This window comes from Lipophrys pholis, assembly GCF_963383615.2.
Source record: "Lipophrys pholis genome assembly, chromosome: 14".
In the NCBI taxonomy this organism is placed as follows: Eukaryota; Metazoa; Chordata; class Actinopteri; order Blenniiformes; family Blenniidae; genus Lipophrys; species Lipophrys pholis.
This window is the reverse complement of record NC_137633.1, coordinates 8,605,328-8,741,719: the sequence shown is the minus strand read 5'-3', so window position 1 is coordinate 8,741,719 and position 136,392 is coordinate 8,605,328. Positions and strand designations below refer to the sequence as shown.

General features: G+C 42.4%; 2 protein-coding genes across 2 annotated transcripts; both read right to left on the bottom strand.

The window, feature by feature from the left end:
* Nucleotides 1-15,392: 15,392 nt before the first annotated feature.
* On the bottom strand, nt 15,393-110,637 carry kiaa1109 (KIAA1109). Its single transcript, XM_080480345.1, has 90 exons — nt 110,486-110,637; nt 104,697-104,832; nt 102,959-103,075; nt 101,808-101,886; nt 101,648-101,712; nt 100,784-100,958; nt 100,208-100,289; nt 99,865-100,058; nt 97,318-97,397; nt 96,715-96,865; nt 95,950-96,106; nt 95,460-95,538; nt 93,932-94,023; nt 93,681-93,798; nt 93,390-93,545; nt 91,498-91,595; nt 91,172-91,356; nt 89,722-89,828; nt 89,398-89,630; nt 89,050-89,268; nt 88,238-88,375; nt 87,486-87,662; nt 86,619-86,747; nt 85,971-86,090; nt 83,326-83,657; nt 81,446-81,696; nt 80,845-81,085; nt 79,312-79,803; nt 77,936-78,209; nt 77,355-77,492; nt 77,156-77,226; nt 75,628-75,801; nt 74,360-74,480; nt 74,054-74,203; nt 73,456-73,583; nt 72,543-72,745; nt 72,206-72,406; nt 71,889-72,100; nt 69,958-70,109; nt 69,639-69,789; nt 69,321-69,473; nt 68,837-69,077; nt 68,468-68,616; nt 67,060-67,291; nt 65,971-66,120; nt 61,645-61,829; nt 61,270-61,445; nt 60,255-60,849; nt 59,316-59,514; nt 57,510-57,773; nt 55,640-55,733; nt 52,377-52,583; nt 51,238-51,473; nt 49,089-49,333; nt 48,885-48,990; nt 48,480-48,577; nt 48,125-48,313; nt 47,817-47,985; nt 47,199-47,410; nt 45,997-46,080; nt 44,992-45,190; nt 44,083-44,146; nt 43,650-43,872; nt 41,691-41,867; nt 41,159-41,289; nt 40,947-41,070; nt 40,707-40,819; nt 39,124-39,214; nt 38,502-38,561; nt 36,116-36,378; nt 35,699-35,914; nt 35,298-35,478; nt 34,102-34,291; nt 33,648-33,809; nt 33,391-33,530; nt 32,096-32,291; nt 31,175-31,375; nt 30,833-31,009; nt 29,869-30,006; nt 29,172-29,414; nt 28,935-29,088; nt 25,697-25,854; nt 24,241-24,430; nt 23,507-23,724; nt 22,857-23,108; nt 22,323-22,526; nt 20,970-21,164; nt 18,535-18,669; nt 17,847-18,036; nt 15,393-16,405 (listed from the first exon to the last, which is right to left on the bottom strand). The coding sequence occupies exons 2-90, from the start codon at nt 104,800-104,802 to the stop codon at nt 16,189-16,191; spliced, it is 15,534 nt and encodes a 5,177-aa protein (XP_080336471.1). The 5' UTR covers nt 104,803-104,832; nt 110,486-110,637; the 3' UTR covers nt 15,393-16,188.
* A 2,589-nt stretch (nt 110,638-113,226) lies between these two features.
* c9orf72 (C9orf72-SMCR8 complex subunit) lies at nt 113,227-129,713 on the bottom strand. The gene is made up of 10 exons (XM_080479304.1): nt 129,540-129,713; nt 127,776-128,245; nt 125,937-126,032; nt 125,282-125,346; nt 123,723-123,795; nt 122,940-123,056; nt 119,525-119,760; nt 119,346-119,403; nt 117,368-117,477; nt 113,227-114,336 (listed from the first exon to the last, which is right to left on the bottom strand). The coding sequence occupies exons 2-10, from the start codon at nt 128,220-128,222 to the stop codon at nt 114,150-114,152; spliced, it is 1,389 nt and encodes a 462-aa protein (XP_080335430.1). The 5' UTR covers nt 128,223-128,245; nt 129,540-129,713; the 3' UTR covers nt 113,227-114,149.
* Nucleotides 129,714-136,392: the final 6,679 nt, after the last annotated feature.

Below are 136,392 nucleotides of genomic sequence, written 5' to 3'. Positions count from 1 at the left end.
TGTCGCAAGCTGAGGGATCGTGACGGAATCCTCTGCCGTGGTGCAAAAATGGTGATTTTTGACAGTGAGGGGGGTTTTTTCAAGGATAGCCATGGTGTTTGTGTCCAAAAACTGCCAGAGTTAGAAACTGCAAACGAGCTGCCGCAAGCACATCCCGCGTACGTCATCGACACTCAGCGACTTTCAGGAAGTGACTCACCAGCGCCGAGAAGCAAGTCCTTCTAATTACAACACATATTTTACCTCAGTGAGAATCTAATTTCTTCTTTTCTACCTGATTTGACTTTTAGTACAATATTTAGACTTCGGTGTCGTTGGCCGAACACCTGCCAAAGATCAATCTTGCAGTATAAATATTGAACTCCCGGGCTACTCAGCTGGAACTAATGAACCTTTTTGGATGAGAGGTGAAACTTTAAAAAAAACAAAAAAAAAAACGTCAAGTAAGTCTAGTTACCTTTAAGGGAATAATTGGATAATAAAGCTTGTAAGGTTGCTAAAAGTGGGAAAGTCTAGAGAGGCTTTTAATCGCTCCGTCTGCGTGATCAGTGTTCAGATAGAATCATTTTGTACTTGATTCTCGGTTTCCGACCTCCCGTTCTCAGTAACGTGGTCGTTACTTTGATTCCTGTGGACCGCGCTTTAGCTTTTCCACTTTTGGGACTTTTCGTTTTCAGTAGTCGTCACCTATTAATGATTGATTTTGTTTGTCACCCCCGGGGTCTGTGTGACAAACGCGGAGAATTTGGTGGGGTGTACGAGTTGTTAGGAAAACAAAAATGAATCATAAGAGATGCAAAGTAAACAACATAAAACATTAAAAAAAAAAAGAAGGTAATAAGACACAAGACAACCCGAGTGTGCCGCAAATCAATAATGTGACACCGACTGGCTACAGAGTGACTAAAATGATTCATAGGCACCGCCGAAAAAGACAACATGACCCACATGAGGCATAAAGCGGAATATATAATAAATAATCGGGAAAGAAAGAAAGAGACCAATAGATACCCAAAATGTGAAATAAGTTACAGTGTACAGGACGCATCAGTTTAACAAAAAGACCGGTAAAGCTACCAAATAGACTAAAACAAAAAGTAAAAGTACAATTAAAGTAAATGTCCAAATGGGAAAAAGCCACAAAGGGACAACAAATGGCTACTGAGAGCAAAATGTTCAAGATAAGAACTAGAATACAAAAGGCATGTCAAGAAAATAGTAATAAATTTATATGGAAAGGAAAGTATTCATGAAGAAAGGCAAAAAATAACAACAATGAAAACAAAATACGAGGCTTGGTAGACAAGATAAAAAAACAACAACTAAAATCCCACCAAAAAAGAAGCCCAGATAAAACGAGAAACTGCAAAGAATGAGGCAGACAGCGACACAAACTGATAACAAACTGAATCTTCAGGGTTTGTGTCTCTTTCACAACAAAGAAAAACGGCTGGGACAGAGCGTGGTCCATTTACATGTCAGTGCCGGAGGGGGGGGGGGTCAGCTGCTTCCATCATGCGAGGTGGCGGCGGTGGCAGGCCTGGCTTGTTTTCCCGGAGCGAGAGGGGAGGAGGGGTCAGCGATGTCCCGATGGCCCCGGGGGAGCCAGCGCTGACCCCCCCTGCAGCCTCCCGCTGCAGCTCTGCACATTTCAGTGGTTTTAACAGGTCTCGACACAACATGTGACACCCTCCTCCGATAACCGGCACACTGTCGGGAGCAGCAGGGAATACAAATCCGGCGTTTCAAGCAGCCGAGCGGCGCGCGGTCCCCGAGAGCTGGGTTTTTTTTTTTTGTTTCATTTTGCACGTTTACCGGCCTCCAATCAGAGGGACACTTTCACTCCATGTTGGGGATCAGAGCTTTGTGTGACTCTGGGAAGGGAACAATGATGGCGGAGCGCGGCATTACAGCCGCCGCTGTCACCGTGGAGTATGAAAAGGTGTCATCAGGGGATTGGAGGAGAAGCTAAATCAGCTTTCACACCGCAGCAGCAGCCATCCCACTCTGAAAATCTGATGGGGTGATGTATTAGGCCTGTTACACATTTCAGGGAAAAATGAGAGAGGAAAAAAAAAAAATCAAAACAAAACAAGCTTGCAGCTTTAATACTTTAAAACTGCACACACGCACACACACACACGCACACACACACACACACACGAAGGCCGTGAAGTTTAATGCGCAGCCTTGACTTTTAGTTAAACATTGCTTGAGGTCCAGAGTTGGTACAAAGTTTAAAAATAAAAAAAAAAACAGAAAAGAATATGCAACATAAATGTTTCAAAGAAACATCAAGACGCGTCAAATCTCATGCATATATCATGCATCCATCCAGCCTCACTTCTATACCTGATTTATCCAGCTCAGGGTCGATCGCCTGGAGCCAATCTCAGCGGACAATGTGTTCAAGCTCGGGTTATTAAAGTGTGGATAGGAAGAGCCCGCCCACGCAGAGCTCCAACCACGTTGTGTTCCCGCAACTTCACGTTTTATACACCCAGGAGGTGCATAAAGGGTTTTATTAAGGTCTGTTCACAGCCATCCATTTTCTCCCACTTATCCCTTTCCGGGTCGCAGGGGTGGCAGCCTGAGCACCGTCACCCTGCTCACACCGCACCGATTAAGAACCTTTCCTGCAGGTGGTGAGCCCACGAGAAGGGGGCACCCGGCATGGGACATGAACCCTCTACCCTGAGTTTGCGAGTATCATGCTCTACCAGCTGAGCTAACCGGGTGCTCTGTTCACAATATAGATAATATTACTATTTCCAACGACTGTTGACAATATTCGGGTATAAAAAGCACAACTCTTCCAGTAAAACACACAAACGCCACAATGCATATTATGGTTTGAAACACATTTCCATATTATGCACAGTGCAATGGCAAACAAAACAAATGTATATCTTCCAGGCAAAGCTCCATCAGAGGCAAACGAGAACAGACAGAAGAGGCAGAGAATGAGAGACAGACAATAGTCGAAAGCATGTGAAGTCTGTTCTCTGACTCCCCCACCCCTCCCCCCCACCCCCAAACCCCCCCCCCCCCCCCCCCCAGCCACCCCCCCCCCCCCCCCGTGGCCGCGGTCACGCAGGGAAAGATAACAGGTGTAAATGATGGTACAAACAATTCCATTTATCTGGGAGAGTTTCAGGGCCCGACACTGTGAAGCCCACGTCGGGGCACTTTGAGAGGACAGAGCAATTGTTAAAGTCAATAAAAACCTGTTTTTTTTTTCCCCCCACGATGACGAGTCAGAACATCGGCGGTGGAAAAACTGTGGGACAATCAGAAAACAGTCAGCCATCATGTGAATGCAGTCAGCCCGTTCTGTTTCTTGATGCTGGTCATTTGGCTGCTGCTATTCAGGACCTCCACGCTGGAAACTCGCAGCTTTATTCAGAAAGCATGGCGAGAGAGAGAGAGAGAGAGAGAGAGAGAGAGAGAGAGAGAGAGAGAGAGAGAGAGAGAGAGAGAGAGAGAGAGAGAGAGAGAGAGAGAGAGAGATTAGAAAAAAAAAAAACTGACACAGATGAACCCTCAAAATACTTTATTAACAATTTAGACAATCCATTCATTGAACTTTTCCCTGAGAAAACAAACAAACTAAGAATATTAGTTTTCTCTTGCAGTCAGAAAATGTGGCGCTGCAGCCAGCGTCTATTCAGCCAAGGTTCTTTCAAAAACTGGGCTTGCGTGGCTGAAATGACGATCATTTAAACAGTAGGAGTGACGTCAGCGCAGGTCGAACGTCAAGGACTCAGTGAAAATGTTCGTATTTCACCACGGCGACGGTAGTTGTCACAACTTTGAGAGTGTTACCCAGAAGGCGTCCAGTAGAGACCGCAGCGTTTTACAACAGGAAATATGAATGAAGTGAGAAGAGGGAGTCAGAATTGTGTTTAGTCACTTATCAATTGTAAGTATTTTCTTACAGTCACTGGGTTTTCTTTTATTTAAAGAAAAAAAAAAAAAGTAGAGTCGCTCGTTACTGCAAACAAGATGCAACGACAGCAGGAACTCGGTAGAGCGCAGACCTGAGCAGGGGGGCGTCTCCGTGGCAACCAACGCTGAACTCCTTTGATTTCTTCCATGGGTTTTCTGGGATTCATTCAGAAACGTCCCAAAATCTAATCGATTGGTCCTCGGATGAAGACAAATCACCCCTGAAGATTTCATGGAATTTGGGTTAATGGTTTTTGTGAAAGGTTGGTCAATTATATACATACAAACCAATAATAAAATAAATAAAATAAATAAAATAAATAAAATAAATAAAATAAATAAAATAAATAAAATAAATAAAATAAATAAAATAAATAAAATAAAATTAAATTAAATTAAATTATATTATATTATATTATATTATATTAAATTAAATTAATACAAATTAAATTAAATTTAATTTAATTTAATTTAATTAATACACACAAACAAAAACATAACCTTCTCAACCAAACTTTCATTGGCCAAGGTGAATATTTACCTGTAAAAGTAATTCTTGCATTACTTTTGTCGGTTTCAATAAGTATATAATATAAGGTGTGATGTAAAAACCCTGTGTGTAACAGTTGCAGGGTAACAATTTCTTTCAGTGCTTCAAACAAGCAAACATGAGAAGGTCTGGGCCTCGATCAAAGATTACTACTTGAGGTGAAATGAGGCATGTGCAGCATGATAACTTGACTTGAGATTTAACTGCTGTTAATGTGAAGTATAAAGCTCTGATCTGGATGTTGGCGTTCATAAACTGATTCGTGAACGTCTTACGAAACGAAGAAGACTCAACCTCGTGTCAGGTGGTCCCGACTTCAATACTAGTATTAGTGTGATACACAGAGGCAATACGTTTATTACTTTATAGGTAACAAATGCAGATGAATACCTAAGAGGATCCAACAATGTAAAGTTTTATCGGGAGCTATTTCTATTCATCAAAATGAAGCTATTCATGCATTTTCAAGACTTCTCGACTTCAATCTTTCATTATGCACCTCTCTGGTACATTTATTATTTCAGCTCACAGAGTGAAAGATTACCATGAGCCTTGATGTCTTCAATATGTATAATTCACAGTGGAATATTTTAGCTGCTTACCCTCACTGATTAGATCTTTTCTGCAGAGTAGAGGTATTGTTTGTGTATCGGCGAATGGTTTTACCTGGGTGTCATCTCAGGAAGGAGATCAGTGATGTCGGAGTTCCTCTGGCAGGTCCCCAGAACGCCATTAAACCCTTAAATTCACACACGTATTTAAATTCACCCTTTTCTTCTATATCAACATATTTCTCTGACCCTGACTTCTTGTTGTTTTTTTTTTTTCCTGACGCCTTCTCCTCTTAAATCGCAGGTTGCGAATGTGGTTTTGAGCTCCTCCTTTGATTGTAAGTCTGCCCCCGAAGCATCTTATATCTGTTTGTCTTAGCAGCCGTTTCCCTCAGCGAGCACCTGCTGCTTTCTCTATCGGGTTTCTGCTGTTGAGTTGCTTCTCTGGGGCTTTCAGTTTCTCTGAGAATTCCGTTGATTGCACTTTACAAAAGATCATCTCGTGTGTGTGTGTGTGTGTGCGTGTGTGTGTGCGTGTGTGTGTGTGTGCAGCTCCAGTTCAAGTGCGCGTCTACTGCGAGCTCCTCAACTTTTCTATGGTCAATATTGATTGAAAGTTCCCAAACTCCCAGACTAACCTAGACATCCCGGCTCAGTTATGAGAAGTGTGAATTTTTTATAAAGCCTTCTCTGGCTGGATTATGACTTTCGAGGACTGCTATCGCTGTTACCTCACATCTGCTCCCACATCCGAGTTCAGTCTCGTTAAATCTGTACCTCAAACTTTTATAATGTCGTGTGTGTGTGTGTGTGTGTGTGTGTGTGTGTGTGTGTGTGTGTGTGTGTGTGTGTGTGTGTGTGTGTGTCTTCTACATTTCAGAGGCCGAAGCTTTCAGAGGTCTCCCCATCATGAAGGGGAAAATGATGGAGCTTCAGCATCTGGTCTCGGCTGGTGGGGGGAGGGCAGATTTCCGTATGTCCGACCATCAATCAGTTATTTTTAAAGCTTGGTCGGCCGCGCTTTCAGCTGTGAGCGCACTGCGCTGAATCTCTCTCTTGCATCTTTAACTTCTGGGAGCCTTTGAAAACCTTGTGTCAAAGCTTCAAAGTGACTTTCAGTGATATTTCAAAAAAAAAAAAAAGCCGAGCTTTCGAAGGTTGTGTTTTACATTGCAAAAACAGCTTTTAAGGCTCATTTTTTTTTGATGGGTTCAAAAAAATAGATATCAAAACCCACCCAAAAATGGTGCAAACCAGTTCACTTCAGATCGGTGCTGGGGGTCCACTTTCGCCCATTCATGTCTTTTCATGTGCTCGTGAGGGTGAACTGGAAGAATCCCGCTTTCTATAGAGTTGAAGTTTTCCTCAAACTACGAAGTAGTTGAGGCGAACCTTTGCTATTCTGACAAGCAAGGTCTTTCTGAGGCTTTCTGAACAATGCACAGACTTGGGGAGCTGCCCCCATGAAGGAATCCAGTGTTAAAACCTAAGTGAATTTGGATGAATGTCCTGTTTTAATCCCTTCATATCTCAGCCCAGCTTTTGTGCGACGGAGTTCTTCACTCGGGGCATTAAGGAGTCCGCTTTAAATTAGTTCAGCGTCTATCTGCCTTGGACTGTCCAACCTTCTCTGTTCAAATTGGAAACTCATCAGACGGTAATCCTCCTCTGACAATAACAGGGGCAGGGTTCCTCAAAGGTTCAGCCTGAATGTCCTTTACATTTTCTGAACAGGGAGTCTCTCCTGACGACCGCGTTGGACTATTCAGATCTCTTCTCCACTCAGTTTTGCTTCAGACAGCAAGATTTTGGTTAAAATGGACGTCATAGGCATGCATGTTTATTTTTCTGGGTTGCAAAAAAAACCAAAACAACAGAATTTGTAAAATATATTAATATTGTCAGGATATGATGCATCTAGTTTAATATTTAGGGGGAAAAAAGAGCATTTTTCAGTTCATGGCATTTAAAGGAGTCTCCTCAGCAAGTTATTGAAAATTGACCCAATCAGGATTCAAATCCACGACCAAAGCTTAACCAGATGAACCAATAAAGACACATTATACGTTTCGAACTCAAACATAGTAATCTTTTTTTTTTAACCAATCTGCAACAAAGACATTTCATTCGTAACTCCAAAATGTGAGTGGACATGAAATCCATACATGCAGTGTGGGATAAATTTCCCTCTGAGCGGGAGAACGTGGGCGAAACCTCTGAAAATAGAATTATTGCAGGTAAACAACAGTAACTCCGCAATCCTGCTCAAGCCACACGTCTCTCAAACATCTGGCAGCTGACGGAGGCACTCAGCCCGCCCGGCCCCCATTAGTTTCATTATTGATAGGCGTTTGTCAGCACAGATGGGTTAAGTGGCATCCCGCCGAGTCTGTCGGTGGAAAAAGATCCCTCAACTCATGTTGCTCTAAAGTCTAACCCTCCCCCCCCGGGATCTACGTCATGTGTCATCTTCTCTCCTTCTGTCCGGCCTTTTACGCACAATGCAATTACGAGAAAATAAGCTATAAAAGCATGATGTAGTGGATCTGCAAGCAGGAGTTTCTGAACCGTGACTGTTATCACATCTACCGCAGTGGTACGATTTCATTTAGCAGATGTTTAAATCCACCGCGGCGTTTAGTGGAGAATAGTGGAGCATTGGTTAATAAAACAACCAAAGCTCTCTTGACCTTAACGTGGTCTGGAACCTGGAACCTCCATCCGTCGACACGGTGTCTGTCTTCTTTAGACAACCGTCACTCAGAGCTGGAGCTGATCCCAGCTGACTGGATTCTGGACAGACAGTCCATCACAGGGCAAACGCAGAGACACACACACGCACGCACGCACGCACGCACGCACGCACGCACGCACGCACGCACGCACGCACGCACGCACGCACGCACGCACGCACGCACGCACGCACACACACGGGCAATTTCCAGTCACTAAATCAACTCAAATGTTTAGAGGAAACTGGAGTCTGAGGAGGCTTTCACAGGGGGGCTCCAAGCCGGGGAAACTGTCACTCGGGGGGATAATCACAGTCCCGGAAGCATCATCAGTGAGTTTGCTTTTGTTTCTTCAAATCACACAGACACACTCACAATCTATCCAGAGGTGTCTTCCATGACACTTCAGGTCACCCTACCTCAAATCAATAAAATATGACATGTTTTAATATTTCACTTGATTCAGCAAAGGCAGACTCCTTGGAATCAAAGTCTGTTAAAAAAAAAAAAAAAGAAAAGACAAAAAGAAAAACATAATGTAGGTCATCTGTCAGAGGAGTTTAAATGAAACCGTGAGTATTTGGAAAAGAAAGAGACGAATGAGACCTGTTTCAAAGAAAGATGAAAGAGACGGCAACAATCGAGAAAGAAAAAAAAGAAGAGGATGTCCCTTAAAATTGATAGGAAAAGTAAATATCTAACAAAAAGTGTGAAAAGTCCAAAGAAATATCTCCGTATTCAAGAGATGAAAAAGAAAAATACCAACGGGAGTCGGTTTATTAGTAAACACTTCTGAAAACCTTTGTCCTTGAACATCGCTGGAAATTAACGTCTGTGGAGACGATCTCATATCATTTTGTCTGAACTCTTTGAGCTCTCATGAAAGAGAGCTCAAAAAAAAATGTATTGTTAATGACGCATCTGAGAACTTTGCTTCTGAGCTCGTCGTCTCTGATCACACGAGGTAAAAAAAAACCAACTTGAAACTTGAAAACAAAAAATGATCCAAACAAGACGAAGACAAGCTGCTGTGGTTTTCTTTGCAGGACTCGTTTTAGATGGAATAAATCAAAGAGTGAGATTCTGTTTGTACGTTGTGGACATCAGTCCTTCTGGCCTCAGGAGGAGAGAAAGCACACGGGTTTCTAAGTACATCGTTCAGGAGCCGGCGTGAGTGACTGACGTGTGTGCAGGCTCGGTTGATACTGAGCGGGATTAAAAAGTTCATTTGAACATTTTTGCTTCCTTCATTTCACGTGTCTACTTCCAGAAATGAAGCTTCAGCAGCAAGAGGAAGAAACTAAACATTTCCCAACTTTATTATTATTTTTTTTAAAACCAGCCAACAGAACCGCCGCCCCCCCCCCAATATTTGTCATTTGACAAATGTCAGCAAACATCTCCTCCACCAATCTTTGAGCCAAGGTCTGATGAAGCGGGATGGATGAGTGGATTTGATCAAACATGGTTAATGTCAAGCACATTTTAGTTCAGGGGCCACACGCAGCTCGATTTCACCTCGAGTGAGTTGGACCGGTAAAATAGTTCCATAATAACCTTTAGATTTAAAGTTTTTCTTTGTTGTGGCGCAGAGTATTACAATTACAGAAAATTACTTCAAACTCAAAAGGCAATTTTAATTACCGCAATATAAGCCGCAACTTTTTCCAACAAGCTTCATGCCAAGCGATGCGTTCAGGTGCATCATGTAACTCCGACCTTCCTTTTTCCCTTTCATTTTGGTGGGTGTGGCTTATATTCAGGCGCATTCAATCGTCGCGGAAATTACACCTTCTGGTGCAAAATACAGTGAAATATAAAAAATTTAAAATAAAAAGTTCTCCTATAGCTGTTGCATTATGGGTGTTTTTACAAACTCACCCTGTGTTATTCAGCAACTGACCTTAAAATCCGAAAACACTATAATGAGGTAAAGATCAAAAGTAAAGGTCAAGAATGTATATTTTTAGCAAGAGTTCGTGCGATAAGATTGTGTTTTGGTAGAAATGGTTTTGGACCAATAGTTTGGACATGACGGTGTACTTTTTGCGCTACTTTTCATTCCTCATAGAGAGACCAGACGTCGGACGGAGACGTCGACCCCGGAGCCGAGCTCTGTGGGACATTTCAGGAGTCAAGAGATGAAGTTGGTCTCGGACAAATGTCTCTCTAAAGCAGGGATCGGAGGCTGCCCTGCATAGAGCCAGCTACCCACCTTAGCGGTTAAGTAAGGCCATTAAAATTTCATGATCAAATGTTCAATGCTGCGATACGTCTAAGAGAATTAAGACCGAGCAATCTCCCAACTGTGAGCTCCGGGAACTTGCTCCAAAGGGATTCTCAGTCAAGGTCCTGTCCTGTGTGTGCTTATTACCATTTCCAGAAGACACACTGTGTTCCTCCAATCCCACAATGACTCCCGGAGGCGGCAGACGGAGCTGCTCATCTGAAAAGACACAACCAAAGGTGCCAACGCCGCTGAAAGGTGAAACCTGAGCTTCCCCGGCCTGAATCATCGGTGTTTATTGGACGCTCATCTCCGTTCCAGGAGGAAGCCGTCACCCCGGAGGGGTTTCCAATGCAAATGTTTCTCCCAGGATGAAATATTTTCTCGTCCTTGTTTACATAAATCTGAATGCGGTGGGTCACTGAACAAGCTGACATATAGCGCGTATATCTGAAGGTCACGTAGCGCCCTGAGACACGTCGGAGCGCGGAGGAGTCGAAGGAAAAGGAAAAAGCAAAAGAGGCAGCAGGAGGTTCAAACCACAGACGACGGCCTACGAAGCTGCTTTGGTTGAATTAAAAAAAAATAAAAATAAATTTCCACGTTGAGGAGCAGAACCAAGTCGCACACGTGACGATCGTCAGCGAGGAGTTATGCGAGGGTCGCTGACGTCATTGACGACCGAGCCAACCACAGTGCGTCTGTGTGTGTGTTTCTGCAGGGCTGAAGTCGATGCTGGCCGAGACTCGTTTGGCTGAATCCGCAGACTTTATCTCTCGCTGCCAGAGATGAGTCTGACAAGTGCCACAGGAGAGACTGGTTCAGCGGCGCTGACATGCCGGCCGGTTCTTCAAGGTGGCCGGTTTGATCGGAGAATCCGCCGTCTTCAAATCAGTTTCTGAACTACGCTCACCGCGTTTCGGTCCGACGGGGACAGGAAAACGTCTACGACGCCTTTAAAATGTCATTAAATGTGATCTGATCTGCATGAGTTACAAATATAGACACAGATCATTAATACTTTATGGATTTATCGAACACAAACATTAAACAACACACTGGATGAGCCCATAAAATTGATGTCTTGAAACAACTTGTATAAACGTATATTTAGTATATATGAAGGGTTAAAGCAATACAAATCACATGGGAAAAGCTTCTAGAGTATTGCTCTTAGTCTTTAAAATCCGGCAAAGACCAACGGAAGACAGACTGAAAGAGACACCAAGGATGCTCGGAAGAAAGCACGGTGGAGGTACCATCATGCTGTAGGGCTTCCCCAGTCAACCAACCTTTATTTATAGAACACCTGAAACACGGTTTGAGGCGAAGGACAACAAGTCGACGCTCACATTCCGCAGCAACGAAAGGGAGATATGGACGGTTTTAAAGTGACACTCTGTGAGTCTCGACCTGATTTTAACTGCAGATCATTGGAGGGAGCTGAACTCTGCCGCCGCAGGACGAATTCCTGTACAGCTGAAGCAGATCGACGTCGAAGGCAACAACATCCAGGCACTTCCTCCACCTCCAGTGGCGGGGAGGTTCAGTCGGCCTGGCCAAAGACTCGTCTGTTCTGAGCTCCTGTTTCTCAACCCTCGCGGGCCACACGGTTACAGTGAATTATTAAATCGAAGCAAAGCCGATGAAGTGGAACACGCAATTAGAAACCCAATCAAAAAAGCAGCTCGAATCTCAATCTGCTCATTTGTATTAAGAGAGTTTAGTTGCCGTACATCATAACGGCGCTCCGAGGCATTCGATTTAATGCACTTCAGTCTTTATTGGTGAAGACGGGCATATCGGTTCTGAAGGGCAGGTTTAGAAGAGGTTTCGGAGCATCCCTCCAGCTACCGGGTCTTACCCGTCGTATCCGTCATTAGGCTGATGAGCGCTCCCATCACGGGGTGATGATGTGGGGGGGTGGGGGGTAGAAGAAGTGAAAACTATTCCTCCTCTGAAAAGAAATTCTCTGGATTTGCAGTAAAAACGGGGAACCGGCAGGCAAACAGGTGAGCAAGAAGAGCAAGAAATCAAATGGAAATATAATTAGAGCACAATTCTATTCCTGATTTCTATTCCTCTAAACATGTAATACAGATAAGAGATGGTTTATAGGCACTGATTGCAACTCGTGTCCTTTCTCTGGTGACATTTTTACCTTTTTTTTTTTTTTTTTAAATAAATAAAAAGCATGTGAAGCATGAGAGTTTAAATGTGACGCCTCTACTTTGCTTTAAAATGCATTTATTAGATGTGTTTTGGAAAATTAGAGATGGAGGGTATGTCTTTTTATATAATATATATATGCATTATATTACAAGTCTTTATATCACAAACAGCATTTTTTGAAGAAACTCGTGTTTTTTTTCATCATCAGACCGACTTGAGGCGTTACGATCATCATTTTACCAGGCTTGAGATCAAACAATCTCTTTTACAGGCGAGGCCTCCCAAAATGGCAGCATAAAAAAAAAAAAAAAAAGAAGAAGAATGATGGCCATAGACTCAAAGAGAGAAACTCCCAGAGTCCAGTGACGGTACAGCAGGACGAACATGAAACGTTAGAACAAGAATAGATTCAGTTGAGAGTTTCAGAAGTGCGAAAATGAGCAAATGTGAGGATTTGAGTGAGTTTGATGAGGTTGATCCAAGCAAAAAAACAAACAAAAACAAAACAAGTTAGGAACCAGCAATATTCAGCAGGAAGTGGTACCGTAACCAGGCAGTAGCAGCGTCGCGAGCATGAAGTACAGTTTGTAATCACCTTCTGCTGTGAAGCCAACGCGCCACGCTGGTTTCGGCTTATTGGTTTTTGTTCCGTCTTCTCGGACGGTGAGTCCGGCGCTCGGAGGAGGCGGAGCGCGGTTTGATCCGGCGAGGCCAAAGCAGGACACGGGCCAGCCGCTTTAAGCTGCTCGACATCTCAGACCACTGCATGACTTTTTAATACCTCCTATTCTGTCTCCCTTCCATAATTCAGCAGCACGGCGCGGCGCTCTGTGGAAGGTGGTGTGTCATTGAGGAGGAGCTCATCCGGAAGGACCACTGGCTTTTGACTCCATCTACTGGTCACACACACACACACACACACACACACACACACACACACACACACACACACACACACACACACACACACACACACACACACACACACACACACACACACACACACACACACACACACACACACACACACACACACACACACACACACACACACACACACACACACACACACACACACTAGCTCCAGGAAGTGAAGAGAAATAAAAGAAATACACTGGAGCGATATGCAAATGAGGAAATCACTTCAAAGGGCAACGTGTGCGGCGGGCAGAATGAAAATCAAAAATAATGTCCGGCGAGCGGGAAGCAGAGACTTGAGTGTGCGTTCACGCTGAGCCGTCTGGGTTTCCTCAGGTGACTCTGCTGTAATCTCCCAGCAAACATCACAGAGGAAAAGCCAGCAGCTCCTCTTCCTCTCTGCTGTGCCACTGTACCCTGCTTCCCCCGCCAACGCGCCATCAAAAATGCAAAAACCATGGCACGGAATCAAAAGTGGATCATGGTGGTGGTGGTGGTGGTGGGGGTCGTACAGTCGGGGGTGCTGTATTAACAAAGCCCCGCAGTGAGCAAAGGAGGGAGGATTTCTGACAAACATCAGCAGGGACTAGCAGGAGATGTTATGAATTACTGAGCAAATCTTGTGAACCTACGTTTGTACTCACGGCTTGACCTAAAAAAAAAAAAAAAAAAAAAAAAAAAAAAAAAAAAGACACGTAGCTCCTGCTGTGAGAAATGAAATCTACAGTTGCAGATACAACTGCAGGGTTCAGTCAAATAATTAAGGACAAACCCACCCCCCCAAAAAAACCTGAAGATGCTCCTTGCAGAGGGGAGATGTTTAGGATTGAAGATTAATGTTGGAGTGTAATAGAGGAATAATTCATCTGGGCCAAACTGGGTTTAATCAAGTTTTTCTATTTGATTCTATTCTCCAAAGTATTTTTTGTGTTGTTGGTAATTATATTGCATTAAATGTAACTGGTAGCAGTGATATATAAATATATATATATATATACACATATATATATATATACACTGTATATTAGAGCAGTTTCCTGTAACCCCCCTCCCAAAAAAAAGTTTGGACAATGTCTGAAAAGTAAACAAAAAAGAAAAAACAACAGGTTGCAATAATAATAACAGCCGCTAAAAAAAGTAAAAAAACTAGTTGATTAAAGTTTTCAGCATTTTATGTAACATTTGAATGACTTTTGCAGAAGCTTGTCCGTGCTGGTTATTAACAAATTAGTGGTGTTCTTTATGCAAGCTAATGAAATAACCGAGTTTAAAGGGGTCATATTATGTAAAATTCACTTTCTAATGGTGTTCCAACTGTTATAATCGTCCCGATACCTGGACTGACGCCCAAGAAGTGAAGAAAATCTGTCCTCTCTCTCCCTGGCTTGTTTCAGTTTTTAAAAAGTGCGTTGCTCCAACCAGCCAATCAGAAATCAAACCCTACATAGTGTCATCCGGCCAATCCCAATCAAGGTAGGCCCTCCCTTTGACTCCTCCCACAATTAGGCAGCTCTGCTCTGGCACATGGCACCACGAGAGGAAGCACTTCCTCCTCAAGACGGACATGTGTGGGCGGAGCCAGTCCAGCTCACACAGACACAGCAGATTGTGAATGTCGCTCCTATGATTCAATATTCCAATGGATGAAAATCAAAGAAAAGCTGGATTGGGGGCAATAAACTTTGAATACAAAGGATTTGGACTTCACTGTAGAAGAGTCCAAGATGCTGAACTGGCCAACCTACACTTAATCTGCCGAATTCAGAATTAGACGGCACGTTTCAGTAAACGATCAACTTTGCTCACATTTTCCAATCGATTGGGGTTTCAGTTTGTGTTTCTGCCGCTCAGTTGCTCTAAAATCCTTCAGATCTTTTCTTTCTCCATTTCCCAAACACGGTCTCATTGTCGGATGATGTTCGGTCGGCGCTGGAAATGTAACCCAGTCGTTTTCATGGAGCCGCATTCGCGCTAATCTCAGGGGATTTCTGCTCCCACTGCTGGGTTATTCTAATGTCAGTGATTATGTAACTTTCTGGAAAAAAACAAAGATTTTTTTTTTTGGGTTTGAAAACCCTAAATAACCCACATTCATCACCGGAGCACAATCACTGAATGATCTCTCTGCCTGCACTGCAGTAACGGCGTTTCATATGCCGCTGATGACTTCACCAGTTGGAGAGTTGTTCGGGGACAATAGAAGATTTTTTTTTTTTTCCATCAGTCAAGCAAATCCACGATTCAGTCACACACCACATGGACAAAAAAAACAAAAAAAACATACCTACACGTCTCGATTTAAAACTGAATGGCAATAGTTTTTATTAAGTTAAGAAATCAACACATTTAAGAAATTTACCTATATACACTGGTTCTACCGTGGATTAAAAAAGACAAAAAGAAGCTTGACACACCAAGCTAGTACATTTTATAGACTTTGCATTTCACATAATCATAAATAACGATGTTGATCAAATTCTAATCGCGAGTTTAGGACATCCTGGTGACTGAGTGGATAATGTGCCGTAACCTCCCAGTGTCCATTTGTTCACGTCCCCCCAAAAAAATTAAATAAAAATCAAGAACACCGTCACTGAACTGTTCTTAAACATTGTAAAGCTACAGCTATAAATGACATAAAGCATACCTACCATGTGTTCCATGGGAAACAAAGAAAAGGCAATGGTTTAAGAAATCATTTCTCCTGATTAAGCCATAAAATCACTTTCAAGCGGTTTCAGTAAGGTCATTTACAACAGGTAAAAGAGGCAGGTTTTTCTTTTTTTTTCCTTCTTTTTTTTTTTTTTTCAACCTTAAAAGCAGTCAAACAATACTAGCATGTGCTACTTTTGTTCAAAATATACAGAAAAGAAATAAAACAAAAAAACCAAAAAGACAAAATTGGTGCAAAACGCTTTAACCACAAGCTGCTCGTGGCGAGCAGCAACAGTAAACGACTGATGCCGAGCTTCACAGGGTCGAGCAGGTAGAATGTTTGACAATCGCACGCCAGTGCTTCTCGTGTTTTTTTTTGTTTTGTTTTGTTCAGTGTGTGTGACCTCCAGTGCTACGAGAGCGTGGGCTTTTCCCTCAGTGCTCCTCCTTGTCCCGGCCCTTCTTCTCCTTCTCGTCCTGCAGCGCCGTGCCCAGCTTCTTGATGAGCACCGACAGCACCTTGTCCAGGGGGTCCATCACGCCGCGCTGCAGCCACTTGGGGATGGTGGTCCTGGCGTGGTGGAAGCCCAGCTTCTGCAGGATGTAGTCCACGCCCACGGGGTCGATCTTCCGCCCCGTCCAGGAGATGAGCCTGGAGGTTGGGTGAAAAGTTCAGGGTGTGTTTTTTTTTTTTATGAAGGGATGGAGGCAGTTTAACACCTTCATCTCGTGTTATCTTCACTGGCTGCAGCGTAAAAAGGGTTTATTTACAATGTGAGGCTCCGAAAATAACCAGTTTTTTTTTTTAATAAAAAGAGTCACTCTTTGAAAACAACATCTGATCTGTTGACTTTCATGATTTATAAGGTAAAATGATACGGAACGACAAATAAAATGCTTGAAATATTACAGTTTGTTTGTAATAAATATAACGTTCAGACAGATATTTCACAGTTTGAATTCAATTAGTTGAACTTTTCCATTACATTCCTGTTTTAAAGACTTTAGGACCCCGAGTCACATGCAGAGACGGAGGTTGTCACGCAGATTCCTGGTAGTTTATGATCTGCGTTACGAGGCTCGATGAATAATGTGGTTTTTCTTCTCTGTGTGGTAATAAACACCCTCTTCTTTCTTTCATTTGTTTGCGATGACAACAGAATACATCAGTGGCCTTGATTGTTTCCATTTTCTTGTTCAGCCATATTTCTTGATTTTTGCATTTTATAAGCAACCGCCGAGGTCCCAGCACACAATTATACCCCGATTACAGCCGACTGTTTCACATCTTGTAGTTGTGGGGAAAAGCTGATGAAACTTTTCAATCACGGCTGTTTGTGGAAAGTAACTCAGTTACTCGGTGCGTTATGCGTCTTCCGATCCCTACTCTCCTTTGGCACCATCTCACAAAAGCCGCTCTCCTTTTTCCTCCATTGTAAAGACCACACGTACAAACCCATTGCTGTAGGGTAATCTTATGCATGAGTCCACTAACAGCTGCTGTATTATAAAACGATAATGCTAATAACCAAGTCATCAAACGTGAAAAATAATGAGCCATGCCTGCATATCATACTGAGCTCCACTTGCGTTCATTCATGAGCAGTTAGTACTCTCTTCGTGTGTGGCTCGGTGGTTGTCGTCTCTGCACATGGACGATGTGAGGATCAGTGCAAACCAATAGAAACCCCCCCCCCCCCCCCCCCCCCACTTAACTCAACAATGCGCGGCGGGTTTTAGAAAACGTGCACGTTTCACTGTTGTCTGGGCTGGAAATGTGAGGGCTGGTCTCATCGGCAGGTGCTACGGCGCCAGGAAATGTGAAAATACAGGACGGCAACTGACGTCCTCGGCGTGGAAAAGTCTAAATTTATCTGGAGTGCAGCCGCAAATAACAACGTGGGACAGTTTTGTATATGTGGATGTGCCGTTTTTCTATTTTTCCCGTTTCATCCTTTGTCTGAAATGTGCATTATGCATGAACACGACTCAGTGTGAGTCCTTCCTGTTTGCTGCTCGCAAACAACAACAACATTTCAGGAAAAAAAGAACGCGTAAAAGATAAGTGCGTGGCGCCGTGGGGCAGCGCTGACCTGAGGGTGGGCTCCAGGTGCCAGGTGTTGCACATGAACTCTCTCCAGTCCACCGTGGTGTAGTTGACGCCGTCGTCCTTGTCCTTGTCGCCGTTGCTGTTGCCGTTGCCGTTGCCGTTTCCGTCGTCGTGCAGAGCCGTGGGGCTTTTCTGGCCCGGCCGCGCCGCGAACATCCGCGGGGCGAAGAGGGCTGAAGACAAGGGGGAATGAGTGGGTGGGTGGAAAGAGAGGCAATCAGGTCGTGGCTTGTCTTTTCTTTATCAAATGGCCAGAAGCCGAGCACAGAACAGAACAGAACCATAAACCCCCCCGAGATCGCCGTCCACATAGCTTTGTGCGGTACATCCATTCAAATTCAAATACCCATCTGCCCCGCTTCAATTAAACAGGATTAATCAAACGCCGCTGAAAACGTCCGCGCCTCAGCTGCTCCAACCAGCAGAACAGAGTCATGGCGCCGTTTTATTGGTATTGCAGGATGCGAGGCTGGCGGCATAAAGAGTGCTAATTTGTTCCTTTGTGAGAGCTGTTTAAAACGCTGCGTGCGCCGGGCTCCGACCTCGCGCTCCCCGTGAAACGCGTTTGGCGGCTCACCGACAAGCTTCCAGGTACAGACGCACTCATGTGCTCCGTCGTGTCAGTCCGGTATGGAAACCGAAGGCGAGAAAACAGAGGAGCGGGCCCTCACCTTTCTCCTTCTCCTTCAGGTACGCCGAGACCATGTCGTGCAGGAACATGATGAGCTCGGCGTCCATGGTAACGCAGATGTGGTCGGTGAACTCCGTCACCACGCTGCACTCGACCTTCGGTTTGCTGTTGGCGTCTGGAACAAATGAAAAAGGGATGAATTAAACATGTGAGGCGGACAACGGCCCGGGGGCCGCTTCAGACGCCGTGACGTTAGGAGTGACTCGGTCTACGAATTACCGCCACGGTCACATGGACACCCAGGGAGAAACAAGAGTGCGTGACTTCAGTGATCGAGATGAACGAATGATGGGCTGAACGGGTGCAGGAATAAATAGATGCATGGAGATGGATGGATAACTGAGGGAGAATGCGGGAGAGTACAGATGGATGAATGAATGGAGGGACGCATGAATAAATGAAACGTTGGCCTGACACTAGAATAGGTGGCTCTATTGATGAACGCAAGAAATGAATAAAAGATTGGATGGAGGACTTCAGGGATGGGTGAGTTGGGGGTTTGATGAGGAATGGTTGGATGCAAGAATGCACACAGTGTTTGCATGTTCTACCCCCCTGTGTGTGTGTGTGTGTGTGTGTGTGTGTGTGTGTGTGTGTGTGTGTGTGTGTGTGTGTGTGTGCGCGCGCACAGGTTTCCTCACGCAGGCCAAAATCAGACACGTGAGGTAAATCGAAGTCTGTAAACTGCCCGTGGGTGAGAATCTCTGTGTTTGTCCTCTGATCTGTCCAAGGTGCACATCTGCTCCAACTATGGGCGACCCTGAACAGGATGAATTATCAGAGAAGATGGATGGATGACTGGATAGATAGGGGAATGGATATATCGATCAGTGCTAGAATGAATGAATGAATAGACGGATGAATGATTGATAGATGCAGTATAATGACATGGAAGGACAGACTGCAAGTTTTTCTTTGAGTTTCTAAAGCCAACACTATTTCAGTGAAGACATCGCTTCAGTTAATTTTTTTAGATTTCACATCTCTACACTGCCGGTCACAAAGGGACTTGTGACGCATTTTTTTTTTCTTTTTTACATCACATTAGTGCAGGTCAGGATTCTTCTGGACTGTGAGTCCACTTATCTGTTTAAAATAAAATCCATGAAGACTTGTTGAGACGAGGGCAAACTTCTCGTGAATGAGAGCTGGGGAAGCACAGAACTAACTGTTAATCGGACACACAGACACGCGCACACACGTTGCCTCGGGTGTTTGACCGTTAATTCCTTCCCCCGTCGCTCCGCAGCCTGTTGATTAGGTTGCTGTCTGATGTCCTTTGTTTGTTATTCTCTGTCCTATACTTTCTTCTCTGACTTTCCCCTGACCAGGTAGACAGCCGCCGCCTCGTGTGGGATTCTTTTGTTTTATGTATTTTTATTTTAAAAGGTCCCATATTATGTAGTTTTTCAACAATTTTATAGAGTTGTCAGAGGTCAAACCAAAATCCAGCCTTGCTCCTGTCTAAGGCTACGTTCACACCGCAGGTCTTGATGATCATAATTTTTTTGCTGCGATCGTTTCAAACGCAACTTGCCGTGTGAACGTGATCGGACTGGATGTTTTCGGGCCCGAGTGCAGAAGACGACGTGAAGTCCCGCCGGAGCACGCTATTTACGCATGGCACGACGGTTAGCACCAAGGTTGCCAGATGTGACTCAGTGTTTTCAAGCCCAAACAACGTAAAACCCACACACCTCAATAGAAAACAGCCCAAATCTCAGCCTGCGTCGGAATCATTTCATGTGTAACAATGAACTCGCCATAAACACACAAATGCACAAAATAAACTAAGTTAAAAGGTAAGATAATTTGGCTCCCCAATTGGGGGATACCGCCATATCTGGCAACGCTGGTCAGCGTGTAGATTCATTTTCAAGTGGTTGTTTAATACAAGCCGAGAAAATCTAGACAACATGACGAGGGAAAGAGGAAGGAGAATGAGGTAAAAAGAGAGCACTGCTTTTAACTTTTTGGCGGAGCCGCTCATCTGTGACGTCAGTCACATGTAGAAAAATATCCGAATTGGCACCACATATGAGAACAAGGCCTGGGTCTGGTGTGAAAAATAATTATAATCGGAATTAGTGCTTTCACACGGCCACAAAACAGCTTGGATATGGGTCACTTGTGAGCAAAAAAATCTGAATTGGGACGCTTTTCCCTGCAGTGTGAACGAGGCCTAAAAGTCCCTCTAGTGAACAGGCTGTTTCTGTGCCTGTACCTTTAAATGCTAATGAGCTGTGGAGCACACAAGCGAGGCAGATTACAGACTTTCTTCACTTCTGAGGCCTCAATGCTGACACATATTACCATTAGAAAACCATTCTCATGTGAACTCTGCATAATATGGGACCTTTAATGTGCTGTGAGATGACTATTGATGCTACACAAACACAGAGCGCAATCGCCCACCTGTCAGCGAAGGCTCATCTGGATCTTGTACGTGAATGGACTTGAAGTCCAGCTGCATTCTGGGAAGAGCGAAGATGGTCTCCGTTTCGTGGTTGTAGCTGGAGGAGCTTCGGAAGCTGCTCAGCAGACTGGAGCTTTTGGCAGCGACTCCGCTCTCCTGGTTGTTGGCTTCCACGTTCCTGAGCAGGTTGAGCTCTGAAACAAGAGATTAGAAACATGTGGAGACTGTCTGGAGTTTGAGGTCACGCTCTCACTTTCCCACTCGCTGGCTCTGTTAAATGCTATCTGCGCCTACTTTACATTTCAGATAAGAGGCAGCGGGTGCACGGAGAGAGAAAAGACGATCTTCAGGGGGGAAAGAAAGCCGTCTGTCTGAGCTGTCTCGATTCAAGAAAAGTTTTTATTTTTTTCGTCTTCACTTTAACTGTGACTTTTTTTCGATTTACTGAGAGTCAGTGAAGAGAATCATTAAAGTGATCGATTTGAATTCACAATGTTTTTCATGTATGTATTGTTTGCAAATTTCATTCCCATCATTTGTTGTTAATGTTGAATCAATCCATTACAAATTATCAGCAGCAGTACGCGACAGATTACCACAAGTTACTGTGCGCACGCTTTGACCTCACACCTCCCGACTGCTATTTGTTAAAATCATAACATTGTTTAATCACTTTCACCGACTCACTGTCAGATAACCCACAGAGAAGTCTCAGGAGTTCACATACTTAAAAGTTTTCAATATTTATATGAGTGACAAACACATTTATGAGCAGACAGTGCAAGAATCAAACATGCAGGTGTTATTCGCCACTGTCTCTGTGAGTGAAGATATGATGGAAGTGCGAGGGACAGGACCGAGACTGCAAGATGTCTTCGAATTCGCTGGTTTAAAAAGTACTACTGACATTCATCTATATCATTTACACGTCAAAGAGTGTCACGACTGATCGGTGATGGAAAAGTCTGAGCCAGGTTGAAAGAGGGAGTCTACTGGAGGACGACACCGACTCGTACAGCGCTCACACATGAATGCAGCCCCTTCATGCCACTTGAGTACATTTCACATTAAAATTTAATACATTGTTAATTTATCATGGTTCACTTTTCTATTGCTCAATATTCCATTATTTAATGAGTCATGCTATTCAACCTAATCCCAACTAAATTGTATTGGCTATTCAGAAGCTGAAAAGGCTGTGTTTATGGTTAATTAATGAATAGTACCAGGCTTATGAGGCATCTGCTGTCCCTCGGGTCCCTATATAGTGTTTTGAGGGTTAATTTGACCCTATAAAAACAGCTAATAGAAGGAGTAAAAGACCTATACGGATACATGAAGGCAATGGTTACCTTCATTCCTCATGGCAGTGACGTAATTGAACCACTCTTTGACCGTGGCTACTCCGTGTGGAGGGTTTTCGTGCCGCCGCCGCGTGATTTTGGTTATGGTGGCCATGGGGCTTTCGAGGGCGCCACACGGTTTGGTCACCATTGTGTTGTGACCGAGGTGGAAATCCAGAGTCTGCACGATGTACGTGGAGTCATCTTTGGAGCCTGAATGCCACGGGAACAAATGGGCAGAATTAACAGCGTGTGAATGCATCCATTTTTTTTTCCAACTTGATCCAGATTTGAAGAAGTTCAGAAAGCCTGCATCACACGATGTCCCCCCAACAAGAACATACAAATCAAAAACATGACGACCAATCATGGCTGGAAAAGTTAAAATACTTAACTTTTTACGTTTTTAAATCACATTTCATACATTTCAGAAGTCCCGCCCTACCAAAACTATTTTATTAGATATAAACACAAAGTTTTTGTAAAAATCCCAGTGTGTGTATCATGCATTCTACAGTGGAAGAAATGAACATCCCGTCTCACCGTCCTCCAGTATCTTTTGTGCCTCCGTCCAGAAAGCGATGTTGGGCTCTTCCAGGTGGAACAGAGCCCACGACTTGGAGCGGAAGTTGGGCCCGTGGAAGCAGGCCAGAGTCATGTGGTTGCCGTGGAGGCTCATAGAGCCGCCCAGCTGCACCGCGTCCTCGGGCAGAGGCATCTGGAAGAGGGAGATGTGGCAGCCGGCGATTACCTTCAGCACTCCGGGCCAGTGGCGGTGATGGGCCGCGTCCATGTCTGTGTGACAAAGATGGTTAGCAGACATGGGATGAGAAGCGACGTGGACGCAGCGAGATAAATGAACTCTCTCTGGTACATGAGGCATGCTGCCGGCGTTAACACGATCCCATTTTGGGCATCACGTTGTGCTGATCCTTTTAATGCAGCGTTCCATCTTTGAAATTTATGCGGCTTGTGCTTTTTGTTTCTCGTGAGCATGTCTGATTACGTTCGGCTGCTGAACAACCTTGTCAACAGTTTGAAAAACTGCTCGACAAATTAAGCTCATTAGAATTACAAATCATTTCGTTTCCTATAAGCAGCCCCACTGCCTCAATCTCATGCTGTGCATGCCTTATTATGCCAGAGTGTGTGTTAAATATTTCGCCCAGCAGTATGGAACGAGGCCTGCTTACAAAGCTCTGCTGCTCCTTTCTCCATGTTGATGACGGGGGTTTTGGGGGGCATGTAGGGGCCGGGCCCCCAGGTGGAGAGAGCCCGCTTGCTGGTGTCGAACTGCTGAGTGAAAAACTCCTGTAGCTTCATGCCGATCTTGATGAGGTCTGGCGTGGTGGAGCGTGAAATGATCACCTGGAAAATGTCCCACTGCAGGTCTCCGTGGACAAAGATCTCACTGGAAAAGGGAATGTCGGGGGGTAAGGGGGGGGGGGGTTCAGGAGAAACATGATTGAAAAAGGTAGCTGCGGGAAACGAGTTCAGCTTGAAATGTCCTGGAGATGAACGAAAAGTGCATATACACTCAACCTAATGGGCTCTAATTCCACTATTGTGCTGTTCTGCGCGGAAATAAACACACTTTTTGTTAAGCCTGCTCGCCCAGCATGCCGAAATGGCTGCAATAAATGTCAACACTGTTTTTCCTCATAAGCCCCGACGCCTTGAAATGGTTTTTAATGGGTAGTATGCTTTGTGTTTCCACACTTTAAGTAATTGAATACAGTACAGGCCTCTAGCAAAGAAACTGCACCTGCATATTAAAGTGTTTTCCATGCAGACGTTTGAAGCCATCTGGTTTTTGATGGCAGCCGCTCTAATGAGCAAATAGACCCAGACTAAACACGAAAAAAAACACAAGTGAATGCAATCTGAATGCCACTTGTGTGAAGAGCCGCCTCTGTGCAGACATCACCTTTTCTCCGATAGGCTGGTGTCCACGGTGCACAGGTTGACCTTCCACTCATCCTGCAGCTGCAGGTCAGCGTTACTGAACACGCCCATCAGGATGCTGGAGCCCATGTAGTCCACCCGGGCCTCTGTGGAGCCCATGGTGATCTGGATCTTGTGGCTGGGCTGCTTGTTCGGGTGCTCAGAAATGTGGGCTACGACAAAACGAAAGGAAAGTGGTTTAAAAAAATCGCATTTTCATCCAATGAGACAATTTGGGAAAGTCATGTTAAAATGAAGTCACAGGATTGCATACAGAACATTTTGTAACTTTTTCATTTTTCACGAGTTTGGGCATCATGTAAACTGTGTAAACAGCAATTTATGATAAAGTAACAGGAAGGAGTTCTGAAATAAATATCTAAGTTAGTATTATTACACTTCTGGTTTCCTGATATTGATGTTTGTGATTAACTGGCTGAATCTAAAAAACATCATGCAAAGACTGTCCCATGTATTTTTGGAAACTTTGTGTTTTAAACCTCACATTGCTATCCTGGTGCAGCTAAAAGGATTTGACATATGTACTACTCCCAGAGTGCAAACAACACTGTTTCTATTCCTCATGACAGCGGCACCATGACCACTGAATCTTTAACAAGTTTCACAATGTGTCACATATTTCAGCTCGTCAGAAACAGAAATATTAACCACTCCTCAGATACTTTCTAAGAAAGTTGAAGCCATCTTAAAAACAATATAGAGAAAAAGTCACTCATGGCACATTTTATTTTCATAATCAGTCATTATCTAATTTTATGGACTCAAACTACTATCGTAACAGGATTAAAAAACTTAATCGCTAACAAGAGACTCGAAAAGACTGCAGAAGTTATTAGGAGCATTACATCAACACACTGAACATGAAAGTGTTTGTATATTATTAAGCTTTAATATTCTGATAGAGGGCAGACCTTTATATATGTAAAAGCTGGAAACCTTTTGCTTCTTCAAATTCGGGTGATCATAATCAGACTTTCAAAGTCTAAAAAGGGCATAACAAACTGTATCTTATTTTCTGCAGTTAATCCACAAGTCAGCGGGAGAATCCAACAGGCTGTTTCTCAATGAAACAGGGTAATGTTGAATTCCAGATCGGTCAAGTTAAAGTATGTCACTCCTGCTGCTGTTTACAAGCAGAACCATCACTGAATCAACTTATCACCATCCACTTGTCCCAAAGAGAAGATGTACTTTCAGTTCTTTACGTGCCGAAAAACCAAAACATAATTTAGAGAGTAAGTAGTGAGAGTGGAGCGTAAAGGGGTCTCTGTGTTGGTTTTTTGAGTTTCAGTGATGTGCTGAGGCACTTTGGCACACTGGCTCTACTTTCAAACCTTTGCACTCTGCCAGAACAAGAGCCACTAACGAAAAGAGAAGAAAAACAAAAAAAAGAAAAGAAAACATCTTTGTTTACTCACAGACCCACTCCAGGGTGTTCACGTCTATGTTGCCACCCACCACCCCGCCCTTGGAGTCCAGCTTGGAGCGGCCGAGGCCGACGGACATGCTGATCTCGCGGTCCCGGTTGCTGCCGACAGACAGGCGGCCCTGACTCTTCAGCCCGCTGGTTGTCCAGCTGCAGGGGGAAAAAAACAAAAAAACAAAACAATCACGATGGTGAGCGCTCCTTGAAAATGTTGCTGCATAATGCATGAGGATGCACTAAATGACTCATGGCAGAGAAAGCTGGCCAGAGAGAAACACAGGTAACAGAAAGGGAAAAAGCTCAGAAATAACCCAGCAGGTATGTCATTAGCACAGAGTTTTTTTTAGTTCGTTTCCTTAAAAAGTACAATTTGCCTATGACAACCGCGAGGTCACATCTGTCCTCCACCGCCCTCTTAATGGAAACAACCTCACTACAATGTGATCAGTGTATGACTTTAAAAATGTGAGTATACTCTGATTCGTCGTGTCCAGGCTTGAAGGATAATGACTCCTTCAGTCAAGTTTTCATCCACAGCACAGAGGCAGCTTGTGTTGAAGTCTGACACTGGGAGAGTCTCACTTCTGGTTTAGCTCAATCTCAGTGCTTCATCAGACACTTATCTATGATGATACTCTGCTACATAGATTGGACCATTGGGTGGGCATCTCTGACAGAGCACTAAACCGGTTTAAAACCTATCGAAAGGAGAAGAATTTCTATGTGGTAACAGGTAAGTTCAAGTCAGAGTTTAATGAAATTCCATTTGTAGTCCCACAAGGCTCCATCCTGGGTCCACTTCTGTTTAACATCCACATGCTCCCACTGGCTCAGATGTTAGACAACAACAAAATGTGCCATCATATCTATGCAGATAACACACAGATTTACATTGCTCTCGCACCTGGAGACTACTTCAGTGTGTGTGTTGAGCAGGTCAATGTGCCAAAATGTTCTCTGGCTTAACAAAGATAAAACTGAAGTAGTGGTTTTTGGCGCTATTAAGGAGAAATTAAAAGTTAATGCTCTGTTTCAGTTTCTGATGTTAAAGAGTCACATTAAAACAAATACAAAGACAACTCAGAATACATCTCAGAACCGTTGTGTTGCAAGTCATCCAGATCTCTCAGGATTAATCCTGCTTTCTATTCCTAGAGTCAGAACCGAACTTGCAAAACCTCCTTTTTGTTTTTATGCACCAAATATTTGTAACAAACCAGAAAACTGCAGGATGGCTTCAACTCTGAGTTCATTTAAACCAAAATGTAGCATTTTCTGTTTGCTGCTGCATTTCAGCAAAGACAGGATTCATTTATATCTCCAACTGTTTTCCTTTTATTTGCGTTGCAATATTTCATTGTTTGTTTTTTTTTCATCTTGTTTTTAATCCAACTTTCTGATTGACAACTGTCCATGTTTGGAACGTAAAGCAACTTTGAATATCATTGTTGCCTTGCCTCGACCTTCCTTATCTGATTTGATTGCAGCTTGTGAAGTCTGCTGCTGCTGCACTCGGACCTGCTGAGGAAGGAGCAGCCGACGTGAGTGTTGTTTAGGGAAGCCACACATTTCCAGGGAGAAGGCCGTTCTCAAACTTTTTGATGATACAGAGCTCATAAACAGCCCTGTGCGCCGCGTTTATCTCCGACTCAGCAGGATCTGAAGCTGCGACTGCACAGATGAGCAGTTGAAGTGACTGTGCGCTGGTGGTGACTGGTGAAATATAACCCAGCACCTGAGATGAACTACAGTCTGTGTCGGTGGGGGACGAGGCACCATTAGGGCCGCAATATCACTTCCTCCAGTTAAAGTGAGGTGTAGCAGGAGAGAAGTATCTACTGACGGCGAGAAAGAGAAACTTGACAGTGTGCAGTGGAAAAGCTGTCTGTGCACTCTTCCTTCAGTAATTTTCTTTTTCTTCCACTGTTGAGAAGTCATACCTGGATTACCTTTTTACAAATTCAAATGGTAGAAAACGGCAAAGAGAGCCGGCACACTGGGAAACTACTAAATGGCCATCACCCATCTCTGGCTGGCTAAAGTTAAAGTTGCCATGGCAACGATTGGCTCAGTGTACCAATTGAACACCTGCTACTTTGGTTCAAATTTTAATTTGAAACTGGTGAAGCACGTGGACACACAACCAAGTCACGTGAAAGGATCTCATTTTGTATTAGTGAGAAACATCACTAAAGACTCTGAGCCCCATTATTCCCAAAATATTAGTCTCATGACTCAGAGGCTAATGTGAACGAGGGAGAGAGAGCGAGCGAGCGAGAGAAAGAAAAAGAGAGAGACTTTTTATCCATATTCTGGAGAAGAAATTATTCCCACAGAAAATGTTCAGTCTCCACTCTGTTCTGGATCACCTCTCTAATTCTGAATATTTGTTTCTTAGTGTCTCTTTATTGTTGCATTTCTGCATCTCTGGACTTATTCTGAGCCTTCCCATCATTGTATTTGCAGATCTGCTGGAGAACACCTTAATTAATTCAGATTTACACAAATCACCTCCATCTCACCTGTTATTGGCAGTTTCTGCTCACTCAGAGACGACACAGTTCGTAAGTGAGCCATCAATAAGATCAAAGTCGTGCAACCCCAAAAAATCTAGTCTGAAACCGATGTGATCCTCTTTCATCATTTCATTAGAGTTCTTCGCGAGTCAATAATGCTAAATGCCCACTGCACATTCATTCTTAATGATAGTTTGTTTGCCTAAACTTGTTTACATCGACTTTTTGTTTGACTGCCTTTTTTTCTGTTTCTACTTGATTTGTAAACTGGGACTTTTAGCAGCTGTCAGGTTTCATTTCTGTTTGTCTTAGTTTGACAAAGGCTCCCCAGTGTCTGTGTTACAGTCGTGATCCCTGTGTTCTCACCTTTTAGCTGAATCTTCTCGTATCATTTCAGTGTGTGCCATGGTTCTATAACTTCATTTTGAATATATTTTCAAGTTTAGTTTCGTGTCAATGAAATTCATGCAACCAGGAGGAAAGAAACTGACTACTTTTACCAAAGTAATAATAGAATTTACAAACGTGCTATCAACCGCATATGCCAGAACATGAATAAAACATACTTCTCGGGTCAATATTATCATTGCTCTTTTAAAAATGCTGCTATATTAAAGTCACAGGCTCTGCATAATGTTGCTGCACTGCTGATGTGATCGTGAGTATTTGAGTTACAATAAGTAGTCAGAGTAAATTAGTAGTGTGACTTCTTACGTGTTGTTTCCCATGACGTTGCTCATGTTCATTTGGACGGTGAGCTGCTTCAAGTTTATGGCGAATACCACAAGCGTCTCCCACGGCGCCCCCTGCTGACCGGCTGCTTTTCCGTTTTTACCGAAGGACGGGGTGGATGTTTTTGTCACAGAATCTACAAAAACAGTTTTAAAGAAATTAGGGGGGGGATAATGTTTTCCTGACACTGTATGAATGCTGAACATTGTGTGCAGTTACCTCTTCTCGGGGCGGAGGAATCTGACACGCTCCTGGTGCGACCTGGTGCGGGGGATTTAAGGTGGCCCACGCTGCTCGGGGACATGTTGCTCCCCGTGGAGTGCTCCGAGAAGACATTGGGCGACTGAGGCATGTGCGTCCCGGTGCTGCCGTCCCAGGTCCTCCAGTAGGCTTTGCGGCTGGACTCGGGGGAGAGATGCTGGGTGATGTTCTCGGCCGAGTCGGGGGTGGCTGGGCCAGAGGCTGGAGGGAGTCCAAGGTTTGGAGATTAAAGCAAAGGGCATATTTAGAAATGTCAGAGTGAAAGCAGCAAGCAATGGGAGGGCATATTGACTGAATGAGTGCTGGGATCTCAAAAATGAACACTGCTTCAGATCAAAGGAGATGGCTTACAAGTTTGAATATTTCTGTGAATTACTTGTTTATTTCTGTATAAAATGAAAGACTTGCTGCGGGATATTTATGCTGAAGTTGGACCAAACAGCAGAAGCCCAGAGATCATCACTTCTTATTGTGTTAGGTATCACACAAAAGCTGAATATTTACCACAAATGTAAAGTGAGGGCCCCAATCAATACATTAAAATAGCTGTGTATAGAGACTCAGAGTATGTGGATGTGAAAACCTGTCCGGTAAAATGCTATTATTTTGACAATGGCTGTTTCTTTATCACGGACTACAGCCACTGAGACGTCACCTGGGAGGTTGATGGTCTGGTCTCCCAGGAAGAGACGTCTGGCGATGCTTCGGCGGTACCAGGCCCTCGGGAAGGCGAGGATCTCGCTCAGTCGCCTCATGTCGTACTTGAAAGAAGCCGAGCCAATGTCGCACACCGCTGAGGAGAGGAAATCACATCGGTTCAAGTATGAGACACTTCTTTTAAGGTTTTCATAGCGTATACATACACACACACACGCTCTTGACGAATTCATGTGCTCATCCGCTCATTATCGGCTGCATTTCCAATGCTGCTGTGGTTTTTGTGTGCAGGTTTCCACGTTGGTTAAATTCCAAGCGCAGTACTGACTTTTACATCCCCCAAAGGTTCAGCTTTGAATGCTTAAGCAATCCTGGTGAAAAACTACCCTGGCTATGAATTAAATCACAATAACAAAAATAAAAAAGTTCTGCTTTACTCCCAGAATGTAAGACATTTAACCCAAAATGGTAGTTTCAAACTTTAAGAAGGGAAAAAAACTGACGAGAAGAAAGCACCCGCTCTCCGGGAAACACAGAAAAACACAGCGAAAAATAAATGTCTGGACTTTTAACTCCGTAAAGAAGCACCAGCAGCTTCCTTAAGCTGCATCTCAAGTTGTTTACTAAATGTCAGCACCAAAGAGCATCGTTGATGCTCTACCCTATGAGCACTTAAAGTATCACCAGCTGAGCTGATGCAACTGAGCAATCAGCTGGAACACTTCTGTACACTTTATTAGCTTTAGACCTCTCACTGTTGTTAATGATGGCTTTTAAGAGAAACCTGATGGCACAAACGTTCAACTATCTCAGGCAAACCTGAATAAAGAAAAGATATTTGAGTCACCTCATTTTCTGAAACACTCATTTGTTGCTTAATACTTTCGAACATCCCAGAATCTTAATTTCCTGAATACTTCTGTGTAATAGAGATAAGTCTTTCTTTGCGGATGACGTTGTACCTGAGATGTTGATGAGTGTGGTGTCCATTTTTCCACCTTTGGCAGGAATGAAGCTTTCGATGAAGGTTGGGCCTCCGCTGCGCCTCATCCTGGATAAGCTGACCTTCACAAACTCCAGGTTGATACTCAGAGAATCTTTTCTTCCCGTCACCGAGGACGGTTCCTCATCTACCGTACCTGCAGGATCAAGTGCGGCAATCAAATAAGATGAATGTGGAGAAAAATCCTAGAGAGCGAAAGAAGGATCTACCTCTTCTGTAGTGCCACTCGACACATTTATAAGTCAAAACCTCCAGTCCCGCATAATTAAAACTCCAGACTATTACAGGAAACGTTGCATACCTAATGGCCCCGGGCCTGGAGGCAGGCCTGTGACTGCTGATTTCTGCTTCCCGGCGCCGTAGGGGTGGAAGACGTAGAGAGAGAAGTCAGACATGCAGGCGGTGAAGCTGAGGCCTGAGGAGTTACTGGGGGGGCCGCTGAGGTCGGACTGGCTGCTGCTGTGGCGGGTCCTGCCGAGGGGGCTCCCCAGCAATGGAGACGCTGGAAGGGGGCACGGCGAAGCGCAAAAAACATGGAGGAGAACCCATTCGTTAATTAACATATTTATTAAATCATGCAATGAAATTCTGACTCCTATTGTAAATTGGGGATTTTAAATCATAAAATAACAGGACCTAAAGACCGAATGAAATTAATAATAGGTTTTCAGGCTGTTACTCTTTTTTTTTTTTGAGCTGCAAAAACAACAACAAAAATGATCAAAGAATTATTACTGAAGTATTTCCTACAATAATTTCTGACGACACATCCTAGCTAATCATCCAGCATAAAATTTTTATATTTGTGCTGATTTCTTTGCTCTCTGACCAGCATTGTGATGCAAAATGCTTAAATATTTATTCATGACGTATGTATCTACTTCTGTCTTTAGTCACAAAAGTATTTCAATGAGGGCCCTATAACGGCTTCATAACCATTTCTTTCTAATGTGATAGACCATAGTAAAAAATACACACATTATTAGATAAAAAAAAATAAGTGTGGCACAACTTGCATCATCTGGCATGAAGAGACTGAAGAGCAAAATCATAAACAGGCCACAAGGTGACAACCTGTGCAGCACATTAGATCAGACAGAGCCAAGATACACCCTGTAGTGTCGGATAATACTGCCCGTCTGCTCACGCTGTGTCACAGACTGTGGATAAAACTGTTTTCATCATCGGGCCAAAACAAAACTCCCGGTGGTGATCTCCTCACCTTTGCTAGGTGGAGGTTTGGGGATGTGCTGGCCGGGTGGAGTGGAGGACGGCGGGTGTGATCCGTCGGCTGGATGGGTGCCAGTCGGAGTCTCTAGTTCCCCTCGATTCGAGGAGAAGACCAAGTCTAAAGAGGGCAACTTCAGCATGCACTCTACTCTGGACATGGGCAGGCAGCTGAAGCGGATCTGAGAAGGCTGCAAACACAAGTGACTCTGGTGTAAACTTACTGATACACAGATAGATAAAAAAAAAAAAAATTGCAACAAAGCCAATACAACACAATATAGTAATCAAGGAGACGACTCACCGGTAATTTTGACGGTTCATAACTTAATACCATGTTTATACAAAGAATTAAATCAAAAAGGCAGCGTGTGAAAATATTTTGTCAAAATAGGTTTGTGTTAAAACTTTTTAGTACTAAAAGACCATTTTAAAATTTTTGACCATTACACAGACGTTCCTTGGACTGACTACAGAAAGTGTACACCTTAAAAAAACGAGATAGTATTGATGACAAGCGCTAATTCAGAACAGACTGTTGGTATGTAATCCATCACTCTCAATACACATGAAAATGGTCACATATCAATAAACCTGTGAGAGAGAGCAGCACAACATTCTATAAAACCACAATGAGGAGGTGTGTATTTTTATTATTTTTTTTGTCGTCTCTCGTCTCAAAAGACTGAATTAAATTTTTGGTCCATCTGTTATAATAGAAAGGTGAATTTGCTCATCAAAGATTAATTAAAATTAAAATGTAATACACCATTTAAACACAAAAAGAAAGTTCAATAAATGAATGGTTAAAACAAATGTCATGACATCAGCTTAAAGAAAGATATGATATGAACAAGCTACCTAACACTGTCCAGTCAAGAAGTGAGCCTGTTGAGCCTTGTAATACCAGTTCAATCCACAAGATGGTGGAGTGAGTCACCAGCACCTTTCTGTCATTAATCCGACAACAGAACGACAGGCAGTACTTGGTACGATGAATGGTGACAGGTGAAGCTTATAACAACTATTAAAAATGCTCTGTCGAACCTCTAAGAACCCGAGTGAAGGCAAGCGAGATGCTTTAGTGACTCACGACCACCTCCAATGCAGAGAAAAGGCATTAATCAACACTTACATAATGTGGAAATGGAAATGTGAGTAATAACTAATGACATAAGTCTTAAAGAAGACCGGATTCAGGACATTCTGAATGATAGAAGACAATATAACACATTGATCCAGAAATCTACACACAGTGAGCTTTAGGAACCAGAGTGACATCATCAGTACCTGGACTCTGACGTAAACAACCACGTCCACGGGGAAAGAGGAGTAGGCCGACGTGGAAGAGGAAACCAGGGAAGTCGTGGATTCCTCCAGTGGTTCAACCGCATCGAACTGACCCATGTCCTCTTCCTGCGACGCCACAGCTGATATCAAAAATATGAGATCAAAACGTTTTTCACCAGGTACTCAGCTGGGTGTTGTTACACGAGTCAAAGAATCAAGTCTGGGTCCAATTCTCAAACGCTGCACACAAAACAGACCTGCGTAGTTCCTGTCCACAGGAGTGATGGGAATGGTCTCCAGTGCTTTTTCCAGAAAGTCCAGCAGACAGGGACTGATGACCATCTCCTCTGGAAGGGTTTGCAGGGCCACCCAGGCATACAGCTTGGCAGTTTTTACTCCTCCACTGCTCTTACCTTTGGCTGCAAAGACACAAATCAAAGTCATGTCATGGCTGGACGCTACAACTACAGAACCGTAAAACTTTAAATCTACTGCAACTGTATTGACAAATGTCTTTGGTGTGATTCTCTCTGTCAATATGAATGAGCCCTCAAGATCCATGCCTTAAAATAAGGGATGAAATCACATGCATTTTAATTCAGTGGGCCCACGTGTGGACGTAAAACATCAGCTCGGAGAGGCGTGGTGCTCTAGTGTCTGATTAGAGATGGTGCTCGGGCATGCAATTAAAAATGAGGGAATGCTCAGTACCTGATGGAATAGGTGGGGGCGGGGGAGGTAGGAGCGAGTTAGTCTTGCTTTGGACAGCATTGGGAGGGTTGGGAGGGCCGTTATCTTTCATACCATACAGCTTCGACTCTTTGGAGAGAGTGCGGGGGAGGGAGGATCCGCGGGAGGCGTTGGGCGACTCCGTCTTCAGGGTCTTGGAATTGTAGTGCAACTGTAAAGAAAGGATGTGGAAATTAAGTAGTCACTCAAAGTAAAGTTGGAAACCCACCCTGTGCGTGTTTGGTGCTGAAAATCCATTGATTTGCAATAAAATTTATATTTTATCACTCCCCCCTGGGCTCAGGGGGAAGTGAAGACTTTTTTTAGTTGACTTTTTAAAGTGTATGTCCAAAAATTATGCAAACATAAGGTAGGACTAATCCTATTAGAACATTATTGAGTGAGCGTGAACATTTAAAAAAAAAAAAAAAAAAAAAGAGATTGAAAGCAGGAAATCTTCCAGATGTTCTCCACATCTTGAGCCAAGAAGAGTAAATTGGGTCACAGTGACCTTAACTCGCGAGTTCATCAAATATTTGAGACAAATACCAACTGCTCAGAAGACACATATGAAATGATTTGACCAAACATGTGAAGATGATGCCCAGATTATCTTGTCCAAATGTTTACTTAGTTTTAACACCAGAGTGTAATTTGCTGGAAGTGATGAGGAGGATAAACCCCCATCTGGTCATCATAACAGCCCTTCTGCTGATTTTGGTTTGTAAAGATAGTCACTCCCCCAAAAGTGCCCAAGTCACACAAAAACACAACAAATATATTTATTCTTTAATCCAAGTAAATCAGGATGATATTAAATTTAAAATAACATAAATGTTGATAAAGGATTTCCTTTGAGTGCTGTTGGGGTATCTTCTTCCGTGTATCATTGCGCACAGTTTTAATGAAATTGCCATCAATTTTTAACTCAATTTATTCCATTTAATTCAGATTTTTTGTAATTCGATAAACTGGAAACAATATTTTCTTTGCGATAAGAATCATAAAACCACACCATTTTAGGAAAATACATGCTCAAAACCTACTGAGAAACACAAAAATAATTTTACTGAAAAATGCCATAGTTAAACTTAGGAAAGGTAATAGTGTCACACGGATGTCACCAGTGTCTAGGCAATAACAGTGGGAATGTGTTTTTATGATGTATGCAGGCCAACCTTCACGTCCACTCCTGGAATGTAGAAGACTGTGGTCTCCATGTCATTGGATTTGGTCTGCAAAGAGGAGGGGCATTTCTTGCCAGCGAGGAGATGAGTGGTGGAGGTGTACGTGGGCTGCAGCTTCTTCTTTTTGGGAGGAGACTCCTGGTCCAGGCTCTTCAGGCTGTGGTCACAGCTTCTAGAGAAAACAGCAGGGACGGACGTCAGATCAAATGAAGGAGGGACTTATTTTCTTTATTTCGCAAAAAACAAACTGTTCAGTTTAAGAATTTTTCACTGGAGTCTTTACTGGATGGTATTTAAAATGTGACTGCCGGTGAAGAAGAGCGGGGAATGCGAGCCAGACTGGAAGTAAAAATCTGGAGCTTTCCGTGGGAGTAGTGAGACTTTCAGCGCACCTCCTGAAGGAAATGTCCTCGTGCTCGGGCTGCTGAGTGGTTGGGTGAAGGACGCACTTCCCGCTGTCGATTTCCACGCGGACGTCCAGCTCAAAGTCGATGTTTCTTTCGGTGGCTGGGCCGCCGAAGCTGCGGTTGGCGGGTGTGCTGGGCCAGCGCTCGCTAAACAGCTGACTCACTGCAGAAAAGCCTGAGGGCTTCCTGTGAGATGCTTGTCTGAAAAGCACAAAACAAAGGGAGGTTTCAGTGAATAAGGAAAACTGTCTTGGCTTTATTAATTAAAGTAACAACCCAAAAAAAAACATAAAAGGGATCCTTTCACACATTTACACAGGAGATAAACGGTGCCTGCTTTGATGTAACATTCATCACAAGAACGCCTGAGCAAACAAAAACACAAACAAGGAGCCGACTCACAAAGGCCTGCGATAGCTCGGCGGTTTCTCTCGCTCGAACTCGTCCTCCTTCTCGGAGTCTTCGGAGGAGGAGGAGGACAGGTCGTCACGCCTCATGTCGTCGTGCTGGAAGGGAATGGTGGGTGAGAAGACAGCAGGGGTGCAGGGAGCACTGAACACTGAGTGCGGGCCATCGCATGGAGAATGAAGATGAAGGTGATGATGAAGATGGGATGGCTCATCAATGGTGACTGACAACAGGTCCACCTCTGACTCCTCGGGAAACTTCAGAGAAGGACAGAGAGTCAAACTCAAACAGGTGACAGGTGGTACGTCTCTTCCTACTTAGAGACATCAAACTAGCATTCTGGGGAATGCAGAATGATGCCTAAAGTGGAAGTTTAGAAAAGAAATCATACAACTGGAGGAAATGGTGTTCTGTGGATTGGAACAGGTTGGTGACTGGGGATTTCATTCACTACTCGCTTGCCAGTATTGATTGTAGTCATAGCTTCTTCTTCACTTTGAGGTTGTAAAATCTGACTCGACTGTAGAGTGACTCAGCACACCATCTTGTGGTACAAAGTGGTAAAACAAGACTGGGTTTTTTGGGTTAAGAAGTCCTTTTTAGATCTTTCGAACCGAATAAGTACATGCCTTAGATGACTACAGTCCGCAACATTTTAGGTTATTTATCTGAACACAAAAATTATTACACGAGTTTGATGAAATTTTGCGACTCTGTCCAATCACAAAACACCAATGCCTGTGATTATCCACTGAGGAGCTGGGAGGTCATGTGCTTTCTGTGAGGAGAGAGGACGACATGACAGCCCTACAGGAAGAAAAGGCGAAACACAGTAGAAAAATTCCCCAGAAAGTGGACCCGTCGGAGTTTGTGAATGGCAGCTGGAAAAGAAGGCCGACTGTCAGGCGTAGCGGCAGATCAGCGAGGCAGTGACAGAGGCTGCTGAACATCAGTTGAAGTGTTCACACTGGGAGTCAGCATCCGCGACTAACACAGGTTCAAGACTGCTCTGATGGTCAGACCGACAATATGTGCTGTCCTTGCAGAGTGGCATGCCATCAATCTATTCAGCCAGGCTTGGTTTGATATTAAACAGTGATGAATAGAGCCACTGGAGAGTGAAGAAAACATTTATTCATTTACACCAAAGGTAGATGGAAAACGATCACTGAAAATAGATTTAAGACAAATTCAGCTGGCAAAACCTCGGCAGATTAAGTACGAATAAGTTCTAAGTCTTTTTTAAAGTGGTCAGCAGGTTTCCATCAAAGCATTTCGGAGGAATTTAAGTTTCCACTGGTTGCCTGGCAACCACAGTATGACAAAATTACTGTTCACTACCGGGGAACATTGGATAACCTAAAACTAACACTGCTTTTGTACAAATTCAAACGATGGTGGTGGTGGTGGGGGTAGGGGTGGTGGGTAGGTGGGTGGGGGTGGGTAGGTGGGTGGTACTGCCAGCTGAATTTGTTCAGGAGAGCTAGCCAGGTGTGAGGGCCTCGGCATTATTTAGCACACATAAGGAATAAATGAATATCCTCACTTAACTAATAAAACCAAAAACTAGCTTGCACAACATCGTATAATAGTTGATCGTCTCATCATCAGTTCGTCCCCAAAGTGTGCAGACGAGGCTTAAGGGAATACTCAACAACATTCTTCACTATCTTTAGACAAACGCTGTTAGGATTTGGTGTGAACGTAACCAGCCGAAGCTAAATTATAAATTTGATAACACAAAGCATAAAAGTTTTGCAAAGTTAGAGAAAAAGAGCTTACGCTGTGACAAACACAAGCTTACCCACTGCGGTACAGAGGCTACCCATGCCAAGCTGTTAGAAATCAGTCACTCCATGAAGATCAAAGAAAAGCTGATCGATTTTTCTCCCCCCCCCATACAGCTTCAAAACAGGATGAGTGGGTAATACCTACATTTTGATTTCGCAACATCCCAACGCCACAATAATCTCATTCTTTGATAGAACTTTCTTAAAATGTGCTTGCTTTGATTTTATCTGAATGGAAAACAGGGACAACATGTCCTGTATTGTAGATGGAACATTATTTGTATGGCATTATTTAACATGTGTAAATATTTAAATCAAATTGTATCAATACAGGAGAAAGAAATTACAATGTAATCACCGACTCACAGAGCCGGATCTCGGGAAACTTATTATGCAAATGTTCAATAATGCCGCTGTGTGCCTGTACATTACGTGCTGTGTAGTTGCGGGTTCATCCTGTTTTGAGTTTGCATTTTCAAAGTCCTTTCAGTGCCGCCAAGGCAATCACAGAGGAAAAGAGCACACGGAGGTACTTGGTTGGAGTTGGTTAGCCATTCTATTAGTAAGATGTGGTCTTTTGAAGCGTATACCTTGAATACATCTCCTGGACTGACAGGCGCATGTGCAGAGTCCAACGCTTGAGCATTTATCTTCAATTAAACAAATACGTGGTTAAAATTAAATCTGTAAATCCCCCCCAGAAAAGACTCCCCCTCCTCCCGTAGGCACTACAACATGAACATCAACACAATTCTTCCGGCAGAATGCAGCAACTACTGTGTTTTTATGGACTAAGTAAAAATTGCTTTGCATTAAAAACATTACATTTATTTCAAAGGTATAAATAATGACTTAATGACATGAGAGAAGCTGCCCCTGAAAGTTTCAACAGACAGAATTCTCCTTCAGTGACTAAAAATGGAGCTCAGAGAAGCAGACAAGACAGATTGTGCAAGGACAAAACATCTGTATCTGTTTTCTTTCTTAACAATACGGTGGCTGTTATCTGCCTTTGTAGGGTAGACTGACATTTAAAAACCGTACACGGTGATGGATAATGAGATGACAATGATCAAACTGCAGACATAAAACAACACAGGAACAACATCGTTGCGTTGCCAGTGCAATCACATCAGCTTGTGGAACCTATAATACACGCGCTGATGTGTCATAGCTACGCTTCATAAGTGAATGTGCTTGAATTAAGTTTACCGTGTCCTGAATGTTGAAAGTGACTCGAGGTCCAGGAGATGATGCATCCACACGGACATCCGGCAAGTCATCCATATCTCCAATTCGGGAGCTGAGGACACAGTAAAGTGATGAGATGCACAGATGTTTTAAAGCACTGGTTGTATAACACTGCGTTTTCCCAAAAAGTATGTGTTTTGTCGTTATATCCTCTTTTCTTGTGTTCATGTTTTTGCAATTTATTGTTATAAGCATATTTTGTCCAAAACAAATAATTTACAGAAAACTTATCCAACTATGATTAAAGTAATATTTCAAGCTACAGAAAGTAATTCTGATTGATGCAGCTTTGCTTTGTTCCTGGACATTACACACGTCTTTAGACATTAATTGTGTTTTTCTATTGCGATCCGGGCTGTTAAGCTATGCTCCTTGAACATCTTTGTAGGGACACAAAAACTAATGGTGCAAAAACATTTGGTAACAGTGTGGTGACGAAAGTCCACTTCATTGTGCTTGACACAGGACTCAGAACAGGTGACAACGAGCCGCGCTTGTCTGCTGTTATGGGACTCCATTGGACCTGAGCTTACAGTCTCCGCTTGCTATGTGGCTGTGAAAATTAGATTTACACATGTCAAAGAAAACCACAAGACGTAGCCCAGAGCAACCATGGGCCACATTAAGACCCCAAGACCCCATTCTTACTCTTTGAATCCTGCGAGCCAATTTTCAGAAATAAAAACATTATTGGCTCTTATTTTAAAGAACACATTTAAATTTCATTTAACTATTAAACTCTGTAATTACAGTATTAAATATGGAATTATCTTTAAATTTTCATGAAATGAGTCACCATAATTTTGTGGTTTAGAACCGTTCGGTCACAAGCTGCCCCTCTGTTAGTGGGGATCATATTTCTGTATATACAAACCAGAATTGTTCTGTTAACACGAAACGTCACAGACATGTGAAAACATTCAGAAATTCAGCATTTTGCACAAGTCAAATTCTGGAAAAAAAAAAAAAAAACTTGATGTGATCTGTGTCAGATATCAAGGGATCTGGCGTGTAGAAAAAACTTCTCGGCAAATCCGTGCAACGCATCCACCCCGATCACCGTTTATTACTACATGAAAACAATCCCACCTGCTACACCTGTTGGGAGGGATGAAATGCACAGAAGGATGAAAGAATTAATCACTCCTTTGTTTTTGGTTTCAGCAAACCTGCACACGATCAGAGGTTATCATCGGGTTCATCTCCACATCTGCCTCCCCACTCGACACACTCTTCCATCGCCGGAGGTTTTAAAGTCTTGGAATTGTTGATATAATCTGACGAGCTCAATTATGTTGTTTCTGAATAAATGCATTTTAATAAGCACCAAGCACTTATTTTTCTCTAAACTATATTTCTCATTTCTGAGTCACCATAAGAGGGTCAATGGGAACGCGTTTCAAAAATGCATTATGCCGGCTGCAGCACAGCGGCGCAGTGAGACAAAGGTGACAGTAAATACCAACATGAAGGACCCTTAATGGTGCCATTTCTATGCTAATGTGACACCAGGGAAAGAGGTTTCTATTGCCCTCAAGTGTTACCTTTGTCTGTCCATCCTTTTAAGAGGTGGTCGGCCCGCTGCGGCCGAGATGCTTTTGGAGCGATTGTAGCTTGGTTTGTAGCCAAGGCCCCACTTATCCTTGAGAGAGGCCGCCTGAGTAAAAGCACACGTTGTCAGAACAGGCTAATAAAAGCACGAGCGAGGCAAGACTCCGGCATTGTGCTGCAGTGGTTGGGCTCAAAGTTAACCACGCTGTGGAGGTCTGGAGCTGAAGATTTACCCTCATGCTGGAGCGCCGCAGCTTCTTTCTGACGTCTCTCCGGATGTCGTTGACGGCCACAGACTCCAACTGCTGGTAGCGCTGGATTTCCTGATTGATGGTGCCCTCGCTGGCCCCCAATTTCCTGCGAAGACGAGAGGAGGATGAAGTTAGCTGGCTAAACTCTTTCCACAGAAACAGTCAAATGCTGCATGACCACGCGAGATTCTTACTTGAGGTCGTCGATGACTTTGGCCTGTTCATTCAGCTCTCGGATGTCCACCACCCGCTTGGTGAATTTTCTTCCACGAGCGTCCATCACCTGGTTCCCCATCACCATCTGCCTCCTGGGGTCGATGGTCTCCTGTTTGGCCGAAGCAGCGATACACACCCACACACAAACGTCAGGTAAAACGGATACCGAGCGCCCGATCACACATAAGAGCCATTTACCAACCAGCTGCTGTGCCCGAAATTTGTCTGAGGAAATAATGATTCGGTTAGAATGCGTTAGTCCAAACACCAGGGATCATGTCCTCACACAGCAGACCCCCACCACCACCATCACCACTCAAAGTGAAAGAGTGAACCGCCACAGCGAATATGATCACTGAAGCCTGATGAGGAAGGGAAGTAAAAGCACGTGCTGAGCAACGCTGTTCTGCAATGTTGTGCCATGCAGATGAAACATGAAACAGCGTTACTCAGCATCATTCCCGAGTCAAAACCCAGAGAGGAGTCACACTACAGGGGAGGGCTACATACACAGGCCCAGGAGACAGGTCTTTGGAACCGAGGAGTGCCTGCTTGTGGGGGGGGTGTTGTACAGTTTAAGTAGTCTGCATCGACTGATACACTCTGTGGCCTGGCCCTCAGGCCCAGGATGCGGTTAACCAGACGCTTCTTTAGGGTCAGCCGAGGGCTGAACTGGCTCGTTGGACTCTGTAAACAACGGCAGGGACAAACCAAGAAGAATGAACGACTCAGGTGTGTAGGTTTCTGTTGAAGGTCGGCCAGGGAGGAGATGTGCAAATATATTGATGGAATAAAAACAAAACATCTGAAAAGCTCTGGGAATACTCAAGACGGTGACGCCCTGTGACTTGGGGAGCATCAAGAAATATCTGCCCAGAAGTCTGAACGGTTTCCCCAACAACGGTCTTTCTTAAAATGTGTTTGAGGTACATCTGTTTGAATTATAACCGCTGACCTCAAGGTCAGACACATAACAGTCTAAGAAATCGCTTTACATTTGTCCACTTCTGTTGTTTTCCAAAATACAATTTCACTTATTATAACTGTGTGTTTAAAAAAAAAAAAAAAAAAGATCAGCAATGCAATATTAATGACTAATAATACAGCTCCTGCCTTCAGGGTTTAAAAAAACAATATGATGCAACTGCGTTTAAAAATTAGCTGCTTTAGTCAAATCAAGCTGCGTTTATTGAGCTTGAAGTTAAAACTTTTTCTTTGTTTGCTGAAATGATGTACACAGTTTAGTTTTTGTCTTCCAATATTACATAATTATCACATAATTAAGTCTTCCTCATTTTCTAGGTGGAACTGAAACAAGTGCGTATGATGTTCACAATTACAGATTCTGAGCCGCCTCATTCTGTCATTTACCTCCAATAGTGGAATTATTTAAAGACTCTTACTTTATGGGTTTATGAGCAGGTCTGTTAAAGGTCTGATGACCTATTTCTCATAGCTGTCTCATGCTGCTTCAGTTCGGCTAAACAAACTACTTCTACCATGATGGTATAGAGCAGAGGTGTCCACACTCAGTCCTGGAGGGCCGGTGTCCTGCATGTTTTAGTTCTCTCCCTGCTTCAGCATACCTGAATCTAATGATGATGTCATCACCAAGGTTTTGAAAAAGCCCAATAAGGAGCCCTTCATTGCAATCAGATGGGCTGCAACTAGGAGAGAGCCAAACCCTGCAGGACGCCGGCCCTCCAGGACCGAGCTTGGACACCCCTGGTGTAGAGCCTCTCAGTAACTGCAATGGTTTGTAGAAATGTCATATCTAATACAAAACCAAATGATTCTGTTATACGTTTGTTTTGTGAATATATCAAATGCAATAATTGCATCAGTGTTTTCTGCATTTCTGAGAGTGGGGCTATCACTGTGTAACAAATTAATCCGAGATGTGTGGGAGATGAGAGCAAAGGAAGTGTTGTTCAAGTATTTCTGCAACAGAGGCGTTAAAGTGTTATAACAGAGCAACAATCACATATTATATACACCAATTTGGACAAATAAAGATGTCCCTGATGGTTTTGCTCACAAGAGATCAATTTAAATGCCACAACCACAGGCTGAGCAATAATTACAAATTATGCTTATTTTATATTTAGATAAAGTACCATTTACATTTGTATGTGGGGCAACATGCTAATATATGGAGATGTGTGCTTACGCTCAACAGAAATGGAGTGTTTTCATTCTTTTCATGGCACCTGCTGCAAGAAAATGTTAAACTCTTCCTGAACTTGAGATAAGCAGTTCATTCCTTTCTTCCAATTTCACATCAAAAAACCCTTTTCTATAATTCTTTTCCAGGAACTTCCCAGACTGAAATCATAAAGCACAACTTCTGATTCAACAGCGAACAGCTACATCCTTCTCATTTCTCTTGTGATCGTATTTATCTCATTGCAATTGTTCATCAGAACTATACTGCGGGAAAAAGTGTAAAAGAAGAGAGCGATCCCTGACCATGTGGATAGTGGGCGACATGGAGTCGGCTTCGTCCTCGTCCGATATGTCGGCCATGTTCACGGAGTTCAGGTCGGCGATGTCGTCCACGTCCTCCTCGCCCGTCAGCGACGTCAGCGTGGTGCCCAGAGCGTTGAGGCGCTTGCCAATGTTGGGGTCCATGTGAACATCGATCCCGCACATTTTCCAAAGCACGTTGAGAGTCCAGGTACCGGCGCTGCTGCTTTCTGTAATGACCAGCAAAAAGCCAGATGCGGGAAGCAACGGAAAACAAGAGGGAAATGAAATAAATAAATAAATATTACGATGAAGGACACGGGTGAAATTAATGCAATTAATAATAAAACATTTTCAGGCAGCTGTCTCTTTCTTATGGTGCGACTAGAGGTTGTGATCTATATTTCATGGGTCAGGGCAGCGTAGGTAAAAGAACTTGCCTGCAGAAGGTTGGCCTGTGGTCCGGGAACACACTTCATATGTACCGTCAGGGACAACACCTGCATACAGAACACACACATTGGGATTCAAACCCTCATTCCCAAACATCAGGGCTGAAGACTTAACATAATTTGACACCTAAAAAAAACTATTTCAATTATTCATCCACCTTGTTGTTTGCCTAGTGTGTGGACACTGGAAGAAAAGTCTGCTTTTACTTCCTTCTCGCAGACGACTTCTCTCGAAAAAATTGCTGAGGATAGGCTACAACACTGCCACCTAGTGAACGCAGCTGAAAGCACTTATCCTTTAATAAAAGCAGCTGTAGTACCGTTGAATGAATATCTCAATCTCCAGGCTTGCTGGCATATTAAAAACTATTGTGATACATCAAATAATAAATACCGTGTTAAAATATATATATTGCATCAGCAGATAAAATAACACAGAGTCCTAGTAGACAGTTTCTTAAGTTTTGAAGATGTTTCTCATCTCATCAGAAATGTTTCATAAATTTGAAGTGACTATCCCAATAGTTTAATATACATACTGTTGAATAGTTAAGTACTGGCAGAGCGGTTAGAAACAGGTGAAGCACAAGTGATTTACATAATCTGCAAGTTTTTTTTTTAAGTTTTCCTTCGTTCTCAAACAGTTTTCATAATGAAATGAGTGTCGGTATGTCTGAGTTCTTGTCATGAATGCAAGTGGAAGTCTCTGGGTCAAAGCACTTCAGCAGCTCCCAGTGGACAAACATACTGGAAAATCATAAAAATAAACAATCATCTTTATTTTTCTTTTCCGAGTAAATTTGCCTTACTATGTGTTGCCGCGCTGGCATCTATTAGTAGCAACAGCAGTGACTTCAAAACCGACACTGAGTGGGCTCGCCGGTGTTACTCACAGGCATTCATTACGAGGTCTCCCCGGATCTCCGGCTTCCAGTCGTCCCAGGTGGTCTCGAAGCCCTCAGCAAAGCGGATGCAGAAATTCTTGAAGTGCCCTTTGCTCACCAGAGACTCGGAGGAGCAGGCGGTGATCAGCGTGCTCTCGATGGTCAGGACCAGAGCGGAGCCGGTGTCAAAGTCTATGCTGTGATTGGCCTGGTGAAAGGGCAGGAACAGAGGGTCAGAAAGGCACCAAGAAGGGGCAGATGCAGGGGAGGGGAGGGCAGTACAGAGAGGGAAAACCCACGTCCATGGGCTTGGAAAAGCCACACTTAGCTGGTAACACTTCACTTTAAATATTCAAAAAAAATTATAATTTTTTTTTGCTTTTCTTTGATTGCAGATACCAAATCCACGACAAAAGTTTGTCACAACATAGACTTTTAGTGTTGCTGAGTAAAATGTTACCAGGCTGTCCGGTTTGTTAGATTGTGTTTGACTGTAGAATTACAAAAAAAAATAAAAAATCATCACAGAAGAATTTCTAGATTAAATCTGCACCGCTCCCAAAACGACAGTCTCATCATCAACCCAGTTATGATCACACATTTCTATGAGTTGGATAAGAATCAGACTGCAGCTTCGGTGCAATTACTGCAGGAAATTTCCCGGAGTCCACATGTGTTCTGTTCCAAAAGTAGGCAGAGCTCGCCATGTGAACCACTGATCTCGTGTTGTGTGCGGAAAAAAAAAAGAAAGAAAGAAGTGTATTCAATTAAAAAAGCATCTTTCATCTTTAGCAGCAGACACTTTTGGCAGCAGCTGGCAGAACCTTTTATTGGGTCATGATGACACAGTTCACACTGGTTTGCCAGCATAAGAGGAGGAAGTCTTGGTCGGTGCCGTGTCTCCGCCCGTTTGAAAGAGCAGAGCACTCATGGCAGATTTTCAAAAAAGAGAACCACAGTAAGTCATTGTCCCACAACAAGCCATCACAAGAGATGTAATAAACTTCAGGTTACTTTTTGTGCTTTTTTGGGCCGGCCTACTGATGTGCTGGCCTCAGTTTCAGAGTGGATGCCCTCGGTAGCTGGTGCTTGTCCTCTCTATGGAAATAAGTGCAACATGACAGCTGGTGTATCTTCTAGATCTCCACACACTTGAAGTGTAACACGATATCTGACATTGACTTTTATCAATATCCAGTGTTTCCCCTAGAAAAGTTCCACTTGTTTGTATGCATAGTCTCTGTGTTTTTATGAATGAAATAACTTTCAGGATTTCAGGCTTTTCATCTAGTCTTGTGATAAATCATAAATTAATCAACATTTTCTTGTGATACAAATCATTACTGAACAGTAGAGCTGTATCAAATATCAGAATTCTCTAAATATTCAGTTGTATTCTGATTCAAATTGAAATGCATTGGTATTTTTCTTGAATTCTGTGTTTAATAATTTATTTGCTGGTCTGTAAGAATCTTGCGATTAATAATCAAATTTCAATAACTTAAATTAGAAAATATATTGCGTTTTCTGAAATACATAGATGGATGAACTATAAAACCCTGTCCTATTCCATCTGACTGAAACATTTAGCATTTGTGTTGTACTATTAAAAGAACTACAAAGTACTATAAAGTATACAGCTGTGGTGTTAATTCCGTTACTGCAATGACCTTCTTTGTGGACATATCAAGTCAAACACCCAAAAATTTAATGTGAGGAAGAATAGCGCTGAAAAAAAAAAACGGTCTATAACAAACTAAAACAGGGATACAGTGAAACGGTTATAAATAAAACATGTGGGGAACAGCGTCAATGTGCTAACCAATGAGGCGAGGTACAGCTGTGGTAGGGGAAACACTGATATCAGAATTGCTCGATTAAGCAGAACAGATCAATAAATAGTTGTCAGGCCTGTAAATCACACTGTGAATAAATGTGCATTTATACCAAATGTGGCAGTCGTGTTTGTTAATTGCCAGGATAAAGCGGTGAATAATTGTTCCTGTACTTAAAGCTGATTGCTGTTAATTCAATTTGTTTACAAATGTGATCCAGTTCAGTGAATCGAAATCTATTGACCACTAAAAAGGTTTAAACCTGTTCAAGCGAACAGGTAGCAGAGTGCGTTATTTCAACAAGAAAACGCTACAAGTGACTGTGGTCGCCGTGAAGAGGCGACTGCTGCGGCTTGGGAGCAAAGCGTAGCCGCACTTTACCTGGGACGCATTGGTTATCGGCAGGCAAATCCCCAGATCGTTCACCGTCAGCTGCAGGAAGAGTGTGCTGAAGGCCTGAGCCGAGGTCTGCTGGATGACTGGCAGCTTGTCCACCACCTCCTTGGTGGCCACGTGGATGTCCTTGTTGAGCGCCAAGCGCTGCTCATTCCAGTTGTCGTATGCTGCTTTGTAATTCAGCCAGAACAGCACAGCTGCAGGGCAACACGGAAAAGGGGAATTAAAAAAAATAAATAAATAAAAAAAATTCTTAAATGTCATCTAAACATGTGGAGTGAGGGTTTGAGGTGTCAAAAAAACAAAACAAATTTGAGCCTTTCTAGTTTCAGATGCTGAACCTGTGCTTTCTAAGGTGTGTAAATGTCAGGTGGGATTCAATCATAAAGCTGTAACAACAAATGACTTTATGCAGTGTCTCACAGCAAGACCTCCACTTCCTGCTGTGCGCCCTCAGCATCACACAACACAATATGGACACCAGAAACCTGATCTGAAAAGCAAGTACTGGTGGTGAAAGAGACTACTATATTTCTTCTATTAAAATGGAAGCTTGTGTTGGACCATTGTGACAATAGCAGATGCATAAAAAGTGAGTTGAACCTCTGTCGAACGCCACCGGCTGAGCAAAAACGATGGGCCTGTTGAGCGTGATGAGAACGGCCTCCTTGTCCGAGGAGCCGCTGATTTCCTCCTGCAGAGCGTTTCGCAGACCTATCCGAGTTCGGAAGTACGCCACCTGGTGGAAGTCTGAGCCTGCTTCTTCGTACACCTGAAAAGCGACAGAGAGGAAGTATAGATGCAACCACAAGAAATTGAACATCACTGAAAAGTTGTTGTTTTTTCTTACATTTGCATAAATCTAACTTCTAAACTTCTCTAATCTCAAGCAGTGAGAGCTTGATGAGTACCTGGTGCTTGACGATCTGTCCCAGGGCCAGGTGGAGGTCAACTTGGCATTTGCCAAAGAGTTTGAGGTAGCTGCTGCTGCCTCCGGGCTGAGCCTTGCACTGGATCCTGTTGGACAGCTCCAGCTCGATCAGGCCCGTCTCGAAGCGCACGGCCCGCATCGAGGGGGTGGTGGCTGTCATCTGGATTCCCTGCGGACACGGAACAGATACTCAGAAGCTTTCCTCTGTGCCCTGCTGAAGCCCAAAAATAAAACTGGTTTTCGCTGCTTGAAACGGCACAAAAATTGGACCTGGTTGCCTCTCCCCGAGTGTGTCTGCTTTTATATTCTTAAGGAAAAACCTGAACATGAGTTACCTTGAACATGAGGCTGACAGAATAAAGCAGGATTTTGGGCTTGTCTGCATCTGTTGAGGTGTCATGCTCGTTCCACAGGGGGATGGGTTGTTCTCCACCTGAGTCAACAACAAGGACACGAGAGCAGCTCACCGAGGGGCTCCATCAAAAGTGACAGAGGGACGATGAGGGTGACACACATTAGAGTTTACTGTAAAGCCCAGCCCCCTTTCTACTGGGCTATGATATTGATCAGTCTGAGCGAGATGAAATTACTCTCAATGCAGCTGTGGGACTGAACATGAATGAATTTGTGACTGGGCCTTGGGCATTGTTTAGTCGTGGGGGGGGGGGGGCTGGCTTGTAGCAGCTGTGGAAAAGCTTCCAGGGACATTTGTGAATATAAAAAGATGAAGAATACCGTACCTGACACCTTCTGAATGACCTCGTTGACCTCCTTCATGAAAACCTTCTGCAGAAAGACGAGGTGGTTGAGCAGGTCTGTGGTCAGATTGTGCTCAAATGAACCAATCTGTGCACAAGAAAAGACAGTTATTTACCATTTTAAATAACTTTGAAAGCCAGCAGCATTTTCTGCAGAGAACTTTAAGTGAACGAGTGACGTCTTGCCTCAGCCACGCAGCGAAGGTAGTTGCCTTGCAGGTAGTTGCCTTGCTTTGTTGGGAACTCGTCTGCTGCACAGCCCTGGTCTGAGTGACTCTCGTGTTCCTCCATGATGTACTCGCCTGACATCGTGACCGGGGGCAGCGTGAGGCTCGCCGACGGCGACATGGTGGACAGGTCCACAGGGGACACTTTGGACTGGAAACAAAGCTTGTGGTTTGGCAGCTCGAAGGTGAAACTGGTTTGAGCTCCTAATCACAAGAAGAGAAAATCAACATTATGAGAGTTTATGCAATAATCAACCACCAATTATAATTTTTTTTTTTTCTTCAATTCTCTGGAAGCATTAAGAATTCAACATTAAGCACAAAAAAATCTCCACTCAAGTAAACACAAAGGTGTTTATTTTTGGCTTTGAATTATATTCCCATCATCAATTTTTCACTCTACACAAACTATGACCAAAATCTTAGCGTCCAAGCTTGTTATAATTCTCTGAATAACACAGAAATCTGAGGACTGCAGCAGACCAATGCTCCTTGTATGTAGAGTTAGCAAACTTTGACGCGGTTTTGATTACCCAAAATAATCAATAAAGTGTCAAAGAAAATCCATATTAAATTAAATAAAGATTGGAGGGACAAAATGATCAATTAATTAATCCATTTGTAGTATATATATATTGCTGTTTTGGCTATTTGACCAGCAGACAATACTAAGCAAACTTTGGCGTGCTCAACAATAAAGTGAGAGACAGAGTTCATGTAACCACAGATAGTTATTCCCGAAATCCCCACTTTTTTTGGTTTCTAATCTCGTTTGTCCATTTGCCTAATTCTTCCTCCAAGAAGGATTAAAATTCACCTAGTGAGACAACTTTGCAATGAAACAGCAGGAGTCTAAAAAGGCATGCTCAGCCAAATCGCATCCAATTTTCTCACCCTCAAAGCTCAGAGAGGAAGAGAAAAGGAGACTTTAGGCAACTTCGTCACCATTTCAGCCTTCACGACGACTTCCATTCACGGGCGATGTAGAGCCTCGTCGCTCTTTATGCCCTTTAACTGGTATTTTTGCCACACTGCTGCAACATTTCAGCAAGAAGCAAAAAAACTGTAATCCTACCAAAATGCCCCCAGGAATTAGAAACCTTATTACTTTCCTATTGAAAATGAACTCAGGCTCTATAGACTTGTTGGCCGTAATGTGCTGCATTTGTCCTTTCCCGCTACAATGCATCATTATAAAATGCACATAAAATGTTTTTCATTTTTTATATCTTTGTTCTTTCCTCAACTGCAGGCAATGACATTACAAAGTTAAAGAGATGTAAAGAGAGTTATCGCCAAAGCTGGCATGTACTTTACCACTCTGTCCCCTGACCGCTGTGTCGAGGTTGAAGCAAGAAAGGTTAACACAGGTGGTAAAATCCTTGTGAATGAATGCAACCTTCTATAGACCTGTGGCTATGTCCTTGTCGCACTAGATCCATACAGAGGAGCCCTTATCTTCCTCTCAAGGTCTAAAGCTAATGATATCTTCGGGGCTAACTCCTCTTAGCGTCCCGACTCAACAGTCAGGAAGCAAAACGTGGCAGACCGAATTACTGCAGCACTTATTTGATACTAATTTCAACTGGATTTTATTTCTCTTTAAATCTCCTGCAGCACTCATTAGTCGGCACTCATCGCTGTCTACCGCCTACCATGCACATGTTTATGTTCCCAGCTGTGGAGTGACTTCAATCATAGTGACTTCACCCACCCCGCTGTTTGGTTGCCTACTGAAGGGTCGATTTGGTGAAGAAATCCCCCCTCTGGGGACTAATCATTTTTTATATATTTTTTTAAAGTGTACTTACTAGACAGATTTCATGAAAGCTCTAAATATTTACATGCATTTTATTCGCAGAGGACAATCAAAGCTTTTTAAGTCAGCAAGTTTATTGAGCCAAGGTTCTTTTGAAGATCTCGTCACGCTTCAGCTCAGGCATTTGCTTAATCCGAGATAAGACGCAGCTTTTTATATATTTCAATAATATCTTGTGAAGTTTGGTCAGATCATGCCAAACGGCAGTAATTTGTTAACAAGTTTGAACTCTGTCTTTACCGGTTTACACAGTCACCAAGATCAGTGTCTCCTCTGTTTTGCTACGAACCTGTCATGCCGTGGCTCTTGACTCGTCCCATTTTGTACTCTGCTTTGAGCGAGGGCAGCAGGGCCGCGCCGATGGTGATGCCGTCCATCATGGCGCTGAACTTGAGGACGATGGGCTTCTTCTCCAGGCCCTCGGGGAGTTGGGGGAACTCGTTGGCTTCCACGGGGGTCTGATTGATGCTGGATGCCTTTTCGGAGGGCTGTGGAGTGGGGGTGTCCTCCCTGTTCGGAGGTTGACTGTGAACACACACACTTACACAGTCAAGACCGTCTTCCATCAACTTAAGTGGTGATTTGAATACATGAAGAGGGGGCAGCTCCATCAAATACTAGCTGTTAATGTCTGAACTGGATTCTGTGTGTGGCACTTCACATTTTCCATTAAAGGACTCCAAAATAAATGAGGGGGTAAAGTGTGTGTAGGAGGCCTGCGCACATTGAAAAACTGCTACGACTGCTTTGATTCAGTTAGGTGCGCCTTAATGTGCAGAGCTTGGCAGATAGCTCCTTACATTCCAGTGAATATCAAATTATAGACAGGTTCTTTAATATCCCGAGCACACCTACAACTCTATAAATATATTAACATAATTCAGAACATTACCATGGAAACGGGCCACACACAGGCGCTGAAAGCAGGCGACAGAGTGGCTGTGCTGTACTGACTTTTCCCTTTGATAGAGTAAACAATCGCATCCAGTGGTATGAAGGCTTGGGGGATGCATTCATTATGTGAATTTGCACGTGAGGCAGAGACCAGAGACATTGACACCTGACACCTGACAGTTCTGTCAATATCTCAGGCCTCTATTCAACTAATGACTTTGAAACGCGACATAAACTAGTAACATGTCTCTGCTGTTGAATAGTGGAGCTGTTAAAACTGCGACACAGAAGATAAAGTGTGGTTCAGTCCTCAACACAAGCACCCAACTGTTACAAGAGACCCCATAGTGAGGCTTTGTTGTCCAAAACCATCAGGTCAAATGTAAAAAATATGGTTCGAAAAACAAATGTGTATGCCAACTAATCCTAATCCATACCTTGTTTTAATAAGTAACAAACTCTTTTGGTAGGTAGGTAGAAATTGGAAGTGTTATATCGCTGAGATTTGCAAATTAAAAAAAAAAAGAGACATACACGTTGGAGGGCTGCCGGATGAGATCAGAGATCTGCTTGGAGAGCTGGTGGGAGCTGCGGACCATCATGCTGTGCAGAGTGGCCGGATGCTGGGGGATGTTGATCATGATGGCCCCCACCTTGAAGACGGCGGCGTTGTTGGTCTTGAGTCCCCGCTGGGCGCTGTACAGGGCCTGAGACTTGGCGATGTTGCATTTGACCACAGTTCTGAAACACAACACGACGTTGGATGAGCCACATGAGTGATAGCTCCGAGCCCGGAGATGAAGTGGACTGACGAATGGATGAGAGAGGAAATCACACAGAGGAGCACCATGCAGATTCAGGGGAGGGAGAATGAGCAACCACAATGTGGAAGAACCAAAAATGAACCGTACACCAAACATGAGCACTACATAAAAGATGTCTTGCCCCCCCCCCCAAAAAAAGTGTCATTCAAGGACAAACATTTCACCCGGGGTGGCTGATGTACTGTTGACTTTCTCTTAATACTGAAATGCCAAACAGATATTCCAGTATTTTGTCAGATGATGAGATTTGGAAAGAACATGGATACTGTACACAGATGAGTTTACAGATATTCAGTCCAGCTGCAACAGTTTGCTGTTTGAGGGGTTGGCTTATTTAGAAAATCAGCTCGCTTCAGTAATTTTCAGCAAAATTAACATGTGGTTACTTCATCTAAAATATTGACATTTGTTGCTTTGCCTTGTGTCAAAAGTAACAATTCTTTGGCCTGCCGCTTTAAAGCAGTTGCCCACAAGCCAATATGTGGCTTGTAATAAGGATGATATCACATCACCGTGACACAGTAATCACAAGTGTCTTACAAGACAATTCTGTTGCGTGACAATATTTATGTTTGACGTCCGGGTCAGGATTTGGTGTCAAGATCTCACACAGATCATCTCGTGCCAATCCACTCTAACCCCCCCTGTATATATGTAGATCATTTATAATTATATGTACTTTAATTGATCAGTTTTAGTTCGATTAGTGCAATCAATTCTCATTTAGAAACCATTTTATTGTAGTGAGGACTTTGACATTTAATATATATAACTTCTGCTACCAAAATCAAATGCGTTTTTTTGTCGGGACTTTAGTTAACCCTCAAAACAAAGCATCTGGCCACTATCATGGCTTCATCTTGATGACAGTCACTTCATCTCAACCTTTGCGAAGGCGACTGTAAATACACATGGTAGACAGGTGACCCAGACAGATGAAGGATGTACAGTAAAGGTAGTTGGGTTGTTTAGGTTAACTAATGCAGAACATACAGAAACTCTTGTTTAGCAGTGCTGGTGGGAGATGTTGGGAAATCCTCCAGTCTATGAAAGTAGTTGGAAGAGAAAGCAAGGAAGAGTTAAAAGGGGAAGCAAAAAGGCAGAACAGAGTGTGAAACAGCTGTCAGACAGTGGAAATCGAGATCCACAGTAGAAAGAAGATGTTTAGCGCATCAGAGTGGCTGAGTGAGGTTCTTATGTTTGCTTTTGATATTCAAACGTTTAGGAAAATATTCAGGGTTCATTAAGTACAACACTAAGATATTCTTGTCATTTGGAGGTTGTTTTTTCTTTCCATTTTGCAGCTCAAAACAATTCTTAGTCCATGACATACTGACCATTTCAACCTTTTTTTTCTAATAACTGCTGGCATGTAGCACTAGGTTAGGGTAATTTGACATCAGCTTCACAATCTTACTCAATTCTGCTGTGTCTGGAATGTAGGACATCGACCTAAAACTGCTTTGATAGATGATTAATTATAGACTATTTTAATAATAAGTTACCAAATCCAATAATAAAGAAACAAAACAATCAAACCGCTGTAATTTAGTTGTGAGCTTTTAAATTGACAAGAGGTTTTTTGTAAACATGTGCCAACATATAATATGGAAAAGAGAGATCCTTTAATCTACCTAGTGCTAATTAATACAGCTTAGTAAACAAAAGTACATTAAATAATTGTCCCATTTCAATACAGAGAAATCAGTTACTCATTCTATTAAACAGTGATGGGAATGTGTTTGAATATTTAACTAAAACAGATAAAGAGTCACAGCATTATAAAACGTTTGTGCCACTATGCGAAAAACACATTCACTTACACATTCGCTTTGTGTTCTAATATTTTCGCCAACAGTAATGTCCAATCGTTGCACCCTGCTGAAACATGCTGCGTCTTGTGCAGCTGACCATACATAAAACAATCTAGAACTGAAGGTCGCATTTGCATGGCCCTCACAATGCAAATATAAAAATATATTGTTATGGGAATCAAACAGAATCAAGCAAAAATAATAAATCGCTAAAAAGTGAACTGATTATGATAGCGGGTTGATGTTAGGTTCAAATCAAAAATATACGTATTAAAGTAAGGAAATAATACCAAAGAACAGGCCTGAAAATTACCTCTATCCTTCTACAAGTACTAAAATATGCTAAATTAAATTATCAGGTCAAAACAGCATAATAGATCAGTCCACAAAAACGGCATGCGTCATACATCGCCTTCCTCTCGTTGTACAGAGGCTGTATGTCATAAACAAGTAAACCAAACAGCGTTTGGTTCAGTACAGCATTTTATATCAAACAAAATCACCCTTCAGTAACAAATAAGGAGTGAAAAGCTACGTTTAAAAGCATGAAAACATCATTAAGTCTCACGTTTCCTCTCACAGTGGGAGCCTCTGTTAAACAAGTCATCTGTTTTAGTAACAAACTGAATCCAAACACACGAGGCGTGTAACCTGATTACCAAGGCTGGTTTTTGAGGAAGTTGTGTGCCGTAAAAGAAAATAAAGTGATGTTTGGATTCTCTGCAAAGAAATGTAAAAATGTGCTCAGTGAGAAGTCGGGCACATTAATCAATGTTAATTTAGTAAAGTTGGGTATCTCAAGATAAGTGTTTTCAGTTCAGCTTAGTAGGACCTGGGTTGGCCTTGTGTCGTAAACGACTTAGTAGAAATCAAATAATCCTTCACCTGGGACGGCATACCAAACAATAAATCAAACCTGCTTCAGCGTCCACACAGTTCCAATTAGAAAGCCAGGAGATTGCGATGTATAACAGCCAATTTGACGAGAAAACAGTTGGGATCAATACACTTCAATGCGTTAGCTGGGGCTACAATTTTAAGTGTAATTACGCCTTCACCTTTGCTCAGGCTTTCCTTCTTCATATCGTCCTTCAGGGGTGAGAAACTTTCTCCAACAGCATTCATCAAATAGCTGAGGTGAAGGAGAAAGAGTACGTACTGGATGTCAGGTGTGATGCCCTCGAGCAGAACAATGTTCACTCCACCGATGTGAGCCGACGCACACGTCTCCGTCATTTTCTGGTGCAGGATATCTGGCGTGCATTGAGGGGCGGGGGAAAAAAAATTAATCAGATGAAAGGAAACTTTTTTTTTTTTACCAAGTAAGAATCTCGAGTAACATCTCAATCTTCTTCTGGAGTATTGAATCTATACACTGATCAAGACATGGGTACATGAAAATTCAACATCGAGTAGCTGTTGAAACACCAAAACTAAAGCTTGAATAAACGTCTTCTGGTATTCGAAACACCAAGCAGCATAATAATCATAGTGAGCACAGATCAATTCTTATAGATGACAGCTCGCTGAATGAATTTCGGATTTATGAAAAAATATTTTTAGAAACCCAAATATTGCACGGTAGACTGTAAACATGAAGGCTTTCATGAGAGAACAGCTTTCATATTGAAAGGTCAATAATTTATGATTGAGAACATGTGGAGAATATATATATTGTATACTATATTCTGAATATGTTTGACTTGAATAAATTGCTTGTACATTATCTGGCGATCAAGGCCTGTGTCAATAACACCCTCAACATGCCGTTTGTGTTTCTTTTTTCCATTAAAACTTGTTCTAAACTATATGTTTGAACTGTCTGATTCAAAGACTTTATATTCACTTTAAAGAGTCTCGTTTTAATTTAAAGAGTCAAGTATTCTGGGTCGAGTTTAAATAGTTCAGGACTCCTGTAAAGGATCTGAATTTCATTTCAAACTGGGGCTTGGCAAGTATTGAACTGTAAAGTCAAATCGCAATGTAAGAGGTTGCAATTTGAAGAATACATAACCCCCCCCCCCGCTCACTAAGCAAAGAAACTAAATCAGGCGCCTCAAGAACCGCTGGAAAAAGTGGTCTCAGAGCAGCTGTAATCCAATATATGATATGAATACATGAAAGCAATCGGCGGACTGAATATCGTCTTTTACGTTTGAGCTGAGAAGGCTCTCAAACTCTGAAGAGCAGCACCCAATACTTTTTAAATGCTCAGCTACACACAGGAAAAAGTGAAGCGTCTCCAGTTGAGTAAAGTTCTCATCAGGCTTTATTCGTTCGATGAAAAAAAAATTAAATGTTGCTCACAAGCAAAAAAATATTTTGTCATTTAAAGTCGTCATGGAAACATGACGCTCCATCCTGTTATTCCTCTCAGTGTTTATTTAAAAGAGGTTTTGAATGTTAAGCTGTTCAATGTGAATAATTTCAAAGTCAGGAGTGTCATTTATTTGTATTTACTTCTTGACATTTGTGCTGAATATTGTCAGAGCAAATTTAAAAAAAACTTTGGGTAAATACTTTATTTGAAACAATTCAAGAGAATAACCCGAGAATCCAGGTGTAGTTTGGTCTATACTGCGCGTGGAGTGTCCTGTTGGAGCTTTAAGAGTATGGGTCTGCTTCCAAATTGGAGTCCGAGTTGGTTTATGGGATAAAAAGATGGGAAGGTAGGGGCAATGAAAAGTAGTATTTAATATTTTTTTTTTTACCTTATTTCATTACTTCATTTTTACAGTTCCATTCTATTCTCATATACATTTATACCCTATTTCACCATTCTTTTGTCATTTAAATACTCTACTTGGGTTATTTATACTCTCAAACTATCTTTAACGCTGCTTTATTTCACAAAGTTTTTATGATTCTTGGTTTTCATCTTGAGTTTGTATTCGTAGATTGGCGTTTTTTAATCCCTGCTTGGTTCCTCTTATTCTATCTTATTAGTTGTCACTCTGACCAGCATGAAAGACGCCATACAAAGTTTAAAAAGTGACACTTAAGCTGGACATTCCCAGCCGCGGCCTCACCTTTCATCTTCTCCTTCAGGGTGAAGCTTCCGTGGATCTTCTTAAGCTCGGCCTCCATGGTCAGCCCGCCGATGTCTGCCTCCAGGTGGGTGCGGTTCACCATCCCGATCCCGAACACGATGAGCGTGACGTGTTGCGGCTCGGAGCTCACCAGGCTGCGCCGCCTCCCGCCGGCGCCCGGTGGCTTGTTGGGCGTGGCTTGCTCCTGCTGCTCGTTCTCAAAGATCACCTTGCAGAAAGGTTCAGAGGGGCGACGCCCACCTTCTGCAGAAAGAAATGGACGGGTGGGAAGAAAAGCATCAGCGACATTTCTGAATTTCCCAATGTCGTTTGTTTAAGAAGTAGCCTGTCTATTGCTAACTAACTGACCTACATTAGTTTGTGATGACATCTACACCACAGAAAAAAAAACCCAAAAAAAAACATTGAGAGCAGTTTTAGCTTCAGAGGAAGTCTTTCTCTCAGTGAGCCAAGTATGGTGAAACCCTTTCCAGCCTTCACAGCCTCCTGTGCTACACTTAATGGTCTCCTTGGGGAAATGTGGGGGTCACAACAACCGCAAGATATCCTATCAGGATGAAGTGAAGCCAAATGAAGAAATAACACAAACATCAACTGTGACACAGAAAAAAAAAAAGCCCAGTGCCACAATTATAATTAGGTATTAACTACTCATCTAAGGGTATGCATGCGCCCCCTCTGCTCTACTTATTCCTCCTTCTTCAGTTATTTTCATTGCCAGGAGGTCATAAATATTTGCTCCATTGAAGGGAAAATAAACGGAGGAGGAATCTGGTTAGGAACCTGCGTGATCAGCAGTAATAACTAAACATCATAATTTTTTACTGATCGCAGTCATGATGTGCAGCAACTAATAATGATGATGCAAGGGTAAAGATAGATTTTATTGTTTCACTTTTTTTTGACAATTGTAGAATGAATCCCCACAGAAGTTAAGAACCTTGTCATTATCAAAGGAAAAGGAGTCGATGCAGATATATATTTTAGACCAGCTAAATCAGGTGAACACTTTGGCGAAATAAGCTATATCTTTTTGCAAAAAGACCTCTGGAAAAACTGCCGATTTTTTAAACATACGAAGATGAGTTATTATGCAATGTTACAAAGAGTTTTTTTCCCCCACTTATCTGCTTCCATATATAATCATTTTTTTAACTTGTTAGTTTCATATAAATATTTGATCTCAAAGTGACTGAAAAACAAGAACAAAAAAGTAAACCAAAAAGAAATGTCGTCTGGACACAGTCATTTCTACCCAAATCACATATTTGGCTGCAGAAAGTAAAAAAATATGAGCATGAATGCTTCTTGGTGGATGAGTGTCAGAAACTAGCAGCAGACATGTACAACAAGACACTGCCACCAAATATTAGAGAACAATTGTTGTGTCCAGAATACATTTTCAGCTCAGTTTTTCCTTTTTGCCTTGAAGATTTCGGTTCTACAACTTTTTTGTTCTTGTTTTTCTGTGACTTTGGACATTTTATAAAACACCAATTTGCATTTCTTTGATGAAACATTCCTCAGTCTGGACTTCGGGGATACTAGTTTTCCCTGCGAGTGCTGTGAATAAAGTGGTCATAAAGTGGTGAGGGGTAACAGACAAAGATAGATGGCAGAGTGGAGGGAGCAGATGGGGAAGAAGAAAACTAAAAACGCAGCGGGGGATATGTGAAAACATGAGGACTGAAGGAAGACGAAGGCAGGAGTGAAGTGTGAGCCAGGACAGCGCAGTTAAAGGGAGTGAGACGGAGGAATGGATGGCTACTGAAAGCCGATTTCCACCTGAAAGGCAGTTCTCCGGGGAGCTTTTCTCCAGGATGCCGGTGGGATCGGAGATGAGGGAGTAGAAGTTGAGCAGCTTGTACATGTTCTGCCAACATTCCGCTGATGGCTCACTCTGCTCTGACACTGTGATGGAGTCCGAGTCATCCATCTGGATCGCCATGTGGTCGGCCACGTCACGGGAGCCCTTCCTTGACACCTGGAGACGTTACGCAACACTCGACGTTATGACACAAACAGAAATGTCCCAATATGCACGAGGTTGGCGAGGGGAAAATAAACAGGCAGAGCTAATTCGCTCTGTTTTTATTGGCCTGCTGCTTGCTGTCACTGGATGGTTGTGAAGCGGTGGCCTGTGAAGGCCGTCCCACCTAATGAAAACTCACACTGTGGTTTACAGGAAGCTTTCTTCAGCAGGCAGAACAGCAGGAAATAATTTATGATCCCTCCTCACAAGTTAAAAAAAAAAAAAGGATTTTCAAAGAGCCCTGAGCACTTCACAGCGTGAAGCTTAGGCTCCGACTGCTGAGGCAAAATAACATCGCAGACACATTTGCAAAGCATGTCTTTAAGCCCTGCATGTGATCTCTGAGCTGGCGATCAGACTTTTCTTTTGAAAACATGAGATCAGACCATCTTTCAAGTTCATGGCGCAGATCTGCTGATCTGATGGCTCCCTCTAGAGTATGAAAGGAGAACGTGCCCCTTTCTGATGTGCTGCTAATGTAAAGAAATTTTTCACACCGTGTCTGATAACTGAAGTACTTTTACAACATCTGATGGCATCAATCTGCAGTCTTTATAGAATCAAGGTTTAAGGCCTTCATTGGCTGTTGCTCAGCAATATGATGTGACTGATAAGTTCTTTATGATTGTTTTTTTTACAAACCCTCAATGAAGCTGCATGTCACACAGGCATGGTTCACAACTGGTTTTTACCTTGGAGGTGCGTCGCTCGGAGCGTCCAAGGGAGCTGCGCCCTCTGGGCTCCCGCCTGCCCAGCGTGTCCATGCCCGACGGAGGTCCGTTTGGAGGTAAACCACCAGACATCCCTGCTCCTGCTGCTCCACCTCCTCCTCCACCTCCTGCCCCACGCTTGCTCTTCAGGGTTTGGGTCCCGCTGCGGCCCGCCCCATTCAGGCTGCCGCGGGAGCTGCGGCTGAAGTCCGAGGACCGAAAGTGGCGGTATGGACGCGCCTTAAAGGTGGGTGTTGGGGAGGCTGAGCCGGCGGTGTAGCGGCTCAGCTTGATGTCAGTCTGAGTGGCCTTGATGTCGTCGATCATGGTGCTGAACTGGTGGATGAGGCGCACCAGGGCCATGTCCACACGCTGGCTGATGGCCTGGCAGGCCGTGGTGAAGTCACAGTGGAATGTGTTGTAGTGGCGGCGGTTGAGGTCGTGGAAGGAGAGCGGGACAGCCGAGGGGCCCTGCGGGGTGCTGGTAGACTTCTCCATCACCACCGCGTTCACGCTGAACGTCTCAATGAGAAGCGCCGGCTTGAAATCTAGAGGAGGCAGGTTGACCATGCCTTGTCTGTGTAAAGAAGGAAAACTAAATGTTAAAACAGAAGAAAAACAAAACGCTGCAAGCTACAAGCAGAAACGGTAATTATCAACACTCTAATGGTTTTTAATTGTGTGAAGTAGCCATTCCCACACGGATGCCATGGATGGGGCACCAGAGAAGACATGCAGGAGAGGTTTGTCTCCCAGTTTGTAGATTTGCCTACCAGTTTTATTCACCATCTAAAATGTAGTTGATCTGGAAAACCGGCCAGGGCTCTTTCTTTTGTGCCCAACACAGTTTCTCCTCACAAAAATTATTTGGAGTATCAGACACTGGACGGGGCAGGTCTGCAGCCTTTCTTAAAGGCAAACTGAGGACAACTATCTAGAGGGAAACGTTTGGGAAGCACTGGAGTAATGATTATATTTGATTTCATGATTATTTTACCTCTTGGATCGCTTGTTTTTGCGCTCTTTAGACGTATCCGAGTCCACGATGTCTGCCCGGAGACACTCCAGGTTGCCAGAAAAAGACAGGTGCTCTCCAAAATACATCTTGTAGCTGAGAGGAGTGGTATCTTGGGCCTGGATGCCGGTGTAGCTCAGCAAAGGCTTGAACACGACCTGAGGGGGTGGGAAAGAGATTATGAAGGCGCAGAATGAAGCAGGTCGAGGCTGCAGACTGCACTCCATCACAGCATATTTCATTATTGTCTCATTTATTATTCAAGAAGTTTGTCATGATCACAGATTGAGCCACAATATTTTTTGCCTGCTTTTAAATTAATAGCATTAATAAGAAACAAATATCTATGGCGATCACCTGAGCGTCCGCCAGCTGAACAGCAGCCGGGCACTGGTTTCCCTCCTCAATGTCAGCTATGTCGTCCTGGCTGGTGCTGTGCTGGGAATGCTGGGAGTGAGTCCCATCCAGCGTGTTCTGGTCACTGGACAGCACAGTGTTGAAGTCTGATGCTGAGGGGATGGTGGGCAGGTTACACGTCCCTCCTGACGGTAACAGAGAAACAGGATTGGGATATGTGTGATTAAAAATGTGGAGAAACTTATTTTTTTCCCTCTTGTGATTTCAAAAATAAAACAATTTCAGTCAATTTTAGATTAAAACTACAACATCAGCAGCATTCGTAATGCTGTTTTACAGAGGCTTCAAAGTAGAGCAGCTCCTCTGGGCCCGCCCCCTCTATCCCTTCCCATTCAGCCTCCACACCTCAATTGTCGAGCTTTTAACTCCCAGACCAATACAAATACTAAAGCAGAAGGAGAGTTAAGAAAGATGCAAATCAACTTATCATACTCTTAATGCAGGTTTTTATTCTTTCTCGTATTTTATTTAGAATTTTCACATTTCAAATATGTAAATAAACCAATGAATCATCCCTAAGAAAATCAACTTTCATTCTTCTCTGACTGCCATTTTCAGAAATATTGATCCAAACAATATTATTACAGATGAAGAAAACTTACTCTTGGCTGACGTATCTGTGAAGTAAAGTAAAACAACTCAAAAGACAGGAAAATGACCCAGGACACTAAAAACTCTATAAAAACCGACTTGGAATATGGCTGGGCCATTTATGAGATGGTATATGTATTTCATTTTGAAATGAGGGCCTTTAAACTGACAGCGAAAGAGAATATTGCAGCATTCATTCCCACAAATCTTGACCAATTTGAACACCTTTATTCCTGCATGTTCCACAGATAAGTCACAATACTAAATCCAAATTTCCCCCCTGCTAATACTTGAATGAAATGCCACCCTATTAGAGACTTAAATAAAAGAATAAATCAGTGTAATGTGCCTGCATGTATGAGCCTGCCAACATTACCCTATGGTAGATAGTACTCACCAGGTGTTTTTCCAAGTGCGGTAATCACACACAGTATTAATGATCATTCACATCAGGAATAGCTGTCTGAGATGTTACCGCAGTGTGTCATTAACCTGCAACGTATTTCATTCAAACATGTGGTAGAGGGCAGGGCGTGCCCTCGAGGTTGTATTTTTCTTGCAATCGTGTGTTCCTACGCAGGTCAGCATCAGGCAGCAGCAGATATGTATAACCAGCAGTGAGTAAAGCGGTCGGGTACAAGAGTTCAACACTGCAGCACCTCATTAAGAGCGCGGTTTAATGAAATACAATGAAGGCAACAGAAAGTGTTAACAGGGACATTATGACCATTTAATGTGCAATTTGGAACAGTAAACAGCCTTTTTCGCTTCATACTTTCAGTTAATTTGTCTGTGAGGAACTGCTGTTGCTAATTTGTTGTGCTGTCGTTGGCTCACACCTGGGTGGACAGGTAATGACAAACTTAATCGTCTTGGGCATGTATCCAGTCTTTACACACATCTAAAAATGGACCCACAACTGCTCTGCACAGTGAAGGTGAGATCGATCTTCACTGTGATCTGCACGGACGATTCCAAAGAATAAACTGCCGTAAGGAGAAATGAATAAATGCAGAGAGCGGCAGATTGTAAGTGAGCGGGCGAGTGGGAGGAGAGGAGAAAGGAGAAGGGGGACGAATGAGTGACACCACTGGAAGCTAAACGTCACCCATATATTCTGGCAGGAGGCGAAAGAAACATCTTAACATCTTTCCCATCACTCAGCTACCGACCTAGTCATATGGAATTTTATACAGCAGCCACCTCATCCCAGTCATATCCCATCACATATTAAACTTTGATATAAGGCCAAAACTGGAACCCTGGTTTGGAAATGATTATTCCCAAGATATTGTGTATTGTATTAACTGTAGTCGAAGGGAGGAATGAAAAAGTGCTTTAGGTGTCTCCAGTATATTAAGGGTTTAGCAATATGCAGGGGGAAAAATAAGTATGACTTATTGATTAAATTGATCCAAGTCAGAAATATAGACATGATGTGCTTAACCTAATACCACTCGCACTATTCAAAAATGACAAATATCTATGCATCTCAGGCAATAAAACGGGGAATGACCCTTTATGAATGATTCAAATGGTCAGTGAAGACGGATTTAAAACAGATTTAGAGCTACCTTGACTGAGAAGAAACATTTACTTGGCAACCAAATCAAATCTAAAGACAAATAACAGCTGAATGCATGAAGGGATTGTTTCATATGGGGTAATGTCAGGGTAGCCATTCTGCTTTGATCAGAAGCCACTGGAAGAGCGTAGGTCAGGTTATTGCTGCCAAAGAACGCTTAAATAGTTATTAAATTACTTCATTTTTCAAGAAAAAAACTGCATTTTAAAAGGATTAATAAGAAACAAAAGCTATGACTTTTCTGTGAGAAGCTACAAATTTCCTCACAGGAGGACTTGTGGGCAGAAGTTGGAAAATAACACACATTTTTACTAAAGTTGACCCATAGAAACTTGTGAAAAAAAAAGTAAACTTGTAAAAGGGCACCAATGATCAATTCAACGTTTTACTCAAGCAAAAGTTAAAAAGCTCAGGCTCTGAAGATGAGTTAAAGCATAAAAGTAAAAAAATGTCCCATTGGGAGGCATTCTGAAGGGTTATTTCTGTTCTTTATGGATGAAGGAAGAGATGTGCTCCATCATCAATGTTATTTGATTCATTTTTAGCCTTGTGCTCTCCAATTCAAAAGGAGATTTTTCCCATAGCTGAAGCTGCCACCTTTTTTTCGTGCAGTTATTTCAATGTCTACGGTTAATGAGCCATAATGACGAATCCTAAAAGGGATCATGGCAGACTTTCCCTTTTGTTTCAGTTCAAATGAGTCTTAATCAGCCAGTTTCAATCGCTTTGCAATTCATGCAAATTTCAACACAAAAAAAAACTTGATTGTAAAGGGTAAAAAGTACAGCTCTATCGTAGGAAGGGGAAATAAAAAGTTGTCAAAGCACCAAAACTTTGTGAGCAGTACCGCACGTAATTCCTTGCACACACCTGCTGTTCCTTTGTTCTGTCTGAATATCTTGTGTCAGCTGTTTACAGGAAATGATCTAAGACGGCCTGGTGTTTACTTGCTGAGATGCATTTATTTGGAACAGCTGTGTGACATGTGTAGAAGTGATGAGAAGCTCGCTGATGATAGGTATCCGTCATCTGTTCCACACTATGCTCATACTGGGCGTGCGTGTGCGTGCTAAAAACAACAACATTGCATTTTCTCCCACTGAAAGATGAGGAGAAAGTCATTTTCCGGATTGGCTTATGCGATGCGTTACTTTTACTTTTATTTTCCCCATAAAGAAAACATGCCACTAAGCATCAGCTAATTACAGACAGTGGGTTCATTCAGCTGTAACGGCACATAAACCCTGATTGTCCACTGAACCTGGTGTAATGGGACGGCTGCACAGGCAGGTGGAGGTGTTCATCCTCAACTATCCACCAAGGTAGCTTTAATTAATCAAACATAATTGGTGATGATGATTAGAAAGAAATGTTTATAATGATTCAGTGGACTGAGACATAATGCCCAAGTACATTTATAAAGCTAACACACCTGTTCATTTATAAACACTTCAAAAACAGATTATGCTGCATTTTTGTAGTTTATGAAAAAGACATTGGTGTGGGCCTTTGCTAAAGGTGGGCTTATTTTTATAAATCCATTTTCATCAAAGATTTAAACTCTTACGTATGAATGTATTTAACAGACAGCAGTGCAAACTGCTAGTCAGGGTGGCTGCTTTTCATCCTATAAATCCTCCAATCACAGGACAAAACACAAACCTCCTACACTGTTGCCTCCACTATAACTGGATGACGTTGGCTGTCTCACCAACAGCTCACCAGTTCCAACGGTGGTTCTAATCTACTAGGGGACTATGAAACTAATGAGGGTCACACACGGCTGCTGGCTAGACAATTAACTAACACCGTCAGCACAACACTGAACAACAATCCCTGACCTCCTTCGGGGTTGACAACCGGTAGTGGTTGGTACTGGTAGTGGTTGGCAAGAGAGTCCAGTGAGTCTAGTAAGACAGCATTAGATGGAAATCACACAAAAGTCCTCAGGTGGAACTATACTAATGAGAAGAGTAAAACAGAGTTAGATACCAACAGCACTATAAAGCGCCAGCACATAGAAAGAGATGAGTTGATGAGAAATCAATTGGTACATTTTGAAAAACTGAGCAAACCATACACGGACTGACCTGTCTGCAGGCTGTTGTGCTGCGAGCGGCTGACCGGGGACTCCTGGACTCCGGCCCCGGTCCTGTTGCCCACGGCGTTGGACATCCAGTTGTAGAAGCTGACGGAGGATGGCTCCGACAGCAGCGGGTGCTCAGTGAGCATGTCGGTCCCTGAGCAAGAAAAAGGTGGAGTTCACTTTGGATCATGGAGCGAATGAGTCTAGTAAACAGATTTGTTTCTTTCTTAACGTTTTGTTACTGTGAGAACCAAAGAAAGGGATTTTTAAACGCTTTTACCACTTTAATGTATTCATCAGTCGGTGGGTTGAACATTGAGGTTAGAAAATGTGTACTTTGTTGTTCTTCACATTACTGAACGGTAGAGGTCAGTGTTGGAGCAGAAATGACAAGCACATAATTCCAAGTTAAAAAAAACCACAACTTTCCTTTTTTCTGTACTTTATTATAGTTTTTTTTTAAAAAAGAAACAGTGTTACTAATAACTAAAAAATGTTTTGGGTTACTTTTAATTGCCCCTTTCTAATAAAGAAGACTTGATAATGTACACTGAACTGTATTATTGTGTTGCTGCGACACATTAGCTGAGCTATCAGCACTGTGTGGGGCAACCTAATGACTAATTCACTGACTCAGTGAAAATTTACATAATCTTGATGTGAGCTTTACCTGAAACTAAAATCTATGAACAATGAGAAAAAGCTGCAACAGTTAATGTAAAGTACAGACACACACAGCTCCTAGAATGGAAAACTTAAGTTAATTTGAGGCTGATGTATCACCACGATTGTGGATTGTTCTATTCTAATGTTTCTCTCAGCAAGACATCATTCATGTTGATGATGAGCTGCTGTTCCATTAAGTCAAGTAGTTTGTTGTTATAGAAGTAGTGAAGACATGTTAAAGCTAACATGTGGCACACGGAGAGAGAAAGCAGCTTCACTGATCTTTTCATGGAATAAAAAAAAAAGAAAAAAAGTGACTGAAGTAATACTTTGATGGAAGTTTCATTGATTGTAACTGCACTGTCCTCCTGATCAGTGTTTACCAGAACCTTCAGCAGCAGTGAGTTGGATGTTAAGGCGTGAGCACCTGTGCGAGTGAGGGAGCTGCTCTTGGCTGCGGCGGCGGCAGACGGCTCGTTCCTCTGAGGCGTGCCCTCCAGCAGGTTGTGCAGGCTGCGGAAGCTGCCTGTCAGATTGCTCAGGAGGCTCTCCTTCCTGGGGCTGTCCTTGGCAGGCAGGCCCGCGCGGCTCACATGGGCGGGGGAGTCAGCTGCTGTGTCACCGCTGGTGTAACTCAGGGACTGGTAGGGATGGGAGCCCTGGGTACGACACGCACGCACACATACACACACACATATATATATATATTGCAGAGAGAAGGTGACATCTGCACTTTATGGGTTTTTCTTTGAATTATGACAATGAATGAGATACAATGGATCTGGCAACATTGCGTAAAAGGTTGAAGCCCTAGTTGAGGTAATACGTTTTGGACGCCCCAGCAGAAGCAGGGATGGTATAAACACAATCCACTTTAATTTGGCAAAGAGAAAAGAATGTCATGTCGCCACTCAGAGGAAACTCTAATCTCTTCTGGCTTTCTAAAGATGGAATCACCTTCACAATGCAGCCAAGCAAACTCAATTAGTCTTTACTTTGAAAAAGTTTTGAAATTTCATTACGGCAGTAACTAGGGGTCTTTAAAATGTCCTGACATAATAGCAGGAAGAAGCTCAAGGTCTTTATCGCCTTGTGTTTTGTTTTTTTCTCTCCAATGAGCAGCCCATTGGTATTCCATTTTCTATCACAGAAGACCAAGTTAAAAAAAAAAGCAAATATTTACACTTACAGCATTTCATATATAAAATGAAAATCTATTTACCAAGGATTTTTTTGCTCTGCTGATATGTCTTGTGCTGACGCTAAAACGTTGATGAAGTTATGGGTAGATTGATCTCACAATAAGGGATCAAGCACTTTAGCAGTACATTCCTACGTTAAGGTGACAGAAAATTATGTATATATATTAATAATGATTTCTGTTTTGTTTTTTTGCCACATTTATGTTTTCTAACATTAAGTTAGGTCTCTTCTGCAAGATAGGAAGGATTTGATCTGTTACAATCCAAATCCCACAAAGGTTTCGATGTAAAATGGGAAGAAAATCAGATTGGAAAGATCTGCAGATCTGCATCCGGTTTTTAATTTACTTTCTACACAATGTACTCTGTGCTCAAATCTGCCATTGAGATAATTAAGATAATCAAACTAAATGACAGGACTATTTTGAATGTTAGATTGTCCAATAATTCACCTTATCGTCTGTCCTTTCAGTGAACCAATTATCATTACATATAATGTATTATGTGTAATATTCAATAAATATTCAAATTATCATCTGCACTGCTGTAATAAAGTGTGGGTTTGTGTTAAAACAACGATTATTAGATAATAGGACATAAATAGGTCAACCAGCCCAAATATTAAACTCGTACCTTTATCCTGAGTGCAGACTCGCTGTGAGTGTGGGACTTGGATAGCTTCCTCATGATCTCCACTCCGCTGACGGGCCCCGTGTTGGCTTCTTTCGGCGGGGGACGGCTGCATGCTCCCTCCAGCAGCATTGTATGTTCACTCACTGTGGCTTCACAATAATGACATCAAATAAAATCTCCTAGATAAACATTGTAAAAAAAAATAAAAAAAACAACTAAATATGACTGCCCAAGTTCTGCATCTCGGTACTAAGCAAGTGATAACAGTCAGCTCACACAGTGAGGAAGTAAAGGTTATGAATTTCACGGCCCATCTGTTCTAACAGATGGGTGGCCCACAATAACATTAGCACGCTGAAAGTTTCCCACCTGCGTCGAATTCAAATTCGGCACCGTCGGCGCTGGTGTCGCTCTGCAAGGCAGCTCCGTTGTCCAGGCCCAGCACTGTGTCACCCGTGCTCTCCTGGGGCTCCTTGGGTTTGGTTACCTGGTTGGGCCTCATCAACCCAATGGCCTTGAAACCCTGAGTCACCACAATGAATTTCATCCACTGTCTGGCCAAAGCTACCAGACCTTTCTTTAGAGTCACAAGGGCTGGGACGCCATCATTCTAGTGAGACAGGAGAATTGAAAAAAAACAACAAAAAAAACCTGGATTAGTGCCACAGTTTCACTCCGACGGATTCATTAAACAAGTGAAGGGGAGCCAATAGCACTTAGGACCGCTTACTGTAATTGCCTGTTCTTCAAACTTTTTTTGGCCAATATAACTTAATTACATTAGCCTTTAAACCACACATATAGAAGCTGAGTACTTTGTAGGATTCAGGAAAGTCGAGGGCTCGCCACTCACCATGGTGGCCTCCTCGATGACGGAGTAGTCGGCTTGTTGCAGGTAGCGGTGCAGGATGTTACAGAGCATACAGGAAGGATTCTCATGCAGGTAGCGGGCTCGTTTGGTCACACGGTTGTACTTGCTTCTGATTGGGATGTGGATGCTCTTTTTCTGTTGGTAGGATGTCAACGACGAAAGGAGAAACATAAAAGAAACAATACAGGAAATGCTAAAAAGCTGAAAATCTACTGAAGTGATCGATTGATCAGCTTCTGCATGCTGGATAGATTATGTATGTGTGTGTGTGTGTGTCTTCGAGTACTGCTGGCTACTGACCTCAAGGGCTTCTGTCATGATGCAGCCCATAACAGCACACACTCGCAGAGTGCCCTCCATGTCCAGCTTGCGGAGGGAAGATTTGAGCTGGTCGATGGGGACCAACCAGGCCCCGATGGCAGGCGTGGCTGTACTGAGCAGATTAAGCTGCCTACACACAAACACGCACACAATGTTTACACTTGTATGTTTTTCAAAAACCAGTAAAACAAACCCTGATCCATCAGTTTGTGGTGGGTCTACTTCAACTGAATAGTGGTGCCATTTTAGCACTTGCAGTGTTTGTTGGAGTGAAGAGGCGCGGTCGCTGCAGTCGTACCTTGAGATGGCCTCCGAAGGTGAACGCACGTTAGTGGGCGCAGCGAAACTGAACCAAATCTCTCTGATGGTCAGCTTCATGCTGCTGGAATCAGGTGGCGGAGGCATGAGGGGGAGGTCTTTCTTCAGGTCGTCTGACTCGACCCCTTCGTCCTACAGAGCAGGAGAGGGCAGGATTCAATACGAGGTGATGGGACAGCTTTTATTGCACTTCTCCATGATAACAGGCCAAAGATGCCATCAGGCTGACAGTCAAAGTACCTTCAAAACCCCAGCGGGTCCTTGCAGATGTGTATCCTATAATCAGGCCCGTATCTGATTATTTAAGATCAGTCTGATGTTGATTATCATACAATGTCACTGTACAAGTTAATGAGAGAGAGAGAGAGAGAGAGAGAGAGAGACTATACCTGAATGACAACTAGTAGTGGGAACAATTTGGATACATCAGATGCCTCTCTGATGGCGTTTGGAAAGCGTTACTACTACTACTACTCAACAAACTATCACCTCATTCAGCAGAATTGCAGTCCCAAATCCAGTGAACCACCTCGGCCCACAGGAGTCTGCTGGGCCGAGTCACTCAACCTTCACCTGCTCCTTGTTGGAAGAGCTGCCCTCTGCTTGTCCCACATGGATACTTCTCATTTCATAAATGCAGGCTCGAATATTTATTTCAAACCTTTCATTTCAACCTGTCACTTGACATCATTTTCTCTTCTTGTCATCATTTTCTGTTTGCTTTTATTGATCAACATTGACTTTTTTTTTTTTTTTTTAAGATTTTGATGTTCTTTATAGACACGACCCCTATAGTGTACCCATATGCTTAATATTACTCAAAGTGTTTACTATGTAGTTATCTTTCCCTAACATTAACATCATTAACAAATTCAGTTATAAAATGACTCTGGTTTGATTTTTACGATAAAAATTGACTAACATTAGTCCCAAAATTCCTTCTGCTCCCTTTTGTATGTTGAGTCATTTGACTTTTTTTTTTTCCCCCCCGCTCAGGTTTCTTCAGGCTGCAGACAGGTGTATCAGAGTCCCACTGGTTTCTGTCGGTTGGGAGCTGACGGCAGTGCTGGGCATTTTCTGATTCGAAAAAAGGAAGACAGACTTTGTTTTTCATCTGCTTCACGCCGTCCCTGAGCGTCTGTGTAAATTTGAAGGCAGCACATCTGGAAACGCCTGTCAGCCGCTGATGTTTCTGCAGGACTGCAGTGTGTGCAGACTTTCAGAGATTCAATGGAATCTTCTGCAGAACATTCCAACAGTACTTCTACTTTCTGCTTCCTACTTCTTGATTCACATATCAGTAGCCAATCAAACTGAACATGCATTACACACCTGCAGCAGTAAATGCTGCTTTCACAAATTGGTGCTGGGGTAAAGTTTTAAGCTTCAAATGCAATTCTATTGGATTCGTATGACACGCTATTGAGTGCAAGATGAAACATGACATTTTGGAACCTTTTACAGGAAAAGAGAAGAGAATATGATGCAAAAATATGCCACGAAGTGTTTTTTGTCAATCATATCTCAATAGGCAGATTAAGAGATGGGTAACCATTAACCCATAGACACAAGATTTAAACTGGATGCATGTATTATTTATTTTCCTTTTCAAAGAGATCCAAATACCTCACAGATTTTTTTTTTTTATTACAATAAGAAAGCTGGAAGTTCAAGGCCTAAAAATCTTCCCACATTGCGGGTAAGTAGCTGACTTTTTAAAACCGTTAAAAGAAAAAGTGGAGCTAAACTCTTCAGCCCTTAAATGCCACGATAACTTTTAAAAAGGCTTTGTCTTGTTAATCACAGGAGAGTTGCAGGCTATTTTAAAGTCGATATTGGTTCAGACTTTCTTTTTTTCTCCACGCTTGCACAAAAAGCTCATCCTGGAGCGATGCAGAGTCCATATCTCACCTGGTCGTCTGAGTCAGAATGCTCGTTGACATCGGAGGCGGGGCTTATGGTGTCGTGCGGCAGGTTGTCATCAGACACGTCTGTGCTGTAACCGCTCCCCGTCTGAGAGCCGGTGGAGCCGTTGGACTTTGACATGCCGGTCTTCCCCGCGGCGTCTGAGCGACCCATCACGCCGAACGCATTGTAAAGAATGGCTCCTGACTGTCGGCCTCCTGTTATAGAGAGCATGACGCTTTCACTGCCGCTCCGCAACTATTATCATCTCCTCTTTTCAAATTCAGCAGTGACTCGTGCCGAGAGATTTGGGATTGGTTTACCTTTGACCGTCAGGTTCTCAATGCCACACTCGAACATGATCCAGCCCCACTTCTCCAGAGACGCAGCGGAGCGGCCCAGATCGCCTGCCGTGGCCTGAGCGTCGGTCTCGTCCACCATAGAAAACTCCTCCAACTCCTCCAGGCCAAACAGCACTTTGGACTTCTCAAAGGGGATTGCTGTGATCGCACATGTGCCGATGTCTGAAGAGGGAGGGAGAGGAATCAGAGTGTCATTGATCTTTCAAACCAAAAGGCATTTTTAAATGTAAATCACATTGATGAACACAAAATACTGTTGTAACATTGTGGTGGGTGAAGCTAGGATCGTTATCCTGACCAGTGGAGTCCAGGCCTCGGAGCTGGCTGTGGATTCGGTGAATGTTGAGTCTGGCAGCGATCTCTTTGCCTTTCTCGATGCCGGCGTTGGAGCGCAGCGAGCCAGAGGACTGAGGCTGCATTTTGGTGGCCGAGGCGTACTTCTCCAGCATGACAGACGGTCGGCCATGCTCTGTGGTGTTGGGAGTCTCCTCTACAATACCCCTGAAACCAGAACAACAAAAAGCATGTGCTTTGTCTATTGAGTGATCCAGACAAAGCTCAGACATGAATCAAACAGAGATGCTGTAGACAAGCTCAGACTGTCTTTTACAGCAGACCTAAGGGCCTGGCTCAGCTGAAGCAGCGCTTTATTGAAGCGTGGCCCGAAAAACCCTCCTGAACATTGTGCAGCTCTGATCAGCAGCTACAGAAAGAGTTCGGCTGAGGTTACTACTGCTATGCCACTCAAGCAGTTATTGAAATCCAAGGTTTGGTTCCTTTTTCAAACAGGACTGTAAATATTATGTTATGTGTATAATAAAGAAGTAACAGAAATGTTTGTGTCTTGTGACTAAGATGCTGATCCCCCAAAATTTTATGGCCAATATAAGCAGTGAAGCAGAAAACTTAATACTTTTAAAACTATTTTTGCCCTTCTAAAAACGGAGGTGTTTGTTCTTTACTCAAAACAAGCTTTGTCAGTGTACACACCACACACACACACACACACACACACACACACACACACACACACACACACACACACACACACACACACACACACACACACACACACACACACACACACACACACACACACACACACACACACACACACACACACACACACACACACACACACACACACACACACACACACACACACACACACACACACACACACACACACACACACGCAGTGGAGGCGTTACCTGTTCATCCTGAACTGGGTAGCGATCCTGTCGAAGCAAAGCGCCACCAGAGACACATGCGTGACGCACTTACTGGAGCACGACGGTGACCCCTCCTCTACAGAGGCCTGCAGGAGGCAGAGGTTCACCTGCAAGCCACACACGCACAACGAAACAACAACACTTGAAAGTAGCACTTGAAAACACCGTCAAACGCTAATTTAACAACTACGGTTTCTGAGGACATCGTAAAGTACACAAGTAAATCTTCAAAAAGACAAGTTCTTTGCTTTAATGTTTTAACACTCAAGATAATATCAAATAGCCATGCTGTGCAGAAGGTTGGTTTAACTCAATGTGCTTGCAAATATTTGATTTCAACAGGGTTGTTGTGAATGTTTTTGGCAGCACAGACTACATTCAAGAGATATACCATTTTTTTTTTCCATTCTACATAAATACACAAATACAAAGCACAGACTTCATATATTCTTGGTTTAAATGTGGAGTGATGTACAGCCAGGTTCATGATTCGGTGGCTGTTGTTGAGCCTCTGGTGGGAGGAGAACAATTTGAGAAGTGCTGTTGGCCTCTCATTATTCCGGGTCATGGCACTCACCTTGGGGATGGAGACGTTGGCTTGGAGGCCCTTGATTTTCACATTATCTGGTTTGACGGACAGATCCGTCTGGCCGTGGGAGATGTTGAGGGAGCCAGGGGTGGTGCCCTCTGTCTTGGACAGCTTGTGCTCCTGCTTGCCTGTTTGGCTCTGTGCGGATCCAAACCCAAAGCAAAGAGACATCAGCCGCTGGGCGATAAAGCCTGCTCCTCTTCACGTTTAAACTGAGCAGCTCATTCATTGTCCATACATTTGGATTGGAAACATTTGCAATTTGCAGCTGCTGTGTATTCTTGGTGTACTTACGGACTCGGTGACGGTGGACTTGCTGATCTGATAGGCCTCATTGAGAACTTTTTCATGCAGGTCATCCAGAATGGCTGCTGGGTGTCGGATACTGGCAAAGTGGACCATGGACTCTATGTATCTGAAACACACGACGTAATACCACAGAAACAATTAGAATTATGGTGCATTCATAAGGAACTAGAAATTTGAAGTGATACCACTTCTGCAATTAATGTTACTAAACTGGAAAAATTGCACAAAATGAAACGTGTCAATGCTCATTGAATATTCATGAAAAAGTTCCATTTTCAAATTGAAACACTATGTAATAAAACAAGATTATGCAGTTCAAGCCTTTAGTAGCTTACAGAGTTCATGAGGATTTCCAAATATGAAGACAAATTACTGACAAAAGAAGCAATTTATACTCATCACTTGCAAGCAGATTTTAATAGGACTTGATGGATTTTTGTTATTGTCATGTGAAAGCTCCCAACTGGGAAATCGGGCATTCCCAATTGATATCAGTCCCAGTTTCAGCCAAATGAACACCCCATCATAACTACTTTGTTTTACAAGTGTCTTACAAATATATTGGCAAGTTATGATCAGACCTAGACCACATAAAATCCTGATGCATACATTTATTGGGTTATTACTTAGATGTTGGCAACTTTTTCGACAATCTGGCACCGCTCTTGGTTTCCCAAAGTGCATTAGCCGAGACATTAGTTAGTGTAAGAGCGTAGTTACCGCAGTACTGCTGTCCTCTGGCAAAACTAAAGATTCATAACGCCAGACAATCAAGAATGAGGCCAGACTCTGGAGCACTGTCAGCAGAATTTTAGATCTACGATGCACTGTGCTTAGGGATTAAATTGGCTTAAGGTCAAATCTCAGCCTCAGGCTAAAAATAACCTTCAACTCAGAAAGGACAGCTTGTAGACGACTTTCAGGCAGCTGTTTTCCTAACAGACATTAAGTAGGATTAGTGTCTCATCATATACGTGCTGCTGTCAAGCACCAATATTGGAGTTGACATCATGCCTGTCTCGACGTGTATAATATAAACTTTGTACTGAAGACTTCAACAATGTATGTGTAGGTTTTTATGTGTTAGAACATTCACAAAAATTATTCAAATGACTCACTGTCACCTTGAAATCACCCCGAGGGTAAAGAAATGAGCCACATTTAATACACATTCAGCTCATGCAAAACACAGGATGCCTCTTGCTGAGAGCTATTTCATGAAGGAGCCATAAAAGTGGAAAACTGGTTCCTACCTGTCCAGAGATTCAGCCACAAGAGGAGTGAGCACGACATTGATGGCCCCTTTAACCTCCACTATGGCAGTGGTCCTGGTCTGTGCCAGAGGCTGCTCCAGAGTCCAGTCATCTGTGGTTATATCCTCATCCGTGTTCTCCATGGCCCTCTTATCCAGAGGGGTGTATGGTGTACTGTAAACAGAGACAAAGACCCAATTACATGGTGCATCAAAGCCAAGCTGTTTGAAGAGATAGGTGATGTATAACTATCAGGGAATTACAATTGATTATTGCAACTTTCTGCAGATAAATTACGACACTATAATTGAAGCATAGGTAAAAGCTCTTGCTGGCAAAGTCATTTTGCCACCACAACATCAACACAACAACATTTTATTTGTTTCTCCGACAGTTTACATTTATTATAAGGCAAGGCAAGGCAAATTTATTTATAGAGCACCATTCAAACAGAGGGCAATTCACAGTGGTTTACGCAGAAATAAAATAAATTAAAGAAATACAGAAAAACTTTACAAAGACATAAGAAATATATTAGTAAAAGAAATGCATTAAAGCTTTAAAAGAAATTAAAGATAAAAACAGCATAGAAGTTTTAAAAACAGCATAAAAAGTAGAATAAATAAGGTAAGAGATTTATTAAGATAAATTTAATAAAGTAAGTTAAATCTATTGTTTATTTGAAAGCCTGTGCAAATAAGAATGTTTCAAGTCCTGATTTAAAAGAAGTGTGCGTCAGCAGTCTTCAGGTGTTCAGGACGTTTGTTCCACAGGTGAGGAGGGTAGGCACTAAAAGCTGCTTCACCTGGTTTGTTTCTGACTCTAGGAACACTGAGTGAACCGGAGGACTCCTCCTCTTCCGGAGGACCTCAGAGGTCTGGAGGTTTTATATTCTGCAAGTAAATCTGAGATGTATTTAGGCCCGAGACTATTCAAAGCTTTATAGACTCTGGCTGCAGCATTCTGGATGAGCTGCAGTTGTCTCACAGATTTTCATAAGGACAAATAAACTTTAAGAGATGGAAAATGTTTGATGGCTGCAACTCTCACACATTCCTCTGCTATTCATTCCACAAATGCATGTGACTCTTGTGAAAGAAGAATGCAACAGTAAACGATTTTATTCCAACAATATAGAAATATAAAAATTTTTGACAATATTTATTGAAATGTTTTTTCCAATCTCTAGGATGACCCGTTCAATGGGAATTAAAGCATTTTATTCCAATGCATATAACCTTGCTATGGGATTAAAGACATAATTTTTAAACATAGGACAAAAAAGAAAACACTTAAATTTAACCTCTTCCTATAGATTCTATATGTTGTAAAATGTGAGTTTGTCACAAGATTATGTATTTACTTTTTCAGTTTTAACTGAATAATTTGCAACATGAAGTAATGAACATTGAACAAAAGGGTTTTTCACTTTCTGCAGCAAGCAACAAATGCAGAACAACACTTAAGATGGATGAGCTTTTACAGAAGACCTTTGTGTTTATGTGTGCGGAACAAATGGCTTTAATACCTGTTGTTTTCTCCCATCAGCTGAAGTCCTCTGTCTAACAGAGAGCTGGCTGATAGGCCCTGCTTGATCACCTGTAATGGGAGAAAAATAAAAAATAAAAAAACCTTTGTATTAACACATGAAAAGAAGTCTTATTGCATAACTACAGACAGGATTTAATCGTGAACTGCATCACAGTATAAACAGTGAGATTAAAGACCTTAAAGCTGGGGACGGATAGCTGGTCGAAAGAAGAGGAGCTCTCTTCACTGGTGGGTGTGTCCAGGTCAAGGGGGCGGTGCAGAGAAGACTTAGACGTCCTCTTATTGGTCGGCTGCTTCACGGACCAATTTGAGACCTGGCAGAAGTGAATTATAATACACAGTTGGTTAACACCGGGGCAGTATATTGACACAGTTTAGAAGCTATGTAATACAGAACAAGGAAGATGTCTTGTTACATTTAAAATTGAGTACAATCAGGAAAAACTTCAAAAGTCTAAACAGAGAAAAGCGACCACTGACAAGGAAAAATAAATGTGCTTCCCCTTTTGGCCGGTAGGTGGCAGTGTTGTAACCTATCCTAAGATAATTCTTGCAGAAACAAAATCTGTAATATAGGAAGTCAAGCAGCTAAGAAGCGACTATTAAACATTACATGACAGAATAACTGGGAATCAATACACACACAGTGAACAGAATATTGCAATGTTTAAATGTGACAGCCTTTCGTCAGAACCCCAGTTCACAACATGCCATCAAATCAGACAAAGTCACAGGGTCTTCAGTATAAAGATTGGACCTGGTACTGAGCGAGGTAGTTCTGGTAGCACGCCATCACGTGGGGCTGTCGAGTTACTGGACCCGGTTCGGCAGTCTTCTCAGCCTCCACTGAGCTCTCCTCCTCCATCGCCAGCGCGGAAACGAAGGAGGCCTGTGACGTGTGGCTGGGCAGGGGCACGGGCGGCAGTGGAGGCAGCGTTGGAGGTAGCGGCAGGGGACGTGGCTCAGTTATCAGCTCCCCGTTGAGAACGTAGGTGAGGGGACCTTCAACACTGTGGTAAATGGAGCTCCGGCTGTAGGAAGGTCAAAATGTTTGTCCATGAGCACTTCAAATGAATCACAAGCGTTTGGTCATATGCAGAGACACATCAAACCAAGCACACACAGCAACTGGAGGAAAAAAATGTTTTCTGCCACACTAAACTGTGTTTCTTGATTTCAGCCTTGCATTTCCAGGAGCTTGAACCAGTTGAAAGGTTTCATGAGAGCAAATTGATTATTTTGTGTTTTTGCAGGCTGTAGCAATCAGAAAATGTGCCGAAATCAATGCCAGAACAATTTACGGTAATAGAAAAATGACGAGGTGGTTGGAAAACAGGAGTGAAATCCAATTTATGAAACAAAGCAGCAGTAAGTGGCTGCACATGGATCAAACATCTCATTTGCTAGAACCCCAACTCTCCATCACAGCCATTCATGCATGCATGATGGAACCTCATAAATTGAAAGCTGCAGCATGTTTGGCTCCGGGGCAAGCTGCTTTACATGATGAAATTCTAAACTTGTTGGGTGTCAAACTAAAAAAAAAAAAAAAAGTACAACACAGCTAAGGCATTTCTTTGCGTTGGTCCATCAAAGCATTTCACACTCATTTCAAAGCAATATGGTGCTGCACTTAACCGCTTGATAGATTCTTCACTATGACCTTTGCTTTTACAGCAGCTCCATTACGTGAGTTGCGAGTTTTGAAAAGTTGACAGATTTTATGTATTTTTGTCAACAAACCACTAATTTGCCCATTTCTAGTAACCAAACATTTCAAGACATGGAATGAACGCCTTCAGTCGTCATCATCCCCACCATGTAAATTATGAATCCAGAATGGTTCAACATTATTTATGAGGTTTAACACTTAAAGGAATCAGGCAGGGTCAGAACTCTGCGAGACAGGTTATTCATTCGTCTGCTTGTACACATGAGAAAGCAGAGGCTCTTTGATGTTCCTGTGAGCTGTCTTTAATCTAACGTTACCTTAATCGTGTGCTTAACCTTGTACTTGATCTGACCACGCACCCCGTCTCCTCTCACTCTTTCAAAAGCTTTGACTCAAAAAACTTCTCTGGAGCTTAGCGGCATCTGAAGAGTTTTCCACACTGTGTCATCATCAGGGCTGACCTGTAGTTCTCCATGTGATACGGGGGCTGTTGCGGTTGCTGCATCTGCAGCCGCTTTTTCTTCTTGCGGCCCGGGTACGTCCCCGGACCCTCGTCAGCACTGCTGATGGGCTCAAAGTCCTCGGTGGCGGAGAAGTAGGCCTCGCTGTCGGCCACGGACATGCTGGAGTCGGCCGAGCGGTACTGATGGAACGTGTTGGAGTCGGCTGATGGCGTGAAGGGAAATGAGCCGTAGCTCCTGCGCTGGCGAGGAGAATCCAGAACGTTCTCGTCGCTGCGGGACACCTCGCTGCTGAACTGGACACCTCCTGACAGCACCGGCGGGGGTTTGTCGGCAAAGACGGCGGCCGACAGGCTCTTGGTGCTACCCAGCCGACCGGAGTGCACAGAGGACTGGCGTTTGAGGGGAGAGCAGAGCGGGGAGCGCACTGAGGAGCGGTCCTGGGAGCTGTTGGGCGAGACTGGAGAGACCTCCGGGACCTCGCCCAGGGTGCTGCGACCAAGCAAGAGAAGACAGGTCCAGCATGAATATCATGAGCAATGCCATCTAAACATCTCCTATAAGATCAGATTCACTCTTAAGGAAGTGATGAAACCACTACAGAGATCAGCTTCCATCAGTGCTCGCTTTCAGAACCAATACTTCTAAATATCTCGACCGTCAGTGGAGAACAATTATACAGGGTGTTCTACTCCACACATGCTGGAGGTGATGGAATTGTGTTTTTTATGGCCTTTCACACAGATGTATTGAAGATGTGGCTTTTTAATGCTCTGACATGATCCTTCTAAGAAACACAAAGAGCAGATTGTCAGACTGCCCCTTTCCTCTGAGCAACTCAATGGCTTATGTCTGTATTATTGTATACAAGCTCGCTACATAGCTACAACAAGGTATTCTTAAAGAAGATTTGCCCAAAATGACAAATCTGTTGAAGTTTATGTAGACTAAAATGATTCAATTTAATTAATAAAATTGTGAATTTTTTTATTCTATTTGTAAGTTTTACATTAAAGTCCATTTTAAAAGAATCGAGTACTCCTTATATTGAAACTATTACATCTCAACTTTTGATTTTACATTCACTCAAAAAACCAACATATTAATGACAGAAAAGATGCTTTTGAAGTGTGGAAAAAAGTATTTCTTTACAACAAGCAACAAGTTTAAATACGAGGGAATACGTTAGGTATTTATGATTGTTCTAACAATCAAAGTAAAGCTTGGTAGCGAGCTGCAAATAATAAAAAACAAAAATATAAGAATATGTAAATTGTGTAAACCAGCACATTGAGGATATTCCATCTTGGGTTTTGAGGGTGGGAAAAGGGGACGATTTGGCTGCTTAAGGCTCGAAGCTAAACGTCCGTAGTTGGTCAGTGTAAATGTCTCTCAGGGGAGGTAGTGATTCATTTAGGATGTGCTCTGCCACCATCACTATGCTGGTCTTTCCTTGCACTCAAATGAGCCAGAAAAACCCTGCAATAGTCGCATGAACTGACACCAAACGAGATGTGTGTGTTTGTTACTCACTCAGCTGGGCTTTTGCCGTTCATGGGGAACATACGCTCCTCTGTGCTCGGCGACGGGCTGTCCCTCTCTCCGGCGAGCAGAGGCAGGGCGGCACTGGAGGAGCTGTTCTCTTCTGAGGAAGAGGCGGAGCTGTGGGAGCGCTGAGGCACCTGGAGACTTAGAAGTTGCTGAGCCCGCCGCTCAGGCAGCTCCGGGGGCAGGCAAGGAGAGCGCGTGTCTGTTTTCAGTCCCACAACCCTCCCTGAGAAAATAGAATAAAGAGCCTTTGCATAAACCTTATGGCCTTGTGCTGCTGTTTTATTAGTGTCAGTAAGCTTCGCATGAATATAATGAGAAAATTGTTAGACTCCGATACACTTGGGAGCGTCAAGCAAAGGAGAAAAGCTTAAGGTCATAAATACTAAAAACTTCTCAGTTAAGGATTTACATTGGTGGCAGAACTCAGTTCTCTTACTCTTAGTATTACATTTAGATTGCATTGATTGGAACTAATCTTTATTTTTCTTAGAATCCTCTAGGAACCCCTGAAGCATCTCCACAGAAGATTTAAGCTTCTGGGGGAAAATAAGGACGTGTAGAATAAATCTGAGCAAATCCATACCATCCACTTTGGGGGTTTCCTTGGTAATGATCCACTCTGCAGGCTGCAGCAGAGACTGGCCATAACTCATATCCGACTCTGTGCTGGAGGATGAGAACGCCGTTGAGGAGGACGGGGTCAACTCCTCCAGTTTAAAGAAGTCCAGGCCCATGTTGGTGCCGCCGAAAAAGCGGCACCCCCCGAGGCAGCCGCAGCGGTTCCTGCTCCGCTTGTTGCGAATGCTGGCTTCTTCTGGCCACAGGAACCAGAGTCTAAAGATCAGGAAGACAGAGAGCGATATGTTGGTCAGGCAAATAGACCCGCTAAAGGCAAGTACTGTCATTATGCAAATTCATTGCCATGTTTCCTCAAGTCCCACCAAGAAATTAGTTGCATGTCTGTGCAAATAGTAACTGGCGTGAGTTGGATCATGTCATGCATTGATCAGCCATAACTTTAAGATCAGTTAAGAATATTGACTATATCTGTCATGGAAAATGTTTGTGAGTGGGATACATTAGGCAGCAAGTGAACATATTGTACTTAAATACAATGCGTTCTTCTAGAGGGGAGTTCCTCAGTGATCAATATCGCCCAAAACGTGGTTCAAGGAAGGCCCCGGTTTTAACCTACGTCTTATTGTCGGTTTTGACTTTACAGTGTCTAGAGGAAGTCTGCATGGTCTTGCCTCATAAGGAGAAGGCTGTGGGTTCAACTCTGTGTGGCACTCGCTCCAGCACCCCACAACAGCATGGATGTCTCAACGAAGTACTTGAAATAATGTGATAAAACCCTCTGGCGTAATGCCACAGTAAACTACAACTTCAGAACTCTCTGTACAAGAAAAACGAGACTAAACATGATCTTTAAAAGGGTACAGGTGTGTCATGTGTGTATCACACTGGACTGTAAAGCTTGGTGGTGATTGTTAAGCATGCATATTCTGTGTTTATGTTGAGTGTGCAAAACCGTGAGACTGGTTTACATATATTATATCGATTCTGTAATTCCTGAAGATCCAAGTGAAGATGCCAGCACCTCCTACCAGCGGATCCTACCTGTCTAACCTGAAGGCCACATACTGAGCTGTCCTTCAGCTCTCAAAACAGCATGAGCGAGCTGTTCATCCCCCTTTACAACACAGCCTTAGCGTGATTTCTTGAGATAAATTGAAGGGAAATAGGCTCAAGGCCCCCTGCAGCAGTGGACCACCAGCTTCCAACAAAGGCGGCTTGATAAATGTTAACATATCACCATAGTTTACACAAAGTGTAAAAAAATTAATAAATGAAAAGGTGAGAGCAAGACGTAGGATTTGGCATAGACTAGGTCGAGGAAGCATTTACAGGCTGCCATTTGTGGCTTCTGCATCGACACACACACACTGCTACCAAGAAGGAAATAAGCATTCTCACCATTTCTGAACAGTTTGCGAACAAACTTCACCTCGATCAAAATAGCAATGCTCAATAGTGTGGTCTTCAGTTAATTGTTAACTACAGATTTTTTTATAAGTTGGATTCATTACCACACTAAGTGGTCAGTTCTCTGGTTTGCAATTATGAAACCGAGCATTTAGAAAGTCATTTCATTTAAACACCACCACTTGGCATTACGAGCCGACTGCATGGGTGACTCATTCCACAGGACTGCGATATGGACAGAGAGTAAGTTCCACTCTGAAAACAGGACTCGGCATTTACACCTCTGTCGGCTATTTGGATTGTTACCAGTGTGCCGTGGTTCATCTTAGAGGTGCTAACAAATGGAATCACATCCACAATAAAGAGGAACAAAGGTAGGCAGCAGCCTAAACAAGCATAGCGGAAGGGGAAGAGGGAGTGTTTTGTCTATTAGAAATGCTTTGAAAATCCAATATACAAATCAAATGAGCTTTGTACCTTTTGGTCTGAGCGTCGTGCTGTTCCAGAAAATGCCTCTGGACTTCACATTTGGCTGGGTGGTCAGCAGCCAGGGCGATATCAGCTGTGATGAGGTTCAGGTTGACCGAACCCGCCTCTAGCCAGACCGAGCGCCGCAGCAGAGGGGGCTGACCGAGACCGAGCGGCTGACCGGGACCTTGACCTTGTCCGGCCAGCTGCAGCCTGGTGGCCTCGCTGTGCTGCTGCTGCTCGATGTACTGCCTGATGTTTACGTCCTGCACCACGGCGCTGATACCCTCTCCAACTGCCTGGTTGTGCAGATTGCAGTTGGCCACACGGACAATTCCAGTCTGGGAAAAGGGAGAGGAAAGCTAAATCAGAGATCAGCTACTATAGTTTTTTTGGTCAGCGGTAAGAATTGAGCATAAAAAACTGATTTACCTCTTTATTACACCACAATATGTTTTGAAAGGGATCCAACATATGAGCAGTTTTACATCTGCAGTGAAAAAGCTAACACAATGCCTTTATTACTGAAGCCCCACAGTGCGAGGAGAGGTAAATACAGTATAATCAATGAGATCTAAATTATGGGAAGAAGTCTTTAAAAAGAAGATCTTTATTGACAACTGAACAAAATAGGTCAAATATGTGAAACCCCTAGGGCAGGGTTTTGCAGATCCTGCATAAATGAACTCTGAGCCCTCAACCCTTTAAGCCCCAAGGTATTAAGAGGTCGTTTTCACCTAATTAGATATCCCCAAAATAAATCAAGAACAGCTCTACAATCAGCAAGTCTGTAGGCATAACCTTTGTCTCTAAGTAACGGCAAGACCTCAGACAATGTAACCCCAGTGCCTGTATCACTGTTATTGTTACTGTGTCTGGTGAAATTCTGACAAATAGAAGGAGGGATCACCTTGTTCCATACTGAAACATATCATTATTCAGCGAAAAACACCATTATGACAATGTTCTCATGACAAGAGTTGTCACTAAAGTCATTCACAAACTCATTGACAACAACTCTGCCAAACTGAAGAGGAGATAGCTTAACCCCATGAATCCTCCAAAGGTTCAAGTTGGACCAGGTGGCATTTTCAGTTCTTTGACAGGAAATAGTAACCAAAGTGTAAAACGTGTCTTTTAGCTCTTGAAAGAAAATCAAAGTCAGTTTTTTTTTTTTTATAAAGGACATATTCCCAATACAGAAGGCTTATTCGCACTACAAGTAGTCTTTGACCATGACATTTACCTTGTGGAACTGCTCATCGCTTCTGCCTAATAACTCTCCTACCTCTAAGTCACTCCTCTAACAAATTCTCTGTGGGGCTTTCAATATGGCATATATACACCACTGTTGCTCCCCATACATTGTACAACTATTAGAGAATACTTAAAATAACTGAAAAGTAAACAACCACAGAGAAATGGGCTGTGCAAAGACCATGGAAGCCAATGAGCCATGCGTAACGCATAATAGGTGCCCCCTCTCCAAACACCTCACGTACATTATGCCGCAGAGGAAGACGGCGCATGGAAGGATCACATATTGATGGAAATCTCATGTTAAATAGCAATGTATTCAAGTTGTATTTCCATTAATCAATCTCTGATGCCAGTCTTGTACCATCCATGTACAAGTGGACACTGTACCTTTCCCCAAAACATACTACATTATCCTATTTTACCCATCTGCCCTTTAGCTCTGCTTGACCGGCTCTCGGGGGAAATCCAAATTAAATTGACCGTTATCATTGGCTTTTTAACATCTGGAACGGTCGCATTTTCCACGTTACTGGCCATTACTACATCATTGGTGGTGTCTCACACCTTGGCGAGCAGAGTTCCCAATTTTTACCAAATTAATCTTATGTTTCACAGTGAATTAAAAAAAAAAAAAAAAAAAAGTATGTTGATGAAAAGATATTTTTTTTATTTACTTATGTAATGAACTCAAAATTTTGAAAAAGCTAATTATGGTTTCCAGAAAGAGAGTGGGAAAGACTGTCGAGCAACAGTGGCTGATAATAAAAAAAAATTAATCAGATTAAAAAAAAAAAACCTTTTTATCAAGAGATCATTTTTATTGAGCAAAATTCAAGTAAATTTTATCTCTCAGCCATTAATAGTTAAATTTCCATGTGTCCCTTTGGGAACTTTATTTGCCCACCCCTGGCTTAGATAGTGTGATGAACGCAACAGTTTGTTCAGGCTCAGGTGGCCTTATAGACAAATTTCTTAGTGTAAGTCCTCAAGCTGCCTAAACCTATAGCAGATAAACCGAGTTCTCTTCACTTCCCATATATTTATATGCCACCGCTGCAGCTGCATGCTGTCTCTGTACCTTCCGCAGAGATCTCTGACTGCAGAGCTGGAAGTTGATCATTTGAGTCTCCTACTCCCATCAGTCCGCAGCTGTATACTGTTTTATTCTGTCATTATTGACCCCAAGCCCCAACAGTTCCAAGCAGAAAGCAGCCATCTCTTAGAAATGGTTCTGTGAGAGGTAAAAGGAAGTCTTTCCCCATACATTGTTACTCAGGTGGCAGTTTTTTGGCGTTTTTTTTTCACCTCTATATTTTATTTGAAAGTGAAATGCCCTGAGATGACAGTGTTATATTTGGTCCTTTATAAATAGTACAGAATTGAACAGAAATTACCTTGACACTGGCAGCAGATCCGTGTTCCACAACAAAGAGGTCAACTCCATCCATCGCCAGCCGTGTCATAGTGTACTTGAGCTCCTCCGATGTGCGGCAGTGACCAGGAAGGCAGGTCAGCTGAAAGACCAGAAACTTTTCAGTGGTTGATAAGAAGCCGAGCTGCTGTGGAGTCTCAGCCGGAGCTTTACATCGAGCTACACTGCCTGTGGCCACAGCTGCTCAGCTGTCACCAACTAATGAGGACTCGCAGGCCGAGTTTCTTTCTTTCTTTTTTGTTTTTTCAAAATTATCCTCGTCAGGATTCACATATATGCACGGCATTCTGCGAAATAAACATTGTTTCCCTCTGCACACATGTTGGCGTGATGTAAATGTGTTAAGTGAGTCTGCCATAACAGACTCAAGCCTATTCTTGTGTTTTTCTACTTTTAAAAATATATTCTTTGTTCTACCATTGTTTAGACAACAGTGAATAAACCATTAGCAGTCTCTGTTGGGGAAACTAAAGGAATAAAAGAAAAAATTTAGGAAAGAAGAAATAAATTGCACAAAAAGACCACACTGAGGAGTAGAGGACTGAGAGAAACTGAATACGTGAAGAGACCATTTTGGTCCCACGTGTCACAGCGTAGTGTTTTTTTGTACCTTGGCGTCACAGATGCGCCGGTCGACGCCATGTTGGCAGATTACAGACGGCTTGGGTTGGTCAAGCTGGAATTCTCTGGACACCACATGGAAAAGGAACGTCTCCCCCCACTCAATCATACTGGCCACCTAACATGCACAAGCACACAGAACGTGTTAATCTTCAAACGGCAAATACACTGAATAATCAAATGGGAGTAAACCAGGAATCGTAAATATTGACATTGTAAATGGAATACCTCAATGATGCTACATTCATATCAGGGCTGTATGTACGAGGTAAACATGAGAAGTGTGATAATGATCTGATCTGTGATGAACACAAACACCAAAGCACAGGTGTAAACTTCTTCTTGCTTTCTTCTTCCAAACAACCGCTTTCCTTTGTCTTGCCTCTAATTCACACAAACTGTGTGATTGGTTTATCTTTATTATGAAATAAGGGTTCTCGATCAATTACATTTATTGAAATTATTTGCACTTTTCATATTAGACATTGTCACGATATCAACAAACTTGCAATATATCATGCAGCCCTATTTCAAAAGGTGCTATATTTTCCAGTTATGACATCCTTTTATTCATTTTCATGCGCTTCAAGATGAAAAGAGCGAGAGATTTATAACACACACTTTGGAGTCGTCTGATCTTGAGCATTTCATATTGAATGAGAATGGGCATGTCAAATAGTAAATGGCTTTACTATAATGTTTTGGCAGATCAGAGATAAAGTCCAAAGCCTTTCAATTCATCCTTTTCTTCCATGTCTATATACACCTGGATGAGGAGGTAGAGGCAGTTCATAAAAACAAGCTTTTCAAACTTCTAAGAGAAAAACATCACTGTCACACACTAGTGCCCACAAACCTGTGGAACGGTGACCCTGCCAGTGAGCCCTCCTGCCTGCATATCAATGAGCCAGGCGTACTCCAGAGTGTCGCTGCCCAGAGGAAGGCCCTGGGCCGAGAACATGGCGTGGGCTCTCATCTGCAGGCCGGACAGACTCAGGTGGCCATCCCTCAACACGCCGTCCGCTGTGGGACGCTGCAGGGTGAAAGGAAGGGATTAACGCAAACTCGTTTTTCAGCTTACGCCACAAAACCCCCCAAACACTGCGGTGATATGAAAGCACTCAATGCTTATAGCAATCTTCTCTGGAAGTGCAACCTGTGACTGCTTTTTCTAATATCCCTCCGACGTACAGGGAAAAGTGCTGATTATCCGGCTGGAGGAGGGGGGGATGAGGACTACATGTACTCTGTCAGGGATTAGAGAAAGTTATTCACTCAGCAGCAAACAGGATCCGACGAATGGCTAAAGATCAGGAATTCTGTATGCCTCTACAAAATGCAGATGCTTATGCAAACATGTGGCTGTTGCAAGTGTGTTATGCAACACTGACTGCAGGCTTTATTCTGGGAGTTTTCTGAGGACAGAGTCACTCTCTCAGAAGATTAAAAGACTTTTGTGGGATTTTTTTATTGTTGCATTTTATTATCAAGTGAAGCCAAACAGGTTGAATGTGAAAATCACTAATAGTCGCCAAGAAGGGGAAAATCTGTAACTGGTTTATTTCTGTGAGCAGCATGGGGTATCTGTTTAGTTGTACTGTGTGCTACCTGGTAGTTGTCACTGACGAAGATGTGAATGGGAGACAGGAGCAGCTGAAGCATCGTCTCCTTGTAACCTTTTTTCATCTCGAAGCACAGCCGCTCCAAGAAGCCTGACGGACCCTCAGGACCCTCGCTGCTGCAATGCTGAAAGCACACAACAAAGTAAGCAAACACATGCGGTCACGCATCACCTAACTTTCATAAACAAACCACCACTGAGACATTGAGACAAGAATATTTCCTTTCAAAATCAGGAGGCAAGCAAATGTTCATAAAGTTGAATAAATGTGCAACAGACAAAAAATGGATTTACATAACTGTGATGTATTGTAATGAAAATGTCCTTTAGGTGAAAATGTCAAATACATACACATTGAATTCACATTTTACTTTAAGATACACTTTTTTATCAACTTTACGACAACACATTGCTGATGGATTTGTTGTAGACGTGTCTGGTTCCAATTTGACTTTATCATGGCCTTTACAATCATTCAAGGTTCATATCTCTAATATAGCATGTGTAAACGATGTTTACGCAAGCTTAAGGGAGACTGATCCACCTCCATGAAGTGAGTTACTGAAACAACATTGTAAAACTAGCAGAGTTAAATATTTGGCAGAGAATACATTCAACTGTATGAATACCCTCGAAAATCTGTGTTATGCAAACATGTGCACATGTTTTTAATCTCACACTGCTGTGATAAAATGTTTCATAATCTATTATCACACCTCATCTGCAGTGCTTCTACACAGCTCCCACGTCTCTCGCTTTCTTTTAAAACCCAACCGTCAAACTCAGCCATCAGTCTTACCATTGGCAGCCGGCCGTGCACTTTGTAAAGGTTTATGAGCACGGTGATATCCCAAGGCCGCAGGTCCAGGGGATGGATGTCTGAGGTTTCCTTACGTTCGCTGTCCTCCATTCCCAGAGGAGACCAGCCGAGGCCTGAGGAAGTAGAGGTTGACAACACGGGGCTGGACACGGCCTCCTCAAAGTCTGTGTACATGTCGTCCTCCCCAAAATAGTTTTCCTGTCAAAACAATCAGAAAGGAGCTCAGAAAGCCGCGTCACCGAGGGCAAACCTTTAATCTGCTTTTATTGCTTGGTTTTGTTTTAAGAAATGGATCAACAACCGCTTCCAAATAAATCCGCGAGTCACCTTGATGGCGATCAGCGCTCGAAGCAACGGCCCATAGAGGATGATCTGAGAGTCTGGGGACATCTCCATCTCCACGTGAAGCCTGTCGGGGGGCAGCTCTGAGGGGTCAGTGGGCGCCCGGCTGTGGGCTGCTGAGGCAGATGTGGAGGTGTAGCGTTGCTGGGTGTTGTGAGGTACTGAGGTGTGCTCTGGGGGCCGCAAAGCTGACAGCATGGACTCCTCCATCTCAGACACTGGGAGACGGATCATACTGACGTTAGACCATCGTTTCTTTTCTTTTTTTTGTATGAGGAACAAAGAAGTGATACATGGTGTTGCGCTTACACGACTGCTTGAGCTGCTCATCAGCCTTCTGGGGATAGATGGGATGCCAGGTGTAGTCGATGATGAGCAAGAAGTTGGGCACGCTCCAGCAGTCCACCCAGCCAGCTCTGGTGGAAGCACGACAAACATCGACAGTGAGTACACCATCAACGTGCTTTATCGCCCTTTCAACTGGATTTTCCACTTCATTATCCGTTTTATGACCCATGCAGGTGGAGGACGTACAGTAAAGGCAAAACACGGCAAATAGGTTGCGCCGGCTCTCTCGGCAGCAGAGTGCACTGGTCCAGAAAGGCTTCGATCGGAACCTCCCGAGGGGGGGAGGTCAGTAGGTCTCTGGCAGTGCTATATCAGTATAGTCTGGCTCAGACTTATACATAATGAATGATCTAGATGTTATAGATGGAGTTATCACTTACAGACACAGAGTGTGCGACCCAAGCAGCAAAGCTTCAGCTCAGATGAACTTTCGTGACCTTCAGGTTGCAAAGTGGTAAATGGCAATGTGTTGGAACATTCTTGGAAAGGAGTACTGTGTAGATGTGGAATAATGAAGATGAAAATAAACTGGAGCCACATTCAGTCAAGACCTCACTGACAGGGTGTCTACATCACAGCAGGAGATCGACTGAGTGGAAGTTCAGAAGGCATTGTGACAGAGAAAGATCAATTGTGCCTAGATCCAAAGACACATAGAGGGAGCGTGCCAAGTTGATATTCTCAGAACAAAGCAATACATTTCAACATCAGGAAGCCTCACTTTTACAACAAAATTCAAGTTCATTTCCACACATTCAAATGATTCTGGTCTGCAATGTTTCAGCATTCAAAGAAAAAAGCTACAGCAGGCCATATTTATTTTACCACTCTTGTTATGGTTGGACTGTAACAATTCTGCATAAATCCCTGTCCTCTCTGATCCATATAAAAACACATGAAAATAACTGTTGAGAAATAATCCATTTACGGTACTGACGGTTGTTCAAATAAAGAAAAGTAAAGAATTAGGCTATTGAAAAAGCTACTGACATATGCAAAAGGGTAGGCTTAGATAAATGTATATACTCCTTTCTACATGTTTGAAATAAAGATCAATCAATCAATCCCAGCTGAGATTACTACCCGTCAGTGCAGAAGCAGGCACAGTTGTAGAGATCTGCTGAATTTTACAAGGCAGCAGCTTAAAATGTTGGACCATCACCACTCAAAATGTCAGAAATAGCCCTGATAAACAAGTCTTTTACATCACATCTAAAATCAACCGCTACCAGAGAGCCAACTGCAGGATGAAAAGTGGAGGCTATTGCTACATTTACTTCATTCCTCTTCGAGCTGTGTGATGGTGTGAGTCAGTGTTACGATGGTGAGTCATCCTGCTCATTGCTAACATGTTCACTTTGTGCTCCCAACCAGAGAAATAGAAAAACACCAAATCCCAGGTGAAACTCACTCGGCGTGGGTGATGTTCCTCCAGCGTGGTTTGCTGGGCTTCGGAGGGGGCGCTCCTTGGTTCTCTCCTGGCATGAACATGTCCGGGGGCAGCTTGACGTTCTGGTAGTCTTTGGCCAGGGTGAGGAGGGGATAGCGGCTCGGGTGGCACTCTGGCAGGGACAGTCGCATGTCTGTGTCCTCTGCCTGCGGATGACAAAGAGCTGCAGTCAAACTAAAGACACCTGTGGGCGAAGGTTTTAACAAATGCCGTGATACTTTAGCGCGCTCAAATGAAAAATGCAATTCCTTTTGGAGTTTACAGTGTTGATTTAAAGCGGGACTCACCTTCAAGCTGAAGCGGGTATGGCAGGTGGCTGGAACAAACTCATTGAAAGGCAAAGTGAAGTCTATATTGAGCGTCTCGCCACAGGCTGCCAGGTACACTATGGAAGATCAATAATGTAATTGATTAGTGCGCCCTGCTCCAGGATTAAGTGGAGTACATACTGTACAATATATCATGACTTAATAGAGTTAAAGTATCCTGTCATGGACGCAGGCTTCCAGTGTTAAAGAGGGATTAGAGTATTGATCGCCTTCATGACCGTGGCTGGATTTCTGCCTCGTTTTTGCTAATAGTAATGCTCCAAACAGACAAGACAGGACATAAATATTTGCTACGCTACAAAAAAACTACTTCTTATAAATGCTTTTCAACAAATTCTGTGACATATCTTTAATTTCACAAAGAACAAAGATGTATTAACCATAAAGACCCATTGGCCTAAACTCGATCTAGATCAGTGTCAATGAAAAGAAGAGCATATCTATACATCAAGTTTGTTTATATATTACCAACCTTTTATTTATAAGGAGTAGATACTTAGGTATCTGAATGAACAAATATATATTCGACTAACATAAACAAAGAAACTTATTTGAAATGTATTTGTTTCTAAGAGGACAAATAATGTTTTTTTTTCTTTCTTGCATACACAGCTGATTATTGGCATTCACAATGTACTGTAATTTACTATTATGTAATATACTACTGTTCACCACAAATTTTTCTAGTTTTGTTTTTTCAAAACTTGAGCCACTTTAAAGGGAGTCAGGCAATCCCCTTTGATAACAATAACAACACAGTGTATTTAAGCAGCTATTCGACTACGGGCGCTCATTGGAGCTTCCATATCGACTTCAGGACAACATGTCAGCTCATTCTTGTGGGAACAGAACAAGTTCACTTCTGATTATTTGTGGCAGTCCAAGCTGCAATGATCACAGCAAAGTTTTGTTACTTTTGCTGAAAAGGCGCCTGTCAGAGGGGAATTCTACCGACGTTTCGCCTGCAATGTTCCACCCAGTATTGTTGTCCCTCCACGTTGTGAAAATCATTACTGAAGCGTTTCTTGTATCATTGGTTAATTTTGACAGCAGATAACAACATTTTTCCAAACTGGAGTACAATTAGAGGGATGTGTTTGTGTTGCAAATGACTTACCACGCATAACAAAATCCTGTCAATTATGTTAATGAGAATAGAAGGAATACCGAACAATTTTCACCAGTACAATTTGAGTGCAGTATTCATTTTAATTTTAATAATTTAAAGTAAAGAGAAGAAACTAAAGCAGTGCTGTGAGCTGTTACCCTGCATAAAAAGGTTAAGGAGATGATAAATCAGGACCATTTTGTTATTACATCATGAATAGTTTCTCCATCGCCGTTCCAAAAAGTGAAAAGAAGTCAATGAAAAAGAGCATAAGTTAACTTTAACACTCATTGCATCTTTAAGTGGGAAATTGGCTTCAGAATTTGAAGCCAGAAGAAACGTTTGACTGAAAAGTTTGATGCAAAGCCAAGATAGTCAAATCTGATAATACTGAAGGTCACAAAACTTTCACTTCTACCTCAAGGACCCACGAGCAGTATGGTTTTGTTGAATACAAAAGAAAAAACATACGTCATCAAATTGGGTTTAAATCAGCAGGAATTCATTTGACATTTTACCATTTAAAAGGCATTGAGATGTACAGGAATGATGAGTAACGAAAGCTGGTATGTGAATCAAAAATCAAACTTCCTTTCAGAAAGTGTCTCCAGGCTCATAAGAAAAACTGTTGACAGGGATCAAATGCTTCCTGAGTAGACATTCAAATGAACTACATCCCTGTGCGTGTGGTGAATCTGTTCCATAGAAAAAGCTATTCTTGGTCAATGCATGTCTTCCTCACCATTCTCTTGCTGTTTGGTGGAACAGTCGGTCCAGTTGTGTTGGTTTGCTGCCCAGATCATTTCAAACTGGTGGAAAAGGATCTTGAACTTCCAGGAATACGGCACAAAGGAGTAGATATCAGGGGCACTGTCGCTTGCCCAGTCCTGAATTAAATCTAAAAAGGGGGGGGGGGGGGGGGGGGGCGGGTACGACACTCATTAAGTTTAATTGGCTAAAGTATGAGTGTTTCATGTTAGTGTGTCCTTCTGAATAGGAAGACGCCTGTACACATGTACTGGGGTTTGCTCACCAGTGAAGAAGTTTTTCTGAGCGTAGATGAAGTGGTATGTAGCTTTGTACACCTCGATCTCACACTGCCATGACTGGGGCATGTTCCACACCCGGGGGTAGCTGGCTATCACATGGAACTGAAACAAAACGAGAGGAAGAAAACACTTTCATTTCAGGGAGAACACAAGAGTCCCCGCATCTTCTCCTTCATGTCTTCAAGCGGCAAACAATTTGCCAAATATCCGAGGAAGACTTTGTCTTCTTACTTACAGCCAACATCTCGGCCTCCAGGAGAGTCCTGTACTGCATGCTGCTGGTGGTGTCCACATGAAGCAGCTGACCCTTGATAGTGGGGGAGTAGCCTGGAGGCAGAGGCAGAGGCCACAGTGGAGGGCCATCAATTCTTCGAAGTCAAAGCTGCGGCTCGGATAGTGCAGATAATGCAGTAAAGTTGAAGAGCTACTTATGTTAACTCCATTTCTGGGGACAGAGGAGCACGCTGACGGATGATAGACAGAATCTTATCTGTTCAGTGTGATCAATTATTAAACATATCTCACACGGCATCAGTGCTACCACAGAGAGATGGAAATTCCTGTAGTCTGCTTTAAATGTGTTTCCAAAAGGTTTCACCCCATCCTAAGACTGTTTTACTGTTTCTATGTGGTGTGCAAATGCGACCAGCAGCCCCATGCAGTTTATTTGCTTGTGGTTCCACAGTCAAAGAGGACAACAAAGAAGAAAAAAAAAAAGACTTTGTCTGGTTTACAGAATAGCTGACACGCCTGGTCTCCACTTATTGTGACTTGTGAGCCTTCAGCAAAGACCAAGTACCTGCTGTGAAAAACAAGTCTGTAACACAACTAAAAGGACCCTCTCATGTGAGATTACACAGCCACCTGCATTTCACCTAGTAAAAGTGCTAGCCCTGCTTTCCTTGTCACATACACACAGCCTGTTAGACCGCCCTGCTGGGGTTTCTCAATTTGTGCTTCTTCTTTCTCTTTCTCGCATTTGCTCAAATCATTTCTTGTGACTTTTGTTGGAGCTCTGCCATCTTTGAACCTACCAGCTGGAAGACATCTGGTCTGTTTTCACAACACATTGAACTGCAAGTCAATTCCAAGTCTGCTCAAAAACATATTTAATAAAAGTATACTTCACCCACGACAGCAAAACACCAATTATATATCTAAAAAAAAATCTTTGTACAGTTTCTTTCAACAGATTCTTGTGTAACCCCGGTTCATTTCTACCCTGGGTGCAGACTGACAGGTGCAGCCTTGTACATGTGCACTGTGTCGTGTTAGCTCAACATCCTCCACATCTCTAATTAACACGGTACGAGAGCTCAGATATATAACATTACCCGAGAAGGACATTTCCTGACAACGGCATGCCTGTGAGACTAGACTGAGGGTGAACCCATTGGTTTACACAAACTTTGTGGCAGGAGAACTAATTCCAAATGAAAACAGAGACATTTATTGGTCCTGATCCCTATAAAAATCTCAGTATACATAAACCAAACCAAATGTGCACCAATACAATTACATCGGTATACATGCATCTGTGTCAGCAAAAATCTCATTACAGACACAGATCTCACTATGCATAATCAGCTCTCCACCAGCACACAAGTCGTTTCAACTTTTCTGTTTGCCCCCATAGATTATCACCAAATGATAGAAAAACTGTTTGTGTGATCTGCATTTAACTCTGATCTCAAGCTAGAGTGCTATTCACTGTTATGAGATTTTAATCTGCTGGTCTCGTTTTCTGCGAAGCACGCTCTTACCATTCTCTCCCACAGTCATGGGGATGTTGACTTCCAGGTAAGAGCCTGCACCTACATTCACATGGATGGCATTGGTTTCCTAGTAACAGAGAGAGGGAGAGAACGAGAACAGACGGGACGAGATGGCAAACAGAAATATCACACATGCTGTCAAATTATTAGAAAGGGCTTTACAGCCTTAAAATGAAAGAGAGTCAACTAATGGGAACAAAAAAATGTTCAAAAGGGGTAAGAAAGTGACTCAGGGTATTTTCAAATTTTATTTTCAACAAGTATTCATGTTGGGACTTGGGATGCACTTCACATAGCGCTGTGAACATCCCCGCACTACTCCAGGAGAAAATTTGAAAAAGCATAAAACATGAAGCAATATCAATAGCTAAAACACGGTGAGCAATGAAGACAAAGATGAGCAGCGAGGCAGCCGCGAGAGGAGGAAAGATCAAAGCGGGAGTGGAGAGGAGAGGAGGGCAGAGAGTGCAAAAGTCACCCTATTTTTGGTGAAGAGCAGATCGATGGTGGCATCAGCGATGATGTTCATGCGGAGCTCGAAGGCCTGAATCTGCCGGGGTTTTCCTGGCTGGGCCACCTCGGTCACTTTCATGGCCTGGTAGTCAGCAGGGAGGAAGAACTTCCACAGACAGTCCCTGCAAAGGCACAAGTTTCTTGCTGTCAAATCCCATTCTAAAGCCGCCTATAAACTCACAATTTATGAGATTGTCAAGTCCACCGGCTTGACAGAAAGCGATCACTTTCACAAAATGACAAAATAAACTCCATCGCTTTCCATGTGAATTTCGAATGCCATATCAGGTTTACACTTCCCACTTCTACTTCTCTAGTCCTTTGATGGCTATTCTTTCCAGAGCCCCTCTGTGCTTTACTGAGACACTTTCTGGGGCGTCCACCCTCCAACACACCTTTAGCCATTCTGTGTTTTAAAAAAACAAATATGCCTCTTTATATCTCTTGTTCTTTTCCTTCTTGTTCCACACTTCAGTTCCTCAAAGCCTGTAATCAATCCACCTGATGCAAATGACAACTACAACCTTATAGCAGACCATTTGAAGGCATGCAGTAACAAAGAGACTTAAGGGTATACACAGGTAACAATTCAAATCAGACGAGTAGCCGAGCTATCAACTGAGCTAAACAACACTGAATCAGGCTGGTTAGTTTAACCCACTGATCACTTGCTAGACTGCACTAATTTATATCCCCGCAAAAAGAACCGGAACGTTCGCTCTTTCCTCACCTCTGGCGATCTGCCCACGGCCCGTAGTTGAAGTCCGTTCCTTTTCCACAGACGATGTCCAGCCCCCAACATGGAGGCAGGTCCTGCAGCTGGTCTTCCTCACTGCTCGTCTCTGCCTCCTCGCCACCCTCCTGCTGCACGGGGACCAAACCTGCAAACACACACACGTAAAACACGCATACAAAAACACACCCGTTTCAAATGGGTTTTTTTTCCATTCTAAGTGGTAAAATTAATTATTTCCTTTCCTTCATCATGGAGTCAGCAACCACCAGTCCCACACTCTGTTTATCTGCTGGTAATGATGTGTACAATACAAGCCAATAATATAGCATTGTGAGGGTGACAAAATTTTTTACAAAAATAATAAATAAATATATATATATATATATATATTTTTTTTTTTTCCCCCTGTGGATTTATTCCCCATGTTCATATAACCCCAGGCTGCTCACCCTCCACCCAGGAAGTAGATGACAAGTTGTGTTAGTCAGAGGATAGATCATGTTCTGCCACTGAGCACTTTTGAAAGATTGCGAGGAGATGCTTGCACGTCAGAAATGCTGGAATCTTCCAGGCGTACGTGTGCAATTATGAGCTTACCGGGTTCATCCTGGTAATAGTAGATGTCGACGTCGTTGGACTGCATCACCACAAAACCTTCGCCCATCAATCTGGGAGGCCTAGGTGGAGAAATCCACAAGGTCACGATCGCAGGGCCGAGACCAGATTCGACAGGGAGGTGAGGAACTCTTTGGATTATTCTTGACGGGGGCACAGCAGGCTGTGGAGCAGCTCTGGCTGTTTTGACAGGGGTCCATGCAATCAATAGGTGTCAGAACTTATTCTCCTCAAAACATCTGCACAGCAGCAAACCACCCAGTTAAATATTCAACCCGAGTCTGACATGAAGACAGTCTGCACATATTCCTGCTACTTCTGAGTCAACATCCCACTTAAGCTGCAACACACATGATGGCCTTTCGGAGACTGAGATCATGCAAGGCTTCGAACAATACCTACCGCCGCCAGGTTCCTGATTAGGAGTGATTTTTCTAATCACCGAGGGTTAATGCATTTACTCCCTTAGTCGTTTCCTTCATTCACATTAAGTGTGAATAATGGTTTCAGACATCCCTGCCTATTAAGCAGCACAGTTAAAGCTGGCAGGTGAAAAATTATGGGGGCGAAAAGGGGGCGCCTGATTAAAACGTTCTGCCAACAGTTTTTTGTAATAAAATTGTCAACTGCCCAATTTGCGTATAAATAACATAACCTTTGTAAGAGGATGGCAGCTTCACCTGAGTGAACTAAATGAGACTCATCTTGTGAAACGCAGGGCCGTGTCAACAATTCATTTCAAATAAACTCTAATTTTGCACAAAGAAGAAGAGAAAGACCCCGATTCGGTTCTCTGCCAGTGTGTGTGATTAAAATTCACATTGCAAACACACACACACGTGGCAATATATATATATATATATATATATATATATATATATATATATATATATATATATGTATGGTGTGTATCTTGAGGATGAAAATAAGAAGTAGGAAGAAAGACAGGCAGAGCACTGCCGCACAGAATGTCAAGCTATGTAATATTTAATTCTCTGCAGTCATTATGGTAGGCTTAAAAAAAGGAGTGTCAAAGGGTATTTCTACTGTCGTTGCTCTGCAGAGCGGCTACTTAAAATGCTTTGAGCTAAATGGTTGCATGACTGTGAATGAGCTTAAAAAGCATGCGTGCAGGTCTCTACTTACTGTGAATAACCGAGTGCTACTTTTCAAAGGTCTATTATATCTTTGAGATCACTTTAATTATTTCAACCTAAAAAATAATCCAGATCTTTTAAAGCAGGGCTTATATTATATCATTGGCACCAAACCATGTGTAAATCTATAACATTCTGAATAACATTACACTGTGGCAGGGGTTCACATTAAACATTAAACATGACTATAAACCAGTTCATGACGGTGCTAATATTAGATTTCCATCAGCTTCATTCATTCACTCAACATAGAGCTCATCAAATGGCAGAGCAGCATCAAGCAAAACAATGAGGATGGTGTAAAATTACACATAATCATGCATGCATTTAGTTTTTTTCATGTGGACAAGCACAGTACTGTTAAAGGATGAAACGTAAGTTACAGAAGGCAGGGAATTATGGGGATATCTTTGATCATGGCTTCAAATCCGTGATCTTGTGTGTGAAAGTGTGACGAGTTGACAGGGACATTCAAAGACAGCCTGAGATCTCCCGAGAGCGTCGGAAGTTTCCCGACTGCCGTCTTGTTACAAAACACACTGCTCCAGCTACTTAACGACAAATAAAATTATAGCAGTATTTAAATAGCCAATAATAAATATCTTAATTATTTTATTAGATTTATCTTAATGAAGCTTTTACTTTATTTATTGTCCTTTTTATGCTGTCTTTAATGTATTTCAGAATCGCTTTCTTTTAAGTGAAGACCTTCAGTCATCACAAACACAATTATACACAGTATATTATGCAGTGAAATGTGTTTAGCACCTGTTCCAGACTTAAACTATGATACAACATTTTTTAATAAAAACACACAAGAATAAATATGTGAATATATAAATATATGCATGTAAATGAATAAAAGAAAGCCAAGTGTCAAATAGTGCAAACAAAAAAAAAAGTGAATAATGTAAATAATATGATGCATTTCTTTTATTTCTTTGTAAATTACTTTGAATTCCCTGCTCCATAAGAAAAATTTGCCTAAAGTACAGGACAATACTGCTACTCTTGTGTGCTGAGGTATGCCGTAGTGATCGTACTAGTTTGAAGAACCCACATCGCAGTGTAGGAAGTGATACATTTCTAAGCCTATTTTTTTGTTTCTCATAAGCTAAAACTGTGCAGTTTGTAGGAGCCTTAACAGGAGACCAAGCCAAATAAAAACAATTTTTAATGGATGCAGGATTAAAATGTTTAAGTTCTGTAAATTAAAGAAAATTACACAAAACCTACAATATTTAACAAAATGGAAGTAAATAACCATGATGGAGGGGGAAAAAAAAGGCTTTCCATCAAAATATGCACTTTTTTTTCCAATGACTTGTGTTTTTCCCCGCCCCACCCCCGCCCCCATCAGGCGGTAACTTACTCGTCATTCTGCATGCCCAGATAGCGCGGACTAGGAACCAGCATGACGCGCACATTCTCCAGCGAGCCTTTGACAATGTGCATGTACTGGTCCAAGTGGCTGGAAGGAGGTTTGGTAGCGTACGTCAGGAAGGCATCTTCAAAGTTCATGCAGAGCGTCTGGGGCAGGTGGTGGTTCCCAAATGCCAAACGACCCTTTGGGAAGGCAAACGTATCAAGAACTCATTCAAAACTGTGTTTTTCTCTCATGCAGTAATCACCTGAGCTAAAAATCATTTCAACAACTACAATCCCGCTTTCTTTCTAGAGTCACTACAATGTTGAAGGATTTCGGCCGTACTTACAGTGCTGATGTTCACTTTGATGACAGGGATGAGGGAGCGCCAAGACGACGTTGGCTCTGGACTTTCTGCTTTGATGTTCACGCTGCACGAAGACCAGCAGACTCTTAGTTTCTCGACAGTTTAGTTGCACTATATTTCCAGTGGGTACGATTAATCTCGCTGTCAGTGGGAAGTGACAACATCTGTCTGCATTCCTCATGTATTTTGTGACAACACAGACGGTGAGGAGTGAGATTATGTGGCTTCTCCAGCGGCTGTTTTTCGTTTCTGAAACACTCTTCTGAAATTACTCAAGTCAATCGTACTGAACTGAAGACCTGTATTACTAAGACAATACAATACCGAACTCTCGGATGGCACCATTAGGAACCTATTCACTGAGTATTCACCAATGTCACCATCTTTTCTACTCATTTTGTCAAGTGTTTAAATCCGTAAGAATTGGCAATTTAACAAGTAATTAACAACTTGTCTGCATTCCCAGAATCACCAAACGTCAAATAAATGTTCAGGTTTGATCCCCCCCCCCTCAAAAAAAAAAAGAAAAAAAGCTGTTTGTTGAGTCCTCTTCTGTACCTTTCCAATGTCTGGTTTCTGTCTTCTCGTCCCCTCTCCTCATCTTTTTTGGGCGTCAGGAGCGTGGGGTCCAGTCCGAAAGTCTCCTGCAGCCGGGCGTAAAGGTCGGTTCGGTTGTAGACGTGGAACTCGAAGCCGTTGACTGTCACGTAAAGCCTGGTCTCTGCCTTGGGGTCTGTTGACGCAGGACAGAAACACAACTCTGCGCTCAGTCTGAACTTTGCATGGGTTCAGTTTAATACATTCTAAAACACTTCCCTACAAAATAATCTACAACAGCTTGACTGAATCCAAAGTCCACAACAAACAAGAGCAAACATTATGTTTAGAAAATCTATCCATTCATCCTGCCATCGTTTTCCCACTTAATCCACATGAGGTCTGTTGGCACCTCTGCAACATGGTGATAGGTGGGATTGCTTAATCAGCATTGGTGGCATGAGGTGAGAGGAAAAACACCCAGACATCCAAGATTACTTTCACAGCAACACTCTAAGAAAGACAGTAGTACCTGTATATTGAAATCACGACTCACAAAAGACAAAAAAAAAAATATATGGGGGGGGTACAACCTCTGCAAACAATTTTAACATCAGATAAATAGAAATAAGCCAGAAGCGTGCATCAGTGTCCGTGTGTGTTCATGGCAGTGCCACTTTGACGAGAAAGAGTCATGGTTTTGACAGTAACGACAGAGGATGTCATTAAAAGATGCTACGTCACTCAGAGATGAAAACAAACGGGTGCAAAAAGGTACATTAAAAGGATTAAAGTTCTTCAGTGACTTTTGCATTTTTTTGGAAAACCTTTAATCTCCAATTTCTCTAAGTTTGTTCCTATATATCTCCGAGCATGTTCACTCACCATGCTGTTTCTGTTTGGGGTTATACATTTTCCACCAGCGGAATATGAGGAAGCCATCCTGTATCCTGTAACAGAGGGGGAACAAAAACAATGAGCAGGCTTCAGGATGATGAAGGGATGGCTAGAGGAGAAGCCAACAATGAAGCCCAGCTCAGATTACCTGATAGACATGTCTTGGTTGATGTAGTAGACATCTCTGAACATGACTTTCCCCGACAGCACCGAGAAGGAGAAGGAGCCTGCGGAGAAGCGATCGCTCACTGAAAACGCAGCATTACCACAGAACTAGCACATTGCATTCGAGCAACGCGCCTTCAGTTTCAGTCAAAGCACTTTTAAATAAAAGATGGACTTGATATAAGGAGAGAAAAAAAAAATAACGTGAGAGCTGCGCGGCTTTTCAATCGCATATTACTCTAGAATAACCTTGTTCAGCAAGTGGGTCAGGGCCAGTCACTGAGGTAGGAGGATGAATATGGACTGGTTCGGTTAAAGGCATGTCTTTCTCTGAGTGAATTCATGCTCACAGAGTGACAGCACACAGCAAGTGTTTTATGTGGTATCCTTCCTGCTGATGCCTCCCCATGTGCCCTGATTGATACGTCCGGCTAAAAGCTACAGCCCACCCACTACACTGGAGGCAGGTGCAGGCCACATGAGAGACACATATTCATCTTGATCTGTTTTACTTTAGAATATATTGTTTATCTATCAGAAAAGTAACTAAATCCTGTTTAGAACATTAGTCAGCACATCCTGCTCACTTTGTAAGGACATGTGTTGGAGAAGCCAGGGTAACTGAGCCCCACTCTTAAACCTTTGCCACTGCCTCGCCAATCGTTTTGCACTTCCTCTTCAGTTCGCTGCAGGTTTCCGTCAACATGCGCTGCCGTGACGTGCTATGAATTCATCACATCAGTGACAGAAGCTTCAGCGGGTCTCCTTTCAGATTTAACATCTGAATGGCATGCAGGGACTCACGTTTGGCTGGCAGGTGTATAGCGGAGCACGCGCAGCTGACAAGAGGTCTTCCTCAGCAGAGAAATTGATGTGCTTTGGAAGAAACTAATCACATGCTATAAAATGCCAGCAGAGAGATGCATGAGGATTTATGGCCTGGAGGTGCTTGGTAAATGATTTCCAGCTCAGTCTGGCGTTAGGTGCGCTGTGCCGTCGTGGCAGAGTGGAGATAATCACAGGGAGGACGTAGCTCATCATGAAATATTCAGCAAACAGAGTAGAGCGCGTCGACGGCGCTCCTCCCTGTTTACGAGTGTGCGGCGGAGTCGACCTGCCCCGGGGTGAACGTACCGATGTGAACGTAGCCATCCTTGTAGAGTCTGTTGATGATGAGGGTGAGGATGAGGCCAATGTTGCGTGAGTTGTAATAAGTTAAGTAGATGATCCATCCACAGGATAGAATGGTGGCTGAAAGGGAGGGAAACAAATGCTTCCGGTGAGTTAATGTCGTTTCATTGCACTTCATTTTAAATCTTTCCATCAAATACATTAAACGAGGCTCTTAGGTCCTTAAAATGTTTGTTAATAACAGTAATGTGGTTGAGCCTGAAATGAAATTTGCCCATGGGACGCTCCTCTTAACACAAATATCCATCTCTACTCCACATTTCCTGTATAAAAGCAAGAGGACAAAGCTGGGGTCAAATTACAACCATTTGATGCTGCTGTCAGCAAGTTTACTCACTGTGCAGAGAGCCTCACTGCAAAGTGTCCAATCAGGAGAATGTGTGTAGAGAAAAAAAATAAAATGACCTAATATACGGCTGTGAGTGATCTAAGAAATGAGTCGTTGGGTCATGAGCAGCCTTCGGGGGAAGCCCGAGCTCTCTGGAGGAACACAAAGCAAAGAAAACCATCCCTGACTAATATTTTTGATGTTCTTAATACTTTGAGTGCCGTTTGGCTTTACTGTGCCCGTTTGGAAACAAAAAGTCTATGATTGGTGGGTCGAGTTTCCTGAGGTAAAAAAAAAAAAAAGTTAGGAACACGCGATCTACTGTAAGTAACATGACAATCAAATGCAGGATGGATTTCAAAAACTGAGCTGTGAACCATTAGAAGCTTCTCTAACGAGGTTCCGGAATATGAAACATTGTCAACATATCTCTGCTGGGAGCTACCGCAGACTAAGGCAAATACTACAAAAAAAAAAAACATTAATCAAATAATGTGAATATTAGACTTTTATTATGCTTTCAACCTCCAGACTTCAGTTTAGTACAAGTCATAAGAGTTTATTAGAATCGTAAAGTTACCCTGTCAGAATCCACACGGGAAAAATTACCAATTTTTAGAGACAAGTTTCAGTTGTTGATGTACATCTCTAATACGCTGTCAATACCTTTGTGAGGAAACACGTTATTACACTCATACAAATACATTTCCAGCATTTAAATTTTGCGGAACATCCCCCGGTTTCTTGACATCACGGCGGCCACGGAAACTCACAAAGATTCTTGTGGCATTGTGTGGACAAGATCCACTACACTGGATCTCGCGAGATCTCGATTTGCAATTGGAAAATGTATCATTTTCACAACATTTAAGACTATTCTCGAGGCTTGATTACTCTTTCTTTAAGAAAATTTGGTGATCGATTTAAGCAAACTGCGGGTTGGAAATTTGTGGAAATGAGTGGTAATGGTCTTTTTTTCTTGTATTGGTTTAATCGCTGTGCAGAATTGATTCCTTTTATGGGAAGTATATTTTAAAGATTCTTTTCTGCTAGAGTACCTTTAACAGTTCAGTAAATGGATCTCTGGGACGAACAGACTGTAAGCATCTCAAACGTGAATCGCTTTGCTTATTTTCAAATGTGTGTACATTAAATGTATGCCAAATGCAAAAAAACAAGTCTGGTAATTATCAAGGAAATTAGACAAACAGGAATATTATAAGTCCAGTAAGTGTTGGCCAGACAGCCAAACAGCTTAGCAGGATGTGAATGCACCTTTACCCAGGGCAGATAGGTCTTCCTTCTCTATAATTGCTTTTTCGGTCACACAGGTCAGACATGTAGCGCTCTTACCTGCAAGGAGCCAGATGAAGTTTGAGTTGTGCTTGGTGAGGAAGTCATCCAGATCCACAAAGCTGGGGAAGGTGCTTTCATTGTTTTTGGCAGCATGGCCATCCATGGCTACAGGCTCTCAGGTCGATGTCTACAACTGAAACAGTCACAGGTCAGATTCCTCTTGAGAACAAATCGCTGATAGGAATGGCCTCGGGTCTCATAGCACAGAGAAACACACAATGTTGGGCACATGTAAGGTTTAAAAAAACAAACAAAAAAACATAAGAGCTGCTGCTCGTGGAGGGTTAATTATGAGGCGAAGGGACATCATTTGTCACTCAAACGACACATGACTGAGATCTAAATTAAAAGCTCTGTTACAAATGAAAAAAACCTGACAGCTTTTATCCATGCATTGAGCCAGGGTGGTGGCGGTGGAGGTTTGTGGCTGAGGTAGAAAAGCAGATTGATTGCTCCCCAGTATCAGCATCGAAGGTTCAATTTCCAGCCTCACCTGTACATGTGTCACAGTGTCATTTGGCAAGACACTAAATCTCCCTTAAGTTTCTCCCACTGGTGGGTGAGCACCTTATCTGGCAGGCACCTCCATGTTTGAATGAAGGTGTGTGAATAAATTAATGTGCGTTTACCATGACACAACAATTGACCTATGGTTTTACCCCACTCCCCCCAATGCAGACTAACCAATAGAATTCAACTACCAACTGCCCAGACACAAACATTCGCCATTTGCATTTTTGTTAAGAGATCAATATATACAGAGTAACTAAAAAAAGAACTTTGGGTTAAAATTACGGCTTGACAATATGTCGCAAATGTATAGTTATCATGATATTAACATGCAAAAAAAAAAAACATATAGCAAAAAACTGACTGAACTGTCATAAAATCTACTTCCTTTAACTATGCATTCATGCTCTCATAATTCAAAGAGGATTCAAAATATGAAAGAAAAGTGTAATTTATTATGATTACGTCCCACAAATAGAGTGACTAATTAATTTATACATTTTGATCGATTAGCAACACTAATTATTTACACACAAAGACATCAACATTGTAATCTATCACAATTCATATTGTTATCACAATACTCAACATTATTGCGTGACGCATGTTGTACAGCCCTCCTCACAAACATCTGCAAGAAATATACAGCAGGGCTATAACAAGCAGTAGTTATTCTAATAGGAAATGTGTTTAAGCCTTGATTCAAGCAGTAAAATCTATAGGTATTTACAGCTGGTACATAAAGGTCCAGAAAACACATGACTAGATGTGCATACTTTACATGTGGCGAGGCCATTGGCTGCATTTGCATGTACGAACTTGGCCGGCACAGAAAGGATTATTGTGGTTGTTTGTGAGAGGCAGGGAGCTGTGTGTGGAGTTACAAGTGCATGTTGTGATCACAGGCAGCCTGTGCTTACCAGTCAAATACGCAACTGCTGTTAGGCACCGAAACTCACTCACGAACACAAATCCTGGACTAATCCACCCTAAATGACGTTGGCTGTAAAACCACTAAGATGGAAGCAAGCACAATACTAACTGGTACAGAATGCATCAGCTCATGTTTAGACTTCTATACAGAAATTACACCCCAAAAAAGTATTTCACACTCAAGTTTTGGAGGGGGATACCAAAATACTAATAGTGTGGTACGCAAAAAAACAACCATGGTACACATCAACTGCCTCACCAACTCTACAAGTCTCTATTCCAATAAACTATGCACTTATTTTGTAAAGCTATGCATATTTGTGCTGAATTTGAATAGTCTACCTGTGCACACACAGGCCTTTTCCAGGTATTGTGGTTTTCTTCACACAGTCCACAAACATGCCTTTGAAGTTATTTGATTACTCTGGAACTGCTTGTAAGTGTGAACCTGAGGCTGTGTGACTGTCTCGGCGTTCATATTCCACAGCGATACGCTGCCGATCACCGTGGAAACACGACACTCCAAAACATGGGAGAAAGTTTGTACCGGATCAACAAAACAAAATCTGCCAAAAATTACATTATAACCACGAGATGTATAACATTTACATTAGGGTCCAATCAAAATACTTAAGGTGTGAATGCATCCTGAGCTACCAACCAGGCGCTTCAATGACAGTGGCTGATAGCAAGCAATGCCGACATACAAATACAAATACAATATTAATATTGTAATCATGTTAAGATTCTGGTAGAATTTCATTTTAATTGTTTACTGATGCACTTTTAACAACAATTTACTGTATATATAAAATATCTCATTGTGTTATTAATCTTGTTCTGATCACTCTATACAATCACAGCAGTCTTATAGATTTCTTCCACTATTGCTCAGGATGAACGTCAGCTTTATGCCGTGACAAAGACTCTGTAAACTGCTCATTCAGGATGTCGACTGGAGAGAAGTGAATCAGTGTGTGGAAGCCTGAGACGTATGTTTCACATGTATATGAGCTTGTGAGAATGACTGAGGTGTGATTCAGTCTACAGAGCCGATATTCCTGTGAAGCAGGTCTTAACTATGTTGACTCATTGTTTGTAATCCCACTCAGTTCAGTTTCAGTTTGAGAGGGCAACTCTCACTCAGAAGGAGAGGTCAGCTGATCACTTATCTACTGTGTCAGTTTCCACAGCTACACCTCAACCTGATCATGGCAGGGACCTTCCCAACAGACCACACATATTCAACCCTGCGCATCTCGCACCATTCCAGCAGTAAACAATGTTACAGATAAGAGGGTCTGTTTAACAGAGAATAAAATGCGTCATTAAGTCTGCGGAAGCCGGTTTGACAACAAAACATTACGATGTTGCTGGAGTATTCCAACAATGCATCGGAAATGCATCACTTCTGACGCTTTGCACGGAGGAGCCCAAGCAGTTCTACCCGCAATATCCTCATTCCGACATAACCCAGCAGAGTGCTTCACAACAACATAGTGAGTCAATCACATGGGTCATTCAGAGGTTGTACTGTCATCCATGTTTACATCTTTACTACTTCTGCCTCCAAAACGGTGGCAGACGTGAACTCACTGCTAACTTCAATTGGCTCACGTAACAGTCAGCAAGCTCAACAACACCGAACAAATGTTGTGATTGAGTCGAGCGTTTATTAATGCTGACAATAGCCAGATTCTTTTCTCATCTTCATATTTCAAAGTAAAGAATTAGGCAACATCTAAGTTCAGCTACTTCCTGATGCCAGCAGCACTTCCAATATATTGGTAACAACATTTTCCCAACCAGAGGCATATTAAATAAAAATAAATAAATACCTGATATACTTGATGGATTTTTAGGAGGACAAATACAGCTTTTTAAAGCTAACAAGTCCACAGAACCAGGTTAATTTAATTAAAAACTCTGCACTTGTAAAATATTTCATTTTTGAACCAACTTGGCACAAATGCAGTTGTGGACAAACTACTTTCTAAGGTCTACAGCATCTAATGAGGTGAAACAATCCCAGAGAAATTGAAGCATCTCGCATAAACAGTTCAAAAATCAATTACTTAATGAGCCTTTTGAGCTGTGCTCTTTTTCTGCAGCCAGAATTCTTTTTTCTTTTTTTTTAAATCTCCAATCCGTCTGAAACAAACGGAGATATACACTTCACATTTTGCACAATCGATGTTAAAAATTACAGTGACCAAATCTGAATGAAACATGAAACAAATCCCAAATCTATTTGGAGAATATTGCTGAGGCGACACGGAAAGAGCTATAATTATGATCCAAATGAAATTATAAATGTTAAAGCTTCAGTGTTTTGAATGTGACGACATGCGGGACAAAAAGACTTATCCAGCAGAGTGTCATGACAAACTGGTTGTACTACCTGGAAAAACTGTCAAATTGAAATATGTCATATTGATTGATTGAAATAAAATATTGTAATAATACCAATTATCATAGGGAAGTATTGACTCAATATTGTATAATATTGTCACAGTCCTGTCTCTTCAAATTGCCTACTGTGTAATTTTCTGAAAGCAATGGAAGAGATGATTTCAGAATTATCAATAGCAATAAATTCAAATAAAGTAGTAAACTGGGCTGTGTATGGGCAAGAAAAAGAAAATATATCACATGTTGTGATACTGAAACAAAATAATTTCACCATATAAATACTTCTACACAAATGGATTCATGCTTTCTAACAGTAAAAGCTCCTGGATTTATTATATCCACACTTCATACTAGTGTAATAGTCTTCTGCAAAACGTAGTTGAGATGGTGTCAAGCCAAGCCTCTCTCTCAGTATTAGCACATCTCGATTAAGCTCCTATCTCACTGTTTCATGACAAACTATTATAGTAATAACAAAGACATGTGAAAAATATCTAAGGATAATTTTCAATAATAATAATAATAATAACAATACAGACAACATCAAACAGATCTATTTCTTTGTGTATCACAATTGTGAAAATGTGTTGCTTGAAATTTGAATGACTTTTTTCCACAGAATATTGTTCTTTTTAGTCACAATATTCCTCTTTTTTTTCAAAAAATACATTTCAATTGCCTCAAAACGTCTCACACCCTTCACAACACAGTTTATCTGAATAAGAAGGTGTGTGAAATGTGCCTTAAACGTGTCAGTCTGCTCTTCATCCAGGTCGAGGACTTCATCCTGCAGCTTCTGCACTTGTTTTATGAACTCCACTTTGCCTGACATCTGATCACAGCGTGATTACGGGAGATACCCTTCACTCACCTCACTAATTATTTTCAATATAACATATCTGCCTCTTAAATAATATTTGAGTTTTAACTCAAATTTTGCAAGAAGTTAGTGCAATATTCATGTGACACATACAAAGTACCAATGGAGTGTGATTCCACACGAACATTGTAGCTATAAGTTGGTTGTATTTCCTAGATTTCTTTGTTGTATCAATTAGTTTAGTGTTGTCATAAAAATGCAACGTGATAGTGGCATTAAAAACAGCTGACCGCTGACAAAATACCTTGGGTAGTAATACACACTTGACTAATTGATTATCTACAATGAACTCAATGCTAGTAGATCACAGTGTTTGTTAGGTAAACAAAATAACACTCTGGATTTCTACTTTCGAAATCAAGATTTACTGAACTGTACAGTATTTTCGTGTTTGTTGGTATAGCACTTGCATAACAACCTAATTTGTTTATAGCTGTCGTTGAGCTCGACTCTCGCCAACAGGTTCAATTGAGAAAACAACACTGATGATAAACACAAAGAGTATCGTTGCATTGTGATACACTGGCAGTCTATGAGTTTTCATTAACTGTAAGGTAATGATGAATGTGTCATTTACACTCAGCTATATTTACCCATGTGGACATTTCATCATGAAAACATGTATGATGGCAACGCTCTGTCTTAGAATAAAGCCTATGCTCGCTAGGACCTGGTGTATGACTAATAATTGTGATTATTATTTATCTGTCTGGACGTGTAACCTGCAATCCAAACCTGAAAGTAACAACACACCCAGTTAATCCCAGCTCTTGAGTAATTTCATATTATCCTCAGTTCTGCTACACAGTATAAATGCGACAGAACTAACGTGTTTTTCACGCAATGGTCTCATTCCTACGAGAGATCGTTGCCAGACCACCTGCCCATATTCTGCTCTCAAACATTTAATCTGACAAAGAACAGAGTTACCAAGCTAACTGCTAAATATCGTTAGCAATGAGCTTAGCCGGAGCTAATGACAGCAGGCCGCACCCTCCAACTTCTCCCGTTTTAAACTCTAAAAACACGTCAGCACGAGTCTGCCATTTACCTTAACGCCGTCGATAAAGCATGTGGTTTCATCTTTGCTCCAGTTGGTCCGGAGTTGGTGCCCTCTTGTCGCGTCGGACACGGTTGCAGCTAGCATCCTCTGTTTAATATTTACCTGGCAGGCGGCCAGTACGCAGCGCTTCCTGCTCCGTCGAGAGTAGTCACGAAGTCAACCAATAGGAGGAGACTAGTCTGTCAGATTCTGACCAATAGGAGGAAAAGATGAGAGAGGCGGGGCGTAAAGCTGACGGACGGGAAGGTCAACCAATCAGCGCCATTGTTTTTATAACAGAGGGATTTGCGCGGCTGCCACACTTCAAGCACACAGGAGGGAGGAGAGACAAAAGTGTTGCATTAAATCTAAAAATGCAAGTTTAATTTAGGGTTTCCAGAATTAGTGAAGAAAAAAAAAACAATAAGAACTCCCAAAAATAATAGCTTCTTTTCACTTGAAGGAATAATAAGCACACATGAAAAGGTTCAAATGTGGGTCACATGGAGTGAATTGCACCAGTGAAGAATGATTGTTGAACCTGGTTCACTCATAATATCACTCAATCAAATGTCTTTTTGATATTGCAGTATAACTTTATATTAATTATGTCAGTACTACCTGATGTAAATGAGTAAATCAGGAATAATTACCACAAATTGTTGTTTTAAAAATCCATCCATCTTCTACACTACTTTGTCCTGTGTAATGTCGTGGTACCCCACGGGCAGACCATGGACAGGTCGCCAGTACGTCACAGTGCAAACACACACACTTTTATGGCAATTTAGGGTCATCATTTAACCTTTTTGGGACTGTGGGAGGAACCACCAACATAAATTTTTTCTTCTTCACAGTTTGTGACCACATATACTTAGGCTTCTCTCACTTGTGTATCATTACTAATCTATAAGAAAAGTTTTTGCTTTTTTGTTTAGGAGTATTTGGGTGAATATTTTGATAGAAAATGTCCAGTTGTTCTAGTATAACCACTTGAAATCCACAAACGTGTAATCTACATTTGCTGATAGTATAAGCTGTGATAGTGAAGCCAGAAGAAAACTGGTTCAGATAGTATATGACCATTTCTCACTTGTCTTGTCATTGATAAACTTTCACTTAAGTGCTCAAGTGAATGTAAGTGTAGTGATTTTGGTCCCACAACATTACATAGGAATTAGGTTGCAAGAATATTCTTTGTATTGTATCATGTTTGATTTTCTATTTGATTGATGATCCCTGAGCCATTTAAGTTGGGCCATGCCAGCGTTGTGGAGAGATCAATATAATTGATCAAACTCGTAAGACAAATGTTTTCACAAAAAATAAATGATATTCTAGCTGATGTTCTACCTTACAGAAGTACAATATTTCTTTTTTTTTTTTTACTGCACAATCAAGTCCAGTACTTTCAAGCACAGTGTGGATGGATGAATTGATTAATTTGGCCCAACAGTATTAACACTACTTATGTTACAGGATGGAGCCGATAATATACTCAATCAAAGTTTGCACATTACAAAGGAGCTGGAATTAAGATTTTTACTCTGGCTGTGTGTTATGTGGGTCATTTATTCCATCCTATGAATGGTGGTTCGATCTCCTATCTTAAACGGTTCATGTGTTGAAGTGTCCTCGGGCAAGATACCGAATCCCACATTGCTACCAATCATCTGCAAGATGGTGTGAACGGGTGATTGTGACTGGTCATGTGAAGTCTGTTAAACCCACTAACGAGGTAAAAATTTTCTTTATGCACAAGCAGTTTCATTTCCTCTGCAGAACAGACTGTTTTTCTTACTTGACAAATCTGACCTCACAAGATCAATGGTGATAATGGGCCCAGTTCTCAGAGGGAAGGGAGGGTGGATCTCTGATTTCTTAATCCAACATTCCACATAAAACACATCAAAAAATTGAGAGATGGAATATCTGCTATATGCTCTGATTAGCCAGTGATAAATGAGTAAAGATTATTATTAGCATTTATAACTTGCATGTATAACTTGTATTTATTGATATTTGTATGTATGTATTGAATCTTGTGGGTATGCATTTACATTTTTGCAGACACAAATTCGTTTGTGCACACTGACATTTGTGCGCACCTGTAGGAACCTGTAAATTTCTCTTTATGAGCATTTAACAAGCTTCTTTTGTGTCTACAAAACGTTTGTTTGCAAATGAGGGTTTTATTTTGCCCTCAATATAGTCTGGTAGGGTCACACTAGTGATGTCTTTAAACATACAGCCTCCGTAACACTGAGGAGGACTGTTAATGAGATCAGTAATTTCAAACACAGCATTAAAAGACAACCCAAAAAAAGGTGAGCCTGTGCGTTAAGAGTGAAGGCAAATAAAAGTTCATGGAAAATAATACAGTAATATATAAAGCACATATACACACACTAAATTAGAGACAAATATGTCAACAAGCACTGAAACATTGAATAAAATACATAAATCCAGATACACGTACAAAACCTTTGCTGCTATGTTACCCAGGTTGTTCAACCTTCTGGATCTCCATACAAGTAGTGAAACCATGAAATATCGCATTTTTTTTGACCTCCAAAAGTTGAAGATGCAGAGGTCTTACTCATCAGGGACCCTCGGGATTGTGTGTTTGCCGGCCAGGTGGATGCACAGACGGTTCCAATTGTCAGTCGCATCAGTCTTCATTCCTACGAAGATTACTTTGATTCATACGAGTCACTTCGATCAAGTTTGAAGAAGTTGGAAGACAACGTGAAAGATGTGAGATTTGTCGTTTATTATTCATGGGCTTGTCTGGACAAGCTGAGGTACAACCAGGAAAAAAAACAAAACAATAGCACATGATTCACGTAGTAAAAATGCAGCAGAGAATATCTGTAATCAGCATGGTCGGATCTCAAAGTGCAAAAAAGCATTCAGGACCGTAAATAAAACACAAATGTCGCCATATTACAATGACACATAAATAAGATCGCTCGGCTTTAAGACCGCCGCAAATTTATGTTTGCTGTAAAGCCGGGTAATCCTTCCTGCAAATAACTTGGCTGTTGCAGAGGGAGGAGGAACAAAATCCATTTTACACACAACTGGGTAAATGGATTTAATGATGGCACTCTGTCAGCTACGTACGCGGATCTGCTCCGTCAGGAAATTTTCTTTACAGTGCTTTTGTCTTCTCAATGATTACTCCCAACCTTTTGGTCACATTCGGCACACACCTTCATTAATTGAATTTAAATTAAAAGTTCAAAAGGTGCAAAGGTCCAGCTGAGGTGGTTGTATGAAACCGGCAGCACAGACACCAACAAGCCACGGAATAATAAATACCTTTTTAAATTAGATTGCAAATGTCCTGGTGAGGACCTCAGCCAATTTTAACACCATAAATTAATACAGATCCTCTATTAACAGAAGGCAAAGAAAACATGAATAATTTATCTGGCTGAGAATCAGTCTTCTAAAAACATTACACTCACACGAGGCTCACAGATGACCGAGGCGATATATCAAATGTTGAAATCTATTGGCTCATAACAGCAGTGAAAATAGCATGCTTTGAAATCACAATTCAACACCAGGAAGGCAAACAGCTCAGCAAAGCCCAGACAAACACTCGCATCGGCAGCCAGGCTTTCATGTAAAAACATCAACTGCGATCGCGCGGGAAAGCGACCATTCAGAAACTCATGAGTGCGTCCCGCTCCTGCATGCTGGTGTAGAACGGCTTCCCGAACACGAAGGAGTGCAGCCCCGCCCGCAGCTTCTCGGCGAAGGCCATGACGATGTTCAGGTCTCCCTCCACCTTCAGGTCCAGGTCCGTCTTCAAGCTGCGCAGCGATTTGAACGGCTTCTTCCCTTTTTGCCTGTCAAAGACCCAGACACGGACACGTTTGTGTTACACTCGCAACCAATAAGCGCCTCTAAACCTCCGGGTCAGAGCACATGCATTATTAGCATTTCGTCTGGTTGCAGCTGTGCACAGGAGCACCGCGCCGAGATGAATTATGTATGCTGCTACGGGATGGCAACTGAGCATAAACAATCTTGTCAAGGCACCTGTAAAATAGTGTGCCCTTTGACCTCAGCCTGTTGGCAGCGCCGTAAACAAGACGGCTTTTATGCCTTCGCACGCGTGCACGAATAATGGCGCCGCTCGTCCAGTGAGAGACGTCTCCAGAGTGAGATACGTGTGGGCAGTGGGACCTTTGAGTCCTGCATTTAGGACGAGTTGTGATGGGGGACCAGACAAAGAATCAAGGGAATGATTTGTCGAAGTGGCGAGTGGTGGGAAGGTCAGTCTCCTGCCGCCGAGCACAGAAGGAGATGAGTCGAGCCCAGATGGAGCGATGACCAGGTCACCGCGGGGAGGGCGGCCTGACAAGTTTCAGCAGAGACATGGTGGATCGCAGAGTCTCCCATGAATTGAAGGGAGCGGGGGACAAAGTTTCCTGGAGCTGAGCCAGAAAACTAGAACCCGTTGGGAGAGAAGTGTGACTTGAGGCACAACTGTCTAGTTTGTTTTCTTTTTTGTTTTTTTACACGGAACAGAACAAATTCCATGTAATTCGACAGATCTGGTTAAGAGTAAAGCGACAAGGCATGTGCTGCTTGGATTAGAAACACATTATTGCAAAATGTCATGTGAGGCCATCTTACTGACTTTTATACCCAAAGGGCTGCAGAAATACAAGTGTTTCCTGCCAGGGATAAACAGCTAACATGGAAACAAAATATAGTGTTTTGATGATGAGGAGGAGGAGGAGGAGGAGGAGGAGGAGGGAAACACCATTTCTGGCGTTGACTGGAGCTGTGGGGATCGAGGAATTCCGTGTGACACATAAATATTTACTTTCTCAGGACATGGGGGAGCTGTCATTACAAGATAAAGGAACCATCATCTTGGAAAGTCATTCAAAGAGCTTCTTCCGCCAAATATGTGCAAATTAGAGATCAGATGGATTTCGTTTTCACAGATACATGTGCCTCTTACGTTGCTGGACTTTTCTTTTTTTTCTCCGTTATTTTGCTTGGTAAATATAACTTTGTGAATAAAGGCAAAAAAAAAAAAAGTTGAATGTTGTACGAAGCTTAAGGATGTTTATTAATGCTTGTGAAGCACAGGTTCAAATTGATTTGAACATGTAAGGTGTTTAAGCTTCATCTGAAGTATATGTCTGCCTTAAAAAACGAGGATCCTTCAGGAGAATTGGTGACCTTTTCAATAGTGAGCCAACATTTCAAAATGTTTGACTTTTATACATGAAATGAGCAATACGTACATAAAGGTCTTTGACAGTAGTTTCTACCCGCAGGTGCAACACTGTGGTGGAAAACAAACAGAAGTTCTCTCCGTCGCCTACATGATCATCATGTGAAGGGGTGTCTTGGAATGAAACCTTTTTTTTTCTGGACATGACAAAAGGGCTGACTTATTTTTGAGAACATTGTTTTACAATTGCAGGAAACAGATTTCCAGTTTTTTTTTTTTCCCAAGCGACAGCATGACAAGGCACAAAACTGGTGAGATCATGAAAACAGATGGCTGGTGACAGTGTAACAAATACATAAACTGAGAAAATCGGCTGGAATAGCTTAGAAGATTTTAAATCTGAAAATTGGAATGCTTTTTTTTTTTTTTTTTTATTCCATCCAGTTTTTACTGAACACTGCCATTATGCTGGACAATCTGTGCATTAATCAGGTAAACCTACTGCAGCAGTCTCTGCATTACTGTGGACACGAGGCACAAGAGACAGACCCTGCAGGCCACTATAACAAGTTCTCAGTCTTATGGATCCGTTGAGAAATGCATCCCAGTCATACTTGTGTGCCTGTTCAGACCAGTGTGAAGGATGACTCATCTGATCAGGAGTTTGGTTTCCTGTTGCCTCGATTCCTTGCACTCCTCCTGTAAAAAGTTAACGCGCCCGGTCCCCTCGCTTCCTTACGTTCCACTCTCACTGTTCCTTGACGCGCCGCCCTTCATCTTGATTTAGGCATTTGCAGCGAGCTGAATCCCAGCTGTCCCCATTTCTGTGCGGCTCAATTTAACATTGCCGGGGAAGGGATGCGCCACTTCCTTTAGGTGGCTCCATATAGGTGAACACTTATCCTGCACTTCTTTCTAACCTCTATCCATTAGGGATGTGCCGTAGCCTTAACAACATAATACAGTTGTATAAATATATATATGTATATAGTATTGCCTTTGAGGCCAATTAGCCAGCTGGGATCGGCTACTGCACTTTCAACCTTAAGTGGAATAAAAATATACAGAAGATGGATGAATTGAATTGAATTGAATAGGAATTGTTCGACTGATCCTGTGTTTATTGAGGATGTCAGTGCATGAGGAGCAACAACTGAGGTTATGTGCTTTGGACAATGACATGTACATTTCCAAGAGAGAAACCTTCAGGGCAATAATCATTCTGTATGTATTCTATTGATATTCATTCAGTTTTGACCCTGAAAATCTTGTATTGGAGTAAATCAAGCATCTGTTCACAAAATGTGATCTAAAGATGTCCTCTAAATTCCCACAACATCCACCTGTTTGGTAGTTTGTCCCTCTGCGCTTGCTGTACCCTCCCAGCCCCTGCACAGTGAAAAATAAAACCCAAGGGTAAACATTTAGAAGATGTAGAAAACATTGGCACAGCTATTTTGACTACAAGGTTTCCAGTGGGCTTACGGTTGCCTCCTGTGGGAAACGGGGCTGTAGGGCGATGTGGGGATCAAATCGAGGTCAGCCGCTACGGCGTACCGTCACGGTAAAAACAACTGCAGAAAACGAGTCAATTAACAGCCTGCATTGTTGGAATGTAGTGGTCCACAGCCACACGTTAGTCCCTTAGTTACTTGGATTAAAGTGTTGTTAGTAACAGTGCTTACGTTTCGTCCTCGATGTACTTGAGCAGCGTGAGGGCCTTCCTGTGGAGCAGCAGCAGGAACTGGGCCAGATAGGTGCTCCGCAGGGACAAGCCTGGCTTCAGCGTGAACACCTGGGTAAGACACAGGATGTCAATTAGTAGTCTGGGCTGTGGCTTTACTGGGGGGAAAGAAGTGAGAGTGGGGGAGAGGTGGAATAAACCCCCCCCACCTCCTCCTTTGTGCTAACCTTGAGAAAAAAAAAAATCCCCAACAACATGCTGCTCGTTGCTGCTGTGAGGAAAACTTGCCACCTCAACTCTGAGACTTGTTTCATGGAAACCAACAGCGTGCTGTGCTGTGCCCCTCGGGAATAAATTCTAATGCTCCCTTTCCGTGGCCTCTGGAGAATACTTCAGTCACATGGGAACATGTATTTGAAGTATTTGCTGTGGAGCCAGAAACAAATACCTGAACCCTGTGTTCAGCAGTGAGGTACCTCAAACTAAATATGACAAGAAATCGACTTGTTTCACCCTAAGAAGCTTACACGGTGCTGTCAAAAAAAAAAGAAAAAGAAAAAAAATATATCTCATTTGCTCCAATTATGATAAAAACAACTCCCAATTGGCTCGCTGTTCCAATACATTACCAAACAAGCCAAGCGTTAAATTACAGTCAAAACACACACACAAACAGAAATGAAAATGGGCTTTACTAGACAAACCATGATCGAATATCAGCTTCTGTTTTCATTTTATCTACTGCTTGAGGTGGAAACACACACACGCAGCAGTGTGAGAGACAAAACAGCACAGAGAGCACAGGCACTGGTAATGAACCCGATGACCATCACCTACGTATGTGTGGCCAGCCAGGGGAAAGGTTGCCATGGTAATAGATAGACTTCAGTCAGATTTGGCCGCTCTCACATCTTAAACTGCAAGATCTACTGGGATGCATGGGGAAGGGATGATTACATCCGTGGTACGGACAGAATAGAAGATATCAAGGGTGGGTGAAAGAGATTGATGGGTGGAGTAAATTGATCGGTCAGCAGTCTGTAATTTGACGTGTTTGTGAGTTGAACGGATGGATGTGTGATAAGAGTGGATCATCAGGCGGAGGAGAGGAGAAGAGGGTGGGGGTCACTGGTTGGATGAGTTGGTGGGATAAAAGAATGGACGGATGATTGGAGGGACAGATAGATGGAAGGGTTTAGTGGGATGGAAGGATGAATTAATTTCTGAGCATTTAGTGGATGGATAAGAGGTTGGTGGAATAAATGAAAGGATGAATGAACGGGTTAGTGGGTATGGATGGGTAAGTAGAATGTATGGGCAACTTTCACTGGAAGGGTTGGTGAAATAAATTGAGTGAATGAACATATGGAAGAATGGGAGAGTATGTGATTAGGTGAGAATGAAGTGGTATATTGTTTTGAATTAACCCAACAGTAATCATAAACTGTAAACAAGAAATATTGGAATTTAACAGGATGTTGTTTTTTTTCTCTTAAAGCTAAGCTTAACATCTCAACTTAGAGATGCAATTTCATTTTCAGCCACAAAAACGCCAATAATGACTCATAATTAACTATAAAGCCATCAATTTCTGCAATAAATGCACAAAGACGGTCATAAATTAAAATCACAACCGTTTTAGATGGACACGTCCCACAAAACTGCCACAAACTAATTTTGAACAATTCATATTTCCCAGCCTGCCAGCTGGGTGACTGCCAAAGTCTGATCAAACACGCAGAAATTATTCCTGCAATTAATGAGATATTAGAGCAGAGTGGCATCTCGTATAGGCTGCACAGTCATTCCATAGCAAAGTGAGAGCAAATAGTAATACTTTAATGGTTATGCAAAGAGCATTCGTAATTTCATTTGAACTTAAAAAAAAAAAAAAAAAGGCAAGATAATAAGAACAGCTTCTTGTTTTTAATTGAAGCTAGTGAAAAAATATTCCATCTGAAGTGTTGGCTTATTCTTACCTCATTAATAAATGACTTCACCAGAGTGTCTTTATGTAGGACATCTTGAAATATATTCCTAAAGAAAAGGATAGCGGTTTATGTTATTAAGTGTGGGAGCTTTGAAATGAAGAAAAAAAAAAAAAAAAAAAAGCCAAAAACCATCACTCAGAAATATGACGGATCCGCGCACGGCTTACAGGTCCGGTGTGAACGTCTCGTCTGTGTGAATGACCGTGTCCGGCGGTATGTCCTCCTCGCTGTCCGTTTTCCAGAGGGCGTTCAGTTCCGACCGCATGTAGCGGCGCTGGTTGAACGTGTGCTCGTGGCAGGGCGGCATTTGCTTGACCGTGTTGATGTCCACGTCGATGTGTGTGGTGGGGTAGGGAGAGTAGAGCACTTGGCGGAAGGGCAGGACGAAGCTGCCCATGGAGTCCTGGGAAGGAGGGCGGAAACAGGGACACCGATAATGACAATCAGCACAACTGCACAGTATCTCCTCGAGCTTGTCTGAAGAGTTTATCTACACGCAACATGTGACCTCACTTAATGTTTTTGCTCATCATCCTTTCTAAAAGTGGCTTTAGGACATTTATGACTTGCAATAAGCAACAGCGTTCATTTAAATGCACGACACAAAAGGTATTTTATCCCCACATACTGACAAAAAAAAAACAACATTTATGAAGCATACCGTTTAAGAACGCTCATGTCACGTATGTGTCTCCAAGAAACATTATTTCTCCCTGGGTCAGTGGAATCGGGCATATTGGAGTTATTCTTGCTGTATTTGATGCAAATATCTATAAGCAGAGCCTCTGAGAAGCAACATGTGCCATACTGACCCCTTCAACTGAACTAACAAGCACGACGAAGCTTCCCGCTGATATTCATGTTGTTTTCAGTCTGTTCCTGTTGTCAAAATGAGCCATCTGCCTCACAAAACTCGCCTCTATACTTGACCGCAATGTGCTTAATGAGTCACATGCACCGGGAGCAAAACTTCTCATAATCAGCACGTCGCACACTCTCGAGGTACTAAGGCTCCAAACTACAGAAGCCCGGTAACACAAAAAGGGGTTTGAAGTCTGTGATCCTCATCTCCAAACTCCTATTGATGGCTCATGTTTATATCCACCGCTCTGTATCTAAGAGTTCCAAAGTGCACAGGGAAATGCAGTCGCTCTTTGTATGCTCTCTGGAGAATTTGTACCAAGAAACAACAGTGGGGACAAAGAGGAATCTGAGACCACATCAAGAAGTCGGAGGGTTTTATGTAAACTTGGGAAATGTCACAAACTTTGAAGCTTCGAAACTAAAGTTTTAACCGACAATGAAGAAGGACCTTGCACATTTTAAGTCAGCAATTACACTGAAGCTAAAAAGTGACATCTATCATACAAAGGTTAGTCTTTTTTCAGTTGCATCACTGAACCAGCAGTCCCATCATATTCAAGTGCATTTGATGGACCCATCATTGGCTTGTTCAAGTCAATAAACTCACAGAGACGCCCACATGTAGTGAGCGGGCAGCAACGAGCAATATACAGCTCTGGTTTGTCTTTCTGTGTCCCCAGAGATAGTTTCCCAAAAGGATGACGTGATAAGAGCAAAAGTCATTCAATCCCACTGCCAATTGCAATTACTTCTCTTTAAGGTAGAAATGGTGAAACACTCATTCATAGTGACTTGTGGCATCCAAATTTCAAATATGTCGAGCCAACTGAGTATCTGTGGGATGTGCTGGAAAAACAAGCCCGATCCATAAAACCCCCACATTGTAACTGAGAGGATACACAGGATCAGCTAACAACTCAGGGCCAGATACCACAGTGCCCCTCCAGGAGTCCAGTGGAATCCATACCTTGACAGGTCAGGGCTGTTCTGGCAGCAAAAGAGGGCATAACGCAATATTAGGCAGGACGTCATAAAGTAACAGCTGATTGGTGTGTGTGTGTGTTTGTGGGGGGGGGGGGGCTTTATTCGGATCAAACAAACTGTTCTTCAGAGACTCAACCCACAGGATTGATTTCTCTCAACAGTCACATGACCTCGGCCCTTTTTGGAGCCAAACGCTCCCAACAAAACAAGAAACCTGCAATTCAAATGCCAAGATACACCCTTCATAAATGTGCAGGCTGATGTCGGTGAGGGATTTTATTGATAATATTCTCCGTCTGTCCCTGAAATACAGACACAAGTGGGAAAGACGTGACACTTCAGACAGTTGTTAAACTGTTTTTAAGTGCGGTGAATGAATTTGTTCGCATTTCGTTCCCACAATGAATTGGAAGTTTCGCTTTCTGTGTTTGATGAGCAAAGCACATGTCCTACTGGACGTCTCTTAAAGGGCAGCTGGTCCCTTCTGAGGAATCAAGCCAGTTAAACATTGTTTCAATTATTCAAGTCAAACTAAATTTTTCACCTACAGTTCAATAAATTATTCAACTGTAGGTGAATGGTCATGAGTAGATTGATTAGCATTGATTTCACATACCAGCATTAACTTGCTGGAGTGCGGCTGCAGCCGCTCGTGAAAGGTTTCATTGTTGGAATAGAAACTGAAGCGTTGTAAAGTCGCCGGATTGTTGCTGTCGCTTTGCATTGACAAAATGCGGAGCTCAGACTTGGGCAGCCATCAGTGAATGGAAATAGGCCATAAGTAGTTGTGTGAGGACTGTAAGCAAAGCTGCTGGGATGCCAGAGGTGGAGGATTTATTCTAAATGCTCGTGCCAACATAACGTTTTGTATTTACAAACCATTGAGGGGAAGAAAAAACGTGCTGAAACAGATATCAATTGTACTGAATTGCATATTGTAGTGAAATGTAATACATTGGGTTAGGGTGGACAGTTTTTTCCGTCTTTCATCGCCATCACCCTATTTCCAACATAACTTTGTCTTATATTTTCACCGTCTCTCCTCAGCAGATCCTCAAACCATCACGACCTGGCCTCTCTCGCGTTATCTCTAAACTGCTCAACCATATGCCTCTGGTCTGTTCATTTTTAAGCCTTTTAATCCATCCAGAGTCGTTACCAACAGAAAATTTTCATTATTTCATCACTGTGACCTCTACTCTAGCTCAGCTTCCTGAGTAATTCTGTCTCCAAACTATCTTTTAACACACACTGCAGTCGTTCTGTCACATATCAGCCCACCCACTCCATCCCGCTTACACTCTCTTCGAATTGGTTTGTTGCCTCCAGGTACTTGAACTCATCCACCTTCCCTGAATCGACTTGCATCTTCGCAGTCGTACGGCTAGTAATGTACTGAAACTGTATATCTTTATGGTGGTCGTGATACACTGCGATTTGGGCCTCTGGAAGAGAGCATGACATTTTTGTGGCTCTCACAAAAGATCAACGTTTTGGCGGCTCCAGTTTGGCTTTGTCAGGTCGGAGGAATCTGTGGCTGTTAAAATAGATCCAAATTCAACACAGTGCGAAAAACAAACAAAAACTTTCTTAACAACAAAATATCTTGGTCTGAAAAGAGAAATGAGGTCAGACTGGAGGACGTGGTGGAAACATCAAAAGAGCAGACAAAGCAGCACAAAAAGCAGGTTCGCTCACTCTGGTTTGTGTAATGAGGGAGGAGCTGGCGGTTACCTTGAGCAGACCCTGAACAAACAGGCCGGTGTCGTATTTGAAGGAGGAGGTGGCCCTGCACAGGCGAGAGCACTTTCTCTCAGCTGGAGTGAGGAAGACACACAGAGTCCGCACGATCTGCAAGAAAGCCACGTTTCATCCATCAGCAACTTGGAGACAATTAGTCCGGCTTTGTTTCCTCCAACCCAAAAAAAAGCCTCCAAAATCCTATCAGCTCTGTAAAAGCCTGTGCAAATGTCGATAATGAGGCCGTTTTGAGACTTGACTTTGTTGGTCGGCATTCATCCACACTGTCAGCAGAAAGTTGATTTAACAAGCAGCATTTCAGCACTAAACTTACCAAAGAAGCTGCATGTTGGTTAAAGCCCTTAATGTGACATTCAGCTCAGGGCGAGCTGTTAAATACAAAAAATGTCTTGATTTAATTGGTGCTCAACTCAGGCCTCCAGCCAATGAAACTCCAAATTAATGCTGTGTGTGCATTTGATATTCGCTGAGAAAAACTGCAGCCATTTCACGCTGTAGATCTCAGTTTATGGAGAGTTTTTTTTTCTTTCTCCTCAGGTATCGAGCCCAACTATTCTTATTTCAACTAGCTTCACTCCTCTTTCCATATTCCTTCTCTTTGCAGCTGCGAGTGTGCTGCCAAGACCAGACTGCCACTGAAAAGCAGAACTAATGCGCAAAGCGGGGCCCATTAAACTGAAACAGTACGTCCACGCTTCAAATGTATAATTCTTTGATTCGCGTACGTTTATACTACAAATGTGTCTGAGGACTTACCTTATTTACTTTCTCCGGGTTGCTTCCGACCACTATTGAACAGCCGCACGTCTGCAGATGAGAGCTGATAGCCCTGAACCACACAGAAGAGGACATGCAAATTAGAGCTAATTAGCTCCATTAGCTCTGCTCTGATTACTACTGACAGCTTTTAAGAAGAACGATTGAGACGGAGGTGAATTAGTCCAGGAAACACACATCGGCTCTGTGATCCTTAAGGTTCTAATTAGACTCTGAAGCTCTGGTTCAGTACAGTTCACATATATATTTAATACTTCAATAATGCAATACATGATGAACATGCTATGCGAATCATTGACGCTGGTAAACAGCTGCTTGTATGTTGTTTTTTTTCTTTACATATGATACATGGAGGACAGTGGGGCTCAAAATCTGTTTATTTTTACAGATTTCCAAGAAGATATTCGTCTAATCTAGAGACTTTTCAAGCTTGAAAATATGTGTGGTATTGGCTAGTATATTGTATATCATGTGCACATAAAACTATTTTTAAACTGACTTTAAAGGATTGTAATATCCAGAGATATAAACTCAGGTGTGGCATTTCAGTAACTGAAGTTAAATGAGTTATGTTAAATACTGCTGTTTATGCCAAACCCAATATATTCATTCCAAAGGAGTATAAATTATATGTTTACTGCAATTTCTGAATGATGTCTTTCAGAAAAAAAATCACTTCAGAATTGATAAAGTGCAGTGTTATCTTAATAGATCGGGAGGGAAAAGCAAAAAAAAGAAATTCACGTGCAACACAGAAACCGCAAAATCAATGTAAATAAATACCAACGCCTCACATGGAAGGGAGATATGAAAAGGCTCGTCTGCAGCAAAAAGTTAACTTCTTTTACAGACAGGAAGATCATCCTCAGCCATGTTTCTCTCACAACTCTGGTCAAAAACAAATAAAAATAAATAAATTAAAAAATAGAAAATCTGACCACAGTGCAGACTTGGTTCTCACAGAAGAGAATAATTTATAGAGTGCTGGCCTCCTCCATGTTTTCACTGCGCCAGAACAAACACATGCTGTATACTGCCTTGAGGGGACTGATTAATCGTTGGCTGAAGCAGGACATCATTTACTGAGGTTTTTCAAAGCACTGCAATCAAACACGGCTTTCATGGTAATTAGAAATAGAGATGGCGGCAGTAGTCGATGAAAGGCAAAATGCTTCATCGGCCCTTTCAACTTAAAAGAAGGATTGGATTAAAGACAAATATGTACCCAAAATATAAACAACTGGTCTGTTTATTGGCCATGAGGAGAATAAATGTTCCAACCATTGAAATAACTTTGAGTGTCCACATGCTTTATAACATATTCCGGTAATGCTAAGCTAATCGCCAATCCCGTTCAGTGGCGCTTTGTCGGACCTTCCAGACACTCGACGCTAACCAGCGATGTGGCCCTCGTTCTTTCTCTGGAGAAAAGTTCGGCCACACAGAGAGATATTAATCATCGTTTGAAGGTTGATGGGTGTTAAATGGGCATCGCTCGTCATCTGTCTCCGTTCGGCTGCAACGGATTGCTGACTTACGTGTGGAGGAAGTCCCCGTGGCAGCTGTCCCCGATGTCATCGTCATTTAGCACCGTGTCTTTTATCTGCTCAGCAGGGGGGAAATAAATGAGGAAGTTTAGAAGAGCGGCTTACAACAAAAGAGTAAAAGTGCTGACGGGCACAGTCACCAATGAAAAAAGGGTGCAAATAATAGATATGACAATGAAAGATTCTGGGGAGCTTCTTTGTGCGCCCGCATTTGCATATTAGAAGGAAACAAATGTGTTGAATCACACTGGGTGGTAATCTAGGTAGAGACACAACCTGCTTCTGTAAAACCTCTTGGAAACAGACCAAAAATGGAAACTTTCCAAGCAGTTTTACAATGTAAAGTTGATATGTTTGCTGTGATAGAAAATGTATTTCAGATTCAGCCGATGTGATGATTAGATAACACGTAATCCACTCCCGTCTTTGTTGTGACATTTCTGAAAGCCTTCGGATCAGGAATGGAAACGATAACAAAGACAAACTGGAAGTTTTTGTAATAGTGAATGACAGTATCTTTCACTGCGCCGTTGCTGGTATTCACAAAAAAAACACAGCCGATGTTCTTCCTTTTCATTTCCTTTACCAATTCGCTGCTGTCGCATGGAACAAAACCTAATTGGGGTGTTGCTTGCGTGTTGCTTACATCTACATCTTCGGGCACACTGTGAGTCTTCATCGAGGCCAGCAGCTCCATGATGGGGACAATCTCCAGGCTCAGCACTGAAATGATATTGTAGCCCTGAAGGGAAAAGTAACGGAGACGCTGTTCAGCAAGATGATGGAGGCGAAGACATTTTGTTCTTTATGACAAACGGATCAAAAGTCATTTCAAAGTCCAGTTATGTCATTTGCCTGATGCAGGCTGTGTGTTTAAGTTCCATCTCACTTTCTCCTGGTCCTAAAGGTGCTGAAAGCCACATTTTCCAATGATGAGTCTGCTGATATACATCATTGAGTGGACGTAATTTAACACCAGCCTCAGCTTCTCAGGAGCGGCCTGGAATATACTGTGTTCGAAACACACAAAAACTGATATACACGCATACTCTATATGGCAACAAACGTTCCAATCTTAAAAAATACAAACTCTTTTATCATTATTATGATAAATTAATATCCCATTTGGAATACACAAAATACAGCATAATGAATTAAATGCGACAAGATCTTCGGTATCACCCCCCCCCACCAGTTTTTTTTTTCCTCCATTGAAATGTTAGTGCCACGCTCCAGGCCACAACATCATTTTCCACCTGACATAACAGGCCCACTTTAGCTTGGCTCATTTGAGTGCATGTCTGCATCAATGCAGGCTTGCAACCGTTTCAACTCCTTATCCAAGGAAAGCGTCACTGTCTCCATAGCAACCAGCATGTTTCCATGACAAAACACGCCTGCAGTGCAGCAAACAACGATGTGCCCCGACATGCTCGACCCAGGCTCAGATCAAGATGCAGAACCAGAAGAGGCTATAGTTAGCTGCCATACAGAAATTGAACAACAAGCTTTTTTTCACCGACCTCAAGTTGGCCAAAAGGTACAGAAAAGTTGGAGCAACGGTGGACGGAAATACTCCTTAACTCATAGAGCCTAGTTCCACGCTGTAACGCAGCACATACAGGATTTTGCCTTTGGTGGCCAAAACATTTCCATCAACCAAAGCAACGATCCAGACATCAAGTTTTCACTCAGAAGCTGGGAGTCTATAGAAAGACACACATGGGGCTTTACAGCCCAAAACTGTTAGGATTTCTTCTTAGGCAGCTCACATACTGGTTAGCGATATATTTTCAAGGTTTAGGAGCCAAACCAAATATCACACAATACATGTACAACCGTTCAAAAACAGGAACTTTCAAGCCTGAGAAAATATAGAGTTCTAAATACAATGGGGCCTTGAGAATCTTCAATGTTGGATGATCAATATCAGTACCAGAAATCATAAGTCTGACATGTAGCTAGTATATACCAGACATTCGTGTGTGTGTGTGTGAGACGTGTGTGAGACACAAAAACAGCACGCACATTGGGCTAAATAAAACCTATAATTCGTCATGTCAGAAGCAAAAACAGGGATGTGAAACGGAAAACAAATGACTCATAAACAGCACTGTACTTTCACAGCGGCGTTTGCTGCGGTGATGCTGTTTTCATCAATAGTCTTGCGTCACGTTATTCTGCTCTGTTCCAGTTATTACCTGCTCACCGGCTTTCTCTGTTGGAGTCCTCAGACCTAATTAGTCGACTTACTCCTCTGTGCTGGGGAATGGCAACTTTATTATTCTGCTAATGCTGCAGCAATCCCAAACGGGCAAAACAAATGTGATAGATCACTTAATATCCTTTTAAAATCAAGAACTCGGGCTAAATCAGGTTTCAAAGAAGGTTTTATGAGTGCGTTGGGGGAAATATTTGCCTGCTCTTGTGTGAATATGAAGTCGGGGAGCGAGAGGTCGAGGGATGAGTGCGAATTGCAAGGTACCTTCTGCATCCAAATGCGTCCCCTGCGGATAACGTGCTTCAGCCTCTCCACGCAGATGGTGTGCAGGGGCAAGTAGAAGGCCAGCTCTGTCTGAGGTAATATAATTGACAAGGCACACGTGTTCTTGTCCCCCTTCAGCTCGCCGTCAAAGATCAGCGATACGATGATGACACCTTTTTCTGCCAGGACGAAGAACTTCACGTCCACGGCGCCACACTCAGCGCTGCGCAGAATCTCCCCGTTGAGGGTGTGATTGGCCAGAAAGGTGACTTCCCCGTCGCTGAGGAACATGGACTGGTCCCCCTTGGGCACCCAGATGTGGCGCACCCGCGGGCCAAGTATGTTGTCCCAGTAAGCGAAGGTGGCCGCCAGCAGCGGACATTCTCCTTCCACTGCTACCTCAGACTTCGCCACAGCAGGAGACTGGGGGGGGCAGCCTGAAGACATTGGACCGGTGAACTGTGAAGAGCCTGAGGCAAAGACAAAGACAAAGACAAAGAAATTAAACTGGCTGCTTTGAATGGGAGTATGTTGCTAAATTACAGCGGAATCTACTTTAGAATTTGAAGGTGACCATCTCGGTCCAAAACTACACATCAGACAAATTTGAACTGAATGTTACTCACATACAACCACGATAGCAGGGGTTTAAAGAGGGTCTGCACAATAAATGGCAAATTTACATATCGTAGGATTTAAAAAAAATAAATAACTACAAATGAAATCTCTAAAACCACAAAATCAACAAACTGGTCTACTTCTGACATGCTGCACACAAGTAACTCAAAAAAATAAATGAATAAACAAAACGTGATCCAAGTACAGCTGTTGTAAATTAGTGACTGAAGAAGCACTGTGATTCTAACAAATCTCAAAACACAAAAACATTAACATCAGCGCCTTGAGCGTTTCCATTTATCCTAAATCATATTGTTATGACAATACGTAACAAGATTATTGATATAAGTTCAACTAAGACTTTGCAGACAAACAACATTAATATGTAACACACCAAGTGATACATTTTGATTTAATGTTTGACCTCCTAATGTTTTTCACATTACAAAGACTTTAGGAACGCATAGACGATTAAAAAAAAAAAAAAAAGCTTAAACAGCACGCCTTGGCTTTAGAGGCTTCACATTTTAAATAACTGGCAAATCTTAATATATAGTCAGCAATTGTGAAAGCAGTTAGAATTATGGTCTGACCCTAAAGCCATTTTTCTCATAGTTAACATTGATTTCAGTTACAGCAATGCACATTTTAACAAAATAGTCTGACAGTACACTTTTTCATCATGACGCTATATGCATCCTAGTAGATTAAGATATATATCCGAATTAACCAGCAACAAGTTTTTGATTATAGGCAGATGCTTGAGTGTTTCCAGTTAGATTTATCTATCCATAGCAGGGAGTTTGAATTAAATTTTACATCTTCTACAATTGAATTTAGTGTCAAAACAGTGAAATGATGTAAACTTCTGCCTGGTGTTTCGGATTAAGTGGTTTCCTTGTTAACTGGTGACCGTCTTCCTTTAGCGTCTCCTGTTGCTGCTCGTAAGGGCGAATGTTAAAAAAGCCAGAAATACACCGTTTAACCACATTCACAATGATGTTACAAAGTGGCGTGCATTTTGTGAGTCTCTATACGTGTTTTGTTGGTAAAAAGTACCGCATACGCTGCTCTATCAGGCTATTTCAGGCTCGCTTGCTAACTAGCGTTACACTGTCAAATACGAGGGCTGACATCCTGACTTACTTTGTTGGAGATTGGTCGCCTCTGCACAGCCTTTTTAAAGTAGAAGATTTAATATCTTACAGAAAAAACATCCCTGCATACTCATACGTTGCTTCCACAGCGTGTAATTTAATGATAACGAGTAGCCAGTTGCAGTTTTGTTGTGCTATTCGATTCACTTCCGGGTACGTCAGAGCCACGTCAATCAGTGGCGAGGGGCTCAAAGCGCCCTCTCGCGACCGGTGAGTGTCAGTGAACAGTAGCGAATCAATGATGTCATATTTTATTTCATTTACACGGATCTCAGTCATACAAACGGATGTATCCACAGGCGACACACGTTGTGTTTGCCTTTTAATTTCCTCTTCTGGGGATAATGTCACTCCAAATTAATGGAACACCGTATGAGACCCAGACATTGCCTTTTCTTCCTCCTCCCTTTACTTCAATTATGCTGCTCTAAATTGCACTATATCTCCCAGGAGTGGCTGACTGCACACCTCTTCTGGGGGAACTACTTTAATAGATGTTAACATTACTGTGTTTTATTTTTGTTGAGGATGTCTTTGACATTTTCACACGTCCACTGCTTCTCTTTCTCCCGAAGACTGGACAGAAAAATATCCTTTGTCACTCTTGTACATGGACATAAAGTGTGCTTGGGCAGCCAATCTCTCACTATCACAGGAGTTTGGACTGAGTTACTGAAAGGACTACACATACCTGCGCTGTGTATTTATCTCCACACTGTATACACAGTAATTCACTAATATTAGTCCTAATGGTCTCAGCACGATACTAATGGGACGGCTGACGCTGTTGGCTCGAAATGGCTCATCAGCGATTCAGAGAGTGGATTGCTACTGCAAACAGCCAGCTCTAATTATGTAACACAATTACAATGAAAGCCCCAAATGGTATATCCACTCATCTAACCACATTTTGGGTACTGCCCTACATCAGCCTGAGTAATAGTGTCTATACACCGGACCACAGGTGGTGTCCACCCTCAGTCTCTTGCCACTATTTTCAATTTCTTCTGCAGCCTCCTGTGGCTGGTTGCAATACAAGGCTGAGACTGTTTTTGAGTAAAGTAGTAATGGACAGGCTATAGATACCAGACAGCTATCTTCTCCAGGCTTTTCAGGTATCCAGCCATAATCCTCCAGTAAACCTCCTCTACATCATACTGTATCTGCCCAGCACACAGGAAGCTCCCTGCAGGAGAGAGTGAGATGAGTTTTGGGCCGCAATAGATCGATCGGACAGGGGATCTGCTCTGGTCTGTGTCTCGATTACAAGCATTAGCTTCCCTTATTGCTCTAATTTGTCTTTTGAGTTATTCTGCGCTGAGCAATTCTCTGTACAGCCAAGCTGCTGTCCCTTAAGGCTTTTAAAACAGTAGCTTATAGGAACAATAACTGTATGTGGAAGAACATACCCGGTTTGACTCTGGGCTTGAGGACATTTTTTTTTTAATGGCATTTTTCTTGTCCTCCCTGCAACATATATGTGTGTGTTTACAGGGGATAGTTCTCTGGTATGCTTCCACAGTGTATTCCAGGTTATTTGTTGACTCCAATTTGCCCGTTAAGACTATGAGTCAGTGTCGTTGTCTGCCTCTCTAGTTTGCCGTGTGATCAGCTGGGGAGCTGTTCCGGGTGTCCATTTATTTTGCCCACAGTCAGCTGGGATCGGCTGGAGCGCCCCACACCATGAAGTTGGATAAAGCTGTAAACAGGATGAGTGGATGCATGAACTGTAAAAAGTCCTCTGAAATAACATATGGTAAAAAGTCACACACTAAATCTTAATTCTAGTGCTTTATTCTTAATTTTTGCACAATTGAAACACAGGATGTTTCATGAAACGTCTTCGTGCAAACCTCCAAAGCTGCCGTCTCAAGTTCTGGATTATTACAAAGTTGCACTGATATCTTTAATTCATGACATCCTCAGAGGCAAACCTTGGCTTTTTTTGTGACGGTGCACAGACAAAAACCTCGAAATGACTTGTCCAAAATAATGTTGTTATTTAGGCAAGTTTGCCTTTTTTTTTAATTAGATGTAGACATCACAAAACTATAAGTGACTGGTAAAAAATACACGGTTGCTTCTGAAAACAGTATTCATGGAATATGATGAGCAACAAGAAGCTACTAAAACAATTCTTGGTGGAAACAGAAACAACACATAACAACTTCACCGCAGTTTTTTTGCGTCTCTAAGCCAGAATAACATTTTCTGGTGCCTCATCCCAGCGAAAGCGTGTGTCCAGAGGACTTCTGCTAATCTATGGTACTACATTCAAAATATACATGACTTTAAAAAAAAAACAACTGCAAGATCCTGCAAACACCTCAGTGGTCTTTTGAATATGTGGTAATTATCTAATTAAGGACAGACTTTATAAACATGATGTAACCTTCACGGGTCATTATGAAATAATTTCTCTTTCTCATTTCTACATGTTTTCAATGGAGGAAATATATTTGATATATTCTATATTTGTATCGCACCGTCATCACCATGTGATTATGAGCTGATTTGACTCAGATTTATACATTAAACAGAACGTCATGTTTATTTCTCTACTGAACGTCTGAAGTTTGCATGTTCTGGCACAAGCAGATGTGAGAATAAAAAAACACTTTCCATCGTTCCGTTGGTGTTGTTAAATTAGATCTCAGTTCTTTTCAGTCAGAGGTCGTTTGAGGGTTAGTTTGCACGAGTGAACTTAACTCCTGGTTCAGTGTGTGCGGTTTTCAGTATGAGTAATCGGGGACTCGGCAGTGCGTTCTCAGCAGTAAAGCCAAGAAATTCTCCGTGAGGACGGAGAATCCCTTCCTGGACTGCCTGTTACTTTTAGTTGGACATATTCTGTTTAAAAATACCTGGTCTTGTAGCAGGCTTCTTTTTTTTTTTTTTTTTCCCCTTCAGCTTCATTTGCATTCAGGACTTATGAAAATTTGCAATAAATAATTGACTTACAGCATATTCTTGAGCACACACAAAATCTTTCAAACAAATCATCCTCTCCATTGTCCTATTGCAGCTTTTTACACGATTCTTTTCTTATCTTGACGAGCTTCTTTGGGCAACCTCTTCTGAGTCCTGTCGGCGTTCGCTCTATTTCCAGCCCTCCTCTCCGTTACTGAATATATAAACGACCCACATGGGTGCTGTGAGCCCCTAAAAAAAGAACTTCTAGCGAGCTCAGCAACAGCAAACTTGGGCAGCCAGCCTGTGTGGACCGTCAGCCAGCGAGTCGGCTGCAGAAGAGAAGAACAAAATTGGCTCCGGCTGAAGTTTTCAAGGTCGCTGACCATCAACAGCCACTCCAAAGTGTGTGCAGCCCCTGGCTGCCCCACCGATGTGATTGCTCTCTGTGAGCAGCGCTGCAGCTGCAGCTTCACTAATACAACACAGGCACAGAGTCCTGCATTCAACTAAAGATACTTGGTCTGAAACATAAATATTAGGCGTGGTATATACATATGCTACCTTCAGATCTGCTTACTGCGATTCCACCTTAGTGATAAATGAAGGGTCTTCTTGTCTGGTGGTTATTTTTAGTGGATCGTGAATGAGCGAGGACCAACTATTGTGCAGTGCAGGAGAATTTGGCACCTTTTCACAGTCAGGCACAGGTTGTACCTTTCACTTTCTCACTCCAAATCTCTGGATGGTGCAAGGTTTTAATACCTGGGACGATCCGGGGAAAGTCTCACTCCTCTACTCTCTGCATTACCACTTCCCAAGAAATAAATGAAAGCCAAAAAGCCTTTCAACTGGAAATTGTTCGGGAATTAAATTTTTTTTTTTTCTTTTTTTTGTCCCATCATCAGCATTTTATTACATTTCCTATTCTGACGGGAGGGGCAGAGCTTTCTTCAACTTGACCACAATCATGGCCAATTAAAAGCGTTTGAGCCTACTGTACTCTACCACGCTTTACATAAACACGCCTCAGGATCTTTTCCCTTCATGTTATAATTCTTTTATCTTCTGAAGCACTTTAAGGTTCCCCGACTTCAATTCATAGGAGCATGCATTGGCCGCTTTGTTTTTATTTTTTTATCCCATTTTAATTCCCTCAAAGCCTTGATTATTACCACTTGCCAGCCACCTGCCGAGCGCTGGTCTAAAGATAGTCAAAAACGCATTACATGGATTAAGTTTACCTTTTGCAGCACTTCGGGTCTGCAGACCACACACTGATGCAATCTAGCTCGATAAGTACCCCCCAAGTCGAAACAGAACCAGCCAAATAACCAACTTACTGACCATGTTTGCACACTGTAACGGCATTACATTGTTCCTTACAGGTTTTCATGCACCAGGACCAAGGCTCAGACAATCATGTTTGTCTCCCACAATATATCTGCAACTCTAGTTGAGGTATTGCTTTGGAGCTTGCCTCCAAGGCAATCCTGAATTCGCACATTTGGAATTTTGTTTTGCAAATATACAGCGGGAACTCTCTGGCTCAAGTCATTTGCTTTGAAAGGATCTTATTCCTCTATAAATATTGTTATACACAATAAAACCAGAAAAGTCAATACTTATGGCCCTGTTTACACTAAACAATCTGCTAGAAACAGTATTATTTTGAAAAGTGCCGTAAACTGCGGTACTTTGCATACCGGTTGGTGATGTGTTTATTTGCAATGCAAACACAGGCCCAGACAGCATTCATGCACCTTTTTTTGTCCATCTTTCCTCATCACGATGGCTGACTCAGGATGTGGTGTACGTGAGACGTGCGTCTCCGCTGATCCAGATGATGCTGCAGTCACTGGAAGTAAATTCACACTTGGTCGGAAAAGGCACAGATAAATTAAAAGGATATTTCTGAAATCCTCCACTGTTATTGTTGTCGAGCGACTTGTGCGTGTGTTTAAAACGCCACGGACCGCAGCTATTGCGCGCTCTGGCAGTCGTTCCTGACGTTTTCCTCACATTCTCTTGTAAGTGAAGGGCCAAGGCTCGATTGTTTTCATTTGAAAACATGCTCGTTCGATAGTTTAACTACTTCATATCTGCCATGGCTGTTTCTTTTTGTAAGTTTGGGCCATTTGTCACTCCACCCTCTCACCCTGATTGTGTCTGAGTTTCTCACCCTCCCTTCTGTATGTCTGAGAGCCTGTGTGTGTCGCTTGACGTCAGCAATGTCACATATATCTGTAAGACCTCTATAAATAAACTGTTGCATGAAAATGAGCTATGTTTTCTCCTTATATGCGACAACCAGATATCTGTCATTAACGAGCCAGTTAATGTGATTATCCAGATAATGATTGAAACAAGTAGTCTCGCTTACAGTGGATTTAATTACCTCTAAGTGTCTCTAGTTGTTATAATGATTAACCTAATCTTTAATGGGAAAAACAGAGTGCCACGCAGCTAACCTTTTTTATTCTATAACGAACCTCTCGGGAAAGAAAAACACCACAAACTAGGTATATATTTACATAAATGCTTGAAACATTTAAAAAAAAAAAAGTTCTTGAAAAGCAACATCTTGTTACTCGTGTTCCGTACAACTGGTTTGATTTATTACAGAAAAGTTAATTCACCAAACACGAGACACATCGGGTTATCATATTTCTACCAATATATCTCAGATTCTCAATGTTTGTCATGATTTTCTTGGTTCATCCGGTGTATAATGTTGCTTTGGTTTGTTTTGATTTACCGTCACGTACTAGCTGTTGATATGAAGTTGGTGCCAAATTACAGCATCGGCGCACAACAGGAGGGTTCATTTTGAGGAAAATTTCGTTACAAGTCAGCCTACCGGTTCCCATTCAACAGTTGATGGTGTCGCCATCAAAATCCATCCCTTGGCAGGAAGGCAAATGAAGTCATTCCCACAATTGTTGAGCTGTTCACCGTAAGCAGATCTACGCTTTCCAAACTCGGCACCGACTCAAACGTATTTGATTTGCAATTTCTGTCAAACATTCAATAAAGAGACAAACGGCAATATAGCGGTGAAAGCACATGTTCTTACTCTGAATTCTTGGTACCATCTCCAGCTCTGTGCAGCCTTATTAACCCCCCCATGCAGTCTCCACACCCGTCTTAACATCCACTCTTTTTTCGATAAAAATTACATTACACGATCATCCTCTTCCTTTTCAGCCTCTCTAATTTAGTTAGAAATTCCTCCTTGTCAATGCACACTCAGTTCCCTCTGACAGTAGGAAGGCTTTGTTTTAAATTTGCATGTCTCTCCGCTTTCATCCCAGCCCGTCATTCAACTTGGCGAGCAGACTTTTTGGCGCCGTAGCACTGTTGTCTTCGGCTGTCATTTCAATCGTGCGCGTCCTAATGAGTGGGAGGCAAACGTGCGGGTGATACCTTTTTACCGTTCACATCTCACTTTGACACGTGTGTGTGTGTGTGTGTGTGTGTGTGGGGGGGGGGGGGGGGGGGGGGGGGGCAAAAGAAACAAAACATGGTCAATTAAACCAGGCTCCAGAAAAAAAAAGAAAAAACTCTCACAACATAAAAAAACCACTTCATTTCACAGTTTCACACACTATTAGCACTAAATCCTTCAGATGAAAATGCTCCCGGTTTCCTGCTAATTATCCTTTATAGCTTGCGTTCGACCTGCGGAACTATACCTTTGGCGCTTGGCTCGGAACATAGTCCTGTGATATATAGGGAGGAGCGTTCTTACTTGTTTCCAGAATTGCATTATTCATCCCATAGCAAACGTACTGGACTGTAATTGACCTCAAAGGGTTCAACTTAGTCATTACCGGTGGTGGTCGACTGATTGAGTATGAAATTAATAAACGTTAGGGAACATCTGGTTCTAACCGCATCATTTTACACTTTTCACAATTTCAACCTGTAATAAT

What these genes read in the sequence shown, in the direction of transcription:
- kiaa1109 (XM_080480345.1), bottom strand. Translation starts at nt 104,802, where the DNA reads ATGGATGGCCATGCTGCCAAAAACAATGAAAGCACCTTCCCCAGCTTT. An exon ending in CTGGGCATGCAGAATGACGA is followed by an intron (nt 97,398 to 99,864) that starts GTAAGTTACCGC and finishes TTCTCCACCTAG; the next exon opens with GCCTCCCAGATTGATGGGCG. An exon ending in CACTGCCATGAGGAATGAAG is followed by an intron (nt 21,165 to 22,322) that starts GTAACCATTGCC and finishes CTCTTGTTTCAG; the next exon opens with AGCTCAACCTGCTCAGGAAC.
- c9orf72 (XM_080479304.1), bottom strand. Translation starts at nt 128,222, where the DNA reads ATGTCTTCAGGCTGCCCCCCCCAGTCTCCTGCTGTGGCGAAGTCTGAG. An exon ending in GTGTGCCCGAAGATGTAGAT is followed by an intron (nt 125,347 to 125,936) that starts GTAAGCAACACG and finishes CCTGCTGAGCAG; the next exon opens with ATAAAAGACACGGTGCTAAA. An exon ending in GAGACGTTCACACCGGACCT is followed by an intron (nt 119,404 to 119,524) that starts GTAAGCCGTGCG and finishes CCTTTTCTTTAG; the next exon opens with GAATATATTTCAAGATGTCC.